We start from the raw sequence: 144,179 nt of genomic DNA, 5'->3' as shown, positions 1-144,179 counted from the left end.
TCAGTACGACAGGGAAAGATGTAGTTTGGGCAAAGTTATAGAGATCTTCACTTTCCTCATCCCCTTTTCTTCCTTTTCTAGTTCGTTCCTTCCTTTCTTCAAATATTTATTGCAGTGATGAAAAAGTGAACAAAGCTCAACTCAGAACCATGCACATAGATGCTCAATAAATATTTGCTGCATAAACTAAAAACTGAATGAAGAGGTAGATACAACATTCCCTAGGAGCAGAGAGTAGGTGATGACATTACTGCTGAGTGTCATTGTCCAAGCCTGAGGAGACTTTCCAGATTTTCCTATATCCCATATTACAGCAGGAATCTTATTCCTCAGTCCAAACTCATGTAGTGATTAGATCTAAGTGTATGGTGCAAGTGGTCCTGAGAGCATGACATGACAATGTTATCAGCCATTAATATCTTGGTCTGAATTTGTGTTTCCCGCCAAAGGTGACTTGACTGGGACCTTTTTCAGAAAAAGGGAATCTGCATGATTAGGAGGAAGATAGGGTAAAATTTGCACATGAGGCAATTCCTGGGCAGGCTGCCACCAACAGATACCTCCAGCACGTAGGCTCATAGAGAAAAGATGGAATGCTCAGAGAGGGTGCACTACACAGGGAGGGGAATGATGCAATTTCTGTACCTCTCTGAGGATCAGCCCACTTTTAGGTTTCTTTATCTCAAGAGTCCTCAAATCACCCACAGGGCTGTTGTTAAAACACCAGTTGCTGGACTCCATCCTCAGAGACTCTGATTCATTATCTATGGAAGAGCCCCTAAATGTGCTTTCGTAACAAGTCCCAGGTGATGTGGGTGCTCTTGGTCCAGGGACCACAATTTAAGACCCTTTGCTTTAGTCATTTCTGAGCAAACTGCCATCATTTCAGTTAATAGTTTACCTTTGTTAATGAGGCTAAAAATATTAGAAATGGCTGTAATATTATATTTTTTAAAAGTTATATGGTTTTAAATGATTCATATTTACTAAAAATGTATTAAAGACATGCTGTTCTTCCCAGCAGGAGATATATATATATATATATATATATATATATATATATATATATAGTATTTTTATTGACTTTAGAGAGGAAGGGAGAGGGATAGAGAGATAGAAACATCAATGATGAGAGAGAATCATTGATCGGCTGCCTCCTGCATGCCCCCCACTGGGGATCGAGCCTGCAACCCAGGCATGTGCCCTTGGCTGGAATCGAACCTGGGACCCTTCAGTCCACAGGCCGACTCTCCATCCACTGAGCCAAATCGGCTAGGGAAGGACATATATTTTTTTTTAAAAATTTTATTATGATCAAGTACAAATTAAAAACATAGATTGTTTTAATTAAGAAAAATATTAACATGTATTGGGAGAAAAAACCTGTGGCTATTTATTTTGGAGCTTTCATATCTTTCAGGTTTAGTAGGTAATAATTTTCCTACTCCATTGAACTTTCTTAGAAAAGAAAAACCAGTCCCCCTAATTGTAGATAAAAATGAAGGTTAAAAAATAATGTGGCCAGTGTGTGTTTGCGTGTGTGTGTGTGTGTGTGTGTGTGTGTGTTCACAAATAATCACAGAGGAAAAGGAGACCTGTTGTAACTTTTCAATAACACAAATGTTTTAGACATGTGTAACTCAAGGTATATAGTTAATATTTAAAATTTCTATCTTGGCTTAGGAAATCCAGCACAGAATAACCAGAAGTTTTCGATAATAGTGGACATCTTACCTTTTGTATCCTTTTTATGTTTTAACAACAGTTCCTTGAACCAACATTGACTCAGTGCTTTTAATCTAAGTGGAATCTATCTTATATTTATTTTCCTTTTGATAAGCAGCTCTGAGGAGAGGATGCTTTTTACATGAGTTTTATGGCAGTGACAAGAATCATAATTCATATTTTCTCTCTAGTTATTCAGGATTTGGTTTTATACAAACTGCTGTTTCTTCTGATAACTATAGATAAGTTAAGATGCTGGTATCTGCTCACAAATGTTATAAACTCACTTTGAAGTACTCACAAAGCAAGTATTACCATTTCTACATTACATATTACATTCAGGGGTTCTGGACTATGAAATTGGTTCCCTATTTGTTCCCTACTCAGACTTGGTTAATATTAAGAGAAGTAATTAAATCAAGGAAGAGGTGATCCAACAATTTTAGCCAACTTCATGACCAAAGCCTGTTGATTGCATGGTTAGTCAATATACAGAAATAGGTAGGAGACAGAGTAAGAAGCCAAATCTATTGAACAATATTGTGAGTAAATCCAACTGAATTGAACTATTATGGAGAAAAAAATAAATTTAGAGTACTATAAAGACATCCTAATTCTCTGTTTGGTGTATTTTTCATTATGCATACTTTTAAACATTATGGGCTACAGCTTCCTTAGAGTCAGACTTACTTTTAGAAAAGGAAATTTTGGAATTACTTACTAAAGAAAATTTCCCTGATAATATATATTTAAACACAGAGTATAATCACTGCTTCTATTGTGGAAAGGACATAGAGTTGAAGAACTTACTATAGATTTAAAAGATAAAATAACACCCATTGTATTGATAGAAATAAAAAATTTCTGGATTTTAACATTTGTATTATTTTATGTACTTTATATTTATTTTCAGAAATAAAAAAATTGAAAATCAAAAGTCATTTTGATGCTAAATTATTTGAAACAGAGGAGGAATATTGGAGGCATGTAGGGAAGAGGAAAGGAAAAGTGACTGGGTGTTGAGGGCGAAGTGAGATAGCAACATGGCTATGGAAGGGAACTTTTTGGATAGGTGATGAAGAAAGAACATTTCTACAATGGTTCCCCTAAAGTAGGCACTATAAAAACCTCCAGTCGATCAGGCCTGCAGAAGACAGTAAGATCGTGGAGGTCATCATTATGGTTGTTATAATTATTTGTCTGCCAGCCAGCTTTCCTCTCCCTCTGTCCTTTCTTCAGCTACTGAGTATGTAAGCCAGATGTGGTCACTTACACTGCTCCACCCCTGGGGCTTAAAAACAACCTAAGTGGAATGTGTGATTCAAGAGAGCCAATGAGCATCCCTCCCTGTGGTTCAAGGCGGTGCGAGGCTGGGACTGCTACCAGCCAATATCTCCTGCCAACAGCGACGTCTAACATCCAGAAAAAAAAAAGAATGAAGCCAGCACATGAGGAAAAGCAGTAGTGAGCAGATATGAGAGATGAATGAGAGAGAATCCTGGGGGTAAGGCAGGGGTGGGCAAACTTTTTGACTCGAGGGCCACAATGGGTTCTTAAACTGGACCGGAGGGCCGGAACAAAAGCATGGATGGAGTGTTTGTGTGAACTAATATAAATTCAAAGCAAACATCATTACATAAAAGGGTACGGTCTTTTTTTTTTTTTTTTTTTTTTTTTTTTAGTTTTATTCATTTCAAACGGGCCGGATCTGGCCCGCAGGCCGTAGTTTGCCCACAGCTGGGGTAAGGAGTCCTGGGTGTCTTGGTTCCTGCAGCTCTTTTGTCAGTCTTGAGCTGACCCCAGTAAACATCTGTCACTTTTTTTTTGCTTAAAGTAGTTTGAGTTGGGCCTCTGTTACATAAAAGGAAAGAGGTCCTAATCCAGATGTTGTTCTCCCTTCATCTTTCCTCACCCATCATGATGACTGGCAATTTGGTGTAGGAAAATATTTTAAAATATTACTTTATGTAGTATTTTACTAAAACTGATACGGTACTTTTCCCTACTGTATTGAGTCTATATTCCTTTGGCTTAATTTCAAAGCCCAAAAAGATATTACTGGTGAGCTTTCAGACTTCAAAGCACTAAGTGATCTAGGGCATAACCTAAGAATAACTAAACATCCAGTGCCCTCATCCATTTTGGAAGCTGTAATGTGTTTGTCTTTGGGAGGGACGGAATTCTTAATGTTGTCTAGTGGGAGGTGGTTACCATCCTTGATAACATCTGAGTTGAATCTGAACTTAAATTTTGGACTTATATGTCCTCAAACTTATAAGACTTCCCTTGGAGGGGATCAGGGCTTTCAGAGAAATTGGAAATTTTCCCCACTTGAAGTTGCTGCAGACCAGAAAGCAAATTAATCTGATAAATGCTAGAGTTCACTGTCTTTGCAAGTTTATTTCCCAGGTTGCTGAGGGGCCTTTTCTTTGGGAGAACTTTGTCATTCCCTGGACTCCTTTACAGCAATAACAGAGCACTAGAATGCAATTTCCAAATCCTCAGCTGGTCTTTAGAAGATTGGTTGTTGAGCACTTGTGGAAATGCCTTCTTTAATGCAGAGATACAATCCAGCATGTGTCAGGTTCACAGACTGTCATGATTTATCACCTAAGTATCTGGGAATTGGCAGGCTGTTTTCTGCTAAGCAGATTTTCCTTTATTTTTTTTTTGAACCAATGCATTTTATTTGGATGTATTAGAATTCATATGCTTTTCATTAATTTGCAATTAACTTATGTCAAGATGTTATTTTATAAGAGCAATTTAACATCCATCAAACCCTCTGAGTATTTTTTTTTGTATTCTCTGGGTTCCATTTTGACCTTAGAAGACATTAGGCATGGTATCAAAGGCAACTGACTCCAAGGTGAAGACGTGGGCTTGGCTCAAAGATGAGAGCAGAAGATTGCAGTAAATATGAAAAGGAAACCCAATAAAGTTTAACTGAAGAAGTAGTTAACTAGAAATTGAAGCCTGGGTTCCAATTTAGCTAGCAGTGAAACAGAAATTTCCTTGGTTTTCTTTGCTATGCAATGGGAATAATGGGGAGTTGTTCTAAATAATAGAGGATATAAAATTATAAAAAACATCTTGAAGGAAGGCACACAATTCAATAAAAATAATCACCATGATGATTGTAGTCCATCAAACCTTTCTTTCTCAATAGTGATGACAGACTTACTTGATATGGAGATGAATGCTTCCCCTGGCATGTACTCTCCAACGCATATTGACTAACATGGGTGGTGATTCCCAGACACTTCCCAGTTCCTTTACTTTGCATTTCCATTAATGCAAGTTCTGTTGTTCAATTAGATAAGCACAGGATTGTGAGTCAGAATTACACGTTTGAGACAGAGAATTGAAGGCAAGTCTTCTGCTCATTCAATGTTCTTCTCTCTCTTTGGATGAACGTGAGGGCAGGTGGGGGTGATATGAACAGATGGGGAATTTGCCTAGGAGATATTGCTCATCTACCTGCCTGAATCAGGAAAACAGGACCATTTTTCCTTCTTAGAGTTGTTTATTCAATATATACATTCATATATAAATATATGTAATCTAATCTAACAAATGCATTGATGATATATAACTTTTACTGGAAGTTGTTAGGTTAGTAATTATTTAACCTGCGTTATCCTCAGTACTTTGATGAAAAGAGATTGTTCTTTTTCTTATTAAACTAGGAAGATTCTCATGACATCGTTTTACCCAGAAGAATCTGCTGAGAGGAGGGGGAAGGTGCTTGCAGCTGCTGGGGAGGCTGTGCCCGATTACACCTCACTTCTTCTCACTTGGACTCCTGCAGGAACCTTCTGATTTTCCTGTCCCTTCTGTCTTTGTTCCCAATTAGCTTACAGGCTGCTGCCAACATTTTTTCTTCTGAAGTACAACTCTGATTATGTAATTCCACAGAGCATACATTTTAATAACTCCACATTGACTATTAAATTAAATGTAAATATATCAAACTGACATTCTGAATTTTCTAAAATATGATTAATTTTTTTTAGGCATTTAATAAGATCCTTTAGTTATTTAAAAATGCTCTGTTGAATTAGATTACATGGTCTTCCTCAGATATAGACTGCTTCCTTTCTCTGGGAAAGTCATTTTTTCTCTAATTATTTCTGTTGAATTCTTTTATATTAGGTAAGGCCATCTCAGAATCCCACTGTGTCCACGAAGCCTGCTATGTTCTCCCAACACCTATTTGTGTAAATGATGAAGACCTGTACTCTGGTGTTAGTGAGCGTGAGCCTTGCAGAGACAGGCCTTGTGCCTGTCAATTTTGTCTTTTTTTTAAAGATTTTTTTATTGATTTTCAGAGAGAGAGGAAGGGAGAGGGAGAGAGAGAGAGAAACATTGATATGAGAGTGAAACATCAATCAGCTGCCTCCTGCATGCTCCCTACTGGCGATCCAGCCTGCAACCAGGCATGTGCCCTGACCAGGCATTGACCGGGCAACCTTTTGGTGCTTGGAATGACTGACACCCAACCAATGGGGTCACACTGGCCAGAGCCCATCTTTGTCTTTCTTGATATTGATAACCCCAGTATTGACCATGTAACAGACCTCCAATGATTATTTCTTGAACTGAAAATTGAGACTGAATGCTTTCTTCAACTTTTCTCTACTCACCTCATTATTACTATTCTCTAGGATCGAGCTCGGCCCTCCACAAATTCTTCTCTTATAAGCTCAGTCAGTAGCTTCCCTCCTTTACATGATAACACATTTTTATTTTACTATTCCTCCCACTCAGTTTGACCTCAGACTCTTGAATCCTGCTTTTTGTTCCTCTTGCTTATTTTCTCATGCATTGGCTCCCCATGTTGAATTTTAAATTTCTTAAAAACACAAACTAGTTGAATGCATAGCACTCATCATACCACCGGGAGAATGCCCTGTTTTGACAGGTGCTCGATTGCCCATTATTGATTGACTAATCCCAACAGTAGGAGAAGTGGCCTAAGGAAGAGGTCAATTTTGTCGTCTTCTGTGGTTGGGCCTCCCAGAAAGTAGAGATGCTGTACAAGAAATGAGGGCTAATGACCTCAAGACCAGAATTTAGCCTTGATTAATTTATAATAAATAATTATGGTACAAATCCTATTTCATATTTTTGAAAAGGTTCAGAATGCACTTAGATTATGGAATTGAAATGAATACAAATTAGAATTCTTCAGACCAGTTTGTCAGAGATTGCTAAGTGAATGAGTGGAAGGCTCTCAACTTTAACAGGAGAGAAGGGTGGTATTAGTGAATTAATTCCTCCTTGGAGGATAATGCCTACAATTTGGCTAGCTGCCACCAGTTGAGTGGACCAGGCTGATAGTTTTAATGGGAGGTGCATGTGACCCCTGGGGACATAAAGTATTATATAACAAATTCCTGTACTCCCCACCGCCCCCCCCCCCCCCCCACACACACTTTAGGAGTTTCTTATTTAAATGTTTTAAACTGAGAACCAAACATGTGTATTTCTTTTTAAGTCCCCAGATGTTTCTGATGTGCAGTTATATTAAAAGCCATTGGTTTGGAGTTTGGGACAACTTGATTCCCAAGAATAGGTTTTCTTCAGGTAAGGATAACAGAGACCAAAATTAGAAAACAAGAAGCACTTGCCTTTGTTATTTCTATGTAACTAGTTATGAAAAAATTATATGTACCTTGATGAGTTTATTGTGCCTTGTTATAATATCTAAGTTTGTGTCGAAGAGAGAATGGAGGATGTACTTGGCAAGTAACTAACACAAGCTCTGTGTACTTGTTTACTTTCGTTTTATCTTGAAGGTTTTTGTGTTCTCTCAGTTCTGGGAGACTTTTTGGCTCCAGCACCCTTTCCAGCTATTTCTAACTTCTATTAAATGGAAGGTGTGATTTTTCTTCTAGAAGGTCCCCTGTTGTTCTGCGATCCTTAATTGTCCATAGTTCCTCTTTCCTTTGCACCCTTGACCTGTGGACTCCTGCTTGGTTACTGAGTTTTTGGACTCTTTCCCATTCTCTCTGTCTCTCTCTCTTTTTCTGTCTTTCTCTCTCTGTCCTCCTCCCCACCTCTGCCTCTGAATTGCCTTCTAAAAAGAAAAGTGATATTCTTGGACCTAACTTGTTACTAGTTTTCCCATTCAGAGCCCTGTTCTGTTTGTTTATTTTATGGTCTTCTTAAATGAGCTACACACTTTTAAATCTGAAAGCTTAAAAATCATCAAACAAAGCTGCTTTTAAACAGGATTATAATGATGTACAGTGGTTATTAGTATGATCTATGCTTTCAAATTTCTCAGGAAACCACAGCATTAATATAGAGAGAGGTAGGCCTTCTCTATGAAACAGTCTTCCCACAGAGTCCTTTGGTACTGATGTCCCCTTCTGTGGGGGTAATTGAGCAGACTTTTATTTTAGAAAAGCGTTTTGTCAAGATTGAAAATCTCTGAGCACTTGAATAGCTCATGTGCCCACCGCTGTGGAAGACACGATGCAATCCTTAACACAGCCTCATTCACATATTTTATAGGAGGAAACTGAGGGTGAGGGAATTCCATAATGTGCCCAAGGGCAGCATAACTGCTTGGTGAGCATTTCGTCTCTCACTCATGGCAGTTAAGTCAGCATCCACTTGGCACCGAGGCTAAAAAACACGGAAATTAAAAAGGAGCCAGATTTGGAGCGTCTGTCCATAGTGTCCCTTCATTCTGGATGAGGGGTGCTGCCGCGGCACAGTGATGATGCCATTAAAATGAGTCTCTATCACCCACTGATGTGTCATAGTGAACACACGCATTTCGTTTCCACAGGGAGGAACTGCCACTGGGAAATGGACAGGCTCTTACAAATCTAACAGGTTTCTGTAGCATCACTTTTTAAAAAATCCAATTCTGCCTTTGATTTTGTTGAATGGGAATAGCGAGAGAGTGGACATCCTGGTCTTGTGGTCCATGAGGTCCGAAAGGTTTTCGACCGCTGGATTAGAAAACTTGTTTTCTGACTTTAGAAAACATCTTGGGTGGATTGTATATATTTCCGGTCAATTTTGATGACTGTAACTCAGCCCAATTTTCAAGTTCAGGTCTAATCCAAAGCTCCACCTTTTTCTGGCTCCATCTTTCAGGCCCAAGCACTTCCTTGGAACTGGAGGAGGGAGGGGGGAAGGAAGCATCCCTCGTTTCACCTGGCCCTGGGTTCGATCTCTCCAGCTGGGTTGATGCTTCTCCACTGGCCTTCAGGGGCCTCTGTGGGGTAGCATCCAAGTGTGGACCTTCTCCAGGGGCACAAGGGCATGGTCTCCCCACTCACTCCCCAGTTCTCAGATGCTGGAATCCTGTACTGTCCAGCCCCGGAGTACAGAAAGTGACGTGAGAAAAGGGCTCACTGCATTCTTCAGTGGTCAGTGGTGGCCCCCGCAAGGCAGGCAACCATAAAATTCAACAGCACCACGGACTTGGGCTGTGAATGAGCTTTGCAGGTGGGTGCAGGCAGTTTGTTTCGAGTCCTTCATTTCCAGGACAAGTAACAGCAGGCACTGCATGAGGTTATTTATTTATTTATGTTTGCTCTTTCTCTCTTTTTCCTCATTTAAGAAATGCCCAATGCTGAGGCTGTTTTGTTGTGGTTTAACTAGCCAGTTTGATCGTAATGAGATGCAAGCTGAGGGGAGAGAAAACTTCCATCTGTGAAAATGAAAAACACAACCAACTCTGAAGTTTGCGGAGAAAAAGAAGCATTTTGATATAGAAATAGCAAAGAGGCTTAGTGACTGGGACCAGGAAAACCTGTCTAAAATAGGACCTCCACAACAGTGTTGAATGGAAATAGTGAGAGAGTGGACATCCTGGTCTTGTTCCTGAATTTCGAAGAAAAACACTCTGTCTTTCAACGTTTAGTGTGATGTTAGCAGTAGTTTCTTCATCAATGCCCTTTCTTGGTTTCAAGAAGTTCCCTTCTATTCCTAGCTTGCTGAGAGCTTTTATCATGAATGGAAGTTGAATTTAGTCAAGGGCCTATTCTGTATCTATTGAGCTAATTATGTGGTTTTTCCTTTTGTAGGCTCCAGAACTGATGGATGACATTGATAGCTTTTGAAATGTTAAAGTAACCTTGTTTTCATGAAGTAAAACTAAAATGGTTGGGGTCTTTTATTTTTAAAATACAAATTGGTTTAAATTTGCTAAAATTTTATTTAAGAATGCCATGTCGTCTATGGTCCTGAGAAATATTGATTTTTTTTAAACTGGATATCTTTCTCTGGTTTTGGTATTAATGTAATACCATAGAAGGAGTAGGGAAGTGCCTTTATTTTTCCAGAGCAGTTTGTGTATACATGACATACTAGACAACTGCTTTTATCAGTGATCCCTTTGTCTTTTTAAAAATTTTTCCTATATTGCCAAGACCGGTTTGGCTCAGTGGATAGAGCGTCGGCCTGCGGACTGAAGGGTCCCAGGTTCGATTCTGGTCAAGGGCATGTACCTTGGTTGCTGGCACATCCCCAGTGGGAGGTGTGCAGGAGGCAGCTGGTCGATGTTTCTCTCTCATTGATGTTTCTGACTCTCTATCTCTCTCCCTTTCTCTCTGTAAAAAATCAATAAAAATATATTTTAAAAAAATTTTTCCTATTGATTGGTTAATAGGAAAAAAAATTCTTAAATGAATCTTAGTTTTATATTTCTGAGGATCATGAAAATTCACATGATTTGAGTTATTTTATAAACTTATGCTTATAAATGGTAACATTTATGTGTTTTTTAGAACACTGAGGTGTTCTTCAAAATACTTTATGCAAATATTGTATATATATATTTTGGCAAGTGGATAAATTGTTATATACTATAGTCTTATCATGTATTTTGATATTTAAGAGCAGAGTACACAGATTAAATTGAGATTCTGGGTATTCCTTTTGAGGAGCTTTATAATACTACTAGAGGCCGGGTGCATGGATTTGTATACCAGTGGAGTCCCTCAGCCTGGCCTGCGCCCTCTCGCAATCTGGGACCCCTTGAGGGATGTCAGACTGCCGGTTTCGATCCCTGCAGGCCTGAGCACAGAGTTATTAGTGTAAATGGCTTTTAAATATATATATATAATAATAAGCAGAGGTATAAGAATCAGAACTGTTATGTGCCCCCAAATAAACTAATTCTGTGGCTGATATTGTCAGGTTATATAGCAAGACGATTACCTATTATGTCTAAATGGGTAACTGGTTATTTCTGGAGTGTTTGAAATGGAAAAAAAATTAGTGGCATTGATATGTGTAATACTTTAAAATGTATTGGTAATTTCCTCAACATCCTATGAGATAAACAGGAAGAAATTACTATTATGTAAATTTAGTATCTAGGGCATTAAGAATTTAGGTAATTTTCCAAGTCTGTACAAGTAGTCACAATCAGAATAGCTTTTGGGTTTTCAAGGCAAAGTTATTCCCAAATTCTGGTCTATTTCTGTGACTATCCCTGTTTGGATTAATTTAAAACTAAGGTTCTGCACCAGTCCTTAATTTGAACACAATTGATATAAGTGTCAGTTTACTATTCTTTTAAAAAATATAATGGCATTGGGCTAGCCTTGGGAATTAAAGTATGTTCAGTGAAGTGAAGAACCCCTATTGCGTATATTAATTTCTTAAACAGTCAAAACAGTGTTTTGAAGGGGAAGGTATTACTGAGAGAATTTGAGAGATGTGAAAGATGAGTTCCAGGGATCAGTAATTTGCCCGAGTTCTCACAAGTTACACAGCCATGATGGCAACTCTCACGATAAGAGTTGGATGAAATTTCTGAACCCATTTCATGCATCTAACATAGTGGTACTCCACCATGGCCCATACTGAATCACCTACGGCAGCAGTTCTCAACCTGTGGGTCATGACCCCTTTGGGGGTCGAATGACCTTTTCACAGGGGTCGCCTAAGACCATCGGAAAACACATATATAATTACATATTGTTTTTGTGATGAATCACTATGCTTTAATTATGTTCAATTTGTAACAATGAAAATACATCCTGCATATCAGATATTTACATTACAATTCATAACAGTAGCAAAATTACAGTTACGAAGTAGCAACGAAAATAATTTTATGGTTGGGGGTCACCACAACATGAGGAACTGTATTAAAGGGTCTTGGCATTAGGAAGGTTGAGAACCACTGACCTACGGAGCTTTAAAAAAATACCAATGCCTGGCATCCACCCTATGAATTAATTCAAGTATCTGGTGTCTGGGCCCAGGCATGGGTATTACAAAAACAAAAAACAGCCAACAAAAACTTCCTCAAGTGAGTCTCTTATCCAGCCTAAGTTATGAACCACTGGTAATGCTGTAGACCCGAGGATATGATTTCTTGGGTTGTTGAATCAGGGTGATCCAAAGCCAGCGGGTTCTCAAACATTCAGTTCATCTGGTATTTCATGACCTGAAAGCAAATATAGACAAGTTCCTTGTGTTTTATTTGAAATATTGTTGTCAGGTCCCATCATCTCTTCTGGCCATTCTTCTCTTCTATTTGCAAATGACTCATGCTGAACAGTACACTTATTTCATGTTGCAGCTTGGTCCTTCCCGTGGTTGTCCCAATGCCCATTTATCTCTGCGGTTATGGGCACAGCCTGGGAACGCAGAACAATGCAAGTCATTTAGAAATTTGAAACATGATTTCTGGTAAAGCTTCAGGAAGTATTTTAAGTTTAATTTTGATTTCTAACGTGCTCTGGACTCTTTCCTGAAATAGACTAAAAAACTGGCTATTGGCAGAGAGGAGAATAGGTGGAAGGGACTTGGGCTAACACTGAAAGTTGTGTGATTAGTCCTGATTTAATCACTGGAAATGACTTGAGTCACTAATGGTTTTTTAAATTCTGAATCTATTTTTACTTTATTTTTATTTTAACAATACCTGGATAAAAATTTGTTAAGAGAGTTCACTCAACTCATTCTTTTTAAAGGAATCAGGAGCCTAATTTTATCATGACCCTCAACACACACACCCTACATACATTTTAGATAAAGTGGGATAAAGGACAGTGACAAATTCTGTTGGCTATATTTTGACTTAGGAAAAAGAGTCCAAATATTATTGTCATCCCGGAGCCATCCTATGCTCAAACCTTAGATAGACAGATTATTTTCCATGGTCTCTGTTCTCTCATCCTCTTGAGGACATAACTTATTTGCAAAAGAAAATTTAGATTACATGATCCCACAAAACTTAGCATAGAGAAGCTAAGAGCAAATGTTTATAAGGATGGGTTAGCAGTGTTAAGGTAGTCAGACTGTTGTGTTGAAACTTCCTTTGTTGCCAATTATACCTGATTAGTTTTAGCTCTTTAATAGCTTATCGGTTATAGTAGTTGATGTCACAGGGGTTCAGAATATTGGCACATGACTTCAAACAAAAGATTGAAGTGAATTTTTCGGAGATCCAAATGTGTTCTGTAACTGCTCGTAAAGAGTTCCAACATTCATGATTCATTAACCAGATCTACATATACCACATAGAACGAGGTGGATACTTGGTTCTTGTCTAGTCACTAATTTGTTATCCACCTACACTGACAGAACACATTAATTATATGAACTGGTTAATGGACAGATCTCTACTTTGCTATTTGTTTTATAGGCAGTTCTAGCTTATAGATGCCAAATGTCTTGTCCTAACCTTGTGCACAATTCTTAGGATGACTTTTGGCCAGTCTAAACATTGCCTAGGAATTGTTTATCATGGCTGATACCCCTCCTGAAGCATGTATACTGTTAATTTCTGCTTAAGAATCTCCAACAAAGCAAATATTTACACAAAGAGGGTGATTCCCCTCAAGCTGCAGGGGTAGATCAAGCCAGTGGTACCGAAATAGACATGACTGTGTCCAGTCCCCAAGATTTTAATCACATTTAATGACTGTGCAAGTTACGCCAGGAAGAAGGAACATGTGATGTTTCTCTGGGGCTTTGCAATATAAGTTATGTTTTATTTACAAGGCTGCAATAGAGGGGTTATGTGATTGCTTTCTCCCCGACTCCACTTACTAGCTATTTGTATAAAGCTATATTTGGTGTTTTTAAAAACACTGAGAACAAGGCAAGGCAAAAGAAGAGGAAAGATGTTAGGATAAAGGGAAGTTTCCCACAGGAATTACCAAGAATTTATTTCATAGAGGAAGGCCTCAATTGCTTCTTGCTCATGGAAATGTTTTCACCTGCCTTGCTAAAGCCTTGATACTCATATCTGGGATGTATTAAACAATCCAGAAAGTTTACTCATTAACTTTGATTTATCTAATTAATGAAAGAGCAGAGAAATCAAAGTCATTTTCCTCCTCTCCCCCAAATTCAGGGTTTTCAATGCGAACAGCTTGCTCCCTACTTAGAGCAAACATATTAGTCAGATTGGATATATTGACTTATAAATCACATATTAGTGCCAAACATGTTCTGTTATAAAAAATTAAGACTCCCTCTTGACACATAATTTGGCTCTGAATGCAAACCAGATAAACAGCATCTTTTTTTTTTTTTTTTTTTTTTTTTTTTTTTTTTTTTTTAACGCCACATTTGGAAAGTAAACTGAAATATAGAGGCAATAACTGACCTCTTCATCTCTCACATATATCACTGGATTCGGGGCAAGAAGCTTTGCGTATATTGGGCTCCTCTCAGAAAGCAATGCCTTTCCTTAAGTTTGAGGTTGGGGTAAGTTCTAATGGCTGGAGTCTGCCTTAAAAAGACAGCTCCAGGTCCAGTGTGAGTAGCAACCTTGCTGCAGGGAATTGAACCTGAACCCTAACACCTCAGAGAACACCACGGTTTAGCCATTGGAACCAAAGCATAAGATCTGGGATAAATGCACTATGCATGATCTGCAAATCACATTCTTTGGGTAACTATGAATCAGCAATGCTTAGGAATGCTTTTTTAAACTAAAAGGTTTGAGATCTGAAGAGAGAACAGACTCAGAGCTGACTCATTCAACTAAAGGAAGTCTTCATAGTACTTACCCAATCATGTATTTCCTGATTTTCTACCAGAAAAACAAAACATCGGCTACTTTTCAGTTAATAATGAAATAAATCTAAAAGCAGATTTTTCTTCCTCTTGGAAATCAAGAGAGTCGCTTAAATTATGAGGACATTATATTAATGTCCTTAATTCTTTGTATGGATTTTAGTTTTTTCTATCTTTATAGATTGCTTTTGATATCTTTATAGAAGTATTATAAATAGAGGTATTTCAACTCTTGTTAATGTCAAAGCGACACTTACCTGTGTCCTGTGTTCACAGAGGTTCTTGGTCCTTGCTCACTACCTCATTTTCCCTGCAGGTTTAGGCTGAGCTTTGAGTGCTTAAAACTGGGCCCTCTTAGGAACAGCTAGACTATGTGAGCAAAGTTACCATGTGACACGGCCATGTTTTCCAGGGATGTAAAATAAGAAACATATTGTGTCAGTATGTTTGATGAAGCAATTGAATCTGGAAATCAATTAATAATGTAAATTGGTCATTCAGTTGTTTGATTTTGTTTGTTTTTAGCCTGACCATCTACTATGTGCCAAACACAATTCTATACTATCTCTTAGCACCCTTGACCTCACACACTATGATATATTCTGAGTTCTTCCTTCATTACCTATACGAACAACGTCATGGTCTAATGCAGCAGTTCTCAACCTGTGGGCCGCGAACAATGAAAATACATCCTGCGTATCAGATATTTACATTACAATTCATAACAGTAGCAAAATTACAGTTATGAAGTAGCAATGAAAATAATTTTATGGTTGGGGGGTCACCACAACATGAGGAACTGTATCAAAGGGTCGCGGCATTAGGAAGGTTGAGAACCACTGGTCTAATGGAAAACAGGAGGACTTTAAATAAATGTTCCAAATTCATATATGAGCAGGGGCCCTCACTTGTTGACATGTGGCTACTTGAATCTCAGATTCCTGATTTGCAACTATTTTAAACATGGGATATTCTAAAATATCCCATGTTTAAAATAGTTGGCAAGCTTAGTAAACTTTTTTCTGGCCTTCCAATTTTATATATGAGGAAAGTTTTTAAGGGAAATGGCAGCAGTAAAAAGAAAACAAAAAGAAATGGAGATAAGTTTAGAAAATACTGTGTATGAGCTAAATGAAAGACCCATTGTGATTTAGGCAGCTGATGAACCAAAGTGGGATGTGTTACCCAGGAAAGGACATTAAAGGTATGCTACTTAAAGAGCCAACTGTATCCCAGAACTGGGGTCCAGATGTCCTCATTGGCTTGTTTGGTTTGATTGACAGTAAATGGGCCATCCTGATTCTATTTGCCAGAACCATCTGTTATACTATAACAGTTATAGGATGGAGCCCATCCTGTGTATCAGAAAGAGTAGGCCTGTAGTGCAGGTAGTTGGTATAGAATCATTGTCCTGTGTTGAGTTTGGAGATTTATCCCTAGGGCCCGTGGCCGCTGAATCAAAGTTGAGAATTATGCGGCAAGGTATTCTTGGCTCTGGCCTTTTCTCTCTGCCAAGGCGACATGAGTGTCTATAAAACTGAACGGAACAGGGGGCCAGACAGGCAGCTTCTCAGGAGGGGGAGAGGTAAAAAAAATATCTCCTCTTGTCTTGTTCGAATATTTTCAAAATTTTCTCTCCAGCTGTCATAATGTTTCTTGATTTATTTTGAAAAATGAACATAGTTTCCTTAGCTGTCACAGAGTTCATACTAACCTGGCCAGGATGCCCGCCAAGGTGAATAACAGCAATGTGTCAAGTCAAGGCTATCATCAAAAGCTGAGTGACTATGGACATTCCTGGATCCATGGAGGTGGGAAGGGCACTAAGTCTCTGAGATCAGAATTGGTAAGTGCCTGCTTCATAAATGGGGTTCAATTATGCTCCCCGAACAGAACCAGCTTATGCTCTGCTGCTTTATGCAGCCTTTTGGGGTGGGTACGCGAGTGCAACCTACAACCAGAATGTCAGATATACTCAGGTGCATTTTACCCCAAGCACAAAACATTGACGTTGCTTCGATTGGCAGGCCAGAGAGGAGTGGAGACTACAGTCTTAATGAAGAGAAGGAATGCACAAAAGGTGTAATACACACACAGGAAATTGAAAGTTGATTATGTTCAGATGGTTCATGGAATGTTGATTAGTTCCAACAGTGATAGCAGCCAGCTCAATAGTGCATCCTTCAGTGTGTGAGTCATGCTAAGAACTAGTCCACAACTTGGAAGAATGCATAGTTTATCTGTAAGAACAGCAGGGAAGGCAGAGAACACGGGCAAAGATAGTTAGGTGGGTAGACCAGTGAATGGAGAATGAGGAAGTTCTTTTCTTTTTTCTCCTGATTTTAATGAAGCAGGAAACAAGGCCATCAACTGATGATGAGAAGGGCAGGGGCTGTGGGAGGTATGACTGGGAAGTGAATAGCAGAGAGAACAAGATTACTGGAGGTGAGGTGGAAAGGCTGAGCTAACAGAAAGATTTTCTACAGGAAGATAAAGATCACAAGTACCGTGGAAAGACCAGCGATGGAGAGAGAGAGTGAGCCACAGCTAACTCTTCAAGAAAAGGGGTGCAGTCAGTTGGATCTCTTTTGTGATCATAACAAAGAGAGATATTGGGTGCTGTCATTGCAGCCATGACTTTGGAATTGCTGAAGTGTTTATTGAGATGGGAAGGAAATGCTCTGGAAACAGCATTAAATTGAAAATAAGACAATTACTGAGCTTCCTGGTTTGGTAGCACAGAGATTTCATAGACAAAACAGCAACCCCATGAAAAGGCTATAGGATAAGTAGTGTCCTCAAGGGGATCCAAATTTCAGGTAGCAAGAATATCCCACAGAATGCTTTTGGGAGTGCCAGAGAACAGAGAAGAGTAAGGGAAATGAGTGTGGGCTGGGAAAATGGGTTTAACTTGGGAAGAAACAGAGCCATATGGAAATGACACTGGTTGATGAGGGATGACCTGGAGGTTTTAGGAGAATAAAAAGATTCTTATGAGCATAATTCTTCAGTGGGGGTTTGTGGACTATAAAGTTTCACTGTCAATATGATGAGGATGATGATCATCAGACCTGTTCAGCACTTGTCACTTTGGATACAGTCTACATCAGATTTGTTCTATTAGTGTGGTTTCTATCTCCGAACCACATTTATTAATATTGACCTGCTAGGCTTGAAATAATGTCAGAGGCTTTTTAGTTCACTCTTGTGTATTGTATATGTGTGTGTGGTCGGTTTTATGGAGGTATAATTTATATGCATTAAGAAGTGAGATTCACCCCTTTTAGTGTATCATTTTATGAATTTTGACAAATGATTATACCACCAAATCAAGATCTGTTTTCAAACAGTTCTAACAGCTCCCCAAATTGACTCATTCTTGTCACCAACACCTTATTCCTACCCTCACCACCTGGCAACCACTGATTTGTTTTGATCCCTATAACTTTGCCTTTTCCAGAATGACAACTAAATAGAATCATATAGTATGTAGCCTTTTAAGGCTAGCTTCTGTCATTTAAACATGATGCAGCTGCAATTCATTCTTGTGTTTTTCAATGGTTTGTACCTTCTCTTTGCTGAGTATTATTTCATTATATGGATATAACACAGTTTAATAGTGAATTTATCAAGTGAGCAATATTTGTGTTATTTCTACTTTTTGGTGATTATGAATAAAGCCTCTATAAACATTTATGCATTTTTTTTTTGTAGGAACATAAGTTTTCACTTTTCTTGGGTGAAAATCAAAGAGATTATTTATCCTGCTTGGAAATTTCTGGGCTGGAATTTGTGCATTCAATGTCCTTCATTATTTTTGTGAAGTTCTTATCCATCATCTTTCCCCATTGTTTCTCTTGCCTCCTCAGATTTCAACTGGTGTATGTTAGACCATTTGATATCATCTTGTAGCCCTTGGATACTCTCATCTGTTTTACTCATTTCCTTTTTGTGTTTCAATTTAGGACAGTTCTATTTAGCTATCTTCAAGTTTGTTGAGGTTTTTCTTCAGCTGCATTGTGTTTCTTAAAGTGACACTTGAGGGCATTCTTTATTTCGGTTGTTGTGTATTTGTTTCTAGCATTTCCATTTGACTCTTTCTTATACTTTGCATATCACCACTAAAATTCAATATCTGTTCATGCCTATTGACTATGTTTCCTGCTAGAGTTTTTAAGATGTTTGTTATAATGATTTTAAATTCACTATAGTATGGCCCAACAATGGGTCATCTCTGGTTCTATTGATTGCCTTTTCTCTTGTCAGTGGATTTTGTTCTTGCTTTTTTTGCATGTCTCAGAATTTTTCATTGAATAATGGGTATCATGTGTGCAACTGTAGAAAGTGAGGTAACTAGTATTGATGCTAGAAAATGTGTCCACCTGTCTTCTGTAGGCTGTTACTGTGGGGTGTTAGGTCAGTCTGTTAGACATAAGTTGGTTTTGGATTTTGTTGTTGTTATGGGTGCATTCACTGTATCCCTGGCTTCAAATTCTTCTCACATTACCTTGTGCTTAGGGTGAGGTCTCATTTGTCATTTTGTTTATTTAATGTTCCTGCTCCACCCTCGGCAGTAGATGTTCTCTATGTACCTGTACTTCAGAGAGGTTTCTCTCCATTTTTTCCACTCCCACACTGGTAGACTGCTGTTGATTTTTATTTGGTTCTTGCTACTTTAGTGGGGATAAGTGTTCTCTGTTTTATTAGAGAAAAATCATGGTGGCATGGAGAAGGATGGCTGAGGTGGTACAAATTGCCCTTGTGTCTACAATTTCCAGAGGTTCTATATATTCATTCTTGCCCACCCTTGGACTTTAGGAATTTATGAAAAAATTTAACTGGGTTTGTGTTACCTACTTCTATGGCAGCTCTGGCTTCCTCTTGTTCCCATTAATGAGCCCATGATTATATTCCCCCTGTCTCTTTGCTTAGTTTTTAGACTAGTTGGAATCCCCATAGCATGAGTTTTCTAGGGTCAAGACAATTAAGATTTATAGTTTCTCAAGCCTTTTCTAATTGATAGGGTAGGAATGACTCTCTTTCTACATTTCTACATCCCAGAAAGAAGTCAGAAATAGGTTTAAGCTTTAAAATAGAAGATTTTTAGCATTTCTATTCATACAAGAATGGATGTTGAAAATGTTTTGATCTTGGTTATTTAGATTTGTATTCTGATAAAAAAATAGATCTTGGCTTATGAAGCTCTGAGCCCAGCCTTTACAGTTTCAACAAGAAGACAATTGTACATTCTACAGAAGGTGGTTCTACATGGAAGAATGATATCCTTGGGCGGTTAGTAGTCCCCATTGCCACTGGGGTAATCTGCCCCTTATTTACTGCCAAATTATGAGTATAATGAGCCACAGGCCCATTTCTAAATATATCAACAGCCCTGCAAAGTGTTTCAGGGGCACATCTAGCAATTATGGTCATGAGAAAGGTCATGATAGTACAGACTTTCATCATAACTTAGCTCTCCCTCCCCAGTTTGCCTAGGGTATGTTGAAATACCATGACTGTTCAGTTAGAAGCATTGTTCACTTTTGAAGATGACTTACTGGAAATGAGTAAAATATCTGAGGGAGGCCATTCCACTAAAAGGCCCATTTCCTCATTCAAAAGCTTTTTTGTGTAAAAAAATGTATCTCAAAAACTCTTCTGTACAACACACCAAACTCATTCCTTCTAAGTCATCGATTAGAATCCACAACTTTGAAGAAAAGATCCCCTGTGGCCTTGGATGCCAGCCATTTCCACTGAATCCCCCTCTCATCTGCTCCTGGTAATGACAAGAGCAGTGTTAGGAGCTGCTATGTTGCTTCTTCCCAGCATGGTGGGCATTTCTGAAAGTGTGACCCTGGCAGCATTGAACAATCCATAAAGTCCTCTGACATTTTACTGTGGCTATAAAATAGGATGGAATCTTACAGAAAGCTACCCCCCAAGTTAGCCTTGCATAAAAGAAAATTGTTCTGAGTCCCATTACTTTGAATACTGTTCCCTAACTAACAAGAGAAAAAAAAAGCATTTTTTTCTTTTTTACAGCCTATCTAAATAAAATCAAATAAGAGGGATCTGAAATCAGAAAATATTTCAAAATTAAATATTCAAAGATCTTCTAAAGTCAGCACTCTTAACCTTTTTAAAGCAGTTCAAACTTTCCTTTGTGAACTTTTGCTCTAAAATCACTTGGATCTAAAAACCTCAGGAGATTATTTTTCAAAAATGATTAATATCAATAACCTGTTTCCACATTCAGCCCACATTGTGGCATATCAGTTTTCCCCTGAAGTTTAAGGGTCATATTTTCCACATACTATTCAGATAGAGAAAGAATTCCAAAATGAAGTGGCACTTTCTTCTCGTCTGCTTATAATTTGAAACTCATACATTTTCCTCCCTAATTAATGTGGAGTCATTTTTTTAACAGTACTTCCTCACTCATTGTTATTCATTTTCTGTGTATTTATACTAATGATGAGTGTGAAGTTCTTAAACTACTAAGTTTATGATCACCCACAACTCCGTGAAGGCCTGGAACCACATCACAAGTCTTTTGACACAAAAGTAGAATCTATTTATTTTGGGAGAAAAGCAACATTAGTGAAAACCAAACCATTTGGATATATTTTTGTTTGTACTAAAACTAAATTAATCAAACCAGAAAAAAATTGCCTAGCAACATCTGACATTAAAAAGATTCCAAAACAAAAACTAAACCACATGGAGGATGAGATAGAAGACAGCCCAAGGCTTGTCCAGATAAGAGTCACAAGCTGTAAATGAAGCTGCCTTTAACCATAAAGAGAGAAGGTAGAACAGAAATTAGAGTTAGATACAGAGGAAGAACTAAGTTAATGTAGGCTAACATAGTGAGTGCTTACAAGATTTCAGAACCTGCACTAGGAGCAGTAGATACAACTGATTTAATTCTTACAGAACCAGGAATCTCCATTTGCAAAGGCAGTGCAGTTAAAGACTGTCAACTCTTAAACTTGCTAGATTCTTATCACTTATAGGAACCTAGGCAAATTAATTATCTTCAAATTATAGCCAAAAAGTAGTGTTTTCAAAATATATGTCTTTGGAGGTTTGAGGTAGAGTTAGTTACTCAGAAAGTTAGTAACAAGAATGTCTAAATTTTCAAACTCTCTAATTTACTGAATTCTTTTTATTGAAACATACATATGTGGTGGTGGGCCATCTTTATGAGAGTTCCATAGAGGCGGCTCTGATGGCCAAAGCTGGTCATGGCTGTACCGTCAGTTAGTGGGGAGGGTAAGAACCACGAAGTGATGTTTGGTGCTGGGGTTGGAGAGACTTCCAAAATATAGACTTTAAATCTTGAAAATCACAGAATTAAAGTATTGTCTTTTTACTGATAAAACAACACAGAGAGCAATACCATGTTGTAGCAGAGGAAATAAGATAGGAGCTAAAAAATACATAAAACAACATTAAAGTTACAGCATTTAGTAGGGTGGGGGTGTTGGGGGACATACTTAAGGTGTTAGTATGAAGGTATGCTTCAGTGATAGATGGAGACCCAGCAATGGCCACTATGCATACATGACCTGGTTTCTGCTTTATAGGACATTGGTTTCTTTTCCATTATTTTTGAGGCCATGCGGAAAATATGTATCCAGTGAAAAAATGGGATTTTTGGGGGGAATTTCACACTGATGGGTAGTCTGCATACTCAATATTTGCCTTTTTATTCTTTAATGAATCCATTGTTATTTTGCTTCAAGAATGATTTTGTAAGCTTTAGGGCCTCCTAGATGGCAACATTCCTAAGATGCTAGTAGATATGAGAAGAATAAGCCAGGGAAGAAATTAATGGCCTGTTAAGGGCTTTCTGAGACTATGACCATGATGGGCTCTTAACCATCTTTTGGTTTGCATGGCTTCGATATTTACTTGACTTTCTTGGTTTGGTTACATGTTTGGTGTGTGGCTATGTATGTTTGCGTATGTGAAGTTTTTTTTCTTTCCTGTGTGCCATAATCTAAGCCACTCAGCACCCTGTACATTTTTACCTCACCAGTCTCAAGGGATTACAAGGCTCAGAGTAAATTAAGAAGGAACAAATAACCCTACAAAGTTACATCATTCCCAGCAGGTTTAGTTCTTCTATACCACTCCTAATGTCTCTCCTAAATGGTTACTTTGTTTTCTTTTCTTTTTTAAAAAAATGTATCTTTATTATTGAAAGCATTACAGATATCCCCCTTTTTTCCCCCCATTGACCTCCTCCACCTTCCCCAGGCCTTCATCACACTATTGTCTGTTTTCTTTAGAGTGAGCAAAACTAAGCTTCCCTTCCAATGCTTTATCTAATCTACATGGGCTGTCAAGAAGGTCATGTTATCCAGGCCAGAAAGAAAAATCAGAATGAGATAGGAGCAGTATTTTAGAAATGCTTAATGAGGTTAATTCTACTCTTCAAACTTGGCAGGGAAAAATTTTTGTCTCTCTTGGCAGATGGGGTGACCATCCTCTCTATTCATCTTCATGCTGAATTCATCAAGAATGAACAGGCTAATTAATTGGTTCCCCTGAGAATCACTTGGCCTAACTTTTAACAGTATTGTGAAAAAAAATCTGTTTTTTCTACTGAATCTTCTTAGCCTTGGTCTTTCTTCCTTCATCCCACTTTGCACTTTCTCTCTGCTGAAAAACACACCCAAAGACATATCCCTCATAAATAAAACATTCCATCCTGGGTCAATGGGCTCAGGGACACAGTTCTCCCTTCCCTATATCATTCAATCACCTCTAAGTATTCCTGGCAAGTTTTCTAGATGCTTTGTTAGAAACTAGCTTCAAGAAGTCTGTAATTCTCAAGTCCACCCTAAGAATATTTGGGAATCTTCAAGATTTTCCAGTCCAAGAGAAATATAGTAGTTATGATAGTCTTTGACATGGTTTCTAAAAAAATTACAATTTCTAAAATATGCATAAGATTCACATGGGCAAAAAATACATTCACTTTTATATGGATTAAAAGTAAAAACAGTGTTTTGTAATCAGAGATCCAGAAGAGTTTTGTGTATAAAAAGGTAAACTCTGCAACACTAGAAAATGTTTAGTCATGTTGTCTAAGAATCTTATTTTTTCTCCTGCCTTGTTTATTTTTATTTATTTATGTTAATTTGTGATAATAACATGCAACATAAGACCTACTCTCCTAGCAATATTGTAAGTATATAATTCAGTATTGACAACAATAAGCACAATGCTTTACAGTAGATCCCTAGGATTTATTCATCTGTCTAATGGACAATTGTACCCTTTGACTAACACTTCCCCATTTCCCCCTCCCTGTAGCCTCTGGCAACCACCATTCTACTCTGCTTCTGGATCTATTTAGATTCCTCATATGTAAGTGGTATCATGTAGTATTTGTCATAAGGCCTCCCAGATTCATCCAGGTTGTCACAAATGGCAGGATTTCCTTCTTCTTAAAGGCTGAATAAACATATACATTGTATGTAATAAATACCACTTTTCTTTCATTTGTTCATCAGTGGACATTTAGGTTGCTTCCATGTCTTGACTAGTATGAATAATGCTGTGGGCACAAAAGTGTAGATTTCTTTTAGATATATACCCAGAAGTGGGATTGCTAGATTTTATGGTGGTCCCATTTTTAAGTTTTTGAGGAACCTTCACACTATTTTCCACAATGTCTGTACCTATTTGCATTCATTCTAATAGTGTACAGGGTTCCCTTTTTTCCACACCCTGGTTGCTCAGAGGAAGTTATTGTTATAGCATAGTATAACTGATTTGAGTAGAAACTTGGATTTTGGGGGGTAAATACTTGATGTGTGAAAAGCATTTTTGAAGCATTACATTTAGATGGAATCTCTGTTGATTTCTAGTGAACCAGTTTTAGTAGACTTATTTCCAGCAGGACCAGCTGTGTGTCAGTGTTGAGCCAGATTGAACTAGAATGAAAACACTTAAACATGAAAATTGGTGAATCAAAGAAAATGTGTTTCATTGAGCCTTTAACCACTGTTCTCAAATTTTTCTGTAGAAAGGCGATTTCATTTAATCCTCCCACTGGTGACATTCCTATCTTTAAGCCTTTTTTTGTTGTTAGTAAAGTCAACCTTCTTAGAATTTCTCATAGTTATCTGAAGGGACTTTTTAGCTCTTGCTTGACTCACAAGATTCATCAGAGGGGGACAGGAGAAGGTCAGTAGCATCTATGGGCCCTTTCACTCTGACACTCACAGGGAGTTGGGGGTGATGAAGACGGTCTAAGCAGAGGTTTGTGATGATCTTCTTATTCCCTATCTATCTTGGACTAAACGGATTGCGTGTCTAGCCCTTGCTGTGGCCAATGGACAGGAAGAACGAGGGTTTGACCAGAATCTACATCCAGGCGTTTGTCAGTCCCAATCTAAACCATCGGTTTAAAATGAATGATACATACCAAATGCTTGGTATAGAGCCCCAGCTGTAATGAATGCTAAGTACATTTTGGCTACTTTTACTATTTTAGGGTGAGAACAATCAAGTCCCCCAACTAACCAAACTTTTCTGTGTTAGGTGCAGCAGCAAGTCTAGTGTGGACATATCTTCATCATTTCCTTGGCCATTGATCATCCTTTTAGGCATGACAGCTCTCTTTGTTCAGAACCTGCATTGCTAAACGCAGGTTCAAATCACCAGTATGTGCAGCTGAGTTTAAGAAATGTTAATCCCAAAACAAGACATCCAGCTTTTTTAAAAAGGCATTTTCCTGTGACCGTATATCATATTCACAAGAGACTGAGGGAATACAGGTTTGTTTTTCTACTTCAAATTAGTCATTTTAAAAATTAATTCATCAAATTATTAATTTGTACTGTAGTTGGATTATATTTTCTTTATGTTTCTTTCCCTTAGGAATCATAGGTTTATCATATTAATATTGACTGGAAATTCAATGGTAAAATTTTTATATATAGTCTTCATAGTCTTTTTACAAAATCTCTCTTGACCTGTGCTCAGATGCCTGTGAAATACCTTTCTAGCTGTCCGGAAGGACACATAAAGGCTTCCAATTTCCACTGAACTTGAAACCCCTTAAGAGAAGAGTTCATGCCTTTTTATCTCTATACGCAGTGCCCAGCACTATGCCTAAGGTATCATAGATGCTCAATATATGTTAATTGAAAGAAACAGAATATGATACATTCACCAGCAACTGGAATACCATACCTTGTAAAGGGTTGTTTTTATTCTTAGCTTATTGAATCAATCCTTCCATTTTCTTTTCTTCTCACCCTCTGTCCTCTCTCTTTCCCTCCCTCCCTTCCTTCATTTCTGGGGCTGGGCAGGCAGGGGAATATAGTAAAATATCAGAATAACTGTTTCTTTGGCTGTTTTAGATTTAACCAGTTGTGTTTACATTTGACCTCCAATATCCTTTTTAAAGATGTAGTTAAACGGGAGGTACAACATTTCAATGAGTTTTGTTTATGCCGTTTTTCCTTAAAGGATGAGAAAACGTTGACCACACACAGACTTTTTTCTCAGTGTTCTGAGAAAACATAGATGGCTATCACTGTTTTCAGAGAATGAAGCTAGCCTAATTCCAAAGAGTTCAAACTATTATCTCATCAGAAATCTTGCATTGCCCAATATTGCACAATAAACATCAAAGTTCAGAGCTACTTGGAGCATCTTGTTCTCAGCTCTTCTTGAGATATTAGTGGTATTTGCACGTCACCAGAAAATGTATCAGTTGCTCCTTGCATCTCTGAGAGAGTACAGTAATGCTGAGATTTTGAACCCCACCACATTCTCTGTCCATTGCCTAATTGTGTCTGTGTAGAAACCCTGCTTGGCTAAGATAAGCACTGTGCTATTGTTAGCTCTGGGGATTATAGCAGGCATACTTGTCTTGTGGCTACTCGTACAAAAGAAATGCATTCACATTTGACATCTATCACCATATTGAACATAGTAGCTTCTGTAGACACTGTCATGTTCCTTTCTATTTCCAGTGTGCTTACAATTTTTACAAAATCATGGATGGTACTATATTTCATCTAACCTTTTCTGCACCTATTGGAATGATTATATGATTTCTCTCCTCTAGCCTGTGAATGTGTTGAATCATTGATCTTATAGACTGCTAACCTTCTGTTTCAACCCAAATTGGTCATGATCTTTAGCTTCTTATAGTCATTGCTAGTATTTTATTTAGGTGTAATATGTTCAAGAGTGAGCTTGACTTCTAATTTTCCTTTCACTTAAAGACCTCTGGTTTTGGTCTCAAATTTTTACTAGTTGCAGCAAATGAGCTTAGGAGTGTTTTTTGTTTTTCTGTTTTCTTGATCAGTGTTTTTAGGATTGGCATAGATAAACATTACATTGGTTAGTAGTCCTTGCCTGTCATGTCATTTAATCTTGGTGTTTTCCATATGGGATGATTGAAAACCATTGAACAATGTTATATACTTTAGTGTTTCTGTATTTTGAATATTTCTCCTTGAATGGATTTTGTTATTTTTTTAAAAAATTATTCATTTTAGCTAAGTTTTCAATTTTAGTAATATAAGGTCATTCCAAATATTCTCTTAATAACCTTTAATCTCTGTCATTATGCCCCCTTTTTATTACTGTTTATGAATTTTCCTTTCTTTTCTTAATCAATCTTATCACTGGTTTTTATTAGTATTTTACCAATAAAAAATACAACTTTTGTCTTTGTTTTATATTTGATTTTTATTCATGTAAGTAAATATCCCACTCAAACTATAGCCTTATTGATATTTTTATCTATTAATTACTGAGAATATTTAAAAAATCTCCCACTGTGGTGCTGGACTTATTAATTATCATTCTGTAGTTATCTAAATTCTTGCTTTATGTATTTTGATCTATATTATTAGTTTTCCACAAGTTTAGAACTTTTATCTACTTGTTGATATAAGCTTTTTTTATTATACTAGTGGCCCAGTGCATGATATTTGTGCATGGGGCATGTTCCTCAGCCCAGCCTGCACTCTCTCCAATCTGGGACCCTTCAGGGGATGTCCAACTGCTGGTTTAGGGATCAGGCCTAAACCAGCAGTCGGACTCCCCTTCACAATCTGGGACTGCTGGCTCCTAACCGCTCACCTGCCTGCCTGCCTGATTGCCTCTAACCACTCTGCCTATTGGCCTGATTGCCCCCAACTCTCCTCCTCCCCCCCCACCCCTGGCCTGATATTACCCTTTTATTAGTATAGATTATGACTAGACTTATTTCTAGTAATATTTTATGTTTAATTCTGTTTTACCTTACATTAATTTAGTTAATCCACCACTTTTGGGGGGCTCATGTTTGCCTGATATATCTTATTCTATTCTCCCACATTATCTTTTTTTGAAGGGCACAATCTAACGATTTTAGTAAATTTATAGAATTGTACATCCACCACCACAACTTGTTTTAGAACTTTTCTAGCAATCCCAAAAGTTTCCCCTTGACCACTTGCAGTTAATTTCTGCTCCCATCTCCAGACCACAACTGATCTTCCTTTTATCTCCATAAATTTTCCTTTTGAACATTTTATATAAATGGAGTTATATATTGTATAACCTTTTACATTTGGTTTCTTTGACTCAGCATAATTTTTTACACTCATTCATTTTGTAACACGTTCGCTATTTTCATTGGTGAATATTATTCCATCCCAGGCTATGTTTAAGCTTTTTTTCTTTGCTTCAATGTTCTGCCATATTATTATGTATCTTGCTTGAGATTCACTGGGGTTCCTAATTCTAAAACTCTCAACAATTCTGTAAAATTGTCAGACATCACTTTCTTTAATACTAACTTCCACCCTATTCAATCTTTTTTGTATTACTGGAACTCTGATATGCATAGATACTAGGCCTTCTCATTTTATCCCTTCATGTTCTTTAACTCTTTAACATATTTTCTATCTCATTTATATTCTGAACACTTTCTTTAGATTTTTCTATTATTTTAAATGTGTTCACATCTTCCATTTCTAAGTTGTTGTCTAACCTATAATATTGAGTTTTTGTATCCAAATATGTATTTTTTTATACCTAGAAATTTGATGTATTTTTTTCAGAACTCCCTGGTTATTCTTTTCTTTAAAAAATATGTCTTTATTACTGATTTCAGAGAGAGGGAAAGGGAGAAAGAGAAAGAGTGAGAAATATCGATGTGAGAGAGTAATATGGATTGGCTGCCTCCTGCATACCCCCTACTAGGGATTGAGCCTGAAACCCTGGGCATGTGCCCTGACCAGGAATTCAACCAGAGACCTCACAGTCATGGGATAATGCCCAAACAACTGAGCCATACAGGCCAGGGCTATTCTTTCCTTGTTTATACAGGATTTCTGTAGACATATAAAATATTTACCTTGTATTTGGTGTCAGAGAATTCTAGTACCTGAAATTTGTGCATATCTAAATCTGTTATCTATTGTTTCTGATAACTCTCATTCATGCTGCCCCACTTCCTTGTATATATTGGGATTTTGGACTTTGAAATCATGATCCTTGATTGAATGAACTCTTTGAGTCCTGATTGTAAGTGTAGTGCTTCAGAGCAGGTTTGTTGTATTTCTTCTTGGGAGGTTTGTTTTATAATTCGTTCAAGTGGTAGAGCCAGGTAACTGTAGAGGGAGATTATATTGCCACTATCAAACATGACTTTTTGTTTTTCTTTATTTATTTCTTCTTCTGTCATTTTCATGTTATATAAATATAGTCTAGGAAAGCTCTAATGCCGCATACAAATTTTTCCCTTTTATGAACTTTGTTCACTTTTTCATTTCTTATTTAATGTTTTTAGTTACCAGAAAGAAAAAAAAATCAGATTTTAAGCCAACTGAGGAGGTTTGAGGCCAAGTGTGTAATGGTAAATGCCTTAAATAGCAGGTTTCAAACATCTTTAATACAGGCCAAAACTCCATGATGAGCTAATAAAGCAGACACTTGTCTCTCTACTTTATAGGGCATAGCTAATGACTCTGCAGTGTCCTCTCTTTATATCCTGCATGTTGTAATGGATGATGCCATCAGAAAGTCATCTCTTTGTGCAAGAAGAGGTATTAGCCTTTGGATGTTACTCAACCCACAAGCTAATTAAATCCTTATTCTCTGTTTCTTTTCTTTCCATAATTGTACAAATCACATAAATGCAGTATATACATATTTTCTGGCTTATTGTTAGGGACATCCTATGACCAGTGGTTTCTTCCACCCACTTGCCCATATATAGCAAAAGCAGTATTTTATATACAGACTAGAGGCCTGATGCACAAAGTTTGTGCATGGGTAGGGTCTCTAGGCGTGGCCGGTGATCAGGGCCAATCTGTGGGGTGACTGGTGGGGCAATTGGGGGGCCCCTACTGGCACCTGCCTTGGCTGGCCTGGGGCCTGTGAGCTGGGGGCAGGTCCTGCATTGAGCATCTGCACCCTGGTGGTCAGTGCACATCATAGTGACCCGTTGTTCCACCAGTCCTTCTGCCATTTGGTTGATTTGCATATTAGGCTTTTATTATATAGGATTTAAAAATATATTTTACAGTAAAAAGGAGCAGAGGACAGCATTAAATCTGAGTCAGATTCACATTTCTTATTAATTGCTTACACAAGACATGTATTTCAGTACTTTTTTAATACATTTCAGGTTTCTTCTGGAGGAAAACATTTCTATGTTTAAGGGACTATCACTATCTGTGGATCATAGAATACTAAAATCAATACATTGAGAGCCAATGCTGTCATATATTACTAGAGGCTCGGTACATGAAATTTGTACATGGGTAGGGTCCCTAGGCCTGGCCGGCAATCAGCGCTAATCTGTGGGGCAACCAGAGGGACGATTAGGGGGGCCCCACTGGCACCTGCCTTGGCTGGCCTGGGGCCTGCGGGCAGCTCCTGCGTTGAGTTTCTGCCCCCTGGTGGTCAGTGTGTGTCATAGCGACCGGTTGTTCCGCAGTTCAGTTGATTTGCATATTAGGCTTTTATTATGTAGGATATTTGGGATTTTAAAGACAACTAACGTAAATGATTTTCTTTCTCTGAAATCTAACTTTCAAGTAACAAATTATTTTCATGAATATGGGGATTTTTCTTTACCGTAATTTAAAAATATGTCTGGCCCATGTAGATGTTTAATAAACTTTTGTCCTGTGCATGAAATGAATGTCCCACTTTTGATCTGGGAATTCATGTTATGTGTCTTATCTGAATCTAAAATTTTGGAGGCATAATTTCAAATTCTGAGGTGTCAGGAAAAGCATTTTATAATTCAAATAGTGACTATTTATAATACATGTAGTGGTAGGTGGTGGGGAGGGGAACTCTGCCAGTTATGGCATCCCAAACTAGTGTTGAGGCTATGTGTAGAACTTGGAGGTAGTCCCAGTCCAAATTGTTTTCCTCCAGACCGAAAGAATAGGTGAAGTTTAGTGTGTTTAAATCTATTCATGTACTTGATATAAAAAAAAATATTGCAAATTCTTAAAGATGTCCATTTTGTTTCATTTTTGAGGGGAAGATCCTTGAATACCAGCATAAATGTTTCCTTGAACATGTCAAGTCTTACTCCACATGATAAGTAAGGTACCTGGTAAAAAGGGATTTAAATTTTTTGGTCCATCTAGCAATATATCTGCCATCTTTTGCGGGGTGGGACAAGATAGAGGTGTTGATCACTGGCAATTTTAATTCCTGGAAATGAAAATGTCTGAGGCCAAACCATCTTGGGTTGGACATAGTCACCAGGATTAACACTTTGTTTACACAAACATAGCCAGGTATCCACCAGCAACCCAAGTTCTTAGATAGAACTGTGAAGTAATCTGAGTATAGATACTGAGTCCTAGTATGTTATATTTACAGTTCAGTAATGCGAATGGAGGTGAAGGTAGTTCAACTATGACTTGAATAAGGGGAAGAAATGGTTTTCTGAAAAGAGAGACTTGTATTGGATAGTAACAGACAGAGGATTGTTTAAAATGGATTAAGCAATACTTTGGGGAATATACTGCACCACCTTCCGGCAAATTCCACCACTTAATCTTCTAGTTCTGCAACTGTATCTATCATGATAGTTAATCAGTCTATTAAATTATTTTTTTTCAAAGTAGCAGCTCCACTTAAAAAAAATGACACACACACGCCCATCTTGCCCCTCAGTCCTTTCCCATTTCTTGCTTTCAGTCGTCTCTCTTTAAAGGTATTTTATATGCTTAGTTTCAAATCTTGGTTTTGCTCTACTAATTCTGCTTTAGTATGCACTATGCAGGATTTTTCTTCTAGTGTTTGCACTTCTAAGATGCTGCATTGCTCTGCTCTTTGAGTTCGTATTCCCCAGAGCACATTCGCTACCTCAAGTAGTGATGTGTGAGAGGACGCCCTGATGAGCCTGGTGGGGTGGTGGTTGTTACTTTTCCCTAGCAGAGTTTTTTCAAAGGGCTCTTGGGATGGGGAGAAAGACGAAGTGGGAGAAGGAGAGTAGGAAATGCTCGAGGGTGGACAGATTTGTGTAGTCATTGTCATTTTGTTAACACTGCCTCTCAGGCTGACTAGAGCTGTACCCGAATCAGACTCCTCCACCCCCAGTGGGCACTGAACTGGCTCCTGCTCTCCTGAGTCCTGGTGGTGATGAGGGAGAGGGAAGGACACACAAAAATGCTTCTCTTCCCCATCCACTATGTCCTTGAATCTCAAGGGTGGCCCGAGTTCTCATGGAAGACACTAGGAAGATGGGAGATTGCTAGAGATGAGAGTGGCAGCTGCCGGATGACTCAGTGGTGTGGCTGGCCCTTCTGTGTATCAAGGAACAAGGAAGTGGATATTTGTGCAACACATATCACTACTTCCTGGTCTTTGCTGTCAGCACGTTGGTTCTTGAAAACACTCTCTCCCCTATTCTTATATTTCATTACCCTTACCCGCACTGCACGATTCATCCTGCCTGGGATAAATAAACAACTCCAGAAACCTTTCCTTGGACCCTCATCTTCACTGCCTCATGGTCCACGGGGGGCTCTATAATTGCTAGTGGGTCTTTTGTGTTTCATCATTTATGTTTCTGTCTGATGAGTAATCCTTTGTGTTTTTTAGGCAGCTGATGTGGCGGTCGTATTAACAGGCAGTTATGAAAACCAAGCATCTGTAAATCCTTTTGATAAATATTTGTAAAGTTTCAAAATCCTTATGTCTGAGCAGTATAAGTCTGTCTGCAGGACAGTCTCCTAGGAAAGCCTTTCTGGCCACGGGAACTTCCTCATAGGAGTGAGGGGTGGGGAACCCAGAAGAGTCTTCAGCAAAGATAAATTAGCCTTCACAGACGGCAGACAATTTCAGACACTGATACTAAACTTTACTGAGGTCACACAACATAAAGTCTTCACTTTGAGGACTAGAAGAGTTGGGGGATCAAAAGTCTGGTTTTAAAAAGTGCAAAAGAGAAGTCCCCGAAGTTTACCCTCTGTGTCTCTTAGAACAGAGGTAAAATTCTATATAAAGTATTTTTATGAGGAAGAAAAATTTAAACGAAGGCTATATAAATTAAAAATGATAAATTTGCCTTTGTCATTAAAATAAATATATTTTAAAATAACTCTCACCTGTGAGGTTTTTTTTTATGAAATTTTGAACATGGACAAAAATAACCCCCTTTTTACGCAAGCCCTCCCTAAAATTAAGTGATGTATTAGCTGAAAGAAAAGATAGTAGAATGTAGAATCCCAATTGGCCCAACTCAATGGGCTGGACTCAGCAGTATATCATTACAAAATCGCTTTATTTTTTTCTCCTACCATTTTTGAAAACTACTCTGTCATGTATTCCTTCCTCACACCTAGATGATATTATCTGGTCACTTTCTGTTTTCTTCCTTCCTTTCTTCCTTTCTTCCTTTCTTCCTTTCTTTCTTTCTTTCTTTCTTTCTTTCTTTCTTTCTTTCTTTCTTTCTTTCTTCCTTCCTTCCTTCCTTCCTTCCTTCCTTCCTTCCTTCCTTCTTTCCTTCTTTCCTTCCTTCCTTTCCTCCCTTTCTCCCTCCCTTCCTCCCTCCCTCCCTCCCTCCCTCCCTCCCTCCCTTCTTTCTTCCTTCCTTCCTTCCTTCCTTCCTTCCTTCCTTCCTTCCTTCCTTCCTTCCTTCCTTCCTTCCTTCCTTCCTTCCTTCCTTCCTGATTTCAGAGAGGAAGGGAGAGAGAGAGAGAGAGAGAGAAACATCAATGATGAGAGAGAATCATTGATCAGCTGCCTCCTGCACACCCCCTACTGGGGATTGAGCCTGCAACCCAGGCATATGCCCTTGACCAGAAACAAACCTGTGACCCTTCAGTCTGTAGGCCGACGCTCTGTCGACTGAGTCAAACCGGCTAGGGCTCAGTTTCATTTCTAAGGTCTTAAAAATATCGTCTGAATTGAACTGAACTTCTCATGCCCATTTCAACCTTTCTCTTGTGCCAAACCCAGAGTAGGGAAGGGATGCGGGGAGTCTTCTCTCTTTCTGGTTTCCTATCTTTTTCACTTCCATCCTTTGCCTCTGGATTCTTCAGGTTTGGATGGGACAATGGAGTCAGACGCGAAGGAAAGAAAAAAAAAGTTGTATATACTTAGCTGGTGCTGTTTGGAGCTGTATCTCAACTGTCAAGTGCTCTGGCGTGGCAAGCTCCTAAGGCTGGCTCTTCCTTTAATCGGGCACCCTGTCCCTCCCCCATCCCTGACCTCACAGCCTCTTGCTGTGGGAACCGTGCTCTCCAGCTAAGCATTTCATCTTGCTCTCTGCAGCTCTAGTGGTACCAACCACTCCACAGTTTTGCTACCCTGGGGTCACTCAGTTGTTGGCAAGTGACAGGTTGTCTTGGGTGAAGCTCTTTCAAGGTTACTCAACCCATTGTCTGCTATAGTCTTCCAACTCTGATCTGATAATTGAGGCCACTCCCAAGAAGTTTTCAGCTTTTCTACTTACAGTACCATATAGCATAGTGTAGAAAGGACCACACATTTCTGCAGCTCAGGAAGTGTAAGGATAGCAGCAGTGCATGCATGAAAAATTGTTAGTATCCCCTTATTTAGTTGAATCCCATAGAAGGCACAATTTTTATAAGTGGACCAGGCATAGATAAACTAATTGGAGATACTTACATTGTTTTAGTTCAGTATCAAGACCAAATAGTAATACTAAGTTTTCATTGGACAAATATGGATGGGATAGAGTGGGAGAAATCAAGATTTAAGAAGGCATTTAAGAAGGTTCATTTTGGAGACAAATGGATGTATTTTAAGACTCTTCTAAATCTGGGATAAAGTCTGCCTTCTATATACCTAAGACCTAAGTACTATACCTAAGACCACTAACCATTAGTCTGAATCCACACAGGAATTCCTGATTGGGTCAATTCAGTTACAAAGAGGGGTTGAGAATGTTTTTCTCTAAAAGTGCCTGTAGATGTCACTAAAGTAAATGACTCTTTTATCCTTGCTTTGATAGTAGGCCAAAAACCCACAAAAAAGTTAAGTAAAAAAATGATTTTGTCAAGTCCATCTTGCTGTTTGATTAACAACATCATCCAACATAGCAACAGTACCATAATTCACAGGAAGTTTACAAATTGTCCTTTAATTCTCTAGCAGCGGTATATATTAAACTATGAAAGTTTACTCAGTCTTCATTTTCTAGCAGGGAGGAGAAATCATCACTCTGTCCTCCCTTCCCTCACAGACGTGCTCCCTTCAGGGCAGGAGACACATTTTTGTTTGCCTTTACAGTTAGAGACACTGTCCTCTAAGCAAAGAATACTGGTGCTCAAGAAAGAAAAACTCACATAGGCATTGACTGTAAAAGGAAAAGGAAGGCAGAGAAAACATTGTAAAGCATGCTTGGAAAATGCATTTGCTTCCAAAAGCATTTAAATGTTTGTGCATTTTTCCCCCTCTGCTCTGGTTGTAAAGATAACTGTAAACTTTGATTATCTAGAAAAGATCCCCTTTCCCCTCTCCTTCCAGGGAAGGGAAACACAGTGCAAAATGATCAACTAGGAACTGGTTCACGGAGATGGGAGTGGGGTCGTATTTAATGATGTTACCCAGGAAGCACTTGGAACTCGTATTTTGATAAAGTTGAGGGTATCTTTTCTGTAGGCCATTCTTCTCATTAAAAGGCTACAGCATTTTATCACAGGAGGCCAAGGTTGAGACCCACTGGAAGAAGAATGCTCAGTGAAGTGGAATTTACAGAGACTCAGAGCCCTGTTAACAGAGTGTGAACAGACTTCCTTATGTTAGCAAGAATGTTGTGGGCCTCATTGGAAAAAGGAGTGGTACTTAAAGTGAAATCCAAACAATTGGAAAAGTTGACAAGGAGAATAAGACCCCTGAAAAATAGTAATGTGTCCTGAAAGATGGCTTAGGACAGGAAAGATAAGATACTGAGCATTACCAGTAGAATCTAGAAGGAAAAATATCTAGAGAGAACAGAGAGCAATCTTGTAGTTAATTTAGAACAGATATTATCATCTGTTCAGTGTGAGGAGGATTGAAAGTTGGTAATAAGACCCATTGTATATTTTTTATACTTTTGATGAATAAGCATATGTAACTGGTAAAATTCAAACTTACATATTTCAAAGAAATATATTTAGATTCTAACTCTAAGGAAAAATTTCAGCATTTTTTATTGATCCTATTTTTGTCTTTATAAAGACCTATACTGAAGAACTCTTGTTGGTATTATTATTAGATATTTGAAGATAATAGACCCTAAATGCATTATTTGTGAGACTACTACAAAAAGAAAATTATTTCATTCATTTTATATAGTAAAATTAAAATATTATATGCTAAAGAGGTTTCTTAAAAAGAGAACAGAATTACCATATGGCCCAGCAAGTCCAGTCTTAGCCCAAGAGAACATATGCTCACACCACAATTTTTATATGAATGTTTAAAGCAGCATTAATCACTAACCAGAAGGTAGAAAAGTAGAAACAACCCAAATGCCCAGCAACTGATAAATGAATAAATGAAATGCGATACACACACAGAGAACGAAATAGTATTTGGCAATGAAAGGGAATGTGTTATTGATATCTGCTATAACAAGGGTGAACCTTGAAAACATTATATTAAGGGAAATAAATCATTCAAAAAAGACCAAAGACTATATAACTCCTTTCGATGAAATGTCCAGAATAGGCAAGTGGGTAAGTCTATAGAGACATAAAGTAGATTAGTGGCTACCAGGGGTGTGGTTGAAAGCATAGGGAATAGGACACTAGGAGGTTGATGGGTATGGGGGTTACTTTTGGGGGGGAAAATGTCCTAGAATTAAATCATGGTGATGCACAACTTTGTGAATATACTAAACACAATCACTGAATTGTACACCTCAGCATAATAAATGTTATAGCATGTGAATTATGTCTGGGGGGATAGAGAGGCGGGGGGGGGGAGGGGAGAGAGAGAGAGAGAGGAGAGAGGAGAGAGAGAGAGAGAGAGAGAGAGAGAGAGAGAGAGAGAAATGTTCTGTTGGGCATCATGATGAAATCAATTTGAGCTTCCTTCATTAATGCTTCCAGAAAGAAAAAGTTTCTCCTTCCATAAATTCAGATGAAAAAGGGTAACTCACAGGATTCCACCTCTGTCCTTTTTCTTGCAGGGATAGAGACAAGCATCTAGGAGACATGCTGGGGTGGGAAGAGGGATGTAGTCTTTTATTAGTCACTCTGAAGAGGACCATTTCCCCTCTGCAGCCAGATCAGTGAATACAAATGAGTCACTGCCCAAAGTGAATGAGTCACATTTAATTTTGGGGTGGAGGGATCCTAAAATAGACAGTGGACTTATATTAAACAATAACACATCTGCAGGTTTTGTGTGTATATGCATAGAAATTATATGGGAAACCAACTAAAATATTTCTTATGTTTCTGTTTTTGTTTCTTTTGTGCTGAATACAATCACACCCCCCCAAAAAGTTTTAATAAATCACTCAAAAAACTACAAGCATAATTATTTTAAGGACAATAATATTTTAGCAGAAATGGCTTCTGCAGTAACCGTTTCCTTCTAAACAATATGAAGAAACTACATTCAGGTCAAGACAAGCCTGTCATTACATAGTTTACTCCAGTGGCTTTCAGCATAAAGTGTGTTTATAAAACCCAATGGAGTTTTATAACTAGAAAAGCCCCAAATAGGCTTCTAATGATAACATGCGACATCCACTCTGCAAACTGATATTTTGAAGTATTTTTCTCATAGTCTTGGGATAGTTCCTTTGTGTTTCACCATGTGCTACTGCTACTTTAGCTCAGGAAGAATCTGTATGTTTCAGCTAGTTGGCATCATTAGGCATTTCTAGGAAGCATTATACATAATGCTCACCTGCCTGCCTGCCTGATTGCCCCTAACCGCTTCTGCCTGCCAGCCTGATCACCCCTAACCACTCCCCTGTCAGCTTGGTTGACGCCTAACTGCTCCCCTGCCAGCCTGATTGCCCCTAACTGCCCTCCCATGCCGTCCTGGTCACCCTCAACTGCCCTCCCCTGCTGGCCTGGTTACCTCCAACTGCCTGGTCACCCCCAACTGCCCTGCCGGCCCAGTCACCCCTAACTTCCCTCCCCTGCCAGCCCAATTGCCCCTAACTGCACTCCCCTAAAACTCTGTTGACAGATTGAAAACAAGAAAGTCACAGCCACACAGAATACACAGGCAGGAATGGAATAATAAAGAGAGGCCTGAGCAATATAGCAGAACTCCAAAGGTGATCCCAGCCCCAGAGCATAAAAACATGAATGAGAAGGGAAGAGAAGGGAAGCAAATCATGAGATTAAGTGAAAGGCTGACCATTGAATGAAGAATAGGATTGCAATACCCCCCTCCTCCCTGCCATCCCATATCCCAAGATAGTGGAACTCAGCATTTCTAGGCAGCCTGATATATATAACTTGCAGGCAAAAACAAAGACAAAACAGTAACAGCAAAACAATCCTAAATGCTCTAAAGAAATCAAATGTACTGCCGGTGTAAAATCAGGTCTTCAAGAGAAATCCCTCCTCATTATATCATTCGGAAGCTTAGTCACAATCATAATCAAGTATGATAATAAAATATAGCTATTTTCAGACTTTCAGAAACATTTCTAAGAAGATTACTTTTGAATGTGTATTCTAATTTTATGAACTTTTATAAACTTTTCTACAGAATTACTTGAAGACAGGCTTCAGCAAAACAAAGGTAAAAACCAAGAAATTGAAAGACCTCAGGGGAAAATACTAAGGAATTAACCTGGGAGTTATTTTAAAACAAACCCTAGTACATCAATTACAGAGATCTAGAAAGCTGTTGGCCCTAGTTCCAGTCAGGCATGGTCCTGGCAGAGACAAGCAACCCTGGATCAGAGGAAATGCCCGGGGTCAGAGGGAAAGAGCAGAAAGAACTAGGTACAGAGGCTGCAAATCTGTATGAGATAAGTTACAGTTCATTCAGACTGTGTGATTTTTCTAAGAGTAAATGTAGGCCAAATTCTAGAATTGAGAATTGTTGACAGGTAGAAACAGTGCATTAATTAGAATTAGACTTGAAAGCATGTGACAGATAAAAAAATTAATAGTGGCTTAAAAAGTTTGGGTCTCTTCTCCAAACCAAGTCCAGTAATCAGAGTCCTACTATAGAATTCCATGAATTCATCAAAGCTGTAGTCTCCACCGCCCCCTGTCACACTCAAGGCAGGGTCGATGGGGAGGTTGCGGCGCCACCCCCTGTCACGCACAGAGCAGGACCAATCAGGGGGTTGGGGTGCTGCCCCCTGTCACTCACAGAGCAGGGCCCATCAGGGGGTTGGGGCGCTGCCCCCTGTCACTCACAGAGCAGGGCCCATCAGGGGGGTTGGAGCTTCGTACCCTGTCACACACAGAGCAGGGTCGATCAGGGGGTTGGGGAGCTCCCCCCTGTCACGCACAGAGCAGGGCCCATCAGGGGGTTGAGGAGCTCCCCCCTGTCACTCACAGAGCAGGGCTGATCAGGGGGTTGAGGAGCTCCCCCCTGTCACTCACAGAGTAGGGCCGATAGGGGAGTTGGGGCACCGCCCCCTGTCACACACAGAGCAGGGCCCATGGAGGGGGGTTGGGGCGCCACACCCTGTCACACACAGAGCTGCAGGGCCATCAGGGGGTTTGGGCGCTGCTCCCTGTCACTCTGATCCCGGTGCTGGGAGGCATATTACCCTTTTACTATATAGAATAGAGACCTGGTGCATAAGTAGGGGCTGGCTGGTTTGCCCTGAAGGGTGTCCTGGATCAGGGTGGGGGTCCCCACTGGGGTGCCTGGCCAGCCTGGCTGAGGGGCTAAGGGCCATTTTCAGGCTGGCGGGTGACTGAAGCTCCCAACCACTCCTTTTTTTCTTTTTTTATTCTGGGCCAGCTTTAGCTCTGAGGCCTCGCTGCTGAAAACATTGATACAATGTTGCGGTCAGGCTGGCTGAAGCCCGCTGACTGAAAGCCGGTTTCTGGGATTTTGTTTAGCTTCTATATTTGCAACATAGTTGCTTAGAGTTGCAGCTGAGAGGCCGGCAGTGGCAGGCAGGGAACGTTGGAGTCCGCCGTCACTGGAGCAAGCAAGCCTCCCTGTTCGCTTCAGTGCATGGCTGCCGGCCACCATCTTGGCTGTCAGTTAATTTGCATTAGGATATGCTGATTAGCCAATGGGAAGGGTAGCGGTCGTACACTAATTACCATGTTTCTCTTTTATTAGTGTAGATCATGGCTATGGAAGAATAAATTGCAGTTAAATTTTTACTAAAAAGTAAAAATTTCTAATTTTAGAAAATATCACCTCATACTAAAAATTCTGGAAACCATTCTTATCAGATTTTATTGTAAAGATTTATTTGTGTGTTATTCATTCTTGACTTTGTTTCATAAACTCTACCTTGTTTTCTTTTTGCCTGAATTCTTTCACTTTATTCTAATTCTTATTGCCATGTTGCAATGTTTCTATTTTATTTTTGTAAGACACTTTCTATTGTTTTTAGAACAGGTTGAGTATAAAGACAAAATCTGCTAATAGATTTCCTTCTCTCTGCAGTTAGTCACTGGCTACTGGAGTTGTAAAGCCCAGGACGCAAGCCGCTGTCACAAAGAACCAAGAGACGCTTCTCATGCAAAAGGCAAAGGGTTTATTTAGTTACCAACATGTTGGGGCTTACAGCTTACTCTGAACGCAGCAGAGCAGCGGCTGTCAGCCCCGATTAAGAGTTTAAGCACAGGTTATATACTCCTCTAGCAAACGGGGGGAGCAAACGGGGGAAGCAAACGGGGTCATTCTTCTGGGAATCTTGGCGCCGTTGTGAATTAATGCCTGTCTGGTTTCTTATCAAGTTGTTTTTCAGTTTACTCCCGGGCTGCGGCCATCTCCCGTAACCTCCCTGGCTGCAGCTGTCTCCCATAAAAGTTGATTGTTTCATCTCCCCCTTCTGACCTTCCTGATTGCCCTGGTGCCGTTAAATGTAACGCTCTGGTAACGCTCTGGTGTCGTTTGTTCCTTGACCTCTCTGACCTGATTATATTGGCGCCTCTCAGAGTCAAAGACTTCCATGACTAGGAATTGCAAGAGGCTTCTCATCCAGGTGGAGAAGAGGTTAGTTTCCGCTGGTACTGGCAGTGGACTTTGCTGTTTAATTGTCCCTTGAACCCATATTCAGTGTTGCCATCTTCTTTGAAATGGCTTCAAACTTGTCTTCAGCTGATTTCTGGTTTCCAGTTTCCTGGAAATACAGTTTTCTTTTCTTTTCTCCCCCTTCTCCTCCTCCTCCCCCTCCTCCTCTTTCTTCTTTTCTTTCCTTTTAGAGAGAAGAAGGAAGAGAGAGCGAGAGCGAGAGTGAGAGAGCGAGCGAGAGGAAATTGATTTGTTGTTCCACCCATCCATGCATCCCTTCGTTGACCCTTATATGTGCCCTGACTCAGGATCTAACCTGCAGCCGTGGTGTATCAGATCAATGCTCTCACCGAGATGTTTTCCCAGCATTTAAACCCTTCAAGAGTCTCTGTCCATGCTCACTGTCCCCAGACTTTGGCAGTGCATTCAATTCTTCACCACCTCACTGAACATGCTGTTGTGTATTTCGTTTCCCTCCTTCATTTCTTCATTTTGTTTTTCTCTCTATTTAATTATATTGTCATCTATGGTCAACTCCTTGAATCCTGAATGGTGCCGGGTGCTTTGTCTCCTTTTTCTTCCCCCGCTATGATGGGTGTGAGATACCCAGTGCTTTCCCCCCAGGACTTTTCAGTCCTCTTTTACAGTTATTTTTAGCCTGCTCTCGGGCTATTAAATCCAGACTTCCTCTCAGTTAATCCTGCGTTTCTATGGATTATCTCGTCATCATATCCAAACACAACTGCCAAATATACAATCTTCCTTTTGGCTTGGGTCAATCCCCCTGATCTTTTATGAGCCGCACAGAGACCTTTGAAGTACTATTTCCTCTCTCCACTCCTGGCTGCCTGAGATTGAAGGGGGGATGGGCAAGCATCAGGGCCAAATAGCTGTGGTATCATAAACAGGGAGAGGCCCTTGCCAAAGCCTAAGTGTTGACCTTGTTTGGCTCTCAGAGCAGTGAGGTAAGGCTATCAAATAAGTTCGGGATTGCGAAAGATTAGATACCGTCAAATTCACAAAAGTAAGATCATCTTTCTCAACAGAGTATGCAAGAAAGTTTTAGAAGGAGGAATGATTGTCACTCTGTACAAACTGGATTTTCTTTTGGCTTGAAGACTGACCTTTGCAGTGATCTGTGGGAAGCGGTGTTGATGGATCCAGGCTGAATATAACCCCAGCAGTGTAGCAGATCTCATCATCTCCAAACAGGACCACAGAGTGCACAGGAAAGGGATCCTATGGAAGGAGAGAAAATAATACTGGGTGTTACATGTCTGTAATTCACTTGATGTAGAGAATGTAGGCTTTGGTAGGTTAAGCCAGTGGCCGGCAAACCGCGGCTCACGAGCCACATGCGGCTCTTTGGCCCCTTGAGTGTGGCTCTTGCACAAAATATCATATGCGGGTGCACAGGGACAGTGCGATTGAAACTTCGTGGCCCATGCGCAGAAGATGGTTTTGGGCCTGGGCGAGTCTATTTTGAAGAAGTGGCCGTTAGAAGAAGTGGGGGGTGTCGATTGGTTGGGCGACAGGAGACGTGGCACAGGCGGGCGGAGGGATATGCAGCGCAGGGCAGGTACATTGTTTTGAGGTACATTCGCTGAGGTCGACCCCTTCCAACTCTCCCATCCACACTCGTCTATCTGAAACAAGTATACAAGACCAGTGTGGATGGGAGAGTTGGAAGGGGTCGACCTCAGCGAATGTACCTCAATCAGATTGAGGACGTTTTTAGCAAAGGCCAGCTTAGGAGTACCCTAATTAAGTTAATGACAATGTACCTACCTATATAGTTTAAGTTTAAAAAATTTGGCTCTCAAAAGGAATTTCAATCGTTGTACTGTTGATATTTGGCTCTGTTGACTAATGAGTTTGCCGACCGTTGGGTGAAGCAATAACCCAAGTGCGGATCGATGGTGCAAAAGTCCAAAGAAAGCCAGCTGGAGTTCTGATCAGGAGGCTCATAGCCCACCGGTGGCTCATATAAGTGCTTCTGTTTTTTTCTGTCTCAGTTGACAAATATGGGAAGCAGCATAATCATTTCAGAAATGAGCTGATATCGGTGAAGTTGGCAACTTACAAATTAGCATAATATTAATGTGTAATGAAATGAAAAGTTTCAGGAAAAGTGATTTGGTTTAAAATGTTTTAGAGATACTCTGCACATTTATATGAGTGTAAAAAGAAACCAGCAAGGCCTATACTATGATCTTTACCCTTAAAATAGTGCCCACTGCTTGATTCCTAAACAGTCCTGTGGCCAACCATTGTTTAGAAGAGTTCAGCTTGACTGGAGTTGACTATCAGGGTCCTAGGTCCTGCTTCTTAAAAGTTGTTTAGATTTGGCTTTAGTGAATTTTCCATGGAGGTAGGGGGCTGACCAGTTAAAAGAACAGAGCTGGCATTTTAGTGAAACTACAGTACAGATCGTTTTGTTTTTGCCTACTTGTTAATGAATGTTTGTTAACTAATTGTTAAGTGTGGGAGAATGTTATGTAAAACTGGTTTCATTGTATTAATCTGGTAGATCATTTTACTGAATGGTTAACTTTCAAACAACATCAGAAAACATAAGAACAAAGTATGCAATATTGGCTATTCTTACTGTTTAAAATCGGCTACTCTGAAGAATGAAAAACATGTTATTTTCTTTAAAGGTCTTTTTTTTTTTTTTTTTTTTTTTTTTTTTTTTTACTTGTTTCAATATTTGTACGGGAGAACATTATCTTAACATGTTAGCCATGTGTATTTCCAATTTTGTCAAGTCTCAGTTCTTGTTGATTTATCGTCCAAATATTTTACCCAGCTGTTTAAAGTTTATGTGTTTTTTGTTTTTTTTTTAAATTTATTTTAGATCTTTAAATCTAGCAATCAGTTTCTTTGTTTTTGAGCTTAGGCTTTTGTTTTTCTCCCAAAATTGGCAAATTTGCTTACTTAACTTTTTATTATTTTTTATGATGTAATTTATTATGATTATTTTTGCATGTAACTTTCATCATCTTGGAAGTGTTTCAGAACTATTTATCAAACATAGTTTCTCCTCCTCCTTACTCATTTGGAATGCCTTATTTATTACATGTTTAATTTTTTATATATTCAACAGTTCATGTTTTTCACATTATTAGAACTTCATAACATGCTTTAACATTTAGTAGTTTTAAACTCCCTTTAGCCATTCCACTTCTTTTTCAAAAATTTCTTTCCTTTTTTTCTTTTTAATTGGGTGAGGGCTGTGGAAAAGGATATAGGGACGATAAATGACGATGGAAGGAGTCAAAATTTTCTTAACTCTTTTCTTCATTCATTATTTTATTTTAAACCTAAATGTTTTTTTTGCCTAAATGCTAGTGGGAATTGTGAACATCTTTTGTCTATTCTAGAATTTAACGTATGGGGCTGCCTAATAAAGTTTCTCTATTAAGAGAATGGCTATTGATTTTAGATAGAGTGATATTTTTACATATAAATAAAACTAAAACTAGCCTAGTTTTTTAAAAGATTCAAATCTGGGAATGGAGCTGACTTTTACCAAAATGATTTTTAACAGCTGTGTTGAGATAATCAAACATTTTGTGTTTGCTTTGGGTCTTTTGATATGTCAAATGAAAAGATTCCCAATTATTAAACATCATTTACCCAAAAAGAGATGTTTTCAAAGTTAAAACTCAATGAACCCAAGAATGCATAACAATCAAATCTCTTGCATAAAGAACATAATGTTACATATTTCAAAAAGTGAACTTTACCTAAATGTGTTTTTATTACTTTTATTAAATTAATAAATTAGTTTATTACAATATAATTGCTCCTCAATCATATTGTAAATGTGAAAGAAAACAATTCTTTTTCTCTAATATTAAGGCTGAGCTTTTCCCACCTTTTATTTATTTATTATCTCAGGCTCAGAAATGGATATTTAGTTTGGAAAGATTTTTTTTCTCTTTTCAATTATATTTGGAAATTTTACTGTTTTGCAATGTTTTGCTAATGTTTTTCTTTCTTATTGCTTATTCCTCCTCATACAGGTTTCAGGAAATTATCTGCGGCTAAGGCTGTTTTTTTTTCTTTTGTTATATGTTGTTTTCCTTCATTTACTTTTTTTTTCTCCATCACCATTTATTCCCTCATACTCTTTTTAAAACAATTTTAAAGGAAAAGATCAAAAGATTTAGTCCATACAGCAGTGATGATTAAAAAATTGATATTGAACATTAATATTAAAATAATAATTATTTAACCAATATTTTTGTATAAATGTATTGCATGTAATCCAGTTATTTTGTGAGTGATCAGGAACTTAAAGGTTGTTATATTTTAAAATAGAAATTCTTTGGTTGAGGATGTTAATAGCATCTTTATGGGAAGCCCACATTAATTACATTTTTCTTGGGACTCAGGTTTTTTGTTTCTTGGTAAACATTCTGTACAAATTCAGTATAAGTGAATGAGGTGAAGAGAGTCAATATATGTTTTAGAAAGTTCCTCCACTAGACCACATATCTGGAATAACCCAAAGACTCATAGATATATCTTTGTAGAGTATAAACTGCAACTCTTTAGTATAATCATTTGTAACATTTAAAGATGGAGTATCTGGAAGATATACGATTAACTGACATTGAACATTATATCAATTAAATATAATCTATGAAATCAGAGAATCTGAACAGCTACTTAAAAAATGGAAAGTCAATCATATTATGAGAAAAAGAAATTCAACATTTTTAAAAACCAGATTAAAATCTAGAGTTTGAAAATAATAACAATAGCAACTTCAGGGCTGCTGTGTCATGCAGTGGGAAGAAGACAGATGAGGTTGTGAATTCCTTCTGTCACTTACCTGCAGAGTTGGACACAACCTCATTCAGCTTCAGTTTCTTATTTATGAAATAGAGATAATAATAACCATCTCATAGACTTGTTTTAATTATTTCCTGTGTGTATGTGTATTGTGTATTTATTTTCCCCACAAATCCTTTGCTATTCAAAGAAGTTCCAGACCAGGTCCTGCCAGTGTTGCTCAGTGGTTGAGTGTCAACCTATGAATCAGGAGGTCCCGGTTCGATTCCTGGTCAAGGTACATGCCTGGGTTGCAGGCTAGATCTCCAATGTGGGGCGTGCAGGATGCAGGCGATCAATGATTCTCTCTCATCATTGATATTTTTTTCTCTCTCTCTCCTTCCCCCTTCCTTTCTGAAATTAATAAAAATATATTTTTTAAAAAGAAGTTCTAGACCAGTAGCATGGACATTACTTGGAACCTTGTTAGAAATGGAGAATCTCTGCCAAGAATCTTAGGGAGCGAGCCTAAGCCGGCAGTCAGACTTCCTTAGTGTTGTTGTAGAGGCAGAAGAGACTCCCGCCACTATTGCTGCGCTCGCCAGCCGTGAGCCTGCATTGAACGTCTGCCCCCTGGTGGTCAGTGCACATCATAGCGACTAGTTGTTCAGTCATTTGGTCGTTCGATCACTTAGGCTTTTATATATATACTAGAGGCCCAGTGCACAAAAATTTGTGCACTCGGGGGGCGGGGGGTGGGGGGTCCCCCAGCCCGGCCTGTGCCCTCTCACAGTCTGGGACCCCTCGGGAGATAACAACCTGCTGGCTTAGGCCTGCTCCCGGGTGGCAGAGGGCACGCCCAATCCCTAAGTGCAGCCCCTGGTCAGGCTCAGAGCAGGGCCAATTGGGGAGTTGGGGCGCCGCCCCGTCATGCACAGAGCTGGGCGGATCGGGAGGTTGCAATGCCACCCTCAGTCATGCTCAGGGTAGGGTCGATTGGGGGGTGGGGCACTGCCCCCTGTCACACTCAAGGCAGGGTCGATGGGGAGGTTGCGGCGCCACCCCCTGTCACTCACAGAGCAGGGCCAATCAGGGGATTGGGGCGCTGCCCCCTGTCACTCACAGAGCAGGGCCCATCAGGGGGGTTGGGGCTCCGTACCCTGTCACACACAGAGCAGGGTCAATCAGGGGGTTGGGGCACCGCCCCCTGTCACACTCAGGGAAGGGCCAATCAGGGGGTTGGGGAGCTCCCTCCTGTCAAACACAGAGCCGCAGGGCAATCAGGGGATTGGGGAGCTCCCCCCTATCAGGCACAGAGCAGGGCTGATCAGGGGGTTGGGGTGCCTTCCCCTGTCACGAACAGAGCGGGGTGGATAGGGAGGTTGTGGCCCCGTCCCCTGTCACACACAGAGCCACAGGGCGATCAGGGGGTTTGGGCGCTGCCCCCTGTCACGCTGATCCCGGTGCCGGGAGCCTCGCTGCTCCGCTGATCCCGGTGCTGGGAAGCATATTACCCTTTTACTATATAGGATAGAGTCCTGGTGCACGGGTGGGGGCTGGCTGGTTTGCCCTGAAGGGTGTCCTGGATCAGGGTGGGGGTCCCCACTGGGGTGCCTGGCCAGTCTGGGTGAGGGGCTGAGGGCTGTTTTCCGGCTGGCGAGTGACTAAAGCTTCCAACCGCTCCTTGTTTTCTTTTCTTTTTTCTTTTTTTTATTCTCGGCCAGCTTTAGCTCTGAGGCCTCGCTGCTGAAAACATGGATACAATGTTTCGGTCCGCCTGGCTTTCAGTCCGGCTGGTTTCTGGAGTTTTGTTTAGCTTCTTATTTGCAACATAGTACATAGTTGCTTAGAGTTGCAGGTGAGAGGCTGGCAAGTGAGGCGGGGAACGTTGGAGTCCGAAGTCACTGAAGCAAGCAAGCCTCATGCTCGCTTCAGTGCCTGGCTGCCTGCCGCCATCTTGGCTGACAGTTAATTTGCATGTACTCACTGATTAGCCAATGAAAAGGGTAGCAGTCGTACGCTAATTACCATGTTTCTCTTTTATTAGTGTAGATATCCTCACTTTAATAATCTTTTATATATATATATATATTTTCACAGATGCCTTTATCAGGTACATTAACTTGCCTTTAGTTCTTAGTTTGAGGGGTGTTTTATAATCTATATATAGCTGAATTCTTTAGGAGTGTTTGTATCTATGTTCATAAGAAATATTGGCCTATAGTTTTCTTCTATGTATGTCTTTGTGTAGTTATGGTATAAGAGGAGTGCTGGCTTATAGGCATTATTCTTTTTTTTTTATCTGTAGACTCTGTAGTGATTCCTCTTTTTAATATTTCTGCTATTAGGAGTTAATTCCTTTTCTCATTTTTCTTTATCAGTCTCCCTAGAGATTTTTTTATTTTATTAATCTCCAAAGAAAATTCTTTTTTTTCATTATTTTCTCTTGTTATTCTGATTTCAATTTGATTTTGCTCTTTATTATTTCCTCCTTTTACTTATTTTGGGTTTTCAATAGCTCTTTTTAGATTATTAAAGTGAGGAGTTAGATAATTTAATTTGCAATTCCTTCTATGCTAATAAGCATTTAAAACTATACTTTTTCTTCTAAGCACTGCTTTAGCTTCACCACATATACTTTGATGTGTCATGTTTTAAGTTTCCTTTTATTCCAAGTATTTTCTTATTCCAATGGCAAAATTTATGTTTTTGGTCTTGTGTTTTCTTTGAAAATTATTGTTTAATTTTCAACTATTTGAAGGCATATTAAATATATTTTGGCTATTTGTTTCAATTATTTATTATCAGAGAAAAATCTCTGTATGATTTTATCCCATTTATATATTTCCAATGATTTTACATATACTAGGAAATATTTTATAACCAAATATACAGTATATCTTGGTAAATATTGCATGGGCAGCTGAAAAGTAGAAATACTCTGCTTTTGGTGGAATGCTCTATAAATATTAATTAGGTCTAGTTGGCAATTAATGCCAATTAATTTTTCTACATCTTTACTGATTTTCATTTTACTTATTAAATTCCTGAGAAAGGCATATTGAAATATTTTTTAAAGTTATAGAGTCTAAAAGTAATACAGGGAATATACCTGTTCTTTTTATTTAAAAATTTCAAAGTCAAAATGTTAAATATTAAAATTTAACTCTTGTTCAAAAGAAAAATATTGATTTTAATTTAATAATACAAAAATTCAATAAAACAGAAAGAGGGATACATGAATAATGTATAACTTGTTAATTTTTGGCCTATTTAAAATTTCCTTATATAGCACATGTGGTTTCCTTTATTTAAGTCTGATTGCTTGACAACTAAATTAAAACAGTTCAAGGATAATTCCACCCCAAATTTCAGGGTAAATAATTTACTTCTCTGTATCTCTTTTGTGAACTATTTTTCCAATTAGAGTTTAATAAATCTCTAATAACAAATATCTATACTAATAAAAGGGTAATATGCAAATTAAACATCACTCCACGACAAAGATGGTGGTGCCCATAGCCACAAAGATGGTGGCATCGGCCGGAGCCATGGAGCTGGCCAGAGTGGGATGCTTGGCTTCCTTCGGGCAGGACGCTTGGCTTCCTTTGGGCAGGACGCTTGGCTTCCTTTATTGCTCCAGCAAGCCCTGGCCGGCGGGCAAGTGCCGGCCTCTGGGTGACAGCAACGGAGCCAGCCGGAACGGGTAGGAGGCAGCTCTGGCCCAGAGTGAAGGCAGCAGGTGGCTCTGGCCCAGAGTGAAGGCAGGAGGTGGCTCCGACCTGGAGCAAAGGTGGAAGGCGGTGGCCAGAGCAAAGTCCCAGTTCCTGGGTGCCAGAGGGAAGCCGGTGCCGGCAGCCAGGGGAAGGAAGGCCTATTCTTGCACGAATCTTCGTGCGTCGGGCCTCTAGTTGTTACATATGTTAGCACATAGTGTTTCTACAACATGTGTTTTTACAGCAGACCTTATTTTTCACTGATATAGACCTGAAACTTCCTTGCTCATTTGGAGAATATGATGAAATTAGATACCGTTGAATGAAAGGCTGTCATTTATAAACCTAAAAAGTATTAAGTTCTAAATTATATTTTTAGTATTTATGTCCATTGTAAACATGCCATTTTCAAGAATAGAACATGAAAAGAGAGTTTAAATAGTTTTTTCCCCATATAATATGCTCCATGTAAAAGGCCAAATTTGCCATTAAAAAATCTAATGGAATATACAAAAATATTACTAAAACTAATAAATGAGTTTAGCTTCCTAAAAGCCACAGTGGCAACTTCAAAATTGCAATTTCAAAGCAGGAATAACAGAATATAGTGTATTTTGAGGCCAGTGATATGGACACTACTTGAACATATCATGTTCCTAGTACACACTAAAATTGAATTACATTTATCTACATATTAAAGCTCCACAACCTGACTTCAATTCTTATATGGATTGTTAGCTGATAAAGGTATCTGGTAGATGAGATGATGAATACATTTTGCATTGGTTTATATAAGTTAATCCAGTTAATGCTTATAAATCCCAGAACTAGTTGTTAATTCATATTCATATTTTGAAAAATAATGCAAAGGATGCATTATTTATTGTAGGCAGAATATTTTTGATAGTGAAAGGTATCATTTCTCTTTTTTTGGAAATGTAGAACAAGCAGTATTTTTCACTCAGCAGCATTTATTTGTACTTACTATTTTGGCCAATGTCAGAACGTGAAGTTAATAGCACACTTAAAACACACATCTTGGGGAACACAGCATGCTGTTATTATAACCAAGAGAAAAATGTCTTAATTGCTTAGTTGCATTGATATTTGTTTACTTCCATCATAGCTCAAATACATTTTCAAAGAGGCTAAACTCCAAACAGCTGTGGACATTCCCTACATCCATTTCTGAAAATAATCACTGTGCATCTATAGTTTACAACTATTGGCATAGAGTCTGATTGCCCCCAGTATTTATATATTGTAAATCTGCCAAGCTGCCTGAGAGTACACGAATCGTCAGTATTTGAAGGGATAAAGGACTGAAGATGAGAGTTAATGGTTAGAAACTGGTAGAGAGTTAAAAGCTTTCTTGTTGGAATGAGATGAAGGATTTTAGAACCTATCAACCAAAAAAAGAGACTGGCGCTTTGTCATTTAATTGCCCCTATTTTATTATATATTATTTGTGTACCCAAGAAAATATGAATCAAGTTTAAAGGCAAAGAACTGAGAGTGTGATAGCAGTTTATACATATTCAAAGAGTACATGGACACAGATAATAGTGTGGAGAAGGCCTTGGAGGGGTGGGTGCGGGGTAGCGGGGGTCAATGGAAAAAGCAAAACAAAGGGGACATCTGTAATACTTTCAACAATAAAGATTTTTTTTAAAAAAGTGATAAATATAAAAAAAAATATTCAAAGAGTATAAATATCATGAAAAGGCAGGCCTTAACATAGAACATGAAAACAGTGGTGAACTTGAAGCAAAACCATACATTTGACATGAATGAAAATGTAATTTAAGCATTTTAGGAGAAATATTTTTTCATGAATAATTATTTCCACTGATTATTTTGATTTAAAATGCAATAAATGGTAGAGAACCCGATGTTTTCCTTGCATACATCCTAAGTCCCCTCTTACTCTTTAAATCTTAAAGAGCTCTGGCCCATTTAGAGGCATAAGAGCTGAGTGGAGCAGTCACTTGAGCCTCACGAAGCTGAACCGTAGCAGATTAATTGGACACTAACCATAAAATATGCCACATGAATAGAAAAAGCTTTCTGTAGGTCCAGTTCTGGTGCTATTGTCAATAAGACACGATATTTACAGAGGGGAGAGTAGCATTTTAAAACGCTGCATTGCGAGATAAAGCCTACTTTGTTATGTATAACGTAAGTAAATTTATAAGGCATTATTTTTACACACTGTCAGAAATATCCGTCAGCATGTGTCTTTATTAAAAAGCTTTTCTGTGTCTTCACTTTTTTTGAGTTGCTAATAATTTGTTTATGGGCCTTCCTGGCCCCCCCCCTCCCCCCATATACTTGTAGTTCCCTATAGTAACCATTCATTGCTCCCTTGAGATTGTTTATCGAATCTATCCCAGAAAACTATGAAGCAAGTGAATGAGTCACCAGAATATAAATGCTACAAGGCCTTACATGTGTCTACCTTCAAGCTCTTTTCTTCTTACCACAATTATGTCACATCGGAAATCATAGCAAAAGTCATTGTTTCAATCATAGCAACAATGTTAGTTAAAAGTTTCATAAAATATTCTACCCAGAGCAGTTAAAGAGGAAGCCCTTATCATGCAATGCCAATTCAACCATATCTGGATTCTGTAATTGTATTTACTACTTTCATTTTCCCGAAATTGAAGTGAAAATTAGTTTGATGCAAAAAAAAAACCAACCCATCCTGTAGATAGAAGAATGTATATGTCCTCAAGTCACTAAATATGAAGCATTAGTTCTCTTTATTTTTCAACACTATGTTGTGTAATTTCTCTCTATCAAAGCATATGGTTTTCTATGCATTTGAGATATAATTAAAAGGCAAACTTGATAGTACATGGGGTCTAGAGGATTTAGAATTGTTAGCCAGCAATTTAAACAATGTAATATTTTGATGACAAATAACTATACAATCACCTGACAGTTTTGAATGACAATGTATTCTATAATTAAAAACATACAGACCAGTCTTATAACTGGAGGGTATAGACCTAGTTTTTTTTTAAAAAACAAAGGTGCACAAAATAATGTTGGCAAGTTAAATCTGGTCTGCTGAGTTGGTAATAAAATTCTATTGGAACATATTTTTTTTATGCCCATTTGTTTAGATAATGTCTGTGGTGGCTTTCATATTACAGTGGTTATGTGGGCTTTTAACAGAAAAGAATTTTCCAACTTCTGCTTTAAAACAACATCAGTGCATTAGTCCTTTAAGGTATAAAGAGAAAAGTAGACTTAAAACAACCTTAAAATGTGATGTTTTCATTCCATTTCTGCCTCACCCATTCTTGCATTGGTTCTAAAATGCAAATTTTGCAGATACATTAATAGTTGGATCTTACATTAAGCTCCCATAACTTGCCCCATATTCATTTTCTGTTCCTGACATCAACACTAATAGTAGTTTTGGTGAAAAGGCAAGAAATTCAGCAAGAAAGTAGTATTTTTTTTTTTTATTAAGAGAAAGTTTGTTTAGAAAGTCACAGAAGTAGAAGTGAGCTGTAGAAGAAATGGGCTCAGGAAACAAGTTATAGAGGCAAAATATGGAGTTTAGGAGAGAGAAGGGTAAAGGTAATGTTCCTGTGTGGACAGAGAGGAGAACAGGAAAGGCGAGGGCATACTATTCCTAAGAGGGAGAGCATGCTGGGTCTTCCTTCTTGAGAACATTTATCTGGTGGCCACTGGGGAGGATCCCCATAGGATATTCATCAGCTTTCCAGGGGCCTTTCAGGGTCATGGTCTCTACCAATTGGTCGGTGCCAGGGCAAGGGGTCATTAGTCATTGGGGCTGGTCCTGAGGCAACCAGGGTATCACTTGTTAGGTTTTGCTGCTTTCTGGACCTGGAGATGAAAATTAGCTGAGACCTAGATGTGATCCCTAGGGGTTAATGCTTAAGGGAGTGGTCATGTAAGGTCCCGCATGGGAGTTGCATGAGTCCACTATTCAGGAAAGTCTTCCTAAAATAATTTGTGAATATTTCCTTTTATTTAATCTGAAGTGATTTAAATGACATTTGAATTGTTTGTTTCTATTTTTTGACACAGATGGAATTAAATCATAAAACCAAGTGATCCTGAGACCTTTTTAATGGAGGAACTTTAACAAGTGTTGTAAAATCTCCCTTGGTAATGGTAAGTTCATGCTTTCTATTTCTTCTTGGGTCAAATTTTATAGCTGATATTTGTGGGGATGTATATTAAAATAATACAATGCAACTAAATAACTTTTACCTCAATAATTTTCATTGTCAGGAAACTTGCCAATATAATTTGTTGCAGTAAACAAAGGATAAAAATGTAGATGTCATAGAGTAGATACTTGTGAAAGTAACTTTTGGCTATCCCTCAATACCCATTTACCACATCATCAATGGTGATAAAAATCACAATTCCAGCCAGGTACATGGTTTCTTAGAATAAAGAATGCATTTCTGACTTGCGGTTTCTGGTGCCATATACAAGAAACTTGGAGGTTGTCACTCCATCTTGAAAGCAAGGAACAGGCTGAAAATTTAACAACTCTACTTGGATCCATGAAAGAGGAGAGGGCAAATGGCAAACCAATGCTCCTGAGCTTGGAGAGTCAGGCCATGAGTGCAGGGTGTCACTGCTTACCTAAGGATAGGGTCAAAGCTGCACCGGTCTGTGGGCACCAGTGCCTGCGGGAACCTGTGCCCTGGTAGGAGAGGCCCTAGCTCAGTGTGGGCAAGTCTGAGAAACTCCAGGTTGACCCCGTCATAGGGGCTGTCCCACAATATTGTGACATTTAGCTGCAGGAGCTGACTGGGTTCCCACAGTGAATATAGAAGAAAAATCCCCTGGTGCTTCTGGCACAGGGAGGAAAAAAGGATACCAATAATGTATTCCATTATGTATGCTTACGTATATGTCTTGTGTGTATATATACATATATTATACGCATATATATGTGATTATGCATGCCCATTAAATGACATACTCCTGAATACTCTGTTCTTTTTAAGATCTGAGCTTAGGAGAAACTAGCTAACAGGGGCCTAGTCTAAGGGAGGGAAATACCCAATTCTGGGCCACAGTAGCCATCTTTTTCATCTAAGGGGGAGGAAAAGAATTAGGATGTTCACTGAGACCTAATTATAGGACTATAGAGTGCTTTCCTTTGCCTAGTACTTCACCACCATGTTCCAAAAGGCATACCAAAGGCAAAACACACATAAGAGACAGAACCAGACATGGCAGGGATGTTGGAATTATTAGGCTGGGAATTTTAAATAACTATGATTAGTATGCTAAGGGCTCTCATGAGTAACGTAGGCAGCATGCAAGAACAGATGGACAACGTAAGCAGAGAGATGGAAAGTCTGAGAAAGAACAAGGAAGAAATACTAGAGATAAAGAACACTAACCATGGGCTAATTAGTGGACTGGATGCAGCTGAGGAAAGAATCTCTGGGCTAGAGACCTATCAATAGAAAAGCAAAGAGAACAAAGACAGAAAAACAGGGGCTGTGTGTCCAAGGACTGGGAGTCGTGGTGGGGGATGACAACTACGAGAGATGTAACATGCTAATGGGGAGACCACAGGAGGAGAAAGAAAGGAACAGAAGAAATATTTGAAACAATAATGACTGAGAATATCCCCAAACTAATGCCAAACACCAAACCACAGATCCAGGAAGCTTAGAGAACATCAAGCAGGATAAGTTCACAAAAATTATACCGAGGCAAATAATTTCAATGTACAGAAAATCAAAGAGAAAGAAAGATCCTGAAAGAATCCAGAGGAAAAGAGCATCTTACCTATGAAAGAACAAAGATAAGAATCGCATCCCACTTCTCAGAAAGTGTGCAAATAGAAGGGGAGTGGAGGGAATTTTTTGTGTTGAGAGAAAACAAAACAAAACATACCAACCTAGCTCTAACCCATCTGGCTCAGTGGATAAAACATCGGCCTGCAGACTGAGGGGTCCCAGGTTCGATTCCAGTCAAGGGCATGTGCCTTGGTTGCAGGCACACCCCCAGTAGGAGGTGTGTAGGAGGCAGCTCATCGATGTTTCTAACTCTCTATCCCTCTCCCTTCCTCTCTGTAAAAAATCAATAAAATATATCAAAAAACAACACACCAACCTAGAATTCTGTGAAATTATCCTTCAAAAGTAAAGGAGAAAGAATTCTTAGACAAATATTAAGGAAATTTATTGTCAGGAGAGCTGCCTTGCAAGAAATATTAGAAGAAGCTTTTTAGAAAAAAAATAATATGAGGCAGAAACTCATATTTATGAGTTTCAGTACTCTTCCTTTGTGGAAAGAAATATGTGAAAGTAAAATAAAAACTCTTATTTTTATTCTTAATTGATCTAACAGGTAACAGTTCATTCAAAATAATAATAATAGCAATAATGTATTCCATTATGTATGCTTATGTATATATCTTGTACATATATAGATATATGTGTGTGATTATGCATGCCTGTTAAATGAAATGAATGATAGCAATGCTACAAGGAACAGAAGAGAGAAGTTAGGATTACTTTGTACTTACAAGGACTCGCATTACTTGTGAAGTAGTATAGTGCTATTTGAAAGTGAATCTGGGTTAGCTGTAAATGCATATTGCAAACTTTAAGACAACCACTAAAAAAAGTAAAAAAAAAAAATGTTAGGCAAGGAGAGAAAATGGAATCCTATAAAATGCTCATTTAAAACCATGAGACAGAAAAAAAAAAAAAAAAAAAACCACCCAAAAACCGAAGGCTGGAAGATGATTTCCCAGCCTCCCATGCATTTAGGCATGGCCAGGTGACTAATTTCTGACCAATCTAATGCAAACAAAAGTGGTGCCTGTCATCTTTTGGCAAGGTTTGTCTAAGGGTGGGAACTTGCCTTTTATTTTTCCATTGTCTTCTTCCAGCTGGAATTGCAACAGGGTGATTGACCCTGAGGCAGCTCTGGCACCACAAGCTACTTGTGGTGGCAGAACAATAGGATAGAAGGAGCCTGGGTCCAACTGCTTGAGATTTGTCCTACCACACCTTGACTTACTGCATTTATACAGCAGAGAAAAGTAAACTGCTGTGTTTTAAGCCTCTGTGTGAATAGGCTTACCTGCTATTCACAGCTGAACTTGATCCTATATAATAAATACAATGAAAAAAAGGACTCTAGACCAGCCGTGGGCAAACTATGGCCCTCGGGCCGGATCCGGCCCGTTTGAAATGAATAAAACTAAAAAAAAATAAGACCATACCCTTTTATGTAATGATGTTTACTTTGAATTTATATTAGTTCACACAAACACTCCATCCATGCTTTTGTTCCGGCCCTCCGGTCCAGTTTAAGAACCCATTGTGGCCCTCGAGTCAAAAAGTTTGCCCACCCCTGACTTTAGTTCAGCAGCTGTGGAAAAAAAATACTCAAAGTAAAGAAAAAATAAAAATAATTTACTTGAATTAAGACCATTCACCAGAAACCAACAGCTAGTATCTTTGTATATGGTAAAATACTAAAATTTCTTTAAATTACTAGAGGCCCAGTGCACGACATTCATGCACTGGGAGAGGGGAGGGTCCCTCAGCCCAGCCTGCGCCCTCTTGCAGTCCTGGACTCCTTGGGGGATATCCGCCTGCCGTGGAAGCGGGAGAGGCTCCCGCCACTGCTCCTGTGCTTGCCAGCCATGAGCCCTGTGGGAGCGCACTGACCACCAGGGGGCAGCTCCTGCATTGAGTGTCTGCCCCCTGGTGGTCAGTGCGCATCATAGTGTCCAGGCGTTCTACCCTTTGGTCGATTTGCATATTAGGGTTTTATTATATAGGAAAATCAGGGCCTAGATAGTTTGATTACCATGGCATTATTGGTCCTTACAGATGTAATAATATAAGAAAACTAGAGGCCCGGTGCACAAAAATTTGTGCACTCGGGGCGGGGGGGGGGGAGGTCCCTCAGCCCGGCCTGTGCCCTCTCGAAGTCTGGGACCCCTCGGGAGATAACGACCTGCTGGCTTAGGCCTGCTCTTGGGTGGCAGAGGGCAGGCCCAATCCCTAAGTGCAGCCCCTGGTCGGGCTCAGAGCAGGGCTGATTGGGGAGTTGGGGCACCGCCCCGTCATGCACAGAGCAGGGTGGATTGGGAGGTTGTGATGCCACCCTCAGTCACGCTCAGGGTAGGGCTGATTGGGGGGTTGGGGAACCGCCCCCTGTCACACTTAAGGCAGGGTCGATGGGGAGGTTGTGGTGCCACAGAGCAGGGCCAATCAGGAGGTTGGGGCGCTGCCCCCTGTCACACACAGAGCAGGGCCAATCAGGGGGTTGGGGCACTGCCCCCCCCCTCGCCCCCCCCCCCCCATCACGCACAGAGCAGGGCCCATCAGGGGGTTGGGGAACTCCCCCCTGTCACGCACAGAGCAGGGCCCATCAGGGGGTTGGGGAGCTCCTCCCTGTCACGCACAGAGTAGGGCCAATAGGGGAGTTGGGGCACCGCCCCCTGTCACACACAGAGCAGGGCGGATCAGGGGGTTTGGGCGCCACCACTGTCACACTCAGGGCAGGGCTGATGGGGAGGTTATGGCTCTACCCTGTCACACACAGAGCAGGGCCCGTGGAGGGGGGGGGGGGGCGGGTTTGGGCGCCGCACCCTGTCACACACAGAGCAGGGCCGATCAAGAGGTTGGGGCTCCACCCCCTGTCACACACAGAGCCGCAGGGCGATCAGGGGGTTTGGGCGCTGCCCCCTGTCACGCTGATCTGGTCCAGGAGGCCTCACTGCTCCGCTGATCCTGGTGCTGGGAGGCATATTACCCTTTTACTATATAGGATAGAGGCCTGGGGGCCGGCTGGTTTTCCCTGAAGGGTGTCCTGGATCAGGGTGGGGGTCCCCACTGGGGTGCCTGGCCAGCCTGGATGAGGGGCTGAGGGCTGTTTGCATCTGGTCACACACCCTTCAGGGTGGGGGTCCCCACTGGGGTGCCTGGTCAGTCTGGGTGAGGGGCTGAGGGCTGCTTTCAGGCTGGCGGTTTTGACTGCTTTCAGGCTGGCGGGAAGCTCCCAACCACTCCTTTTTTTCTTTTTCTTTTTCTTCTGGGCCAGCTTTAGCTCTGGCTCTAGCTCTGAGGCTTCCACTGCTGGTTTGTTTGCCGTTCTATAATCGAAACAATGTATAACTTCAGCTCTGAGATCCCAGCAGGCTATATTTGTTAGAATGTTTCAAACTGCCAGCTCAGAGGCCTGCAAGTCAGGCGGGGAACGTTGGAGTTTGCAGTCCCTGGAGGAAGCAAGCCTCCCTGCTCGCTTCAGTGCATGGCTGCTGGCCGCCATCTTGGCTGACAGTTAATTTGCATAAGGATACGCTGATTAGCCAATCAGAAGGGTAGCGGTCGTACGCCAATTACCATGTTTCTCTTTTATTAGTGTAGATGTAATAAATTATCATGAAATAAGATATAAATTTCTCTATTTTGCTGATGACATTATATATTTGTAATGAAACCCCACTGGCTACAAGGTAAGTATAAACAAACCAATACTTCCCCTCCCTGCTTTGGTGCCAGCAATAACGAGGTGGAGAAAAAAGGAAAAATATTTCATTTACAATAGTAATAAAAACTGTAAAAAATACTTAGCAGTAAATTTAACCAGGAATATTTAGATCTAGTTTTATAGAGTTTTATTAAAGGTCAGTAAAAAGTTAATCTTAATTTGTAGAAGGCATACTATATTCTGGGATGGGAATACTTACTGATAAAAAATAAAAATATCAGAGTTATATTTGCATAGATATATGAATATAATACAATTCCTATTAGAATCTTATAATTTTCTGTAATTAATTGCATTAAATTATTTTTAAAATATGTGGAAAAATTAATACCCAAGAATAGCCAATAATATTAAGGAAAAGAGAACAACAATAATAATAATGAAAGGGGAGTTGCCATACCAAATATTAAAATACAAATTAGAACTTCCTATGATATCAAAGTGGTTTTGGCATAAACATAGAAATATAGATAAGTGAAACAGAATAGAGAATCAAGAATGATCCTCATTATATATAAAATGTATCCCAATTCACAGGGAAATATATAGCTTAGTTATGAAGTTGTGGTACACACTGACTACCCTCCTGAAATAAAGTAGGGCCTCTACATTTAATCAGAGGGCTTGAGCTCATTTCTGGGCACACCCCAGTCCACATTGTCAGGCTCCATCCCCCCTCCCCACGTACATCACACTCTTGGCTACCTCTCGGGCTTATGGAATACAAGTTCCTACAGACTTATCTGCCCCTTGAGGGATAAACTCAGGGAAGAGCACACTTGGGCAGGCATTCTGGAATCCAAGGACCTGCAGCACAGTCCAGATAGTATAGACTCAGAAGGGAAATGACCCTTTGGCCCTTCCGACAGCTTGCTCCATGAGGAGGCACGTGGCCAGGTGAGGGCCAGGTTAGTGTCTTCTAAAAAGTGTAGACTAAGGCAGGGTATCTCTTATGTGGGTCTTAGCTCAGTGGTGTCACTAAATTATTTTTCCTTCTGTAACAACCTCTCTAGGAGTAAAGATAACTTGGAGCAGAATTTCCAAAATGGAAACATATTATGATCAAGAAATAAATCATTATTGGTAATATTGGGGTCATTTGTTACAGCAACATAACCTAAACTTTTCTTACACACACACACACACACACACACACACACGTATACCCACATGTGCATATTTATGTTTATGAGCATATACATAAACGTGGACATTTATCAACCAGTTTGTTAATGTGGCTTATGCATCAGGAATGAGGTGTTGCAGAGGTTGGAAGAATAAAACGAAATGGGAAGGGTGAAATAAGCAGAAAAAAAGAGGAAAATAGTAAGACAACAGACTACATTTAAAAAATATGTATAAGATAAAATACCACTTATCTAACATGACATGTCTATGGGTATTTGTGCATAAGGAGATGCATGAAAAGATGGGCAATTCATGTTAATATGATCATTTTGGGCTGGGATACCAAGTGATAGCTTACGTAGAACTTTATGTCATTGGAGTTGTCTAAATGATCATGCTGTTTAAGTAGCAAGAGAAAAACAGTAAGCCATTTTCTTTATAGAAGAAAAAAAGATTCTTTTGGGAGAGCATGGGCCAGTTTCTCTCCTTGAATTAATCTGCCTGACTTCCTTCTGGTCCCAATGATTGTGACCTTCTTTCTTCTGGTAAACTGTGTTTTCCCAGAATCTGCTCACGATCCAGCTGTTTTGTGGACTGGAAATCATGACATTTTCTCAGTTTCCTTAAACAGTTTGGCTAATTTGTAATTCAGGTATTCATGTGTGCTGTCCCTAGGGACACATGAACTTGATGTTGTGGGTGTATTTTTGGCTTATAGGTTGATTCAGTTACCTCGCATAAAGGGTTCCTGATCATCGTCAGACTTGCCATTCAGACTGATTTCACAATCAAAAGATTTATCTGGGAAGAAAATTTAGGAACCATTTGTGGAGATCTGGAAAAGATGTTGTAAAACCCGTAAGAGGAAAAAGATATCTTTCAACATTCCTTGCGTAGGGCCTGGACCGACCTCCCAGATGCATCCTTTTAGCCAATATTTATTTCTGTTTGCCAGTTTTAAATGTTGGGTAACATTGAAAAGAAAACATGAATACTTTAAAGTAGATAATAAAAATAATCAAGATAATATAATAAAGTAAAACAATAAGATAAAGTGGTATAACATAAGCACTATAAAGTGGGGAAGATAAAAGTCAAGAATTAATCCAACTGTGATAAAAATTAGAAATGAGACAACAAAAACTGGAAACTAAGAGATTAAAAAACAAAAAGCAAATACTGTTAGAGGAGCAAACTCAATGAAGTCATAAAAGAGAATGCATAGATTCGCTTAGAGAATATAATAAAAATGGTTAGAATCATAAATGAGGACTGAATCCAGGGATGGACTGGGACCCTTTGGTCTGAGGCTGCTGCAAACAGACCCTGAGCATCCGGCTTGATTCTTCTTCTTAGGCTGAAAGATGTCTGGGTTTGAAGCTCCCAGATGGGTGATTTCAGGAGAGCAGAGCCCTAAGGTTTTGGCCATGAATCTCTTGTATTTTCCCTATCATAACCTCAGCCATCACTTCGAGTCAGGCAAAGCTGACCCCAGTTACTCCCCAAACATATGACTGATGCAATCTTTATTTAAACACATACTCAAATATTTGCATTTCTTTGTACTGGTTTCTTTGGGTAAAGGGAAAGAATAAAAAAAAAAAACTTAGCAAAAGCCCCTAAATTTTACATTAAGCCTTTCCTCCCATTTTCAGTTAGATGCACCTGATTTGTAAAGCTGGTAAAATTGGTACTTCTGTGCCAATACCAAGTCATATTACAAAATTATAATGTTTATTTCATTTCACATCTATGAAGTTCTTAAAAATCTGAGTTTCCTCTCGCTATCTACTGTACAATGCAAGTGGTACAGATTAATCTCTGAATAATTTTACCATAGTATCAAGTCGGCATTTTCATTTCAGTTCTCTAAACAAATAAAAACCAAACTTTCCTTAAATGGAATTGATATCACAGAGGTATGAACAATTAAGAAGTTTTTTCTTACTTGGACTAGCTTGAGATTATTTTATTTGATCGAACTGCAGTGATTCTGTTATAAGCAAAATGATTTGTATTCAACAAATGTCTTTGACTAAAGTTTTACCTTGACTTGATTTCCATTTAACTAAGTCTGTTGTAGTTAACCTCCATGTTGCATGTAAACAATACCACATACATCTATTCCCTATATATAGGCAACAGATGGTAAACATCAGACTGAAAGTGACACAGAAGAATGATTGTGGTTTAGAAAGATCATGAAATCTGGGCACATTTGATAAAGCCTGTTGCTCAGATAAAGCAGGCCAGCAGTGGGGCCATTTGGAGAAATACTATGCATTGACTATTGTCTCTGATTCATTCATTTCAAAATTAGTGATCATTTTCCTTGAAGTAAGATTTCAGCAATGGTATTACCTATCATACCTCTTGGGAAGTAGTTATTCATTCAAGAACAACAAACCCACCTAGGATAGTCTCTGATGGACTAGCTAAGGTTAATATTTTAGTTCAACATTTCAAACCTGGAATGGGCTTATCTCAAAATAGTCCAAACTGGTTTAAACTGGTTTTGAGGTCTCAGTTCTAAGGCAAGTCAAGGTATCACTGGGCTTATTGGAAGCTGAGAAAACAACAGGCATGGTGGTGCCACCACACACATTCTGTGACAATATTGCCAGGCAGAGCTCCAGAGATGCCCTAAAAGAACCACAGAATTCACTTGCATCGTCAGGGTCACTGGAGCTCTTCCTATGTCATGAGTTATTTTACTGAACCAGGTTAACACGGATTTCAGACACTTCTAGCTCAAACATGCTTAAAAGACCACATGTATTTCTGGTTCCCAAGCACTGTGGGAAATGGTACTGTTAGAGTTGTTTGTTTGTTTTTTAAATAAAATCTATTTTTATTGATTTCAGAGAGAAAGGGAGAGGGAGAGGTAGAAACATCAATGATGAGAGAGAGTCCTGCATGCCCCACACCAGGGATTGAACCCACAACCCGGGCATGTGCCCAGACCAGAAATTGAACCATGACCTCCTGGTTCATAGGTTGACACTCAACCACTGAGCCACACCAGCTGGGCATAGAGTTTATTTTTAATTCCCTTCCATCACAAGTACTTGACATCATGGTAGTCATGGTGGTGAACTGAACAAGAAGGTCTAGTTCACCCCTTTTGTAGGACACTAGAGGCCCATGCACTGGTGGGGTCCCTTAGCCTGGCCTGCAGAGATTGGGCCAAAATCGGCTCTCTGACATCCCCTGAGGGGTCCCGGATTTTGAGAGGGCGGTTCTCAGGTGATGCACCCTGGAATTGGGCTCCCTCCTCTCTGGTTCCGGGTGCGTCACCCGAGAACCACAGCTGCCAAGTCACTGCAGCTTGGCAGCTCCTGCGTTGAGTGTCTGCCCCCTGGTGGTCATTGCACATCATAGTTACTGGTCAGATGGTTGAATGATCAGATGGTTGCTTAGGCTTTTATAAATATAGATTATTGATTTCAGACAAAACAGCAAACTTCTGTCAGGAAGCATTTAGCTCTACAGCATACTCAAAACCATTGTTTTGAACCCTGGACTCCTGATCATGTCTTTGTTTTCAGAGGAAGTACTTGAAATAATTTGCATAATGACTTACAAATTTTTCTACACCCTGAAGCACAAACAGACCCCTCCACTGGAATTATAGGTGTTACTGGCCTCACCTGTAACTTCCCTGCTTTGCTCAATGAACTGGATTGTGTCTAGTGCTTAGAAAAACTCATATACTCTCTGGTTTACCCTACATTTTTGTTGCTGGCACCCCACAATGGGGAGAATCCATTGGCTCAGAAGACCAGATGTATATTCTTGTTTTGTCTCATGTGTACAGTTCAGTCCTGCAACAATTTCAAGAACAGGTATCTAGGCCTGTTTTGACTAATGTTACTAGTATTATTGTCCTGCTGACTGCTTTGCTCTGCCCAACAGGACCCTTTTATGTAGCTGTAGCTTTGAAGCCTGCCACAGGGAGAAAGAGGAAAACAGGTTTAGGCAAGGCTCCCTGGGCTCCCAGAGCTGTACAGATATAGTGCCTAAGAGAGAGCAAGAGGAGCGCTCAACAGAGGAGCTCATCTGAAAAGTCTGCTATAAGCCGCACTTGATTTTGTGGCAGCCTCCGTGTAGCTTTGCCCCGCCTGCATTAAAGGATAATGCTGAGTCTAACTCACTTCTTTAAAAGCCTGGCCATGATCCCCCCGGAACTAGGCGGCTCATAGAATAACATCCCGGTGGTTGCTCAATGTTTGCCAACTAAAATTCCCTGTTTGTATTTTCTTCCACCTCTTGGATTCCCATTTGCAGAGTCCTCGTCCCCTGGTCCTGCCTCTGTGAGCACCAGCTACCTCTTTTCCTGACTTTGGGTCCCAGAATTCTGATCATCTCTTGCATTTCATGTAGTCCTCCCCTCTTTTTTTAATTTTATTTTGTATTATCAGTACACCTCCATACCTGTGTACCATTCTCACAGGCAGTTCATTACAGGCATGTCTCACGTGACGGGCAGGTATTGTACAAGGCTAAGACCAAGAGAAGATTGGTGGAAATGATTCAGTCCAATGTACGTTAGTTCGACCCAGTCCTAACTTTAACAAACCAGGTTCAAAAGGATTCAAACTCGGTGAGAGTAGTTCAAACATGTGTTTTAACAACGATCACAGTTCATATTGGAGATCCAATTCTTCTTCATCTAGTTTAAGTTCGGGTCGGTAGCCGGTTCAAGATGCAATAGGGATCAATTGGAAGAGGAACGTTTTCTTCTTTGGGCACCTTAACGTCCTGTGAAAGAATTATTTAGTCCAAAATTTATCATATTTACGTCATCAACCTCTTTTGAATATAAGGTAGTAATGTAATTTTGAGAAACATCAGGTGAAATAATCTGATCACTCAAAGAGGAAGAGGTTACCCGAAATCTTAGAAAACTAAAGATTAGAAAAATAGATACCAGTTCCAGCATTATTCCTTCGAATATCTAAATTTAAAGGTAAAGTCATTCATGCCTGAGAACATGAAGACAGAAAGCAGCATAACTTGAAAATCCAATATTATTAAGGGAAATGTGGAAAAAAAAACAGAGGATGTTGAAACTATGCAAGCTATTTCCATTTGAGATAAAATTCTTAAACTTCCCAGCTTTGACCTACACTTAAAATATTGAACCAACACCAAAAAGTATATACTTATAGACGCCAAGTTGTTCCAAAGTCTAAGGAAAGGAGTCTTTTTCTATTAAAAAGATAAAGAAATATGGTGTAAAGTTATTTTTCTTCCAAGCAATGTTCATATCCAGGATTTTGTTTTGTGTTTTTTAAACCCACCTAAACATTTTTTTCAGGCGCCATGTTTTTTCAATCAATTTTTGGCAACATATCTTAAATTTAGAATTGAAACTGTTCCATTGAACGCTCCCAGAAAAGAGAAAATGAAAAATTAAGTGCTGATTTAAGGCTTATTGAAGTCTCTGCCTAAATCTGCTTTAGAGAATTAATAGCGCCAAAGTTATTTCATTTGTAACTTATTTAACATTTGGCTGAAATGAAAGAATAGAAATTACCTTATCATATCTTCGCCTCTGGGGCCAGCAATTTCCTTCAGTGAATGTCTCCTAAGACAGTAATTTTTTATAGAAAAGTGATGTTTATATTAGGAAGCAGATTTTCCCTTGGTCTCTGCTAGAGACGTTTCTTCACACTTAGTGGATAAAAGATGCTTAAACGTTGTGCTGTCCTTTGTGAAAAGCTTTTCAGTACTTCTTGTATACCAGGCAAAACAATCACATTATTGTGAAACTTTTTGCCTTTAAGACGTGACCTAAAAAAGGAAAATAAGTGGTATCACCACATGAATCTAAGCGATTTGTGGGCAAATGCCTGGGGAAGAGGGAGAAGGCAATAGATTATTGAATCAGAACATTAAGAGATGGAAAATATCTTTGAGGTTATGCAGTCCAAACTTGTTTTTGTTAGGGTCAACAAAATTAAAATCTAGACAGTTTTGGATGAGGCTCCAAATCCCACAGATTGTGTAAGGCAAGCATCAAGCCCAGCTTCCAGAGTCTTGTTCTGGAAATGAATAAAATAAATGTTCACAGTGTACTTTTAAGCAAAAAGGAATCTCTAAAGTTGTTTAGTTGCCCACAAGCACTGTCAGTCAAGCTGTATATTGTGAATATCACAATTCAGTTAGGGGGAAAAAAAAAAAAACAAACCCCACTCCTGTTTTCATTTGAAGTTGGGCCACAAATACTCAAACATGCAGTTGGCAAAAAGCTAAATTTCCATCAAAGCATTGTGTTTTTTAGTTGATTTTTCCCATATGATCCAATGGCTGAGCCAGCCAATTTTGAACTTCATTTTAGGGCAATATTGGGTAGCCCTAAGTGATAATAAGAATAATTACTTCACTTAATTTGTGAAGCTTACTACAATTCTTTAGATATAGTTTCATTTCTGAGATATGGCTAACACAGTAATTTTCAACCTTGAGTGAATATTGGTATCACTTAAGGAGCTTTGAAAGCATGAATAGTGCATAGCCTGTGTGGCTCATTGGTTGAGCATCGACCCATGAATCAGGAGGTCATGCTTTGATTTCTGGTCAGGGCACATGCCTGGATTGTGGGCTCGATCCCCAGTGTGGGGCATGCAGGAGGCAGTTGATCAATTATTTTCATCATTGATGTTTCTACCTCTCTCCCCTTCTCCCTCTCTGAAATCAATCCTCCCATATAATAAAAGGCTAATAGACCGAATGGCAGAACAACCGAGAAACTGAACAACCGGTTGCTATGACATGTGCTGACCACCAGGGAGCATGCGTGGAACATGGCGGGCATTGGCAACAGGCAGGAGAGCATGGAACATGGTGGGCATTGGCTGTGGAGGGATGGTGAAGCAAGTGAGCGGGGGTGCCAGACCAAGGCGGAGCACTGGTCGCTGTCATCAGGGTGAGCCTCTGGTGGTTACTGAAAATTCTTTGCTCCCGCGTGCCACAGTCCTGCTCAGCACTCGCACCCGCGGCCTGCACCTGGCACTGTCCCTGATTGCTCAGTGGCGTCAGCAGGTGCTAGCGGTGGCTGTTAGCCCTGATCACCCCTCAGAGCTTCTCCACCTCCCCCTGCTCCTGAGGGGGGATCAGGAGTCGCTGCTCACACCCACTGATGGCACCAGCCTTGTTTGCGCCCACTGCTGGCGCCAGCCCCAATCGCTTTAGCGTGTGGGAGCGGTGGTGGTGGGAGCGGGGCTGCCGGCAGACAGGGGACTGGGGACCAGGGGCCGTGGTGGGAGGGGCCAGATGGGGGCGCAGAGGATGGGCCAAGACCTGTCCCTGTGTCCACCATAGCCTCGCGGCTCACAGTTCCTTTCAAGGTGAACAAATTTGTGCACTGGGCCTCTAGTAAAAATATATCTTAAAAAAAGAATGAATATTTGGATCCCAACCGCAGAGATTTTTATTTAGTTGTTTGGGAGTACCACATCAGGGTTAGATCTTATTTTGAAAGCTCTCTGGGTGATTCTGGTGTACTAAGTTGAGAACCACTGGGTAAGGAAATATGGTTACGCTCATTGTAGTTGATTAGAGGCCCTTGAAAATCCCAGCTTTCCCTCCAGTCCTCTTAAAACTATTTCTGTTTTTGTGGCTCAAAGTTTATGTGGTGGGCTACTGTGTTTGGGGTATTGAAAGTGGGAGGTGGGGGCGGGGGTGCTGATTTCATTTCTCCTGTTGACCTTTAAGGAGCCTGTTCCTGAGGAATTCCTATTGGATTCTAGTATTTTCCCAACCTATTGTAGCTTAAGTGTGGGAATAGTCAGAGCAATGTCATATTGTGTCAGAATTCCCCATGCCATGCTGCCTGGCCATTAAGGGGCACACATTACTATTCTGCAGGATACTGAAGGTCAGCAAAGCAGTACAATGACACATCCTTTTTCTATTTCTTTTAGACCTTGGACACAGTTTGATATTGTTTTGTATATAGTTGTTCTTTTGTATGATTAAGGTATGAGTGACAAAGAGAAATAAAAATGAATAAGGAGCCCTGACCGGTTTGGCTCAGTGGATAGAGCGTCGGCCTGCGGACTGAGGGGTCCCAGGTTCGATTCCAATCAAGGGCATGTACCTTGGTTGCGGGTACATCCCCAGTTGGGGGTGTGCAGGAGGCAGCTGATCGGTGTTTCTCTCTCATCGATGTTTCTAACTCTCTATTCCTCTCCCTTCCTCTCTGTAAAAAATCAATAAAATATATTTTTTTAAAAATGAATAAGGTGACAATGTGAAAGTACCTCCCAGTTGCCAAAGTTATGAAAGGGGCTTGTTGAATTTTTCTCTATTCTGAAACCAGCTCTCGAGTATATATACATATATCTGTTCCATTTGCAAAATAACCTCTTCCAGACTACTCTAACTTTATAATAGCTAACCTCCATGTCAGCCATAGTAAATAAATATATCCCTGACACTAAATTTAGAACTCTCTGGGTAAAGTTACCTGTGTGGGATGGTGTACCTTTGTAAGTCAAAACCTACCCCTGCAACTTTCAAGATGGGGTTTGTACTGAAATCATGTTTTGTTTGGCTCATGGTATTTTTTTAAAGTTTATTTTTAAAATCTGTATTGTTGGAGTATTACAGATGTCCCCCTTGCTTCCCCTTATTGCCCCCCTTCACCTGGAACCTGCCCCACCCCAGGCCTCCACCACCCTATTGGTCCATGTCCATAGGTAATGCATATATGCATATAAGATCTTTGGTTCATCTCTTCCCGTTCCCCCAACCCCCTTCCTTCTGAGATTCGTCAGTCTGTTCCATGTTTCCATGCCTCTGATTGTATTTTATTCATCAATTTATTTTGTTTATTATATTTCTTGTTCATCATAATATTTTATATTAATGTCACTTCCCTCCTGTTTGGCTGTCCCCAGGCCTCTGGTGCTGTCTCAGTTTTGGTTTCCAACAGTGAGTACTATACATGTCATATGGGCTGGCTTTCAATTAGAGTATCTCAAACATATCTTCCAAATTTTGGGGAAACCTAACCTCTTTTTTTTATTGAGGTAATAAAAATTAAGTAGCCACCTATGTAATTATATTTATATTGATGATAAGATAATTAATTTCACAGGTTCTAACAGACCCAATGACCTCTCTTTCTAACACTATCTTGTAATCCCCTTTTTAATTGCCTGGAATGAAATTCATGGAATACATAAATATACTCACACCTTAATTTAAAATAATACATTTTCATAGATGTTTGCTACAATATTATTTTTGATACTGCCCTAATATAAAGAACATGAAGAAGTATCAGAAAAGAGCTTTATAATAAAATCATATACATGCCAATATGCAAATGCAGTCACCAGCTCACTAAATGTAAACAGTCTCACACATTTCCCAAAGGTACTAGTGGCCAGTCTTGTCTCTTTGAGAGGCATTGCCTCTGACCTGTGCTTCCTACTACAGTGCCCAGTCCCAACCTCCCAAACTTCTCCATCGTGTCATTCTTAAAACTGTTCCACTCCCCACCACTGAGTCCAGCTTTTCTCTTTGCACGGAAACAATATTACTGGTTGGTCCTGGTTCTTCTCCCAGTGTTGATTGACAGCCCTTTGAATTCTTACAGTGGAGTTTGGTGCAAAAGTATTCACTCCGGTGAGGGAAGGGTCGTGATAGAGTTTGAAGTCGTTTAGGAAAATAGGCAGTTTTCTAAAGAAAGACCCATAAAAAAAAAAGTTCAAGTTCTTAGCTTTCACTGGTCTAACTCCGTGTGAAAGAGCTGGGAATCCCAGTTCCTACAGGAAAGTTCCTGTTTCTTTTGCTAGGCTTCTGATTTGATAGCTCTGGCTGGAGCGGATCTGGGCAGCCAAGTTTAACATTTTCACAATCTGACCTCTTTGACAGAAAACAAGCGGATCTGTTACAGATTGAAAGAAAATACGTTTGAAATCCATGTGAATTACTGTTTTTTTCCAAACTATTTACTCATTATATATCTAAAGGTCACCCATACACATCAGTGTTTCAACTTTCTGGGAATTTATTCACTGCTAGTAACTTCAGTGAGGCTGCCCTGTTTTTCATTACTGGCTGGTATTTTTAAGTCTGGGAGTTCTGAACTTCTAGCTTAGAAGGAGCACAGAATAAATAGCTTGGTTGCAACATTCTGAATCATAGCAAAGAGGTTTCATACTCCCAAGAGAACCGTCAGAATCGGATGCGATGTTACCTCCTTCGGCAAGCAACATTATCCCAAACAAGAGACTCATATTTTTACCACATTGGGCTGAATCTGATGGGTGTAAGTTTCAGTTAAAACATTGCCAAGTTTCAGTTTGAGCAGGATGAAACGCTCTCTTTCAATAATTTGTTTTTATTCTCTCTTTAGAAGCACTGTTATTTGGATGGAAGAATAAACAGTTATCAATAGTTCTCTCCACATGATGGCCTCATGTGTGGTTTCCATTTGCTTGATTAGGCTTTGCCATATTTTAAAATGTATCTATTAAACAAGATTTTTTTTTTGCAATTAGAAGGAAACCTGCCACATATAATCACAATTATAATCAATATTGTTCTTCTCCCCTCCTACCCTCCCGCCCCCCACAAAGAATGTTCTATCACCAGTTGTTCTGAATAAGGGTCTTGAGGAGGAAATTGGCTGAGACTCTAGTGTTTCTTGGACTTTCATATGCACAGAAATCACCTGGATGTTGTTAAATTGCAGGTTCTGATTCAGTGAGTCTGAAATCCTGCATTAAGCAGATACAGTTGTTGGTGATGCTGAGGCTGCTTGAGGAACTTGGGGATCACTGCTCCAGGGCCTTCCTCAGCATCCCCTGGAAGCTTGTTAGAAATGCAGACCCTCAGGCCCCACTCCAGACCCACTAAATCAAAACCTGCATTTTAGCCCAACTGGTGTGACTAAGTGGTTGAGCGTCGATCTATGAACCAAGAAGTCATGGTTCGATTCCTGGTCAGGGCACATTCCTGGGTTGCAGGCTCGATCCCCAGTGTGGGGCGTGCAGGAGGCGGCCAATGATTCTCTCTCATCATTGATGTTTCTATCTCTCTCTCTCCCTCTCCCTTCCTCTCTAAAGTCAATAAATGCATATATATTTTTTAAAAACCTGCATTTTAACAGGATTCTCAGGTGATTTCTGCATTACAATTTGAGAAGCACTACCGAGACAGTCCCTAAGTTCCTCTAAATCAGTGACTCTCAACATTAGCCTCCTGTTATAATCAACCTGGAGCTTTTAAAACTCCTGATGCCCAGGATGAACCTCATCCTAGTTCCATCAGAACCTCTGGGGGTCGGGCCGAGATAGCATTCATTTCTAAAACCCCTTCATTCCAATGTGCAGTCAAATTTGAGAACCACACCATAGATGGAACTGGAGAATGAAAAGCAATCTTGTTTGTTTGCCAGTAGGTGAAGTTTTGAAGGCACTTGTTTTCTATGTTGCCACCCTATTAGACAATGTGTCATCAGCCATTGGGCCAACAGGAAACATTTTGGGCCAGAGCATTAAATTGCTTAACTCCACTGGATTTCAGGAACCTAATATACATTTGGCTCTGTTGCCTGGCCTCACTTGACTCTAGCTTTGTCATACACAAATAGGCGCTAACTATTCCTGTGTTCTGCTCTCTCTGGGTGAAGACCTTAAAAGTATAGCCTGTGGGCATTTAGGTTATTTCACCCTAAACTGGTATGCTCTGTTCTTATCAGATTTTTAACGGGAACAGAAAGATCTCCTGCATGGGTAATATGTACCAGGATGTGGATTAAGGTACTTTAGAGTGATAAACAGTACATCACTTAAAAGATATGGGTGGTATTTTACGTGATAGAGTAAGTAGAATAAAATGCAGTCCTTGACCACATTTGGGTCATTTTCCCTCAAAGCAGAGATTAGACTTGTGTGGGCATATGAGTTGGAACACTTGCTCTGTGAGCCTGTCCTAATATTCGCAAGCCTTTAAACCTTTTCCTGGGCCAGCCAAGTGTTTGTGGTTGATTGTTGATTTTGGAAAGAAATCATGCATTACTCACGTATGAAGAAGTGTTAGATTGTCATCATTCCTAGGGGTAACAAAGACTGCTTTTAATTCTGGATAATGTTTCTTAATTTTATGTCCAGGAAAGGGTGAACTGCATTTCCACAGACTTACCATAGGAATTTCTGTATGCAGTGGGGCTGTGATCTATGGTGTTCTGGCAGGAGCAGCTTAGCTTAAGGAGAGGATGGAATTTATTCTAAATCCCTCCTCAGAGATGAGGAATAGGTTTGAACTCTTTTTTTCTTCCTTTGTATCTTTGTCAACTTTTAAATTTACCTAACTCTCTGATTCAACAAATACCACCCATCAGGCCTAACTTTACTACCTGTTGTTTGAATTTGTATCCCTTTCATTTGCCCTAAGTTTCCTTACCCCAGTAAGGCCGGGTCTGTTATCTTCATTCTCCCCTATCATCCTGATTCCAGTCCCCGAGAGGGTCTCTCCCAGCACCTCGGCATCTCTTTCATAAGTGTGGTTCGCTGTGGGATGCCCCCACTCCATGCTGGCTTTCCTGAGGATGGCAGCAGCACTACACACAGCGTTCCAGACATGGGTGTGGTTGTGGTCAGGACACAGCCTTCTTATTGGTTCCTATCATCTTTCCCCAATGTGCCCAGGAGTGTGTTGGTTTGGGAGTAAAGAATTTTCTTTTCCTGGGGGGTTTATTCTGTTGTACATTTGGGATGTGTCAGAGACAAATCATTTCCTCCCAGCTCCCTCTCCTAGCTGTAGCTGGGGAGTCCAATGACATCACCCCGTAAGGGCTACAGGGGTTATTTTTTCCTAATTCTATTACCCAGATTAGTCAAGTTAACCAAATGATTACCAAATGGTCCTTTCCCTATGGCTGATGGGACCCAGTCACAACTTCCTCAGAAGCTGAATGAGGTAAGTATCCATGTAAGAGATGGATGAGCACATAATGCCCTATTATAAACTACAGATGCTGTGCACCCATCTCCAGGATTTTTTAATCTAGCACAACTGGAGCTCTCTACCCAACTGAGTGAGAACTTCCCATTTTCCTCACCCCCAAGCCCTGGAAATCACTATTGTGTTCTCTGTGTCTATGAGTGATGACTCCTTTAGGCATTTCATGTAAGGGGAATAATACAGTATCTGTTCTTCTGTGACTAGCTTATTTCACTTAGCATAGTGCCCTCAAGGGTCATTCATGTTGGCACAAATGGCAGGATTTCCTTCTCTTTTAAGACTGAACAATATTCCATTGCATGTATTACACATTTTAAACGTCCACTTATCTGTACATGGACACTTGGGTTGTTTTCGTGTCTTGGCTATTATAAATAGTACTGCCATGAACACAGGAGTGCAGAGCTGTCTTCCAGAGCCCGATTTCAATTCTTTTGGATATACACCCAGAGGTGAGATTGTTGAATTATAGAGTAGTTTTGTTTTTAAAATTTGTTATTGTTGAAAGTAATACAGATGAACCCTTTTCCCTCCATTAACCCTTTCTAGCCCACCCTGCCCCCACCCCAGGCCTCACCACTCTATTGTCTATGTCCATGGCTTATGCATATATGCATACAGGTTCTTTGGTTGATCTCTTCTCACCATCCCCACTTTTCCTCTGAGATTCGACAGTCTGTTCCAACTCAGCTTCTATGTCTCTGGATCTATTTTGTTGCTTTACACTTAATTTATAAGCCCATGACATTTCTCTGTATGTTTATAAATTGTTTGTGTCTTTCCTTCAGACTTAGATAAACTGGAGTTTGAATTCTTGCTTTGTTACTTTTTCAATGATGACTCCGAACAAATTATGTTCCATCTGTAAATTCTGTTTTTAAGTTTGTAAAATGGGACAAGCAGTACAGTGTTTGTCTTATATGTTTGTTGTGAGGATTATTCTATGTGAAAATGTACATAGAACATTTAACAAAGCCCTGGCACTTAGCATATAACATATTATATGTGCACATAAAGGCATAAGTATAGAGGTACACATAGAGGCATACCTGTATGAGTGAATCAACATATATATGACCCTACACACACTGTGATTAAAGCCTTTTGCATAGTCCCTGCACAAGTTGTCCTCTTTCTCTTGGAATCTTTGGATAGCTTTTTAAAAAATATGTTTTAAATGGTTTGCGAGAGAGAGAGAGAGAGAGAGAGAGAGAGAGAGAAAGAGACATATTGATGAGAGAGATCGACTGTCTTCTGCACTCCCCCTGTTGGGGATCGAGCCTGCAACCCAGGCATGTGCCCTGACCTGGAACTGAACCTGATGAATGGGACAACACTCAACCAACTGAGCCACATGGCTGGTCTGGGTAGCTTTTATAGCCTAACTGTCTTCAGAGATGATGTCAACTGCTAAGAAGGAGAATACATTAATTCTTTCATAAAATAACTATTGCCTGTGAATAGACTTGACAAAATTTGGTTTCAGCAAACCTGTTTTATAGATTGCTGTGTTTAAGTGCCCAGCGACCATAGAAACAGTGGAAATAGATTTATAGAATGAGAGCTGGAGGGGCTACCCTACCAAGCATCATCTAGTCCAACCTCATTTACGTAGGAGGAAACTGAAACCTAGAGAGCTAGAAAAATGACATTGAGGTTTCACACATTGAAATCACGTACAGAATTATTTGCCTTTTCATGTTGACAGTTCTGAAGAACGCAGTTCTTGTTAGGACTTGTATGATTAAAACCCAAAAACATTTTGAAGACAATGGGAACCATCCAATCAGGTGAAAATGGAGCAAGTTTCTAAAGATGAGATATCTCAGAACCTACCTCATAGCTTTCAATTGGAAGTAAGAAAACATAGCAGAAGCAGGAAAAGATCTAGCCACTTTTTTTCTGAAGGTCATGTGTGGTGGTAGATTAATTAGTATGAATTTTGTGAGGGTAGGAATGGTATCTAGTCCCATTTTGGAACCTGGCTAAGAGGAGGCACATCAAAGTTTATATAATGAAGCATCTAAATACTCTAGGTTCCAAATTAATGTGTGAAGCACTTAGCACATGCTGGATAAATGTTTGGTAAATTAAATGTAGAGGTTGTAGTCATGCCAGGCCTCTTGGCATCATGGTAATGATTTTTGCACCACCATGCTCATACATTCTCTGACATGGAAGAAAACAAGGGAAAGGATGAAGAGAGTAAGGAAAAAGTATTTTCCCACATCTGTCTTCATCCATAAAGTAGAATTTACATACAAATGCATAAAATAGAAATAACACAAGCTAAGGAATCACATTTGGAACGCCATTAAAGAAAAGTTCATTTGTAATGTGTTTGTGTTTAAGAGTTTTACACTTGGCAAAACCAAACTTCTTTTTGAAAGATAAAAGGTTTCTTTTTCAAATGGCTTCAAATACAGTGAGTCTGCAGAGCAGTTACCAATAGCATCATAATGTATTAATATAAGTGAATACAAAATATGTAAGCATGAACCTCCTGAATTCCCATGTGACACAAAATGAATGAAAAAGATATTTGGCCCTAGCTGGTTTGGCTCAGTGAATAAAGCGCAGGCTGTGGACTTAAGTGTCCTGGGTTCGATTCTGGTCAAGGGCACATGCCCGTGTTGTGGGCTCAATACCCAGTAGGGGGGGGGGGGGGGTGCGGGAGGCATCCAATCGATAATTCTTTCTCATCATTTATATTTCTATCTCTCTCTCCCTCTCCCTCTCTGAAATCAATAAAATACATTTTAAAAAATAGTTTTAAAAAATTAAAAAGAAAAGAAATTTGAGTAAATACTTTTGAATCTTTAAAATGGACTCAGTTTTGTAAGTAGCCTGCTATGTGAAGGATCAAAAATGTGTATAAATGTGATATCCTTGGTCAAGCACCCATTCATTGCTTCTTCACACTGTCATTGAGAACCTGCAGTGTTCCAAGGCAGCAAGCAATTGCTATTGAGGGATGGAACCAGATACCCCATGAAGGGCTTTGAAGTTTGGAAATCCAAATTAAGAAAGTGTTCTCTTGATCCTTTGTAATGGGGTGGGGATTATGCATGTAGCACAAAACTCTAATAACAGTAGTTTAAGCAAATAGGGGGCTTATTTTTGTCATGTAGGTCAAGGCTAGAGGTGGACAGTCCAAGATTGGTGGTGATGTTTTAAGTGTCACACCAAACACCCATGATTCCTATTTCATCATTCTTGCCTAACCTTAGCATGAGTCCCCTAAGATGTCCGTATTCTAACTCTGGGCTTACAGCAGGTTTTCTCAACCAGGACACACTTGTATCTGGGGCCTGACGGTTTGTTGTGGGGGCTGCGCTGTGCATTGTAGGATATTCGGCAGCATCCATGGACTCTACCCAATAGATGCCAATAGCAACCCCTCCCCCAGTTCCTACCAGTGTGACAACCATAAATGTCTCTAGACATTGCCCAACAATTCCTGGGAGCATCACTGCTCCAAGTGGAGAAAAACTGGGGTGAAACAGAAAACTTGGTGATCGTCCTTCCTAGTGGTTTTGCTGACAGTGAATTCTACTTATGCATGAAGACAGGAAGCAGACCGTGTGGGAGCTACAGGGGACCCTTCAGAGTGTTCACGTCTGCTTCACTACAGTACTGAGAATACACGTGAAAGCAGGCCCCTTCCTTTATTTGGGGGCGCTAACATCAGGAAAGAGACAAAAGCAGGAAAATAGCAGATATACCAGAAACGTACCCCTGAATCAGGGATGGATGACACAGTAGGAGAAAGGCCAGTGAGAGTTTTCTTTGAAATTGTCTTCTCTTTTTGATGAGTCACTTTTTTTTTTGAACAGATCATTTCATCTGAGTTGGGAAAGCAGTAAATAATTAAGCTAAAAGAAGCCTCCAGAAACCGCCATCCCGTAATTCTGAACAGTGAAGTGGAGCGCAGAGGCGTGGCCTCATCAGTGTAATGGGCCGGATGCAGGGCTGGGGGAGAATTGACTTCAATTATTCATCCTTGACATCTGGAAGGTCAGTTTGGCTTTTACAATTTGATTACATTTCAGATTAGCATACACTTTGTTGTCAAAGGTTTCTAAGGCCACCGTTAATTATTTAAGCACTCTTCAGATTACTTAAATCCATGGCTAATAAGTATATCAATTTAGGCTGGGGACAATGTCTACACATAGATCCCCTGTTCTTACAAAGTCTCTCTGCCCTAATGAAGTTTCCACGTCTTTCGTTTTTTATCTTTTAGTTATTTTTTCCTCCCCTGATCCTCCACCTCCTGATCTCTTAGTTCTTGTTGCTTTTTGTGTTTACTCTCACTGTTCCTCATTAGGGATTCTGTCCTATCCTAGCAGTTTAGCCATTGGTCTGCAGAGCCCTAGGTAGTCCATGGAAAGTCTTCCCTAGGGTCCATGAAACCCGTAAAATTATTTGCCACAATTTGAGTGGATGAACCTGCTTTTCTCTGCAGAACGGGTCCTGAGGGACCCCTTCCCCCATCCAACACAGATTCCCAAAGGGTCCTTGACCTGAAAACGATTAAGAGCCAGGGAGGAGCATTTGCCTCCAACTTTCAGCCTAGAAGGTAGAGGGCACGTGTACAGGGGCACGTGTTCAGGGGCACTTGCTATTTGGCAGGATCTTTGCCTGTTTTCTCATCTAACCCACACAACCTCTAGATGATATAGATGTTATTGTCATAGGTATTTGAGGATTCCAAGACCTGGAGAGACTACATAATCATTGAGGTGATCTAGCTTTCATAGTGGCTCAGAATTTAAATGATTATTTTCAAGACTGACTAAAAAACCCTCTTTTGGAACTTCAAAAAGATTTGGGAATTGACAATCAGGCTGAAGTGGAGGAGAGGGAGGAAATAGAGGGAGGGCTCACATTCTGTGCATTTCCCAAGGACACAATAAGCAGGACTCAAGTGGGCCAGCCCAACTAATAAATGGGCAAAGGACCTAAATAGACACTTTTCCAAAGAATATATTGAGATAACAACAAGTATGTGAAAAGGTACTGAGCACCACTAATATCAGGGAAATGCAAATCAAAACCACAATGAGATACAACCTCAGACCTGTTAGGGTGGCTATTATAAAAAAAGACAAGATATAGCAAATGCTGGCAAGGATTTGGAGAAAAGGGAACTCTTGTACACTGCTGATGGGAATGTAAACTGGTACTGCAATATGGAATTTTCTTAAAAAAATTAAAAATAGAACTACCATATGATCCAGCAATCCCAATATGGGGTATATCTGTAAAGGAAACAAAATCGTACTGAATTATATCTGTACTCCCATGTTCAGAGCAGCATTATTCACAATAGTCAAGGTATGGAAACCACCTAAGTGTCTATTGATGGATGAATGGATCGGTAAAATGTGGTATATACCTACAATGGAATATTATTCAGCCTTAAAAAAAGAAATCCTGTCATTTGCAACAGCATGGATTAACCAGGAGGACATTATGCTAACTGAAATCAGCCAGACAGGTAAAGACAAATAATGCACTTATATATAAAATTCTTTTTTAAAAAAAGTCAAACTCATAGCAACAGAGAGTAGAAAAGTGGTTACCACACCCTGGGGGCTAGGGGGTGGATAAGAGAGATTGGTAAAGGGTATAAACTTTCAGTTTTAAGATGAATGAGGTCTGAGGATCTAATGTATAACATGGTGACTATAGTCAATAATTAAATTTGCTAAGATAATAGAACTTAAATATCCACACATACACACCAAAAGAATAGTTGGGAGGGATGTAAATGCCCTTATTGTGACTAAATGTTACAAGGCACATTGTGGGGCAATTTCATCGCGTGGTCCTTTAAACAATGGCATACGAAAAGAAGTGTCAACACCAGGAGGCTGTTGCCAAGAGTGGCATTTGATATCGTGGAGGATGGATTACAGGCTACCACAGCAACAGCCACGTCAGACCTGTCCCCTGCTGGGATTACAGGAGCCCCTTGCCTCTCATCTCTCATCTCAGACAATGTAGCGCTAAGCCTGGTAGCTATGCCGGGTGAGAGTGAAGGCTGTGACATCTAGCTTCCAGTGCTTCTATGTGATCTTCCTTCTCTCTTCTCTTTGCTTTTTCTATATAAAAAGTGGCAATTAACATGTCTATTAAAGGGGAAAATTACATAAATCATTGCAAATGAAAATAAATCCAGTTAACGAACAAGAGAAGCCTATCTGGAAACCAAGGGGTATTGTGTGTACAATGAAAAGTTACACTCATTAAAAATAAAACTTTCTGCCTAAGTGCCCATCAGTAGATGAATGGATTAGAAAACTGTGGTACATCTACACGATGGAATACTATGCTGCTGTTAAAAAGAAGGAACTCCTACCATTTGCAACATCATGGATGGAACTGGAGAGCATTATGCTAAGTGAAACAAGCCAGTCAATGAAGCAAAAATACCACATGATCTCACTCATTCATGGATATTAAAGACCATTACAAACTTTTGAACAATAATAGATACAGAGGCAGAGCTGCCTCAAACTGATTGTCAAACTGCAGTGGGAAGGCCAGAGAGAGTTGGGGGGCAGGAGGGAGGGGAGTAAGAGATCAACCGAAGGACTTGTATGCATGCATATAAGCATAACTAATGGACATAAGACACTGGGGGGTAAGGGAGGGTAGGGGTTTGTCAAGGGCGGGGGGGAAAAAAGGACACTTATGTAATACCCTTTGTAATACTTTAAGCGAAAAAAAAAAAAAAAAAAAGAATACTAATCCCATGGAAAATGCTGAACCTAAAAAAAAATAAAATAAAATAAAATAAAACTTTCTGGTTTTGTCTTATATTCTTTGTTTTTTATTTTGTTTGATTTTTTTTAAGTGCATGTGATAGTGTTCTGTGTATTTGATGAAAAAATATTTTATAAAAGATGAATAAGAGGTGTAAAAGAAAGAACTTTTAAATCTAGAGTCTCTTGACAGATAAAATGAAATGTACTGAACCTTGAAATAGGGAGCTAAATAGAAATTATTATTATATGATTATTTTATTATGGCATATAGTGGTCATAAATAGTGACAGAAAGTGCATGAGCTTGACCTTGAATTGTGTGAGAAGGTTGTTTATAAGACTTAGAAAATCTCATATGCCAAGAGAATATGTGTTTTCTAGACTAGGAGTTGATATGAACTAACAACTCTGGATTCAAATTTAGTGTGATTTTTTTTTTGTAAAGAAAAGAAAAATTTTAAATAGAAATAACTGGCTCCTGGTACTTAATTTGAGACCCATTTTAATACCTCAAGTCTAAATGAATGAAAACCATATGGATTACATCTTCCTTCAAATATCCAAGTGAAAAAAATAAAAAAGAAAATGGAGAATATGTATTTGACAAAATGAAGGAGTGTATTTCAAGTTACTAACACCCGGATACATACTCTGGTTGATTTAACCATTTGAAATGGATTTCATGCTTCTATTTGTGGAACTTGTTTTCTGTCATTTATATACTATTTTAGAAACTCTTTGATCATCATTTTAGGATATTTAAAAAAGCTCAAATATCTCCTGCATTTAATTCTTTCCAATGCAATGCTAAAACTAAAAGGAATGAAAGTAGCTTATTTAAAATAGAGGGGGTTTGGGAGTGTTTTAACCAACACCTTATCACTGTTAATAAATCTATTACTTTTTTTTCTTCTTCAAAGTCTACTTGTCTCAGGCAAATATATTTATGGTCCTTTCTGGATAAGTTCACTCCCATTTCAGATACTTTTCTCAGGTTACATCTGTGCTTGGAACCATGTTTTGCCTTCATGCCAGGAGTTCTCAACCTGTGGGTCGCGACCCCTTTGGGGGTCGAACAACCCTTTCACAGGGGTCACCTAAGACCATCGGAAAACATATTGAATATATAATTACATATTGTTTTTGTGATTAATCACTATGCTTTAATTATGTTCAATTTGTCACAATGAAAATACATCCTGCATATCAGATATTTACATTACAATTCATAACAGTAGCAAAATTACAGTTATGAAGTAGCAACGAAAATAATTTTGTGGTTGGGGGTCACCACAACATGAGGAACTGTATTAAAGGGTCGCAGCATTAGAAAGGTTGAGAACCACTGCTTCATCTCTCTCTTTGATTTTGAGAGTGGCCTTGGTTGAGAGCGGCTGTTGGCCCAAAAGCACATTAGAGTTGGAGATCTAGATGTGAATGTGAGAACAGTGTGTCATCAGCATCTTTTGAAAGCTTGGTTATGGAGGAATATAAGTCCTTTTTTGAAAGTGGTTGGGGGAGCCTAATCATACAGCTTGTTATTATGGCCCAAAGCCACACAGAAATTTTTGACATAGTCAACTTAGGTCAGTATTCAAGAGTTTGGTCACATTGTCTCTTTAGAACCCACATATTCAAAAACAAATAGGAAAAAAAAGAGACTCATGTCCTTCATTTGCTATAAATATTAAGTCTTTAAAGAAGCAAATGTATTTCTGTGTTCAAGTGGTATGGATTTTTGCAAAGCTTTTAGAAATCATTAATCAGATATCCCAGTTCTTATATACACATAGTATCATAAGAAATAAACTCTGGGTCAAGACAATGTTTTTCTACTTCTTTCTTCTAAAATAAGAATTTAAATTATCTGAATTCCTTTACTACATAAAAAAGTATAAATAATGAAAAAGGGTCCTCCCACAGTAATTGGCTTAATTTTGATAAGATGCCATCCTCAGTCTTACTTTGCAGAATGTTAGATAACATTTTTATGATTAACATAAAAATATCTGTTAACTTTTTCCTTAAAGAAGTCCAGAAAAGGATTTTATTCAGTTGACAAGAATAAAGGTGGAAGTTAAAATACAAAAGGTAATGGCATTTATTAGCTTGTCAAGTTTATTACTGATTACTCTTTGTGTATTCATAGTTTATAAATATTCTGATCTTGAAACTGAGTAGTAAGTTTTCAAGTCCTATTTTCAAGTACTGATTCTACCAATTACCCAGTGAATAATCTAAGCCTAGTCACCTGGTGTGTCCTTGCAAACATTTTTTTTCAAAATTTTTGCTTTCATAGAACATACTTTTCTGAGGTAGAAAATATGTATAAAAATAAAAATATTTCCCTTGCCCTAACCAGTTTGGCTCAGTGGATAGAGCATCGGCCTGGGGACTCAAGGGTCCCAGGTTCAATTCCGGTGAAGGGCATATACCTTGGTTGCGGGCACATACTCAGTGGGGAGTGTGCCGGAGGCAGCTGATCAATGTTTCTCTCTCATCAATGTTTCTAACTCTGTATCCCTCTCCCTTCCTCTCTGTAAAAAATCAATAAAATATGTTTTAAAAAAATATTTCCCTCATGGTATTGTTGATAATCAAGTAAGGGATATTTGTAAAAGAGTTTAGTTAATTTTTAAAAGATAATATTAATGGTTGGGTTAAAAAACAAAATTGGTTGCACCAGTCTGCATTCCCACCATCAGTGCAAGAGGGTTCCTTTTTCTCAGCATCCTCCCCAGCACTTGTCATTTGTTGATTTGTTGATAGCCATTCTGACAGGTGTGATATGGTACCTCATTGTTGTTTTAATTTGCGTCTCTTGGATGATTAGTGACTTTGAGCATGTTTTCATATGTCTCTTGGACTTCTGAAGGTCCTCTTTTGAAAGGGGTCTATTTAAGTTTTTTGCCCATTTTTTGATTGGATTGTTTATCTTCCTTTTGTTAAGTTGTATGAGTTCCCTATAAATGTTGGAGATTAAACCCTTACCGGAGATAACATTGGCAAATATGTTCTCCCACGCGGTGGGCTTTCTTATTGTTTTGTTGATGGTTTCTTTTGCTGTGCAGAAGCTTTTTATTTGGATGTAGTCCCATTTGTTTATTTTCTCCTTAGTTTCCATTGCCCTAGGAGCTGTATCGATAAAGATATTGCTGTGACAAATGTCCGCCATTTTGCTGCCGATGGCTTCTTCTAAGATTTGTATGGTTTCCCGCCTTACGTTTAAGTCCATTTTGAGTTTATTTTTGTATGTAGTGTATGTTGGTGGTCTAGTTTCATTTTTTTGCATGTATCCATCCAATTTTCCCAACACCATTTATTGAAGGGATTGTCTTGACTCCATTGTATGCTCTTGCCTCCTTTGTCAAATATTAATTGAGCATAATGGCTTGGGGCGATTTCTGGAAAACAGTATGGAATTTCCTAAAAAAATTAAAATGGCCGAAGCCGGTTTGGCTCGGTGGATAGAGCGTTGGCCTGCGGACTGAGGGGTCCCAGGTTCGATTCCGGTCAAGGGCATGTACCTGGGTTGTGGGCACCAGGAGGCAGCTGATCGATGTTTCTCTCTCATCGATGTTTCTGACTCTCTATCTCTCTCCCTTCCTCTCTGTAAAAAATCAATAAAATATATTTAAAAAAAAATAAAATGGAACTTCCATTTGACCCAGTAATCCCACTTCTAGGACTATATCCCAAGAAAACAGAAACACCAATCAGAAAGGATATATGCAGCCCTATGTCATAGCAGCACAATTTACAATGGCTAAGATTTGGAAACAGCCTAAGTGCCCATCAGCAGATGAGTGGATTAGAAAACTGTGGTACATCTACACAATGGAATACTATGCTGCTGTAAAATAGAAGGAACTCTTACCATTTCTAACAGCATGGATGGAACTGGAGAGCATTATATTAAGCGAAATAAGCCAGTGAGAGAAAGATAAATATCACATGATCTCACTCATTTGTGGAATATAATGAACAACATAAACTGATGAACAAAAACAGAACCAGAGTCATTGAAGCATCGAATAGACTGTCCAACCTATGAAGGAAGGTCGGGGGTGAGGGGGTAAGAGATCAACCAAAGGACTTACATGCATGCATATGAGCATAACCAATGGACATAGACATCGGGCTGGTGAGGGAATGTGCTGGGGGTTGGGGGCAGCCAGGGAGAGGTCAATGGGAGAAAAAGGAGACTTATGTAATACGTTAAAGAATAAAAAACTAAAATTTAAAAAACAAAACAAAATTGAACTGAATAAAGTTTAAGGATTTTATTGGCTTTATTCAGTGATTCATGAATGGGGCAGCATCCAATCTATCAGACAGAAAGGAGCTCCGAAGAGCTGTGAACACTAGCTACCACAGGTATGTAAAATATATTCAACCAAGACTGGATTTTCCTTAGGTTACACTGTTAAATATTTATACTGTAGATCAGTTGTTCTTAACATATGTAATAGTCCATTTTTTAAAGAATCAAAATAATTTGGATTGCCTCCTTTCCCACTGCCTACAAAGATATATCAGTTTCGGACAGGTAAACTATTGGGTGGACATGTTTTTATTAAAACATTCAAGCACTTTTTCTGTTTTTCTCCTTTTGGCTATTCAGTAATTTAGGTTTTATAAACTAAGAGTCCATTTGTCTCTCTTAAAAATAAATACGTTAACAGATATTTAATGAGATATTGTGAATAGGCCCCATTAGTTTCTGTATGACACATACAATGTCTGATATGGTCTGATCCTACAAGTCTCTTCCCTTGTAATTAGAGAGATGAGACATACATGCCAGAAAAAAATCCATACTAATACAGGGTAATATGTGATAAATATCAAACAAGTGTAACTGACATCAGGGTGTGTAGAGTTTAGGGAATGCAGAGAACACTTTGAACATGATGCAAGCGACACTCGGTTCTTTATCTTTCATTCAATAAATATTTATTGAGAACGTTTTCTAATCTTAGCATTTAGCCAGATAATGTCCCTGTTTTCATGAAGCTTACTTCCTTTAAGGGAGGTAGACATAGTAAAAAGAAATAAGATAATTTCAGATAATAAGAGTTTCGTTAAGAATATGAAACAGGGCAAGGTGGACTGAGTGAGGGATCTGGATACTACTTAATCAGTGAGGCCTCTCTGAGGAGACATTTATACTGAGATGGATGTCAGGAGTCAGCCATGATGTGTAGAAAGAGAATAGCAAGCAGAGAGACCAGCCAGTCTAAGATAGGAATAAGTTTAAGGTGTTCAAAGTTCTGAAAGAAGACAGTGTGGCCGAAACCGGTTTGGCTCAGTGGATAGAGCGTCGGCCTGCGGACTGAAGGGTCCCAGGTTCGATTCCAGTCAAGGGCATGTACCTGGGTTGCGGGCACATCCCCAGTGGGAGATGTGCGGGAGGCAGCTGATCGATGTTTCTAACTCTCTATCTCTCTCCCTTCTTCTCTGTAAGAAATCAATAAAATATACTTAAAAAAAAGAAAAAGAAAAAGAAAACAGTGTGGCTAGAAGGATTGTAATAAGCAAGGAGAGAATGGTAGAAAATAAGGTTAGATATGTCTAGATCATGAAAGATGATGGAAGTCAAGGGGAAAGGTTTTCATTTTGTTTTAGATGACATGGAAAGACATTTCAAGATTTTATGCGAAGAATTAAAATAATATATGTGTCTACAAAAAAGACAATTTGGCTGGTAAGTGGAAAAAGAGGAGGAAAGTCGACAGTGTCAGTGCTGTTGTGAGCACAAGAAAGTCGTGGTAATATGGAAATCATTGGGACTTTGACAAGAGCCACTTTAGTGGACTGGTGGCATGTGAACTCCCAACAGGAGTTGGTTGAGGAGAGAACACAAAATGAGGAAGTGGAATCCATGAAACACCCCCGAAACAATATGCTTTAAAGCAATATGTTTTCAAAGTTAGAAGGTGCTTTAAAAATGATCTAGCCCAGTGGTCAGCAAAATGCGGCTCGCGAGCTACATGTGGCTCTTTGGCCCCTTGAGTGTGGCTCTTCCACAAAATACCGACTTCTGCGCATGGGCCACGAAGTTTCAATTGCACTGTACGTGTGCGCCCGCACGTGGTATTTTGTGGAAGAGCCACTCTCAAGGGGCCAAAGAGCCGCAGTTTGCCGACCACTGATCTAGCCCAACCCTTGCATTTGACAGATAGCTGAAACAAAATCTAGGGAATTCAACTAGTTGCAGAACCAGGGCCAGATGCCTAATTTACAGTTAGCCATTCTGTTTGTAAAATTGTATCTATTGGGATGACATTGGTTAATAAGATTATATAGGTTTCAAGTATACAATTCTACAATACATCACTTGTATATTATATTGTATGTATACCACCTCAGTCCAAATCTCATCACCATTTATTTCTTCTTTACCTTCTTCTACCTTCACCACCCCCCACCCCTTCTCTCTAGCAATCACCATACTGTTGTCTGTGTCCATGAGTCTTTTTTTTCTTTGCTTAATTCCTTCATCCCTCTCACCCTGCCCTGATAAAATAATAATAATAATTGCATTTATTGAGTGATTACTAGGTGCCAGGTACTATTCCAAGAGATTTACATAAATTCTTGACTTTAATCCTCACAATAAACCTATGAAGAAAGTTCTATTAAAATCTCCATCTAATAGCTAGGAAAACTAAGGCACAGGATATTGCAGTATCTTGTTTAAGGTCATACATGTAGTAAGTTCTGCTGAGCCAGAATTCAAAGCTCAGATACTGAGATGCAATAGATCATATTCTCAACCACTATGCTATTCTATTTATTACCCCATTTGGTTTCAATCCTTAAAACTCCTTTTAAATTATCTTCATAATTTACTGTGTTAAATTTCTTAGGTCTCCAATCCCTTTTAATCTCTCAATACATCTGACCATTAATTACTCTTTGTAGAAAATACTATTTATGTTTAAATTTCTGATTGAGTATTCTTAATTTTTATCCATGTTTACCCATGGTAAAAGTAGCTACTATATTGGCATGAAGTCATTGCTCATTGAAACAAGGTTTCTGTGAAATTGCCTCATCATTGACTGACCACCATAAGAACACTGTTTGTGGAGAAACGGATGTAAAAAATCATTACTCATGTGTGTGCTTGCCTGTCTCTGAACTTCACCTCTATCAGGTTACTCATTAAATTGCTTCTTGCCAACATTTAAATTGTAAAAGAGGTAAGATCTCTTGGGCAGAAACTTTAGAGCATCTACCACATGGTTCTAGGCAGTAGAGATTCAAAATTCTTCCTAAGGATAAAGGTTTTTTCATTCTTTCTTTCTTTTTTAACCTCTTAAATAAAATAGGGAAATTTCAGGAAACAATAGAGCTCTCTTATGTCTCTTGATTTTTTAAGATCTGAACTTCAAGATCCAACTGAATTTTCATTGAAATTTCCATGCTCCCCTCCACAGCTGTGGTCTCAAAATATCACTTCCATTTATTTTAGCCCAGGGAATAACTGCTCGGCAAAACCACAGAGTCAATCAGACTCAAAGTGCCCCAAATCCTTCCTGCCTTGGAATTTTCCATCTACAGATCAAAAGATTTTATGCCCGTCAGCAAATTTTTAAATGCATTTGCTCCTCGTATGCACAACTTCCATTTAAAGACTCTCCTTGGCTGACTTCTCTGATGAAGTTGTCTGCTTGCCAAGAAAACAACATTATTGCAAACGTTTCAAAGGGGCCTGCAGGTCCTCTTTGACATTGACCTGATGTTTCAGATAATGTCCAACTTCAGTTCTGGAGAAACCACTGTTCTTTGCACCAGGGGCAATGGAATTGGTTTCCAGTATGTGCAAACTGTGAGATAATAGAAACAAATATAAACTTCATCAATGAGCAGGTCATTTAAAAAGAGAAGTAAACATACAAGAGAAATCACTGTAATCTATCAAAATAATGTCATGTCATTAACATTGGTTTTAAGAGCAGTTTTAAGCTTACATATGTGGAGTGGGGTTGAAAAATCTTGGAAATGTTTTTCTTCTATCATTTTTTAAAAACTGAGTTTATTTGAATAATCTCAATTGCCTTCTTTTAATGACAGGAAATACAATACATGTAACAATAGATTTGGAAAAGAAAAACTGAAATTCGCAAGGGTGGTAATCTTTTGGAAAAAGTTACTATTCATGAATTATGGGAAAGTGATGGGAGCCAATATATCACTTTTCTTTGCTCCAAGTTTTCAACTCTCTGCTATAGCCAAACCAGGCCTTATAATAAAATCATGATGACTTTTCAAAGCAGGGAGGGCAGCAAACACATATTATTGAGCCCTTATAACCTCAACAGTAATAAAACACCTTAAGCCCATGCTGTCTTCATGTAAAACTTCCATCTATTTTTAAAAAATTTTATTGAATTTATTGGAGTGACATAGTTAATAAAATTCTATAGGTTTCAGTTATACCATTCTATAATACATCATCTGTATATCATGTGTTCACCATCCCAAGTCAAGTCTCCTTCCATCACCGCTTATCCATCTATATCCCTTCTACCTCCCCCAACCCCCCTTTTTTTCTCTGGTAATCACCATGCTGTTGTCTGTGTCTATGAGTTTTGTTTTTTCTTTGCTTAATCCCTTCCCTTTTTCACCCAGCTCCCCCAGCCCTCCTCCCCTCTGACAGCCATCAATCTCTTCTCTGTATCTCTGAGTCTGTTTCTATTTTGTTTATTTTGGTCATTAGATTCCACATATAAATGAAATTGTATAGTACTGTTTTTGAAGCAACTTTTTATTTCATTTCATCAAATCAGTATGTTGTATTAAAAAATGGGGTTGAATAAAATTTGACCTAAATATCCATTTTTTTATTTCTGTATTTTGACTTAATCAATACACCAAAGGTGAGATAAGCTTGCTAATTTATTTAGTGAGTGTTTGTTCTGTACCATATAGTATTTATACTTCTCTTTTTAAAAATATATTTTATTGATTTTTTTACAGAGAGGAAGGGAGAGGTATAGAGAGTTAGAAACATCAATGAGAGAGAAACATTGATCAGCTGCCTCCTGCACACTCCCTACTGGGGATATGCCTGCAACCGAGGTACATGCCCTTGACCAGAATCGAACTTGGGACCCTTCAGTCCACAGGCCGACACTCTATCCACTGAGCCAAACTGGTTAGGGCAGTATTTATACTTCTACAAAATGTAGAAATAATTTTCTGCTTTTCTCAAGAGTTCCCATTCTAAGAGTGCTAGATTAAACAGATCTAGATCAGTCTTTTGTCCATTTTCATGTTTTTTTTTCCTTTCCTTGGGAGAAGAGTTATAGTTTCTGAAATGATGGGAACTTTTGGGGAAAGTTTTTTATGAAGAAGGAGGGAATGAAGAAGTGAACAGTAGGGACAGCAGGGCTTGCTTGGTTGGCAGTGCAGAGATTCACTACACAGCGAGAGAGTGAGTCCCTCTCAACTTTATCTGTCATTCTTCCAGGAAGAGATACATAGCCTGGGATTTTTTTTATCTTGTTCTTACAGAGCAAAGAAAAAACTGTGTTCACAGGACCACTTTGACAACATGCAGTGTTCTCCTATGTTGTTTGTTTAATGGACTCAAGAGTCTATGAAAGTACAAGAAGCTCAAGTCTATAAATAAAAGCTTAAAATCATAAGGGTTAATCTTAGCAACAGGTGAGAAAGAGATGTACTTTGTCTAATGTCAGATGGGAGTGACCCCAAACTAATTGCTGATTACCCAAAAACATGTGTATATATTCTTAGCAATTAGTAGAGCGATCAATAGAAAACATATATATTTAAATAGCCATATGGTTTGTTTTACTAGAATTGAAACTGCATGTCTCTCCCACTCTGTCAGGCTTTTACAACTTCAGAAATTATATCTATATGCATACTTTTATTTCATTCACTTTGATTATTCTGAAAAGTGAGTAGAATTAGCATGATATCCAAATCATATTTAGTTCTATTGCCAGAAAAGTAATTGAAATAGAGCAGAGGTATTTTTATTGTTTTAGAAGTAGTAGGAAGTCTGGAAACTTTATGGGTTTCAAACTATTTTAATTCCTTTAAAAATAATAGGTAATATGTTAGAAATAGATGATTTCAAGAATATTAGCAAAGTTGGGTTCTATAGTGTTGACTTTCAATTTAATCAAACATCTAAGAAATCTCTGGGGTAATGTGTATCTTCTCCCCATGCCCAACAGAAGCAGCCATGACCACAACACCTATTTTAATGCAAGCTACTTCTTGAAGCCTTATAATGAAGAATTTACTTTTCTATTCATGAAATAGTCCTGTCTGCTCTAAAAGACTCCTTAGAAATGTGAGAAAGATAAGTTATTTTTTTTCTGAACCTAGTCATCAGCCTCATCTATATAAAATGCCAGACGTACTGTCCCTTTGTCAGGGCTCCATGTAGACCCATTAATATTAGCTTTGTCTGGATACAGAGGCAATGATGCTATATTGGTATAATTAATTAGGTGATCCTTCCTATCAATTATTTTCTTCCTATTCTTGATATTGTATCCTTTTTTCTCCTATAGAAAAAATCAAACGAATCATAGAAACTGAAATGAAGTTTCTCAGGCAAGAAAACGTAAGTAGCACAACTCTCAGATTCCATTAGTCTCTTTTATATAGCAAAATAATTGACACCTTCTCTAGCAAATTAATAATGTTCACTCAGGCAATTTTTTTTTCAGGATGAAGGTGAAGTCTTGTAAGTCAAAATAACAATGAAATTCATGACAATTGGACCAAGAACTCACTCTTGGACTCTTAGACAGTTTTCTTGAATTGTTCTGTCTTTAATTAGTCCAAGAACTCACAGTGCCTTTTTTCTAGCTTCTTCAACAACTGTAATTAATCACAGAATTTGGCATTAATCTTTCCACCAATGCCATGAATACTCTTTGAATGAATGATGATGATTTTTTTTGTGTTAAGTCTTTCTGCCCTGAGGCTATAAAAATTTCATAGTTGAGTTTCTCCACATTCTTCAAAGCTTTCTTTCAACTTTGGCTAAAAACAACATGACGGGACAAGATTCATTAAAAGGGTCTTTGAGTTAATCTGCATTCAAATATGTTGTGATTATAGCATTTAAACCTGTTAATCAGAGCTTTTGGCTTTTGGAGAAAGAGTTTTTGAAAGTTGTGTCTATGAGAAAGGTAGAAAAGACTAGGACTTGATTAGAGTATTTGGGACAAACAGGCACCCATTCACATAGACCAGTGGGCAGCAAACTCATTAGTCAACAGAGCCAAATATCAACAGTACAGCGATTGAAATTTCTTTTGAGAGCCAAATTTTTTAAACTTAAACTATATAGGTAGGTACATTGTTATTAACTTAATTAGGGTACTCCTAAGGCTTAGGAAGAGTCACACTCAAGGGGCCAAAGAGCTGCATGTGGCTCGCGAGCCGCAGTTTGCCGACCAGGGACATAGACTGTTGAGACTAGGGTCAGCCTCCCACAGAGCAGGCAAAAAGAGACAAGAAAATCAGAAAATAGGATTAGTTGTCTATTTTTATTATTCTGGGATTCCATTTCTAGGTAACCAAAGAATCAAAGTCATTTTCACCTCTTCCTGTATTGATATCTAGAACTTATTACCCAAGTGGTGTGGCAGGACTTACATGATGAAGAAGATTCAGCATTTTCTATCTGGCTTTTAAACTTATTCTTTGTATAAACTGACTCTCTATCCTCCCATTCCATCTGCTTGAAATGGAAACCAGCCAATGCCCCCCTCTCCTGATCTTAATCTCTTTGTACATGGCAGCAAACTTCACAATTATTGCTCTTTCCACTTTTTTGTGTGTGTGTTCTGTTCTCCAATTTCCCTTAACCACACCTGAATTTTTTTCTTCTTTTCTCTTCCTCCCTCCTTCCTCATCTCTTGTATCTACCTGCCCTACCCCATAGTTCTAAATGCCCTTTAGGGGGCTCCATCACACTCCTTGCCTGTTCTAGTCTTTTTTCAGTTGGCTTCCCCAGAGACTTCTCAACATAAAGATGATAGACGAGAAAGGGAAATATAGTTAAGCAACTTAGGGTTTTTTTAGCTTTTGGAGAAAGTTCAAAAGAAAGTTGCAAAGCCTATGGGAAAGGTTTAGAGAAAATAAGATAGCTTTACTGATTCAGAGCTAATGGGAACTGAAGATTGTTTTACACTACACATTGAATTAAAGTGCCTGAAAGGAAAAACAGCAGATTAGTTCCCAAAATAATGTTATGTAGGAAAATACATGGTCTAATTGACATAAATTCTGTGTCATTGTGATAAAAAATGTTTTGGTGGGTAGGGAAACAAGAGGTAGAACCAGATTCAAACTTAAAATGAACAATTCAGCCCTGGCTGATTGGCTCAGTTGGTTGGAGCGTAGTCCTGAACATCAAAATGTTTGAGTTTGATTCCTAGTCAGGGCACATGCTCCTCGTCAGGGCACATGCCTAGATTGTGGGTTCGATCCCCTGTCCAGGTCCCTGTGGGGAGCTACCAATCAATGTTTCTCTCTCACATTAATGTTTCTCCTTTCTCTTCCTTCCTCTCTCTAAAAAATCAATAAGAAACATATATTCGGGTGAGGATTAAAAAAAGAAGAATCAATCATACATGAAGATAACTGGATTAAAGGGCAAGCGGAATAAATCCACCACAGGAATACTTGTCCATTGCATTTTCACATTACTAACGGACAATTGTTTCAGTGCCTACGTCTACATTGTTTACCTGACCGTGTGGGTTATTCTCACTCGTTATATTTGTTGTTCATTCGTTATGTGCCAGGTGCTTGAAAATAAGTATGGTTCTAAAATTAATTGAATACCTCCCTGAACAGGCCCCATATCAGATGCTTCATATTTGTTAGTGTAATTAATCCTATCCTGAGAGGAGAGTTGGATTATCCCTGTTTTACAAAGGATAAAACTGAGGTTCAGAGTGGTTAAACAAGGTCACATGCAACTAAATATTAATGATTGGACTTCAATTCATGCCTATCTGACTCAATTGGTCAGCATTTCACCAATTACTTAAATTTGCAGTTCCAAGTCCATTATCAAAAACCATGGTGTCCTGCCAGGAGAATTGGGGTTTTTAGCATCAAGTCCGGGAAGGCTCAGAATATATCTGATATAAAAGGGAGTTGTAATTTTTAGGTAACATGTTGTAACAGGGTCAACAGATCATGCAATCTTTACTCACTTGTCTAAAACTGGCCGTTTTAACTGGAGTAGGGAACAATAAAGGTTACTTAACTATTTAAGGATAATCTCCTACCTTGATTTACTTAACAAACAGTTAATAAGGAGCCTACTATATACAGGGCAATGTGATAGACGATGGCAATACGAGAGAGAGAGAGAGAGAGAGAGAGAGAGAGAGAGAGAGAGAGAGAAATGAAGCTCAGACTTCAGGGTGGGGGCTGGTTGGAGGTGGCAAAGGGAGTATATGGGAGACATCTGTAATAGAGGCAAAAAGAAAAAGAACAGATTGTGCTCCAGCTCTGTCACTTACTCTTTAGTGATCAATGGGAATTTACTTAATCTCTTTTAAATCATCGTTTCCACACCAGTAAAAGGGATATAATAATTCAAGCTCTGCACATCTTGAGGATTAAATGAGTCAGCGTGTGTAAACGAACTTTGTAAACAGCAAGACATCACCCAAATTGGAGGTGCTTTATAAACAGGGATGCTGGCGTGTTATTGACGCAACAGACCCCATCTACTGAGTCAGCTGGGAGATGGCTATTTGACACCACAGAGATCCTCCCGCAAGGAGACATTTGGCCTGCTGCTAACTTGGGTGCCAGGCAAGTATGTGCCACCAGAAACTTCCCGGTCTACCCTGGCTCATTCCGGGCTTTTCTGTCTCTGGCCCTCTGTAACAAACTTGACTTTTAGAGAAAGGCACCATAGAGAGGAGCATACTTTTAAAAAATATATGTTTTTATTGATTTCAGAGAGGAAGGGCGAGGGAGAGAGAGATAGAAACACCAATGATCAATTGGCTGCCTCCTGTATGCCCCCCACTGGGGATCGAGTCCACAATCTGGACATGTGCCCTTGGCCAGAATCGAACTGGGGACCCCTCAGTCTGCAGGCCGACGCTCTATTCACTGAGCCAGAACAGCGAGAGTATGAGCATACATTTTGACCACCTTTATCTGTCCTCCCTCCCCCTTCAATGTCTGAAAATCACCAATCTGTTCTCTGTTTCTACGAGTTCGGATTTTTAGAGTTCACATATAAGGAGGATCATATAGTATTTGTCTTTCTTTGTTTGACTTATTTGACTTTGCATAATGTCCTCAAATTTCATTTATTCTATCACAAATGGTAGGATTTCCTTCTTTTTTCATGGCTGAATAACATTCCAGTGTGAGTGGGTGTGTGTGTATATATATATATATGAAATTTTTTTATCTATTCACCACTTATTGAACGCTTAGATTATTTCCAAATCTTGGTAATTGTAAATAATGCTGCAGTGAACAGAGGGGTACTTGAGATAGTGGTGTCATTTCCTTCAGATAGATACCCCAAAGTAGAATTGCTGGATCATATGGTAGTTCTATTTTTAATTTTTTGAGGAACTTCCATATTGTTTTCCATAGTGGCTATAGCAATTTACATTCCCACCAACAGTATAAAAGGTATATCCTATTTCCTACATTCTCTCCAGCATTTGTTACTGCTCATCTTTTTTTATAAAAGCCATTCTAACATGTGTGAGAGGTTATTGCATTGGGGTTTTGATTTGCATTTCCCTGAGGATTGATTACTGATGTCGAGCATCTTTCCGTATACCTGTTGTCCACCTGAATCTGCTCTTCGGGAAAATGTCTGTTGACGTCGGTACCTTTCAGTTAGTGTGCAATGCCTTTCCACTTCTGCTTTTGATGAATCATCAGTTGCTTCACAGACACAACTGGGAGAATACTGGGAAAGAAGAAAGAGATGTGGTGGTAGAAGTTCATGTGTTTGTTAGTCTGTGATACTGTTTAGTCTAATGGTAACTCGATTGCATTTTCTTCTGCTTGGGAGTAAGTGGCATTGGGGGGCTGGGGTGGGTAGCAGATGTGTGTGTTGACAAATAAATTGATTTCTCTGCTACCATCCTAATTTAAGTAAAATAATTAACTAACATTAATGGCATTGAGGTGAAGATGGAGATGAACTTGCATTGATCAATTTTTGACAACCAAAAATATTAATCTTTCATTGATCATTAATTTGATTTTACTTCCTACATCTATTCGTTTGTCTTAGGTCAAAGTCCCCAGAACACAGCCTCTGAGACAGAGATTTGAACGAGAGGGGTTTATTGGGGAACAGGACCACCAGGAGTGCAGGGAACCTGAGAAGCTGACTGCATGAAATGCAGCTGCAGCAATAGCCACAGCCAATCAGCTCTGGAGCTGATGGCCCTGCAGAGATACCTTGAATCCAGGCCATGGGCAGGTCTTCCACCCTGTATCAACCAGCTGAGGGATGTGGGTGCATCCTGTGAAGGGGTGTAACATTAGTAGCCCCCTCAACGAAGGGAAATTGCCAGAAAGGACTCTGCTCTGAGCCAAACTTCAAGTAGCTGGGGAAAGGCACGCCTCTGCCCTTGGTGGGGACCCTGGGAACAACACATCATAGCATCCACTACAACCACTAGGAATGTGCATGTTGGTCCATATGTGAGAGCTGCTATGAAGAAAAACACAATATTTTATTTACTCAGATATTCTGAGTAATAGTAACTAAAAGTTTGATTGTCAAATTTCAAATCATTCAAATACAATAAATATGCTTAAAGCCAAGCTTGTGTGAGTTCTAATTTTTTTCTGGCTGCCAGAGATGAAGGAAGAAACAATCCCAACCTCGTGGAGTCTTAGGAACAACATTGATTAGGCAGGAGAAGCATAGAGGTGCACATGGATAGGAGAACTGCTTATAGTAACACATAAACCTTTTATCCGTTCTATCACTGCACTGGCCTGTGTGCCATTTTCTGTCTCTTGATTGCTATTGTTTCTCTGGTTAATCCAAGAGTGGTTATTGGTGCCTCTGGGATGCAGGCATTTAGATGGTGGCACCCAGATGAGTTCTTGGGTAGGTAGGTGGGCTTGGGAAGAGAGCGGGCCACTGACAGATTCCCTGAGCTAAAGGATCCCTTCTGCTTCTCTCTCAACACCTGTGCTACATCCCACAGGATCTTTTTGAAAATTTATTTTTCAATTAAGGTTGACATACAATATTATATTAGTTCCAGGTGTACAGTATAGTGATTACGTATTTATATACCTTACAAAAGAATCATCCCATATGCTAGTACACATCTGACACCATGCATAGTTATTATCATGTTATTGATTACATTCCTTATGCTGGACTTTACATCCCCCTGACTAGTTTTATAAGTGGCACTTAATTCCTTTCACCTTGCTGTTGGTTCCCCTTATCCTGCAGGCAGTTGTTTGGGTGGGATATCAACGAAAGGACTCCTACCTAGCTGCCTCTCTATGTTTTCAGGAAACTCATGCATTCTTTTGCAGGATAAGAGGGAATGGAAAACACATCCCCACCTAGCTGGCTTTCTTTTCTCATACTCTAGTGCACGTAAGTCACCAAGCCTACTGCAAGGACAATTATGGGGCAAAGGGGAAATCTCACTCAATATATTGATTTCTGGACCTACAAGTGAATAATTATCAATTCATCCTTAGAACTTGATACATTACCCAAGACAGAGGAGGGATTGAGTAGATATTGATTGAGTGAGCAAAGGTGAGCTGCTCAACAAACCTTTACAAAAAAAATTTTTTAACTCTTTAAAAATATTTTCTCAAGTTAGAGCTAACATGCTTCCATTCCATCTTGTACTCTTTTCATTGGGGAACAACATCTGTTCCCCAACCTCTTTAAACGGCATATTATATACACCAAGACTGCAATTAAGTAACCCGCAGCCTTCTCCTCTTTTTGGCCAACCAACATTATTTCCGTGATTCCTTCCTCTTAAGCCTGGGTTTCCAACTCTTTAATCATCTCTGCTCTCTTCTGGATCCAAATGTCCCACTTACTTTTCAACTGTGGAGACCCAAATGGAAATCTATCATAACGATGCTGTAAAAGTTTGACCAATTTCAGGGGAAACCAACATCTGCTTGGTCTTTCCTCATTATCTTCTTGCTGCCTTTTCATTAAGGAGTTCTCAGGAAAAGCCATAAAATTTCTTTTTTAATTAATTCAACAGTTTCCGTTCTAGCGTAAGTCTTCCTGTTTGTATGCACACAATTTCTATGCAAAAATGGATGAGTAAACAGAGGGTTTTTAACTTCACAAACATACACCTTTACACAATATTTTAAAACATCTTGCACATACTTTTAGAATCTAAATGCACAATACTAGCCTTTTTTAACTCTTTAAAAAATAATTGTTTTTGTGTATTAACTTGACAGTGACATGTTTTTGCATAAATTATTTTTCAACTTAAAAACATTTTCGTTTTCTTTACTTGGATCTTTTTCTATGCTCTTGGTATAGATCCGATGACTAAGAATTAAAATAATAACTGGGCCCTAGCCGGTTTGGCTCAGTGAATAGTGAGTTGGCCTGTGGACTGAAAGGTCCTGGGTTCAATTCTGAACAAGGTTGCAAGCTCAATCCCCAGTAGGGGGTGCAGGAGGCAGCGGATCAATGATTCTCTCTCATCATTGATATTTCTCTCTCTCTCTCTCTCCCTCTCTCTCTCTCTCTCTCTCTCTCCCCCCTTTCCTCTCTGAAATCAATACAAATATTGACTTAAATAATAACAATATTAAAATATTAATATTAAAATAATAATAACTAGTATTACGTAGCACTCACTATGTGGCAGGCAGGTGTTATAGATGTATTAACATATTTAGTCTTCATAGCAACCCAATTATCAGGTGCTATTGTCATTCCCCATTTTTCGGATGAAGAAATTGAGAGACAGAGAGGCTAAAGACTTGCCCAAGATGGCACAGCAAATGAGGTTGAGAGCTGGGATTTAAACACCAGACGCCTAGCTCTTGAGCCTGTGTTTTTATCATGACCTACTGCCACATGTTTATAAATATAAAAAGATGGACTGACTCTTTTGTAGGTTTCTCTTTATTAGTGGTCATTAATATATACAAACAGAAGTTTTCTTTGTATTTAAAGATGGTTATTATACTGTAATTATTATGCTTGATTACTGATACTGATTTGACTGAACAAATGACTCATGGTAGTTTCTTACTGGTATACTTTCATTTCTCCCTTACATTAAGGAAGGTTCACTTGATAAATATTGGTGAATCTAATTTCCTTTAGGAAATATTGAGCCCATCTTGCCATCATGAATTGCAAATGCAACTTCCAGGTGCCCTAGAAATTTGCCCAAACAGCTGCAACTTGTGTCTTGGGCTACTCACAAACACAGAAGACTGCTTGCTCTTCTGTCCTGAGTATCACTCATCTCAGAGTCAGTTTTCCAGAACAGATGGTTCTATTGTTACCTCACAGGTCTTCCTGTGGGGCTTTTGGAAACGGTACTGCCCTTTCAGAGAACACTCGAGACCTTTCCAAGAGAAGTGTCTGAACTATTAAATTGGTGTGTTGAGACTCCAGCAAACTTGTTCCCGCTTCAACTGTTTGGATGGTTCTTTATATGTTTCATTTAAACTTTGGGGAAAATAATGTCCTTGCTGAAGAAAAAAAATTATATTCCAATTTATTTTATTTGGACCAATATATTGAACATAATATTCAAAACTGCTCTAAAACCCATTCCACAAGTAGGGGCTACGCCTATTTAAGAGAGAAGCTTATCTGAGAAAAGCCTGGGCCCATTTCCAAATGTACCTTTGTCCTTGCCCTCTGTGCATAGGACAAGAAACAATATTTACAATCAGATGCAGGCATTTTGAAGGAATTTTAGCAAATGCTCTTTCACCACATCCTAATGTTATAAAACATTCTCTATAATTATTTCTCTTAAAATATGAAATGCATGCAGTTTTACGGTAGAACCTGCAAATATTAGGACATACATAAGTAATGCATGCATTTCCTAGTGTGCTATAATTTTTAAAATGCCCACAGCAAAATATTAGCAATGTTTATCTCTCAGGAAGTAGGATGGGGACTGTTGGGGTTACAGATGCAGACTTTGACTTCTTGCTTTATTCATTTCCTCTATTGTCTGGATTTCTTTTTAAACCCTGTGTGTGGTATTTTATTACAAATAGTTATCTGAGCAGTGAGATTATAGGCCATTTTGTTTTCATACATTATTCTATCTCAAAAATAAATATTATTTAAAAATGCAAAGTGCTTCTTGAACTCTCATGAAAGTTTAATCAGTTGATATATTTAGGTGTTGGTTAGTTTGACTTGGAAAGGGAAAGGTGCCTACTTGACCACTTTAGGAGTTTAGCACTGAAAGGACCCAACCTAACTGCTTTACAATAAGGACCTGAATTTAAATGACATTAAATTATTTGTTCGAGTGGCTGCTAGTAAATGGCAAAACTAGAACTACAATCCAGGTCCCCTAATTCTAGCCCAGGGGTGGGCAAACTTTTTGACTCGAGGGCCACAATGGGTTCTTGAACTGGACCGGAGGGCCGGAACAAAAGCATGGATGGAGTGTTTGTGTGAACTAATATAAATTCAAAGTAAACATCATTACATAAAAGGGTACGGTCTTTTTTTTTTTTTTTTTTTTTTTAGTTTTATTCATTTCAAACGGGCCGAATCCGGCCCGCGGGCCATAGTTTGCCCACGGCTATTCTAGCCAGTACTTTACTTATGAAACCTTCCCTAAGTATTAATTATTTATATTTTCAAAATAGTATTGTAATTTGCAACTCTAAAAATTTGCAAGTATAGTCCTTTCATTTAATTGTTCCATAAAGCCAAGCTATAGAAGAGGTATAATGACATGTAAGGGATAAATATGACTCACAGGTCAAGTGAAACACAACCATGTTAAGTGCTGGAAGACACACTCAAGTTTGAAAATGAAATGGCTCTGACTTGGGGTAAAACTCATTATTGAGGGATGAAAGGTTCTAGTTGAAAATTATGATTTCACCTCATGACTTATTTGCTGCTCTTCTTCTGTTGGGATTGTAATGAGACCCATTTAGACCTCAGGAAAACTCTTTAATTCTAAATATCTTCTCATTTTATAAGAGATTGGTAGAGTGGTGCCACATGTATTCATGCCTATAAAAGCCTGATATCTGTATGTGTCACTCAAACATTTTGCAGTCATGAAAAGAAAAAGCAACTAGGTAATTCTAGACTAGAATGAAGCAAAAAGCATGAAAATTATCAGCCCTGATGTTGAAACCTTATTCAAAGGTAGATCTTATTAATAATATAGCTTAGTATGGAGAATGTGAAATCACTGCTTTCTCCTACTGGCATCAAAGTCTTATTATTTTCTTTACTATTTATAAAAAAGGCTTAGCTCAGCTCTTGGAATCTGTGAACAGAGATGTAGGAAGCTTGGCGTATCCTCTCTCTTGGCGTTGCTTATGGAAACATATGTGCTCTGTTCCTTGGACTGCTGACCTCTATCAAGTGGGGGAACTTGTCACGGAGGGATAGTTTCGTTCCTCATAGACATCCACACAGTGGATTTAGCCACATTCACACAGTCATGCAGCACTGAGAAGGCAGTATTTGCTGAATATATTAATCAATAGCTGTTACAACTTTTCCCTCTCCGCTCTAAACCCACAAGTAAGCTTTGGACAATCTTACGAAAATTCACTTCAATGTCTTTTCGTTCTACTCTCTTGAACTGGGAATACATAAAGAAAAATATCTCCTGGATGATTTTAGGCCAACCTTCTGAAGCAAAAAAAATAATATACAAGAGAAATCGCTACCTATTTGTAGCTGCCTGGAAGTTGAATTTTGTGATAAGATAATTTCTCATGATTTTACTATTACTTTCTTCTTGGAGAAAATTATCATAGTTAGTAGCCGTTCTTTGCCTTTTTTCAACATTTAATATGCTCTAGTAGGATGATAAATTGTGTTATTTTTATTTTTATGAGGAAACTGAGGCTTTGAAAAAATAGGTACCTGACCACGCAAGGAAGTCACTGGGTTGAGGATGGGGTTGGTATAATGGGTTTGAAGAACCTGGATAGATAAGCAGGTGTTGAATCAGTGGAATGTGAGACATTATTGGCACTGAGCAAGGAGACAAGCCCCAGAGAAAGAAGGCTGGCTTACCAGGAAGTGGAATTAGCACGAAAGGTCAACTTTCTCTCACAAATAAAGAGAAAGTCACAAATCATATCCCTGATGCAATAAAAACAAAGCCTAGACACTTTGGCAAAAACATAGCATGCCCAGGGTACAACTTGGCTAGAAAAGTCACAGAGTAAGATTTAAATATGGGAAAGAAGGTTTTAAAACCTGTTGGGATAGGAAGAATTTCCAGGCAAGTTAAGGATTAACTCTCTATCCTTTGTTAAATCTGGGTACCAGTAGGAGTAAAAAGAGAAATATTTTAGGAGTTTTCATTTAAGAACAAACGAAGGAAAATAAGAGAGAACTGTGTGAAAATGATAGTGTGAAATTAATTTTAGAGGTGAAATATCATTGCTATCATTTTAACTGAGAACCAACTATTCCAATATTGCTACCAGAGGCTCAATTTATTCCAGCTCTGTGTTGGGACTGGGATAATGAAGACAGAGGAGCTAAATTTAAAAATCTCTAGGAGGACTTGGGGAAACTATTAAATTCATTGGTTCAAGCAGTTCACTAAAACATTTTCCAGCTACTTATTGAAGCTGTGGAAAAATTTGGGAATTCACATTTCTCCCTCTCAGATGTGGAAAGTTTAAATTACAAGAAGATGGAAAGGAAGGAAATGGCCAAAGGAAGGGAAACCATGATTGAGTTATGGCTAATCTGAATGTATTGGTGTTTTTCAGTTGAAGAAAATTCAGATGATCAGGCCAAAGGATGGAAATGATATAAAACTGCAATTTGTTTGTGTTCCAAAAGAGGAGGAAAAGAGAGCTTTCTTTTAAAGATGTATAAAAATAAAGAGAAATGGTCACTGTCTAGACCAGTGATGGCGAACCTTTTGAGCTCGGTGTGTCAGCATTTTGAAAAACCCTAACTTAACTCTGGTGCCGTGTCACATATAGAAATTTTTGGATATTTGCAACCATAGTAAAACAAAGACATATTTTTGATATTTATTTTATATATTTAAATGCCATTTAACAAAGAAAAATCAACCAAAAAAATGAGTTTTCGTGTCACCTCTGACAGACGTGTCATAGGTTCGCCATCACTGGTCTAGACTGTACTTCATTTATCTATTCATTATTACAATAGATACCTAGTGAGTAGGCTCTCTACATAACGCATGTGCCTATGAGAGGACATGAAAGAGCCACTTGACCATTCTGAACATGTGAATATCAAATGAAGTGGACACTATCTCTTAGACACTAGAATTGCTACCATTCATTTCTTCCCATGTTCTAGGAACTCTGCAAGGCAAATACATTAAATTAGTCTAACAGCTCTGTTAATTAGATATACTAGCAGACACAGTAGCTGAGAAAATTAAGATTGAGAGAGAGTAACTCATCTAGTAGATGGAGGAACCAAGCTTTGAACCTAAGTATAAGTCTATCTGATGCAGAGCTCATACTCTTTCTGATGCCACACTCTCTGCCACCGCTATCTTACCCTAAAGGGTGTCTGCAGTTTGATGAATAAAAGAAAGTTTTCTGAGAACATGGAAACCAAAGGCAATACTCTTGAGAGATGAGGGCAAAATAAGAGAATTGAAGATAAACTGGGAGAGTACATATGTGAGCACCTAGCACAGAGCTTGGCATATCAAAGATGTTCAGCGTATGCTGATATTGATGGACGACAAGGAGGAGAATAAGGCAGGCTTAGGATGGATAGATACAAGATTGGCCATGTAGAAAGGTTTTTCTTTTTCTTTGAATGAAATTATAGGGGTCTGTGTAGAGTCATAATTTCAAAGAAATGGAAGGAAGCATATACAGCTGAGGTGTGCCAGAGGTAGGGTTCCCACAGAAATGGAAAAGGAACATTCCATTAAGATATGGGAATTGGAGGTATGGTCTCCAAAACTCCCCAAATAAAGCACATCCTTATTCCTTTAGTCATCATGCAAGAAGGGCAAGGCGTTTCAAAGATTTGGGATTTCAAAGGTTAGGACATATATATTCTTTATAATTATTTGTTTTGTCATTTATCTGACATATGTATATATTTCTTTAAAAATATATCTTAGAATTGCCTGTTTTGTCATTTATTTTTGTTAAACTTATAAAAGTGGCCCTGGGTCAAGGAGCTTATCAGAAAGAAAGTGATTATCTGCTTCCTCATCTTTTCTCAAGAAAACTAGATCATAGGAGGCTATTCATCAACAGTACAATCTGAGTTTTCACTGTCATCTTGTAATAACTTTTCCCTTTTTTCTCATGACATTACTGAAAAGACTTCAGGGCACTCATCATTGCATTGAACATATTTTTTTAAAAGAAAAAGATAGACATTTGAAATTAGGATAAACCTTAAATATGTTGAGGTAGTAGATTTTGATCACACAGATTCTCCAAGGGAAAACTTCTAAATAGCATAGCCATAGCAAGAGGTAGTCAAGCATGAAAACATAGGTAATATGAAATAGTAGGCCAAATAAAAGTTGTTTTTTAGCATCACATTTCTTAAGGTATCTTAACATGCCTGAACTATGCCTGTCTATCTTATCGAAGTTACGACTATAGAACTAGCTAAATTTCTTCAGACATTTCTAGGGTGAAACTTTCTTTGGTCCCATTTTTTTACAGATTGGTAGAAAATTATTGGTAGAAAAACATGTATATTTTTCATATATATATATATATGTGTGTGTGTGTGTGTGTGTGTGTGTGTGTGTGTGTATTTCATGATTTCTTATTGTAAACAGTCAAGCATTATTTTCACCTTTCTAGAAGTAAAAAATAAATAGCCATCAAACTAACTGTGCTAACTACAGAATAGTAGTATCAAGAGGAAACAAAGTCACTATCCAAAGAGGGCAATTTTGTATATTTCCTGCAGGGCTGTTTGCATATCTTTGGAACTTTTTTTCAGGCTGCCAAGATCAGGACATGTGCTGTTCTTATTTTTCCCTGAGACTATTGTCCTTTAGAGAAAAATGTTCTAGAAAATCCACAGCCATGGCTCTACCTTCTTCTAAGTCTGTACTTCCCCAGCAAGAGGAAAGGAATGATTCTTGTCACCCTATGAAGTAAAAATCCCCTTCCTAGAAAATGAACAGCTAACTCTTTACACTGCAGATGATAAATAAAATGACTTCAAATTTTCCAAACTCAATCTGCATGGTTTTGCATAGTCATCATTTGTAGATAAACTCCTCAGTGACTTGGCAGTAGCCTCTCCCTCCTAATTTGGGTCTGGGTCCCATTGGTCCATATGTCTGTTCCTGTGCCAGTACCAGGCAGTCTTGAGAACCGTGGCTTGGTAATATAGCTTGATAACTGGTATTGTGATCCCTCCAACTTTGTTCTTCTTTCTCAGGATAGCTACTATTTCCCTTATTTTAATATATGACATTTCAGTTATACTTTCTCCCCCTGTTCTGCAGTGCTGAGTTACAGATCAATAAACACAAATAGGAAATTAAACATTTCACCTAAGATCTTAAAGATAAAACAAAAACTCAGAAAGTAAGTAAAGCTATAGCTTTATTAGTGTCTCTTCTTTTATGTTCTTTCTACCTCCATAAGAGGTAAACTGAATCATAGTTATATACATAGGGCAAGAAAACGCACCATCTGTTTGTATGGCCAAAATTAACTTTTGTTACCATTTTATAGAAAATGAAGTGAGATTTGACTAAAAACAAATGCTAAGGTAAGGAGTGAGGGAAGAACCCCAGGCCAGAATAGCAATGCTATTTTGAATTAAGACTTCCTAAATAAATGCTTTTCATTTACACCCTGACATTTCCACTCCTCCCACCCCAGCCCACCCCAGTTATTTGTCCTCAGAATTAATTGCCAGGGATTCCAACCTGTAGTGTGAAGGTTTTAAAGAAGCCAGAAAGACAATGAACTCTGGAAATATAGAGGCAAATTTAAACAACAAATTTCTTGTTGAAGATTGGTTATATTAGATTTTGCTGGATCTGGAAAATGAGTATCATAGCCTTCCCCTTCGTATCCTGAATTAGCCCTGTCATGGCCACCGGAATTCCTACTTGCGAGTTTGAAACAAGATTGGATTTCAGTCTGTACAGTGAACGCATGGTAGATATACCAGTGGCTTCTAAGCCTTTTGATGTTCATTAAGAGGAAGGAGTGGGGAGCTGTTTCCTGGAAGAGTATGGGGCACTAGGGAGCATTAAAGAAGAAACAATAGCAAAGGAAATGTCCGTCTTTTGCACTCATTATATTTCTGTGAACAATGAATCTCGTGAGTTGTGGGGCTTTGAATGGACATGATTCAAGTTCCAGTCCTGTTCTCACCACTGTCTTGGCGACCACACATAATACTTCTAAAATTTAGATTTACTCTTGGAAAAACAACAACCAACATCGTACCCACTTCCCCTTGTCACCTAATGGGGATACTGGATTGTTTTTATCACAATGTGAAAAGCATTTTGAAACATTTGCAGTTAGAAGATGTATTAAAAGGCATGAGTGTATCAAGTCTTAGTTTTTGCCCCCTCCAATTCCCCACATGTATTTATGCTTCTTACGAATTGAGAATAGTAGGAAAGTATATACAAGAAAATAACAAACCTCTATATTCATATCATCAGAAATAATCTCTATATAAATCTCAATATATATATTTTTAAAATTGTTGACATTATTACAGATGTCCCCCATTTCTACCCCCTCTTTGCCCACCTCCATCAACCTAGCCCTGCCCCCTCCTGCCCTCACCACATCTTTACAGTAATATATATATATATATATATATATATATATATATATATATTGATTTTCATAGAGGAAGGAAGAGAGAGAGAGAGAGACAGAAACATCAATGATGAGAGAGAATCATTGATCGGCTGCCTCCTGCAAGCTCCCCACTGAGGATCAAGCCCACAACCCAGGCATGTGCCCTTGACTGGAATCGAACCTGGGACCTTTCAGTTTGCAGGCTGACACTCTATCCACTGAGCCAAACTGGCCAGGGTGCATATATAAGTAGGAATTAAGAGTTTTGTAATTTATTAAGTAAGAATTAAGGGTTTTGTAATTTATAACAAATGGGATTGATTTGTGTTTGGGTTTTTTTGTATTAAGTGTAGCTATTCAAATATAAGTCTATCATGGATTTTATTTCCCACAAAACTTTCTATTTTTGCCAAACAACTACCCTAGTTTTCATTTTCCCTGACCTTAGGGCACAGTAATACCTCACAACTTTTTAAATAAATTTGATATGACTCAAACATTTCACATGATTACCCAGCACATATCCAAACCCTTGGATTGTTCTATCAATACAGAAAGAAAAGTCAGTAGTCTGGACAATGCCTTGCTCAGAAATTCAACTGACAAGGTCCCAGTCAGGTTCCAATCTTCTCATAAGCTCTTTACCTTTGGACTTTTAATGATCAATATGATGAAACAGCAAATAATAACATGGCAATTATCTACCACTTATAATTTTTGAAGAACTGTGTTAGAAACAGAAGGTAAACGCCATGGTTCCTATAACCATAAAGGATTGACTCCTCACCCCTGTTATGTTTTCAAAGATGCCCCTTAGGAGAATTATGTCATACCCAGTCTCCATCGTGATGCAGTACGTTACACCATTCAAGAATGAGAGTTATTTAAATTTCAGGTGTTTCCAGACCTGGCTCCTTTCTGTATTTAGAGTTGTATGGGGTGTAATTTCACCTCCTCTTTTACTAATAATTAGCAATCCCTTAAGAAGGACAGAAATAAAGGCAGGAGAAAGCTTTTGTTAATTGAGTAAGGCACTCAATAATACTCTATATTAGAAAGTGCTTAGCACTTCAATACTATCAGCTTATTTAATCTCTACATCTAGTTTTTGACATTAGTATTTTTGGTTCATAAGCTTTTTGTTTTCAAAATCCCATTCTCCTCTTTTTCCTGAGCACAGGGTCTCCATGTTCAAGATTACATTTCTCAGTTTCCCATGCTCTTTGCCTCACATCTCATTGATGAGAACTTAGTCACATGACCCATGGGAAGATCAAAACCTCTGCCTGTGCGACTGAAAGAATATTACTCATCTTGGTCATCCACTTTGCACCCTTGGTGCAGGCTGTCTGGATTTGCTGAGAAGCAGCCTTGCCCTTGTAAATGTGGAAAAGGCATAGGAGATGGCTTAAAGGAGCACAACCACCCACCAAGTTTAGAAAGCCCATCTAAAACTGTATCATGAGGAGAGATACACATCTCTCATCTAAGTCATTGTCCTTTTTAAAGCATTGTATTTCGAGGTCTCTTCTTTCTGCAGCTTAGTCCTTACCTCAACTAACAAATTATTGACCTCATTGTAAAAATCAAGAAAAGTGAGGTGCGTGGGAGTAAGTCAGTGAGCTATTGGGATTTTTCCAGTTTCCCCTCCTTACTCAGCAGAACACATTTCCATTGAAACTCAGTGAGCCCCTCTAGAATGGGAGCAGAATAAAACTCCAAGCTGAGTAGGCTCAGGACCAGAGAATGCTCAACTCCTATCAGATTCAAGTCAAAACTCTCTTTAACCTCCCAATTTCTGGGTCTCAAATAGCAATTCTCTCCAAGAGGCTTGCTTTCCAAGAACAGCCTGTCCTCATTGTAATAAATTTTTTAAAAAGCTTTCAGAGTTGTAGGTTATGTGGCATCACCCCAACTTACCTCAACACCTCTGACAAACGGCAGCTGGAGAAAGGACTCTTCCCACATGAGTACCTCATGAGTCCCTGTCCCTTAAGGAGTATATTTTTCCTTACAAAAAAGAACCTATCATCTTGTGCTACAAAGGCCAAACAAATGTAATTAACACCAAATTTGTGCTCTGCTGACCAAATAGCATGGCCTTAAAAAGATAATCTTTGTGAAATAAATGACTAGGCCTCCATAAGTCAATCAGGCAAAAAACCTTGAGAGTAAATCAAGACAAATGGGAAACCATCTGGAAGAAATCAAACAGGCGAAGCAGGTGCGTTGGCTTGTGTTTGGGAAGATGAAACACAGCGTGAGGCATTGCACATTTACACAAAAGCAAGAGCTATAACCTTTGTCAGGCTTTGAACTGAGCTAAATGCATGACTTATTTAAGAAGAGCTGGTAGCTGGGAACTACTTGAACTAAGAGTGTCAAGACCAATTCTGAAGATGTTTTCTTATACTCAGACTGTTTTTATGTGCTGTGAGGAGTGCCAAACAGCAGAGGCAGATGCTTCTTCATCTAAGTGTGATTTGAAGTGATATGAGAGATGGAGTGATGGACTATTTCCCCAGACCAGAAGGAAGAAGAAATTTTTGCCAAAAAAAAAAATTGTAAATACAATGTCTCTTGTGTTGGTTAACTGTAAAACAGAACTTCAACAGGCTGTTCCTTGGTAGGATGAAAACAACACTGGACCAAATAGCTCTGAATGACTACAACACACATCTGTGGACACTTAAAAGAGACAAAAGCTCAAAAATTGAACCCCTTCACCACCTGGAATACATATCATAGGCAACATAATCTTGTGTTCAGCAACACAGAAAAGGCCGCCTCGCTGTTGTAGAGGTGGATTTAGACATCACAGACAATTCCAACTTGGCAGGGTTCATTAGGCCAAAAATAATTGCCTCGTTGAATTTGGGCCTCTGAGAATGCTTAAGAAGTTGTAGTCCAAGAATGCGCGTGCGCGCACACACACACACACACACACACACACAGTAGTGCCAGGAGTCTGATTTCTAGTAACTTCTGGTTAAGATCCCTAGAATCAGCCTCTCCTGATTTCTCACACAAAAATATAAAAACTAATGAAAAACACCAAAAACTTGAATTTGCAGAACCTTGGAGCTTCTTGGAATATCCAACTACAAGATGGGTAGAATTGGATTGGAAAATGCAATTGAGACCCACCCATGCCAAATCTTTGCAATAGAGCAAGCTGCCTGCCGAGCTGGAAGAAGGCAGAGAAATCCCCAAACCATTTGTCCTTTGGCTCAAAAACACCAGAACTATACCAGCAAGAAAACGGAGCAGCTGTCCCTCTCCTGCCCAGGTTCCTGCCTTACTGAGTGGTCAAAGATCCTTCTGCGCCCACTAAACCCTCCTCACATACGCTTACTACCACTAACACAGCTCTTTCTACGGAGAGACTGGTACTCCCAGAAAACAGAGGAGCATGGAGGGTTGCCAGATTTAGCAAATACAAACACAGGATGCCCTGTTAAATTTAGATTTTATGTAAATTACAAAAATTGTTTTATTGTAACTATGTCCCAAGTAGGGGGACAACAAATTATTTTTTAGTGTAAATATATCCCAAATATATATGGAACATATTTAACACTAAAAAAATGTGTTGTTTTTCTGAAATTCTAACTTAACTGGGAATCCTGTACTTAATCTGGTAACTCAAGGAAGGGGAGAAAAAGAGAAGAGCATCACCACATTGCATCCTGGAGATGCAGACCCTACAAATAAGAGTGTGGTAGGTTGCACAAAGACACAAGACGCCCTTGCAATGACACTGACTGGATGCTAAAATTTTACATTTATTAAATTTGTTCAGAACATATAAGTTTTGGAAGTATAATATCTCAAATCATCTTGGCACAAACAAGATCACTACAAGGGAGATTGACTCTTGAAAATGAAGAATTGGGCTCGAATGTATATTTATTCAAACTCTGCCTTCTAGCTTATTGATAGCCAGATTCCAACAGAATGTCATGAAGGAAATCTATACATCCATCAGTAGACAAACATTGAGTTTAGAGCTTGTTTCATTAAGAATAAAGAAAGGGGGGGGAGATAAGGGAAAATAGATTTCAAATTATGGAAAAGTAACTACTATCCCAAGAACATAAGAACATTATTTTTTTTTACTGCTTGAAATAATCTATAGTATCAAAGGATATGAACTCCATGAAATACGAGCTGGAAGTTATACAATGAGAACCAAGGCCTGCCAGATAATAAAATTTTAGAAATTTAGAATTAAATATAGTAGGAGTATTAGAATTTTTAGAAGAGTTAATGAAGGAATTAATAATGTATAATGTCGAATCACAGTTTAAATGTGAGATGCTCTCTCAGAACTCATAAGAAAAGTCAAGCCTGGTGGGTGTGGCTCAGTGATTGAGCATCGATCTATGAACCAAGAGGTCACAGTCTGATTCCTGGTCAGGGCACATGTCTGGGTGTTAGGCTCCATCCCAACACATCTTTCATCTTCACTGCCCTTTCCTGATGACTCTAGCTCTCAGTGACCTTCACAACAACTAGATAAATTTGGTCATATTTTCTAGTACATACTTTATAAAACTGTTATTTATTACTGTGCATGTATTTTCCCTAAGTAAACTTTAATTTCCTGTGGATGGTGTAGAAAGAAGAGAGAGCGATCTGGAAAGAATACTCAACAATGTGCAAGATGCTCATGATATGGTGTTGAAACAAATAAAAAATAGGACACTAAATTGAATATACAATATTGACTCAATTATGGAAAACTGCATAAAGCACAGACAGGAAAAATAACCCTAGGAGTTGGCAGTGGTTATCTCTTAGTGGTCATATTATGAGGACTTTTTATGACTTCTTCATATTTGTCTCCATTTCCCATGAGCTCTATTATATAATAAGTGAAAGTATTCTCTATAAAGAAAAAGAACTGTGATACAAAATGGCATGTAAAAAAGAATTAAACTTTTCAGAAAACATGTATTATAAAAATATAAGAGAATGGTGAATCAAAAATGTTAGTAGTATACACCAAAGAAGATATGTGAATGGCAAGTAGGACGATAAAAAACCCACCTTGCTGAATGTCATTATTTATCAAGGAAATGCAAATTAAAGGCACAATGAAATATCACTGTAAACATCAGAATGTGACTAAATTAAAAAGTCTGACAATACCAAGTAATGACCAATATGTGTATCTGCATTCAATATGGATAGTAATGCCTATAAGAGTAAAAATTGAAAGTAACCTGCCTATCTAATACTATAGGAATTCTTGAGAAATTATTGTATTACTTCAAAACAGATTAATTTATAGGCAAGTTACGCTTTTGGAAAAAATACAGTTTTATTGATTTCAGAGAGGAAGGGAGAGAGAAAGAGAGAGATAGAAACATCAATAATGAGGGAGAATCATTGTTGGCTGCCTCCTGCATACCCCACAATGAGGATAAAGTCTGCGACCCAGGGATGTGCCCTGATTGGGAATTGAACAGTGACATTCTTGTTCATAGATCAACACTAAACCACTGAACCACACTGGTCAGACAAGTTATGCTTTGAGAGAATTTTAAATGACAGGTTAAAACTTATAATAGTGAGAAAATATGTCAAATATCAACAACAGTTACTCTGTGGTGTCTGTAGGAGATAGCTCACTTTTTTCTTCATGCTTTTCCAAATGTTAGCATATATTACATTAGAAGAAAAAACAAATAAGCACATTTTATGTAGTAACTTGGTTCTGGAATACAAACACAATTCCTTCAGCAAGTGGGTTTGTTCTTTATGAACCAGTAACCCTTGCTGCTAATGTATGAATGATGTGTGTTTCTGGGCAATAACTTTTCTTAATATATTGTGTATTTTGGTTTAATTATTGGTCAATTTGATATTCTATATAGGTGTGGTACTTAAAATGTGGCATATAGTATCTCTGGAAGCCCCTGGATTCAAAATTGCTTTCGCAATAATACTAAGACATTATTTGCCTTTTTCATTTTGTTGTCATTTGCGATGGTGGATAAAACTTCTGGTGTCTTCCTATGAAACAGGTAGTGCCTCCACATATTCACTGTAACAAAAAAAAGAAGTAAAAATATAAACTTCAGAATGTCCTTAAGGAAGGAGTAAAAATTACTTTATTAAATCTCAGTCCTTGAGGACATGTGTCTTTAATATTCTCTGTGACACAAAAGGAAGCCTAAAGCATACCAAGTATGATGATTGTCTTAAAGACAAGAACTTGTGCTATTGACTGAGTTCTGAGCTGAACTGTCACTTTTTCATGAAACACCATTTTCACTTGAAAGAATGACTGACAGAAGCTATGGTTATTCAGATCTGGGTATTTGACATTTGCTTGGAAAGGATCATGTTGAGCTTCTTACTCCAAGGAAAACAATGGGCAGTATTTGTTGTCTTTGATAAAATCTGAGGTTTCTAGTGAAAATTAAACTTTTGGAAAACTGGTATCTATTAGCATGAGTTTAACAGCTTCCCAATACTTAAAGACTTTTCTGGTAAAATTAATTTAGAATTATTAAATGTCATCTTTTTATGTTACATGATGAAATGTGTTGACATTTGGAAGAGGTACATAACTCATTGGATTGATATTTTCTAAACAATCAGTGCACGACATTTCAAAGTTGTATGTGGGTAAAAGATCTATTCAATGTGCAAGATGGACCAATGGCCTTTAATGTAAAGAAGTAGAAAGTTCACAGGTAGTTTTCAGATTCCATATTGCAGCTAACTTTTAAAAAGCTATTATTAAATTTTTTCTCCTGTTTTAACCACATTTGAACATGAGGTGCATTTTCTTTAATATTTCAACCAGAATAACATATTGCAACAGGTTGAATATAGTAGCAGAATAATAATCCAATTAAGTTATTCTCAATAAATCCCTGAATTGGGTTTATGAAGCCTCGAATATAGAAACCCCTCAGTTATTACTTAGATTAATGGAGATTACCATCAATATGCTGGTACCTAAATTCAAGAAAAAAGGGAAACTGCCTTTTCTTAAAAATTATCTTAGTAGACATTTCCTTTATTATCTTACATATTGGAGAGAAAGATATTAATTGTAGCTCCTTGTATTTTAGAAATCATCCTAGCATTACTGAGCTCAATACCAAAAATACATTACTTAAATTTATCAGTTAGAGTTGTGTTTAGCAGCAGATAATATACAAGTAAATGTACAATGGAGATTTATTTTTTTTCTTACATAAAAAGAAGTTGAGGTAAGTCCTCTAGGGCTAGTGAAGTGGTCCCACAATGTGGTCAGTGTCCTGGTCTTGCTACACCTTTTTTGCCTTGCAACCCTAGCATAGGATTTTAATATTCATGTTTGCAAGATGGCCGCTCTACAGTCCACCCTCCAGGCAGGAAGAAGGAGGCAAGGGGACTGAAGGCATCAGCTGCTGTTAATCAGCTTTGCATCTCATTGGCCAGAATTGTGTGACCTGGCCACTCATAGCTGAATGAGATGCTAGGCAATGGCATTTTAACTCTTTCTGTCCTATGTTAGTGGTGGGAAGAGGAGAAATGGGTTTGAAATACACATTGGATCAACCAGTTCAAGTGTCTGCCATTATTAGTAATAATGGCTCTCTTTAGTGAAAAAAAATTGAAATAGATATGTAATATTTCTTCCTGGGTGAAGTGAATAACAATAGCATTGACAAGATGGCCAAGGTGTTATTACAAATATAGCTATACAAATATACTCTGTATATTCTTTTTTAAAAATATATATATATTTATTGACTTCATAGAGGAAAGGAGAGGGAGAGAGAAATGAAAACATTAATGATCAGAGTCATAGATTGACTGTCTCCTGCATGCCCCCTATTAGGGATTGAGTCCCTAGCCCTAACCAGGAATCGAACCATGACCTCCTGGTTCATAGGTAGATGCTCAATCACTGAGCCATGCAAGTCGGGCATACTCTGTATATTCTTAAAAACAAAAAAAATAAGAGAGTCATCCTTTAATTTTCCCCATAGAAAAAAACCAATCATTTAGGACCGATAACCTAATTACAGAATAGCAAACTTAACAGCTATTAAGCTTCTTCATTTATGTGGCTCACAGCATGTAATAGTAAAGAAGATAAAAGAAGGGAAGACTCGATGTTGACTGGAGATAACATCACAGGTTTATAATCAGTAAGGAAGGCTTCATTCCTTTCACATTCACTGTTTATTGAGCACAACTATGTAGCTGGCTCTTTATGACTGGGGTAAAAAAATGAGTAAGGCACAGTACTCATCTCAAGAAAATCAACATCCCCAGTGAAATTTGCTCTGAGTTTTTTCCCATTCATTTACTGGAGGTTTGATGAGACAGTTCATATAAAACTATATAAAAAATGGTTTTGACATCAAGACCTCTGCCTTTATTTTATATACCTCTCAAGCTATGAAATACATTTTGCTCTACAGTTAGGTGCTACATACATAATAAATGACTCACTCTTATTGGATAAGAACCTGGGGATAATATTCTTGAAGCCAAATTCTTAGAAATTATTTTTAAGTAGGAGAGAGAGAGAGGAAAGCCATATAGCTTTGCTTAGAATAGGTTAATTAATTGATGCTGTACCAGGAAGGGTAATTTGAGGAGCAAATATTAGACTGGAAGTTTAACTTAATGACTAAATGGTATCTTCTTCCTGAAGAAGATAGGAATACATAGATAGAATTTACTATTTCAGAACAAAATTGGGTACTTTCTTGAGCTTTCCAAAATTTCAGTGGTAGAAAATAATTGTATATATAATGCTTTTTCATATAATATATTTTTAAATCTGGTTCAAAATTTTGTTACTTTAGATCAAAATTTATTTAAAGCTGCTGTTAAACTTCTTGATGAGTTCTTCTGGTTTCGAGTCTGCTGGTAGTCCCAAATAAGACCAAATGCCTACTCAGATCTTTTTAACAGTTTACCAAGATTAAATATGCCCAAACCATAACATTTTTGTGGGTTTGAAATGCTAAATTCTGCTTTTAACCCTACATCCAGATCTTTAATTTGGGGAGAAAGGAAAAATATTTCCAGGTTTATGTGCCATTAGGGTAAGTCAGACAATAGTTTTGCTTTAGCCATGCCTCCATTTAAGCATCCAGCTCTTTCAACCCAAAGAGGCCCTCTAATTCACCGATTCTGCTTTTCTGTAACTTCAGACCCAAGGTTTTAACATTCAGTCCTTTAAACAAGTTATAATATTAGAATATGATTGCACATATAAACCTATTTATTATGAAAATGTTGTGGTTGTTTTGGGGAAAATGGGAGATCAGTTAAATATTTTATTAGAGAAACTTTATGAATGTCATCAATTCTTTGCTTAGTTTTAAGTCTAGGCTAATATGATTTCTAGTTTGGGATTCTATTACTCTAATGACACTATTACTTTTACACCTAAAGCTTTATTTCCTTCATTCTTTACTTGTTAATTCCATTAAAGTCTATTCCTCTATGATAAAATTTAAACTTTAATTATTAAAAATCATCTTGTTTATGTGTAAAAGCCAAAGTATTTTAATATAGATATCAAATGATAGTATAATGAATAGTTTTTTTTAATGTAAGGCAAAAGAGAAGGGGAGAAAAATATAGGCCTGGAGTATTCTGCCATCAGCCAATTGTTACTCTCCCTTTAACTCCCTTTGTGTTTTTCATACAAAATTGTTAGGAGAGTGAAGCAAAATGACCTACAAGGTTTTGCTTATTTCCAAAAATTCCATAAATCTCATATCTATTAGAGAACAGGGCATAATCTGTTTACTATTTATGTATCTTTAAATCTCATGCCACATATCACATACACTATTAGATTATTACTTACTTCCTCTTTAGACATATCATCTAGGCAGACTTAGTATATGAACTAGAACAGATTGTTTAATGAAAAGTGCTTCTATTGAACCAATAACTAGATCTGTTCTTCCAAATCTCATCTACTATTTTTTTTGGTAAAATATATGAGCTATGAAATCTAAATTCAAATACTTAATACTTATTAAAATAGTTCAGCTGGTCATGAGATTAAAAGGAAGTTACACACTATAGATTAAAAAGCAAATGTATAAATTCTGCAAAAATTAAACCAATGACACTACCCTTCTTCATGAGCTTCGTATCGAAACACATTTCTATCCAGGACCCTGCTGCTGGAGGCAACATCTGTTCTATATTTATTTTACTATTACCAATCCTTTTAGGTTTCCTGAAACCCTCTTCTAAAGATAAACTCGATTTCATAGGTCTCTAATTTTCAGCACTATAAAATAAGCCTTCCTTTGTTGAGTTCATAGTCTATAGTGCTTGGATTATGGAAGTATGTTTTAAATGAAAAACTTCATAGGATATATATATTTTTTTTTTTTTTAATATATTTTATTGATTTTTTACAGAGAGGAAGAGAGAGGGATAGAGAGTTAGAAACATCGATGAGAAAGAAACATCGATCAGCTGCCTCCTGCACATCCCCCACTGGGGGTGTGCCCGCAACCAACGTACATGCCCTTGACCGGAATCGAACCTGGGACCCCTCAGTCCGCAGGCCGACGCTCCAGGATATATTTTTATATTATTATTTATTTCAAAGATGATAACAGTGGGAACTATATAAGCATTTCCTCCTTCATTGCTGTTCACAAAGGAATCCTGTTGGTTTTATCCCTTCCATAAGGCTTTATTATTTTTCTACTGGCTTTCCTGAGTTTCAGAGTAACAATAGTTCTCACCAAAAACCCTCTCAGATGAATAGACTTTGTGACTGCCCTCTGGGACATTTAAAAAATATTTAATAACTCATGCAACACACACACACACTCACTCATCCACAAATACAACACACAGCTGTCTTTCCATTGCCTTCACAATCCTTTCCATTTGTTTAATATTACTCTATTCCTTCCATTCATATTTTCAAGAAACATTTACTGAGCAACTTTTATAGACGGGGCACTATGCTGAGTATTGTAGACATAAAGGTAAATATCACATGCTCTTTGTCCTGAAGCAGAGTGCAAGCTAGTGGCTAAGGCGGACATACATATAACTCAGTATTACAATGCATTGTGATTAGGTGCCCTAAGGGAGGTAAGTGCAAAGTGCAGAGATAAATCAGAGGTGGAAGCTAGCTAGGAAAGACATTTAAAAATGGAGAAAAAGAGTGAAGGCTGGGGGCTCGGGCTGCCACATTTGAAAGCATTATAGAGCTGGGACCTGGCATTCTCTTTATCCTCAAGGGAAGTCATGTTATTCTCCCACACTGTGTACCCCATGCAAAAGGTGGTTATGAAAGCTTCCCTCTCGTCACAACACAATTCAGTCATTCTCAAAAATTCCTCAGACAAAAGCTTCTCTTCCTTTGAGGATCCTGCTGTCTGGTCACCACCTTCCACCATGCTCCTTGCTCTTGTTTACCAAAACCCATGTCACTCCTCCTCAATTTTCAGGTACGTTAGCCCTCTGATTACTTTCTTGCTACCTGTTTCCTAGCCAATTTCAAGTCAATGCAGACAACGCCATCCAACAAACTTTCTTTACATTTTCCCAATCTCTTCAATTCCAGGGGCCAGCACTACCCACCAGACCCCTCCCAGACATTATCAGGACTCTCCTAGTTTCCTGTTTTGAATTCGTAAACTCTTGGCTATTCCTTCCTTATCCTCACATTTCTCTCAACCCCTTAGTTTCAGCTCACCAGTTATTGGACCACATTAAGACTACCAAAACTTTTACTGTTCATTTCCCCTCTATCCTTCCAGCTTTTCTTGTCATCTCTTCTTGGCGTGTCTGCCTAAACCCCATTCATCCACTTGAGCCCAGGTGTGCCTATTGCAGCACCTGCTGAGGACAACACAAAGCTTAGCTCACTCCAGAACTTTCTTCTATTCTTACACCTGAAGAACTTGGTACAATACAGAGAAGGAACAATGGATGTGATGACATACTCATGGTCTCCAACTTGATGCAAACCCTTAATGTGCTCTGTAATCATTCTCTTTTGCAGCCTCACAGAAACCACCTCAAACTTCTACCTGTCTCCTCGGTGCCCTGACTTGCTATTTTACTTATCAGTTTCAACAGATGACTGAAATTCTATTCACAACAAAATGGCGACCATCAATCTCTAGCACCTCTTTGACGTCTTGACCTGCTTTAGCCAACATCTGCATGTATCATAAACTGTCCCTTCAAGTTTAGTGGAAAAGAGACACCCATCTCTGATAAAAGCTATTCTCACCACCTTCATCTGGTTCTCATTTCCTCCTATATCCGCAGTCACCTGATTCATCAATCACCTCTCTTCTATAGTCAACGTCTCCTTTTCAGTATACAGGTGTACCTTGTTGCATTACACTTTGCTTTATTGACCTTCACAGATGTTGCATTTTTTACAAATTGAAGGCAAGACCCTCCACTAGAAAATAAGTATATGACTTGCTTTATTGCGATGGTCTGGACCGAACCCACCATATCGCTGAGGTATGCCTGCCTGTATTAACAGAATTCAAATGTCTCTCAACTGAAAAATCCAAGGCCATTTTCTGATTCTGTTTTTTACTCCAGCTACTTCTACCCTTCTCTCCCTTTCATACCTACGTGTCCACAAATATATTAGCATGCAAGTTCAGCCTCCACTTCCTCACCTTCACTTAGGCCAGTGGTTCTCAACCTTGGCGGCACGTTAGAATCACCTGGGAATCTTTTTAAAATCCTGATTTCTGGGCCTCATCCCCTGGAAATTCTGTTTCTTTGTTACTAATGTTGTGGCCCCACCCCATAACAAAGAAACAGAATTTCCGGAGGATGAAGCCCAGAAATCAGGATTTTAAAAAGATTCCCAGGTGATTCTAATGTGCAGCCAAGGTTGAGAACCACTGACTTAGGCTTTATCAATTTTTATTATAAAATGTTTTATATGTATAAAATAATAAGGTATAAATTATAATTAAAATGTATCCACAGCTCATCTTAGAAAGAGAATATTACCAATGCCTTTAAAGTAAACTTGTGCTTCCCTTCCCACCCCATCCCCTTTCTCCCCATAAAAGTAATCATGAGTTTTTGCTTGATTTGCATATGTTTCTCTATAATTTATGCATACTTCAACAATATATGGTTTAGTTTTACATGTTTTAAATTTATGAAAATTCCAGCATAATGTCAGCATTCTTCCATGATTTGTTTTGTTGCTTTTGTTGCATACTAGCTTTGTGCAATTTATTGATAAACATAGCAGCTGTGGTTCATAATGTATCATATAACGGGAATTTACTATGAATAAACACTTTTTCTAGTTGTTGCTGTTGTTATATTGAACTTCATGAAATTACAGCTTTTATAGGTTTAATATATTTGGTTATCTGGGTTTTATATGGTCTATCCTATACAAAAACTCTGCTGCAAACTTTCTCAAACATGACTCCATCTCTGTGTGAGAACGTCTCTAAGCCAGGGCAGAATTAATAGTTCCAATAGTCTAAGCATCTCCATATTTACTACATAATGTCAAATTATTTTTTTAAATTACTGTTCCCTTTAGTATCACCACCATTAGGGTATAATTCTTCACATCCATAAGAGGAAAATAATTGCAAATATAATAGATGTAAACTTATATTTCACTGTCAACACTTCTTTATTATCTTTACATGTTTGGAGCCCTTACAGGTTCACAGCATAATTGAGAGGAAGGCTCAGAGATTTCCCTTATCCCCCTGTCTGCACACATGCATAGCCTCCCCATCATCAACGTCCCCCACCAGAGTGGCACATGGTTATAATTGATGGACCTTCCTAAACTGACACAGCGTAGTCACCCAAAGCCTGTAATTCACGTTATGGTTCCCTCTTGGTGTTGTAATTTTTTGCAGGTTTGAACAAATGTATAACAGCACGTGTCCATCATTCTCGTATCAGCAGAGCATTTTCACTGCCTGAAGATCCTCTGTGCTCCATCTATTCATGCCTCTCTTCCCCCAATCCCTGACAACCACCAATCTTTTTACTGTCTCTATGTTTTTACTCTTTCCAGAATATAATATAGGTGGAATCTTACCTTATGTATCCTTTCTGGATTGGCCCCTCTCACTAAGTAATATGTAGGTAAGATTCCCCATGTTTTTTTCATGGCTTGATAGATCATTTATTTTTAACACTGAATAATAATTATTCCATTATCTGGATGTACCACAGATCCTACTGAAAGACATCTTGTTTGCTTACAAGTTTTGGCAGTTATGAATAAAGCTGATAAAACATCTGCAGGCAGATTTTTGTGTGGAAATAAGTTTTCAACTCATTTGTGTAAATAACAAGGCCTGTGATTTCTGGAGGATATAATTAGGAGTATTTTTGTAACACACCATCAAAATGTCTTCCAAAGTGGCTGTACTATTTTGCATTCCCACCAGCAATAAATGAGTTCTTGTTGCTCCACATTCTCACCAACATTTGGTATTTTCAGTGTTCCAGATTTTGGCTATTCTAATAGGTGTGCCGTGGTGTCTCATTTTAATTTGCGTCTCTTTAGGGGCATCCGATGGGGAGCACCTACGCTTCTTTGCCTGCTCTGTATGTTCTTTGGTGAGGAAACTTGGCTCTTTGGCCCATGATAAATGGGGTTGCTTATTTTCTTGCTGTTGAGTGAGTAACTCTCAGTCTTTTACTGATCCTATGTCTCTGGACTGAACTTCACAAGTACTTCTATTCTTTCTTGTTTTGTCTCCCCCTTTAGGTGCAATAGGATGATTAGAGCTGCTGGAGTTGAATATCTCCCTTGTTCCACATGGAAGGTACAGCTGGATATTGCCTTGACCCCAGGTTTTTAGGCCCTGATTACCCTCCAGCAGGGCAGGCTCTGGTTAACTACTTTCTCCTGAGCGCAGGCAAGTTAAGAAGAACACAGGTGCTCTGGAGTGTGTCCACATGGTTCCTTTACTCCTCCCCCTGACATAAACAGGACGGCTTTTTCTCTGGTGCTTCCTGTGGGATCCTGGGAGCTCCTGGAAGTAAATCTCACAATATCGTGAGGCCCCACCATGACTGCCTTCCCCTGGAGCTTTTAACTCTCAGGGGTGTCCACACCGAGCCTCCAGCAGCAGCACAGTTACCGCTGAGGTTTCCCTCGCTCAGGTAGGTGATGACACCCTGTATTCACTCACCTGTCTGTCTCCCCCAGGGCTGCGGGGCGCGGTTTCCCCTCTGTGATCTGCTCTCTGCCGAGTTCAAGAGCAAGGGTTGAGTTTTCAGTTTGTTCAGCTCTCCCTCCTTAGTTGGGATGAAGTGGCGTCTTCCAGGCCCCTTATATGTAGAACGCGCTTTTATTACGTTTTGAATTTTTGTTTTCCTAATTAGTAAAGGTTGAGTATCTTTCATATTTTAATTGGCCATTTGGGTTTCTTCTTCTGGTTATATTTGTGCGCATTTTTCTATTTAAAAGCTGTTTAGGCCCTAACCGGTTTGCCTCGGTGGTTAGAGCGTTGACCTGCTGACTGAAGGGTCCCAGGTCTGATTCCCGTCAAGGGCATGTACCTTGGTTGTGGGCACATCCCCAGTAGGGAGTGTGCAGGAGGCAGCTAATCGATGTTTCTCCATCATCGATGTTTCTAACTCTCTATCCCTCTCCCTTCCTCTCTGTAAAAAAATGAATTATATATATATATATATATATATATATATATATATATGCTGTTTTGTGAGAATTATCTACAAGTTCTGGTTCTTAATTGGCTTTCATGATACGTATTGCAAAGGTATCTTTCCAGTTGTGGTGTATTTTTCCTCCTTGATATTTGTGGTGTCTTTTAATGAAAACCATCGTGTTCTTAAGGTTAGTAGAGTCAAATGCACCAGTTTCATTTTTGCTGTTGTTGTTGTGGTTGTTAAATAAATTCCTATTCCACAAGCATAAAGAGCAGTTCCTGTTTTGCATTTAAAATGGAAAGTTTTGACTTTTACACTTAATTTTTAAATCCATATAGAACTGAGCTTTGTGTACGATGTGAAGTAGGACCCCATTTTCATTTTTAAAAAATTATGGATACCAATTTCCAGAGCACCGCCTATAGAATAGTTTACCATTTGCTCGCACATTTCATTGCTGACTCCATCAGATGTCAGGATTCCTTAAAATCTTGACTCAGGTCTCTTTCTTTACTGCCACTGGTCTATTTGTCTATTTATGCACCAAAGAAGCCAGGATATCTGCTAGGACAAGTCTCTACCACCATTTTTATTCTTTTGATTCTAACTCTTTCAGTCTTTTAAGTTGAAAGAAAACCTAGTTGAGATTTTAGAATAAATTTTATTGACTCTGTATATCAATTTAGAGATAAATGACATTTAAAATATTGACTCTTGTTATTCATGAATATGTGTATCTCAACTTAGTTCTTTTAAAGTATATTTTTAAAAGTCTGAATTTCTTTATAAAATAATTTAACATCTTTTGTTAAATTGATTCCTAATTATCTATGTTTGGTTCTACAAATACATTTTCTGTTTAATTTTTTTATATTGATCTTTATGGTTACTGAACAACTTTAAGCAGTCTTTTGGGTTCTCTATGAAGACTGATGTCTTCTGTAAATAATGAGATTTTCCCCATTCTTCTTTTATTCTTATATATTTATTTCATTTTCTTATTTTCATGTGCTTTCTGGGATCCTCAGTTTAAGGTTAAATATGTGGTAATAGTGGACATTTTTATTTTGTTTCTCTCTTTAAAAAGAATATACTGTTTTGCCAATGACTACGATGCCTCCTATGAGATTTTTATATATACTCTATTGTTGGAAATATTTCCTTTAATTACCTGTTTGCTAAGAGTTTCTAATATGGATAAATATTGTGTTTGTTTTAATTCCAATTTGCTAAAAGTTGCTAATATGGATGAATATTGTTTATTTTATCTGCACAAAATGAGATGATTTTATGGCTTTTTCCATTTTTATGTTAATTTATGTAAACAGTTTTTAATATGCTAACTAGCCTTTTATTTCTTGGATAAAACCAACTTACTAATTTGTGTATATTTGTATATATATATTTTTTATATATTTTATTGATCTTTCACAGAGAGGAAGGGAGAGGGATAGAGAGTCAGAAACATCGATGAGAGAGAAACATCGATCAGCTGCCTCCTGCACACCTCCTACTGGGGATGTGCCCGCAACCAAGGTACATGCCCCTGACCGGAATCGAACCTGGGACCCTTCAGTCCGCAGGCCGACGCTCTATCCACTGAGCCAAACCGGTTACGGCTATTTGTATATTTTTAATATATTTCTGTATTTAGTTTGCCAGTATGTTATATAGAATTTTTGAATCTATGGTTTATAATTGAGGCAGACCCTATAATTTTCCTTTTGAAGCTTTCACTATTGGTTTTTGGAATCAAAATTATAAGAATGACCTCATAAAACAAGTAAAAGGAGGAAGCATCATTATTTTGTATGTTGTGAAAGAATTTATGTGATATTGGCATTATTTGCTCCTTAAATATCTGGTAGGATTTGTCAAACTGTGGACTTGGGTTTTTTTTCATGAGCAGGAAAGTTTAATTTCTTTAGTGGTTACAGGATCACATACATTTTTTTTAGTTTTTTTTGTAAGTCAGTTTTTGTAAGAGATAATTCTCTAGAAATGTGCCCATTTTCTCTAAGTTGTCGTTGTAATCTGAAGTTCTCTACAACATTCTGCTCTCCTCCTAGTGTTTGTTTCTTCTGAAACTATGCTTCCTTTTACTTTTGCTGATATTGTTTGTATCTTTCCCCCTTTTTATTGATTATTTTGGTCAGAGGCATTTGGATTTTATTGTTGTTTTTTTTCAAAGAACAAATTTGATTTTTCTGATTCTCCATATTATAGCTTTCTGTTCTGCTTTATTAATTTCTGTTTTTATCTTTGTTACCACCTACGTATGGGTTTGTTTTGTCAATATATTTTTAAAATTTAGTTAGGTACTTAATGTATTAATTTCCAGCTACTCTAATATGGGTATATAAGGCTATACATTTTTCTCTATGAAATATTTTATCTGTATCCTAGAAGTTCTGATATATAGATACTACGCTTGACCTTAGCCAAAAGGCCGAGAAGCGATGAGTTCTGATATATAGAAATTTTCATCATTAAGTCCTAAAATGTTTTAATATTCTTTTTAATTGTGTTATTTAGAAGTGTTTTCATATTTCTAAGCATGAGTTTTTTCATTATTAACTTTATACTTAGTTTTGTGGTTAGAGAACATGACCTATATCATATCACATCTTTCATATTGGTTAAAACTAGTTTTATAGCTATTATATGGTTTCTATATAGTTAGATAGCCAATAAGTATCATGTGTGCTTGAAAGTAATGTTGTCTTTAATAGTTTTGTGTTTTATTCTACATAATGCAATTAATTCAAGTGTGGTCTTTGTATTCTCAGTCTTTATATCTTACTGATTTTTTTTTGTCTGTTTGATCTATCAATTGCCAAGCAATGCGTCTCAAAACACTCACTATGACTTGTGAATCTTTTCTGCTAATTTTTCTATATACATTTTGACTTGGGAAATTTAGTGCATGGCGTTTTTATCATTACGTAGTGACCCTCTAGCTGAAATTATGCTTTTTACCTTAAGGTCTATTTTGTCTGTTAGTACTATACCCACATTAACTTATGTTCACCCTTTCATTTAAACATGTTTGTGTATTTATATTTTAAACTCCCGGTACATTTTGATTCTTTTTTACCATCGTATTTCGTACTTTGTGTTCTTGCCTAGTGCAGTTTAGTTTTAATCTGTATCATTCTGCACTTCATACAAGTCCTTTAGCATGATTTAACTCTGATCATGCTCTGACTTATTGTTTTATTTCTACTTCCCCTCCCCCAAACTGTCTGTGCCAAACATACACTTTGAAGTGGCCCCCGATGATTGGGATTGTTTTGCTTCCTAAGCCTGAGGACTCATGTCATCTGCAATTTTGGAATTTCTTGCTCGTTTTGCTTTTCAAAATCATCTCTCTCCTGTTCTTATGTTATTTGTTTTTGGAATTCTGATTTGACTTATGTTCCATTTTATCACTCTGTCGTTATGTCCCTCAACTGCTGTCATATTCCCTCGGTTTCTCTGCGCTCTCCTTGGCTAATTGCTTCACATCTGTACTCCAGTTCAGTCTCTCTGCAGCCACGTCTAATAGGCTACTTTGCACAACTATTGAATTTTTATTTTAAATCCTGTATTTTTCATTTCTATATGTCCAATTTATTTTTCATATTTATTTCAAATGCCCAGTCATCTTTATAGTCATTTCTTTCTTATTTATACATTTGATTTTCTTTTTACTTTAAACAGATTACATACTAATTTTATATTGTGACCATGACAGTTGCAATATCTGAACTCTTTTTAGGTCTGATTCTGTTTATTGTTTGGGCTGACATTTACTCCTATTTCTTGTTTTCTTTAAAAAAAAATTTAAACCCTGAGATGCTTAAGGGCTGTATATATGGAGATTCTCTGAGGCTTGATTTGATTCATCTAGAGAAAATTATTATTTGCTTTAACAGGCACTTAGGGAAGATCAAGCCTGGAGTTGCTTGAATTTCTTTCAGACCACGAAGGCAGTGAAATGCTACTCTGCCTGGCTTATGAATTATCAGGAGACATTTTTTTTTTATTCAAGGCATATTTTATTTTTGTTTGTTCTTTATATTTTCTAATTCCCACTTTTACTGGAGACACAATTCTTTATAGGTCCTAGAATTAGAATCCAACTCTTTCACCACTGCAGACCTGAAGCTCCAGGTTTTCAGAATTCACAGGTGTTTTCATTGATTACAGGTTTGAATTTGCTCTTCCTGGAACTTTAGCCTCTGATGACTCTGATAGTTTCTCTTACTCTCTGCAACTCAAGCTTGCATCAAAATATGTTTTTAATTTTGTATCTACTCCTTTTAGGAGCTGTGCAGCAGGACAGTTTTTCAGGATATTTACTCTGCCAATGCTGTTGGAAAAGGAAGTCTGTCTACTCTTCACCTTCCTGTAACCAAAGTTTGCCCTTAGCATTTCACAGAATTTATCCTTGCTCAGGTCACCAGTGACATCACCATTTCTAAATAAAGTAAATGCTCATCTGGTCTTCTCTCATTCTGCAGCCTTTGAAACCACTGTCCGCTTTCTCCATGAGTCCTTCTTCTCCCTCATATTACATAGGTGTGCACACAGACACACACAAACTTGGCATCTGCCATGATCAAGTCTTAGGATATTATTTTCACACTCGTTTTTAACCTATTGAGGTCTAAAAAATCTCACCAAGCCAAAAAACCTTAACCTGCACCTTTTCTGTCCAATGTGTTATGGGACATACATCTCAACACCTCTGTTACCTATTGCAAGAACTACAGTGGGGCCTTGACTTACGAGTGTCCCCACTAACGAGTTTGTTGAGATACCAGCTGTCTCCAACGATTTTTTGCATTGAGTTGACAGAGTAATTTGAGTTAATGAGCTCCTTAATGAGCTCGGTCTCCGAAGGAATTAAACTCGTAAGTCAAGGCCCCAATGTACTTGCCTCTCAAGACTGCTCCATCATTAATCTATTGCAAAATGCATCCGCCCACCTTGGAAGATGCCTGCTGATTAAAACACTATCGCTTGCTGATTCTATTGCACCTCTGCTTGGTAGTTGATTCATTTGCTTCAAATTACTGGTGAATAAATGGCAACCTTCCAATTCTATAAAAGCCACACAATTCAACTTCAATAAAGCTGCTGTTGGAATGACTAGAGTGAAAGGTTCTAGAGTCATACGTCACTTTACAACCAGAATATCAGGTCAAGGATGCAGGTTTACCAGTGACTCGTCAGGATTAGCTAATAAAGAGCACAGCTTGGTGCCACTCTGAATTCTCCTAATGTTCAAATACCTACTTCTCCATGTTTTGTAGTAAAATGTTCCTTTAGTGAACATTTAAAAATAATGTTGTCTGAGTGATATTTAATTGGAAGTATTACTTTCCTTCTGCAAACTCGGGGAATGTCAGTGAACATAAATCAGGTCAGATACTAAGAGCTGGACTTGCCTTAGCAGTTGACAAGACAATAGGACGAATGTTCTCAGTCATCATCTCTTCTCACAGAACTGGTCTTCTTTTGTGGCATTCTTGTCACCCATCACCAGATGACCCTGGTGACTCCCAGACATGTGTTATTAGCTCTGATACCCAATCTGAATTTCTTCCTGATGATCTAAAATGCCATATGACTTCAAGTGAGCTCTCCACCCTATAACTTAGCTGTCAGTTCTCATTGCACCAGCACCGGGAAAAATCTCTCAGCCCACTCCTTTCAAAATGTTACATAATACTAAACGAAGCCTCAAAATGGCCAAAAATAACCAGTCCTGCTTAATCATTACTCCTAATTTTGTGCACGACTTCAGTAGTTTCTGAAGTAGAGGATGTTCCATTTTTCACCTCAGAGTAAAGAAGTTGAAAAAGTGTCTTAATTTCCAAATTCCTCTTTACCTTTACCTAGCTGAAAAGTCAGATAGCGACAAAGGCTTCCTTCTTATACAACATTGATGTACATATAAAATCACCTCATTACAATGGCTTAGTTTGAAAAATACATTTAGTGATAAAGACAAAAGCCAATATTAAATATATAAGTAATGTAGATGATAAGCAAGAAGAAAAATGCCCCCAAACCTTTGGCTTCCCAGAACCCAGAGACCAACATCTCTCTCACTTCCTGCTTGTGGTGAAGAAATGCAGGGGGACTTCAGTCCTATATTGCCATGGTCAAAAAACAAATAGGTGTTGTCATTATTTTTAAATCAATAAAGAACTTTCCACCACCCCTTTGGCAACTTTCTGCATCCACCACTTCCCCCTTATAACTCCAGTCAATGGTTTTCACATCTTCTGAGAAAAAAGAGGTGGAGGGTGTTTCCGAGAACCTCTGCCGCTGAGGTTGCCCACATTTAGGTAAAAGCTCAGAAAATAACTGAACCACTGAAAATCTATTCCTGAGAGACAGAAGTAGAAAGAATGTATACATATAAAAAAGGAGAAGTTGAGGTGCCACGGATGTGGGTGAAAACCAACTCAATAAACTTCCTCTCATGAGAAAATAAAACAAAATTGAAGTGTCCACTACTACCTTGGCAGAAGCCAAGACCAGTCTTTTTATAACCACCTCAGAAGAATATCATGAGGATTTCCAAGGGTTTAGATATTTTCGATTTCAGCACCTGGAAACGGGAAGGGAGTGGGAGCACCCCTGTCAGCACCCTTTGGAAAGGAAGCTGATATGCTCTTCAGGACTGCTTGTCATTTTCCTTATCTGAAGGCAGGCAGAAGTTGCTGACCTTTCCATGTAGCTTTATTTGAATTCCACGTGAGAACAAAAGAAAAAAATGACCACATTTTTTTAAGTTCTGCCTTTTGAAAAATGACCCAAGGAGTATGTAGTAGTATATGTGCTTCAAAAACTATACACATGTGAGTAGCATAGTCTCACCATTTACTCTACCAGCTGAGATGGAAGTTAAGATGGATGTTAACTTTGGCATCCAGATTACTGGGTATTATTTCTATGTTTTTTGAGTTTTATTGTGTAGATGTCAAGTAATAGATGAGAGAGAGACACAATGAGAGGAAAAGGAGATAAATTAAATTTTAAAATAGTCCATTGTGGTGTGATTTTATTTGGACTGAAAAAAGTAGAACTTTATTGAATGGAGAACTGGAATAGTTGGAATAGCTCCTCAGTGTAGAGAGATAAGAGAGGAACCAACTTGGACTAGACTAAGGAAGAGTTTGAGTCTGAGCAAAAGGGAGGCAGCTGCCTTTGTGGTCAAACAATAGGAGTGAAGGGAAAAGAGAATTAGAAAAATTTTTTGCATCATAATCAAATATTCCTTGGGTACTTCTCAAGGTGCTTCCATAGATAAACTGCTTTTCCATTGTTGAACTGGGTGCCCCTTTAACGGCTGTATGATACTGAAATGGGCTATTTTGAAGAGGTAAAAAGTTTTAGTTATACATGGCTCACATAATTTTTATCCACCCTACCACAATGGGAATTATATTCTCCTTAAGAATAATTTAAAATACTTGGAAGTTACAACAAGATTTTAGGCCTTGCCAGTAGAGAGCTAAATAATTCAATTCTTTGGACATAATTTATTGCCTCAGTTGTTGTTCTAATAATATTGTTATTGGGTAATTATAATGCATAAGGAGTTGTACTAAGTGTTAATGCATGAGATAGTGTAATCCTTCTAAGAACTGTGAGGTTGGTGTTATTATTTTTACCGCCATTTAAAGGCTGGAGACACTGACACACAGATCTCATGATTTGCCCAGTCATACAGGGAAGAAGTGGCGAAGTCAGGATTTGAATGGAAGCTGCCTAACCCTAAGCCTGGGATTTTAAGCTCTGCCTCAAAGAAATCTGCTTGACTTACATGTATTAATCTGGAAATGAAGTTATGCATAATTTTGTGTGTGGAGTTTTAAAACATGTATTTAGATTTTAAAAGCACAATCATGGGTAATATATTCCCAAATTGTGTCTCTGAATTGACTGACAAGTTTTCCACTGGGAAAGTTATATTGCTGTCCTTTGGGAGAAAGATGATACTTTGATCCTGTCACTGGGGCTTTGTCTTAAAGAGATGTGTCCAGAAAGGGATGTGAGATTGAAAAATGTTTCCTTTTCCTTAAGGCTATTCTTCCACACAGCCTTCTCATTAAATGGGAAGATTTTATGCTGTAGGATTCACTTATTTGCTTCTCTTCCCACATCTAAGTGATCCTGGAGACAACTAAAACACGAGAATAGGATCTCTATCATTCATCATTTTTTAAAATCACGTGTCATGATGTGTGGCATCAGTTATCCTCAAGATACAATGAAATGGACCAAAGAGGCGCAGGAAATTATATTTGTAGCTTCTCATCCCAGTTTCAAAACTTGGAATATGTTGATCTACAGGTGGACTTAGAAAAACAATATCACATTCTTCCAAGTGGCTAAGAAAAAGTGAATATGTGTGAAAGAAAAAGGGTGTTGCTTTTCTTTAGGTCTTGACATTTTAATGAATGTCTAGAACTTGACATTTTAATGAATGTCTATCTTTCCATTCATGCATACACCCATACATATACACATACATATACCTTATAGTTGCTACTGTGATCCTCCTTAATGATGCATATCACACACACACACACACACACACACACACACACAGATATATATAAGACTGTTTTATGTATTTTACATTTAAGTCACTAATTTTTAATACTCTGAAGCCTACAGCAACACAATAGAAGACTTCCAATTGCAAACTTCTAGCAGGCTAAGAATGTAGAGTCCTGGTAAATCTCAATGGAGGCCACTACATGGATAAAATCTGTCCTTGGAGCAACTGCCTATCAACAACATCCCCATACACATTACTTACAGGGGTTATCTGACAACATGTAAGAAATAGCATTTCAAACCGATTAACCTTAGGAAAGCAAGAATGGCAAATGCTGCCATAAGGGATAAGCTATGAGATGCACAACATGCAATGTGTATTCCTTTATAGAAAGCATACTGAGAAGAAATAAATAATTGCATCTAAAATTAGATATCTAAGATTATAACACACAATATAAATAAGGCATGAAAGTCAGCTGACCCTAATCTAACCCCTGAAATTCTTATGTCTAGCTTTCCTCTCTTCTAAGTACTTTTTGACATGATTATTTGCCATTTATGTTCAAAGACAAAAATGTTTTTTAAAGGACTTGGGAAGTGTTTTTAACATCCTCACTGCAGAAAATAGATGTTACATTCATGTATATGAGTACACACACATCTTCCAGCTTTGACTCTGTCTCCTGCCTCTACTATATATCACTTAACAGCCAGAGTAATTTCTTGAAAAATATAAATTGTATCTTGCCTATCCCATGCCCTCCTTGGCCTCCAGCTTACTCAGGGTAAAGACTAGTCTTTCACTATGGTCTTTAAGGTCTGGTATGACTGGGCTCCAGTTACATCTTCAGCTCATGTTGTTCCACGCAAACCTTGCCTCATGATCTCCGGCCATTGTCGTTTCCTTGCCAAACTTGTTTCTGCCTCTGGGCCTTTTGTTAGCCTAAAATGTTCTTTTTCTTGAAATGACTGGCTTCCCCTCATTTTTCCATGTTACTTTCTCAGAAAGGCCACCCATATCCATTCAAATTAAAGTGAGTCTGTCACTATTATTCTCTCTTGGAACCCTGTCCTCTTTCTGTATAACTCTTGTTTAAGTATATATTTTTGCATCTACTTGTTTAAAGTCAGTCTCGTCTGCTAGAATATCAGTTAAAAGAAGGCAGGAACAGTATCTGCTTTATTTCCCATTGTATGCTCAGAACCTAGCACTTCATTTGGTACCAGTGCTTGTGTGTGTGCAATGATCCTATTTAAGTTCCTTTCAAATAAAAATTTTCTGGCTTCTAATTCTCCTCTGTTTCCACCTCAGATTACCTCCAGATATCTCACAAGAAACTCTGAAGTCATAGTGAAATTGGCAATGAAGCAAGGCAATATGAGGCACCCAGCTTATCTGTTGGTCTACCTACTAGTATAAGACAGAAAAACAGCAGTTAACTAAGGAAACTAGTAGTTAACCACTTAACTAACCAGTAAACCAGCCATGTAATTTTTCCAAAAGAATTTCAACCCTAAATGTTGGTCAGTCTCATCATTGTAATTATCTGGGATATTATTGTGGACAGGGTCAGCCCAGACCTTAAAACTCAGATTTTATTATACCATAATGTCCACTTGGAGCACAACTGTCAACCACATTGGCTCCCCAACTCAGTCTGGTGACAGGCAAGTAACAAACAAAGCCAGTTAAATTGGTGGGTTTTTGTTGTGCAGATCAAGGGACAAGTTGGCCAAATTCTTCATTTTTCACTATTTTGGTGTTATTATTGACTCAGCCTTTAGTTTTAGATAATCTGCAAAGTGGTCATATTTCAAAATGGTCACATTGGTGATGGCTGCTACTCATCTGTCACTTACTACATCTCTGAAGAATCTTAGAGAAGGTTTCTATCGTTTCATTGAAAAATGTGAGTTAGATCATTTTACATATTTCAGTTGCCATATTGATTCTCAAACAGAATGCTGCAAACGTCTTCTGAGTGAGCTTTTGGAAAATGAAAAATAACTCCTGATGTACTGCAGATTCATTCCTCAGAATGACTTCTCTTTCCTTCACGTTTCTTCTCACACTTCCTCACCATAGAGCTTCTGCTATTGCTAACTCTCCTGCAGTTACTAGTTCAATAGTCTTAGATTATTTTCTTGTAGTTAACCTACTTTTCAGACCAGTATGCAAGCCTTAAAAAAATAAACTAGTATTTTCTTATAAAAATGTGTAGAATAAATTGATTCAGATAATATACAAACCTTAGAGAAATGTACATAGAATCTTTAGGCAAGATTTGGACCGCTGCTTGTTAAGCTACATTTGTTGATAGAAAACTTTTACATGTCGTTATTTAGATGGTTGAGAAAATTCCCCAATTATTGTATAATTAGTGTACATTTCAATTTGTAAATAAAGGCACATAGGATTAGCCTTGTAGCTGGGCTAATGAAGCAAAAAACAAGGTGCTGACTCCAACATACTGTATTTTGAAAAACTAACAGAAGAAAAACCAATAGTCACTGTGTTGGATCCATAAGCAGCACATTGCAGATATAGTACCAAGAAAAATTGTCACAAAACTTGTCTAGTACCAGATAAATTATACTTAGGAAAAAATTGTTAGTTGAGGAACATATCTCAAAATTTTGGCTTGGCACAGTACTTTTCAAATGTTAGTAATTGCTTTTTTCTTTTTAACTCAAGGGCATAGATAGATGCATTTTTTTCTTTGAATTTATATAGAAGTGGAAAGAAAATAGGAGTTTATTAGTGTTGGATGCTTTTGTGCTTATGTAATAAAAAATCTGGCTGAAATGCTTTGGCAAGTATGCAATGCATCATATAGTGTAATAACTTATGGTGTTTGGAAGAAAAATAAAAGCTGCTAAGAGATTGTGGTTTTGAACTTGGCAAAAGAGTTGTAGAATGAATTTGGCCCATGCATTTTCACAAGAGCTTTCACAATGGATAACAGACTTTCTAAGTACTATATATAATGAGATGATAAGCAGCTTACTATGTTAATTCTACTGTAACCATTTAAGGGTTCATATATGAAGAGAGATTGTTTTATAGAGAAGGATCCCTAAAATATCCATAAATGAACCTCTTGAATGTATTCAAGAAAGTCATACTTTATCTAAGTTATATTCAAGAGGAATTGCAATATAGCAATATTTTAATTACTTTACTATTGACAAATATTTAGTGAATACCTCCTATGAGCTGCAGAAGGTATAACTATTAGTAAGAAAACACAAACCCTGCTTTTGTAGAATTTATGTTCTTGTGGTCTCCAAGGTAAGCATTTATCCATAACAATTCTACAGGCAACATAAGTTTTTTTAAAAATACATTTTATTGATTTTTTACAGAGAAGAAGGGAGAGAGAGATAGAGAGTTAGAAACATCGATGAGAGAGAAACATCGACCAGCTGCCTCCTGCACATCTCCCACTGGGGATGTGCCCGCAACCCAGGTACATACCCTTGACCAGAATCGAACCTGGGACCTTTCAGTCCGCAGGCCGACGCTCTATCCACTGAGCCAAACCAGTTTCGGCAGGCAACATAAGTTTTATAAGAGAAGTAAAACTTTATGTTCCAGGTAGTAGATTAAGAAAAAGTTTTGTTGGTGTCCATCTCTAATCTCTAGGAAAGAGCTAACTACTCCCATTCTCCCGACCAATACCAAAACATGAATTAATAAATAAAACCACCTTCTCCATAGATGGGAGAATAATATGATAATGAGTATGGGACAGAGACAATGAAATCTTGAAATACACTTATCTAAGATACTACAATAATTAGAGAAGCATTCATTCATTCCACGAGAGAGCAGAAGGGTTTAAATCTCCAGTTTGTGGCATTCCCTTCCATCTCATATGGCTGATGTGGTCATTATGGGAGTGTCCAGTGTTCTGGAGCAGCACCCATGGCAGGGCCTTTTGGAAATGGGGGCACTTCTTACTCTTGATTATGTATTAAAGGAATATAAAGGCAGTGGATGATGTACAAATGGCCCAGCTCTTTGTGCTAGAGCAGGAGAGAGCTCAAGGTTTGTTACTAATCCCTAACTGGAAATCAGAAGCCTATCTTTTTTTTCTTTCTTTCTTTCTTTTTTTACTGTAACCCATGAAAATAACCTTCAAAAATCAAACAGAGATGGTATCATATGCCACTGGCAACTCATAAAGGATTTTAGGATTTGGCATCTCAGCTGTTTCTTCTTTATAAGCTTTGTGTAAGAGCTTTTGAAGTTAACCTTGAAAATCACAAAAGATTTCAAATGGCAGAAATAAGAGGAACATTCTAGAAAGAGGAAATTGGGCATATACAGGTGGGCAGAAGAAAGAGGCAGGTTGAGGTTAGGGGTTGTAGAGCTGAAAAAAAAAAATAAAAGTATTTCAAGAGAGACAATGCTGGAAAAGAGGTTATGGTCATATTGAAAGCCAGGATGAAAAAGTTGTAATAAATTTAATGTGTCCCCACCATTTCTTCTTGAACACATGACCAAGACGCTTTTCATGTGCCCTAGAGGAAGATGTCTTTTTTTTCCTTCTGTCCCTTTGAATATCCTGTGTGGACTTCATTCATTCTCCTACTCCTGGGTGGAATCATAGGTAGATCTGATAATTTACGCAGGTTATAAATAATAGTCTCCTTGTCCAAGTATTAAATGCCAGGTATTGACATATTAAAACTCAAAGCTGTCATCCAATTTGTAATTTCTCTTCCACGTTGGACTGAGACTCTTTTAAAAATATTTTATTACACTTATTTTCATTCAGGGTAACTTTCATTACATTTCATGGTTACTGAGTTATAATGTACATACAACAAATTTCTATATTTAAATGTACATTTCAATGAGTTTTAACAAATTTATTTTTTTCTGTAATCACCATTATCAAGTTGTATGTCATTTTTCCTACAACAAAGAGCTCTCTCTTATCCCTTTGCGGCCTTCCCTCTCCCAGTCCCTGTCAATCATTGATATGATTTCTGCCCTTATAGTTTTTACTTGAATGTTATATAAATGGAATCTTAGAGGACTTCTTTTTATTAGTTTGCTTGTTTGCTTGGGCTTTTTCTCCAGCACAATGCTTTGGATATTGGCCCAACCTGTTGAGTACTTAGTATATCAGTGAGTCCTCTTTAATGCTGAGTAGTGTATCATTGTATAGTGTACCTTGTACTTGTTTATCCATTTGCTGGTTGACAAACAGTTTTTTTTACTATTATGAAACAAAGCTGCAGAAATAATGTTTTCAGTTCTCTTGGTTTAATACTTAAGTGAAATTGCTGGTTCACATGATAAGTACTTAACTTTATATAAGAAGCTGCCAAAATATTTTCCAAAGTGGCTTTATCATTTTATATCCCCATCAATAATGTTAGAGAATTTTCAGTTTTAGCAGAGGCAAGGGCTTTGTAGATTTAAAAGGGATAGAAGAAATCATAATTCAAAAAGCAAAAGATAAAAATTTAACTTTCAAATTTCTAGACAACTGAAATAGTCAAACTATCAAACACAGATATAGTATGTAGTAATTCCAACAGGTATATTATACTTCTGTTATATAGTTCTTCATTCAAGCTGAAAAAAGAATACTAAGATGTTCGACAAATTAATGTGCAAAGAATTGGAATGGCCTTCACAAAAGAGAAAATATAAGAAGGCAATTGCATAAAAGTATTTATCTCCACTAGCAATGGGAGAAATACAAATATATATAATAACAATATGTTTACCCATGCAATTAATAAATTAAAGTTATTTTAGTAAGTCAGTGTTAAGGATATGTGGTCACTAGAGTACTCCAGTGACTACTATAGGAACTATGAGTTTTAAAACTCTATTGTCTTGTGTCCATGGGTTATGTATATATGCATACAAATTCTTTGGTTGATCTCTTTCCACCCACCCTCCCCAGCCTTCCCTCTCAGATTCTGCAGTCTGTTATATGCTTCTGTGTCTCTGGATCTATCTTTTGATCTAATACTTCACTTGGATTATCACTTTATCTTAAAAAAGTAAATCTTGGGCGCTAAAATGATAGTTGTAATGCCATTTTAAATGACAAAAATTGAAGCAACTTACATGTTAATATCAAGAAAAATAGTTAACTAAATTGTGGTACATCAACATGAGAGAACATTTTGCTTCCAGTTAAAAATATTTGAGTCTTTTAGAAAACAGTTATCTACAGCCTGCTATTTTTCATATCCCCACTTATTAGATGTGTGTCCTAGCACAAGTAAGGAGGATAAAAATTCTAACTACTGCATATGGTTCTTGTGAAGATATTTAATTAATATATGAATAATATAAATCAGTACTTGACTTACAGTAAGCATTTTACAAATATTAGCTATTGTTGTTATATTAGTATAAAACTACATATTTGGGAAAATCTTAATATAAATGCATTTGATAAAAGGCTAAAAATAAATATCCAACAATTTAAGCAGGATATCTTTCGTTGGTAGAACAATGGGTAGGTAATCTTTGACTTTATATTTCTAACATTTTTTAATAATAATGTGTTACTTTAAAAGATGAGAAATTATTGAAACACTAAGAAAGAAGGTCATGATATCTGCTCTCATGAAGTTAAGAATTCAGACCAAAGTTAAGAATAGGAAAAACTGTCTTGTAGGGCAGAATGTGGTAAGTACCAGCGCAGAGAACGTAGGAAACTGATCCACCAGAGGACAGAAGGGATACTTGACAGGGGAGGAAGCATTTGATTAAGGCCTGCCTGAATTAGATTAAAGCACATGGAAGGATATATACTTTTCAGACTGAGAAAACAATGAAGGGAAAGGCAAGACCATGAAAGGAACAAATGCCAAATCACTGGATCTGTTGGGTCATATGATACTTAAAGGAATCCGTAGAGGAAGGTCTTAAATGGAAAGTTATTGTCCAACACCTTTCTAGAGAAATATAGGTGAGGTTTAACACTTATTGCAATATTGTCTTCTCTAAAGATATTAAACCATAAAACAGACACTATTACTTAACCCTTTGATTCTCAGTAAACTTGCTCACAAGGTACTTGAGGGTCTGCCTGCACCCAACTTCCCCAAACCTCTCTCTGTATTTATCCACACCTGGGGGTCTACCGTCCATCTGTCCATCTCCTGAACATAGACTCCTTCCTACTTTTCCAAGAAACTCTTTGCCCTCCCCCGCCTCCTTATCTTTTTGACTAAATGCTAAGTTCCATTCAGCTCAGTTCCTGGTTCCACCTCTGCAAGCACAGTCATAACCCTCTGTGCTTGCTTTCTTCCAAGACACATAAATTCAGCTTTTGTATATTCCCTTAAGTTCGATCAGTATTCTTGCCTTAAACCTTGTTTTGGGGGGCCTGGTATTTATTCATAGCAGGTAACAGCATGTTTGGGTTTAGGGTCCAATTGTGATGTTTCTTGATATCTTCCATGTACCATCTTTTACAAGGAGTCAGTGATCAGCTCATTTTCCAGTGCTTATTTTTTTAACCAAGTCAATGAATTACTGAGCAACACTCTGGATCCATGAGAAGAGCTCAATTAATCCATCCCATTCTATTTCTGCTCAGGTCATTCAGAAAATAGACTTAATTTTCTCATTTAACCCATGTGATTTTCAGATGTTATTAGTGTTTCTGCAATTCCTATAAAGAATTTTAGATTTAGCAATGGATTCCAAGTATCGTAGCCAAACCATTTTTTAAATTTGGCCTAAGATTTATTTCTCCTTATGTGATTTTTTGATGTAAATAAAATAATGAGATCTATATTTAGAACATTACTGGATTTAAATGCATTGGGCAGTAATTACAATTTAAAGCAGATCATTTGGAGACAGTTAAATTTAGCTTCAGATTTACAACCAATATAGAAGGATGAATAAAACCAAGAAGTGGACCAGTTTTCAGTAGGAAGATGCTCAATTAAATGTATGTCATGATGAATGTCCCAAGGAGCCAAATTGAGACTTCTGCCTCATCACTTTTCTTTAGTGCTACCTTGACTACCAGCATGCACATTAAATATCATTTCAACTCAGTTTTTATGTTAAAAATAGCACTGGCAAAGATTTTTTAAATGTCAGTGCTCAGAGATTGGCAAGGGTGCAGTAAATGAGCACTTTCCTAATTTGGCTAGTGAGAGTGTTGATTGGTTCCATATTTCTACAGTATAATTTAATACATATTGTCAGAGGCCTTAAAAATGCACACTGTTTAATATAGCCATCCTACTTCTAGGAATTTTTCCTAAGGAAATAATCCTGGATGTGCACATAAATCCAGCTATTGAGGCGCTGATCACTGCATGATTAGCATAGCGAAAAATTGGAAAACACCAACATGTCCTACAGTTTTAGAAGGATTGGTAAAAATAATTTATGACATGCAGAGCCACTGGCAAAGATGGCGGCACCCACAGCCAATAAGGAGGGACTATGCTAATTGACTGCCCCACCCTCTAAGATGGCGGTGCCCGCAGCCAATAAGGAGGGAATATTCTAATGACTTCCCTGCTCTCAAAGATGGCAGTGCCCACAGCCACAAGATGGTGGTGTCCAGTCCCCTCAGCCCCGCCAGGGTGGCAGGTGCATGGCAGGTGGCTCCACACACCTGCCTCCAGAGTCCCCCAGTCCCCTCGGCCCCCCAACCCCCCTAGGGCTAGCCCGAGGTGCAGGCAAGCTTCAGATGGCCAGTCACTATGAGGCGCACTGACCACCTCTTGGTTCCTTTCCCTGGCCGGCAGGCTCTGATCACCCAATGGCAAATGGGGAACTGGGGTAGGGGGCAGGGCCAGGGAGTGGGAGGAATGGCTGACCTCTTGGTCCCTCCCACCAGCCTGCAGGCTCTGATCGCCTGATGGCGAACAGGGAACCGGGGGTGGGTGGCAGCAGGGGGCGGGGCTGGCTGCGGTCCCTAGGCTAGGCCTGATCACAGGCCAGGCCTAGGGACCGTACCCGCGCACGAATTCGTGTACTGGGCCTCTAGTATAATAATAAAATACTACATTCACCTATAGCTTTAAGTGGCAGTTGCCCAAAATGATTGCTTACAGTAACAAAGATAAAGCCTTAATCTGAAAACAGGTAGGGCGTGCTTTGCCAACTGTATGCTTGAAACAGCCTCTTTTATAGAGCATTCCTATCTTGCCTTGCTATTTTCTTTGATTGGGAAGTAATTCATTTAACCTGGGAGAAATAGTCAAAGGAAGCATAAGGATAGTTTAAAGTTGCACATATGCTAAAGAAACTAGGTCTAGACCAGTGGTCAGCAAACTGCGGCTCTTTGGCCCCTTCAGTGTGGCTCTTCCTAAGCCTTAGGAGTACCCTAATTAAGTTAATAACAATGTACCTACCTATATAGTTTAAGTTTTAAAAATTTGGCTCTCAAAAGAAATTTAAATCGTTGTACTATTGATATTTGGCTCTGTTGACAAATGAGTTTGCCGACCACTGGTCTAGACTAACATGATGGCCCTGTGCATCTTGGGGCAAATTTTATTTTGGTTCAAAGTTATGATAATCTGTTAAAATCAAGTGGGAGTGGCTCAGCAATCCTTAACATGACTTCCAATAACACAAATCTAAATTTATATGCAAACATGCTATATGATCCTATGTACAGGACCTACAGGCAGCACTGATTGCCAGGCAGGGAAAATAAAACATCTGCCTTCTATTGATTCTGCAGGGAGCAACTTACTGAATCATCACATTTCTTCCCAGTGAAATAAGAACTTTGGTCTTTGGTCCATTTTCTGATAAGAGGTTAATAAATGATCCAAGGGAAAACATACATTTGAAATCACGCTATATAGCTATTCTCAGTTTCTTTTTATTTAAATCAACTTGATTTAATCTCCAAACACTGGCTGTTTGCTGTGGCAGCAGAGAGAAATGTGATTAGAACCACACAGCTGGTTAATTCACTAAAGATGCAGGAGGTGTATGGAAAAAGGAGCTATTCCTTTGCAAATGATGAAAAGTTAACCATTCAGACTTTGGCAAAAGAAGGAAGAGACTTTGAACTCTACTGGGCTAAATTTTTATGAGCAGTTGCACCACAACATTGAAATTAAGTATGGGTGGGATTTGGATTAAGTACACCTTTGGGGGATATAGAAGAAGGAGGGTTGAATGTTTTGGAGGAAGACCAGTGGGAAAAATCACTTTCTGTAAAATTTTGCTTTAGTTTGGCTTTGCCGGAGGGATTTTTAGGATTTATCTGATCTCTGAAGTTCTATCAAACCTTACCTTTTAATGAAAAGCAGGATGGATTTAGAGTCATCGGGGGCTCACTTGGCTGAAACTTCACTTAAAATTGAGGGTTTGTAAGAACATTTATACTAAACATTTTAGTCTACTCAGTTTTCTTTCAGATGCATCTATTGTTACAAAATGAAGTTTTTGAACTGCTCTGAAGATACTGAACCTGTGGTTTAAAGCAGTTTATAAAGCAGCAGGTCTGGGTGCTTTCTGTAGAGGACCTCACAGAGTCCTGGTAGGACAGATAACAAAGACTACTGTTCTCTTGGACTACATGTAAATCAAATAAAAATGCATCTGACTAACATCTTGAATGTTAGGAGAGACAAAGCATTTGTATTATTTTGAAGTGCTAATAGGGGTCAGTTCAGTTATTACATTTATAAATGAAAAAGCGTTAGAGAGCATGATACAAATATGGTGTTCTTCAAATAATGGAAATTTTATAGAAATCGTAGAATCATTAAATACATTGATGACTCAGATCTACTTTTACAAAGGTTTCTGGGGAAAAGATTCAAAAAAACAATTGTCAGTTATCAAAAAACAGTAATAATTTATTAAAATAACTGGAAAACATGAACAAAATAAAGAGTAGTAAATAGAAGAGATTAATTAAACATCAAATACAGGTCCTTGATTGCAGATTCTGCCCTGGATGTGGCAAGCACCAGTCAGTTGGTGATTATGTGTGTAGTTATTAAAACAGTCAAACCTATGAGTGATTTTTAACTTTTTTCCCCCCAACTAAAAGCCTTCTATCTGTGACTTTACTCAACAAAGAGGCTTTGGACAAATGTACTCTGCCACTGAACAACTGGTGACAGTCATAATTAGTCTTGATTGTATAGCTGTAATGAAAGGTGCAGATGGTATTCTCTTAAATTCATTTATAAGTAGAATATGTCCATGAGCAGCTCATTTTCTAAATCTCAGGAGAGGAAGAGCCACGTCCTGGACACCCTGAAGTTGTGGGCCAGTTACATATTTTTACAGCAGTTACAGATTTATATATTCTTTTCAAGTTTGTCTTAAAAATTGAGTATCTTAAACACATATGCCAAATTGGATTTTCCTTTAGAGAATCTAAATATAACAAGATGGTCTGCCCATTGAAAAAGGTGTTTAGGCCTTGGAAGATGGTACAATAAAATATATTTTTCTTTTTTTTCTTGAGACATAATTGACATAGAACATATTAGTTTCAGGAGTACAACATAATGATTTAATATATGTATAGAATGCAAAATGACCACCATACCAAGTCTAGTTACTCTCCAACATAGTTACAATTTTTTTTTCTGATGAGAACTTTTAAAAATATTTTTAAAGACACAGAAAATCTTAAACTCAAGATATAACATTTACTTTAAAAGTTGATAAAGCTCAAATGTATGATTTTAAACTGCAAATTGTAAAGGTATTTTGGAAACTTTCAGTAAAACAAATGCAAAACTATAGGTTTTTTCATTGCTTTTTAGAAAGAGGGAAAGGGAGAGAGAAAGCAACATCAGTGTCAGAGAGAAACATTCATCAGGTTGTCTCCTGTACACATCCTGACCGGGGAATGAACCTGCAACCTATGTATGTGCCCCGACTGGAAATCAAACCCACAACCTTTTGGTGTATGGGATAATGCTCCAACCAACTGAGCTACCTGGCCATGGGCAAATCTATTGAGTCTTTTTTGAACTATCCTAATTTATCATTGGCAGATTTATTTATTCAGGAACTAAGGGAAAATGTAGATAAAATTATTAGAATATAAACAAAAGCAATAAAGTCTATTAGTAAAATCAACATAAGTGATTCTAACATCTAGAATAATATTTTAACAAAAATTTTTCTCTAGGTAAACTGCAATACATCTCTAAATTCTGATAGGCAGTAAATGGCTAAGAACACAACTGGGTTGTGGCGAGCCCTGCCAAGCCCTTAAGACAGTCATGCTGTCCGTGACTTGTGCCTTTAGAAATGCTCTAAGAACCATGGCATCAGTGTCAAGCCGTGGACCAAATATTAGTAGAGTGTAGCTTGTTTTCTATTCATGTAAAAAGTAACTTGTAGTCTAAATTCTGGTAATAACTTCCTGACCCCACTGGATTCTTCAGTGCATTTCCTGGGAGGCATGAATAGGACTTTAGAGACGAATGCTCTTAGGTGTTTTAGTGCTTTAAAATTCTAAGATCTAAGATCAGGTCACTATAACTCTTCAGTCCATGACTGATTCATTGGGCTCTGATCCAAATAATGTTAATTATTCATCTGACTAATATTCTTTCTGTGAATCAGTGGTTCTCAACCTTCCTAACGCCGCAACCCTTTAATACAGTTCCTCATGTTGTGGTGACCCCCAATTTCATTGTTACAAATTGAACATAATTAAAGCATAGTGATTAATCACAAGAACAATATGTAATTATATGTGTTTTCTGATGGTCTTAGGCGACCCCTGTGAAAGGGTCGTTCGACCCCCAAAGGGGTTGCGACCCACAGGTTGAGAACCGCTGCTGTGAATAATGATCAACTCTGCCTTAATATGACTACGCTACTCATATTAATGCTTTGGTCCCTGGGGAAGAAAAATAAAGATGTTGGACTGACTGTTTTGTATGTAATTTGCCTAAATACTCTCCCTAGGTTGAAAGTATTTGGGGGTATATATGTTAATTTATAATTAATAGGAAGACGTCATTAATAAACTATACTATCCATAGAATATTAAGATACTGATTAGCTACATTGGGAGAGCGTGCTTTGGGATAAACCTTAGGATTTATCATTGAACCTGCAACCTAAGGGCTGTGTTATTAGAATAGTAAAACAACTGCCCTTCCCTGCAGGCCTGGTCCCCCCCAACTGCTCTCCCCTGCAGGCCCAGTTGCCTCCAACTGCCCTGTCGGCCTGGTTGCCCCTAACTGCCCTCTCCTGCTGGCCTGATCACCTACAACTGCCCTCCACTACCGGCCATTTTGTGGCCACATGGGGGTGGCCATTTGTGGGAGGGTGTGATGGGTAATTTGTATATTACCTATTTGTTATATAGGATATTTTTTTACTTTGGGAAGAAATCTGAAATTTTATAAATATTAATGAACAGTGACTATCACCTTAGGAAGCATCTTTTGAACTCTTAGGCACCAAAATAAAAACCTAAAGATCAATTCTGGAAATGGCAACCAAATGAAAGGGATTGCTAGGTCCTTGCAAGAGCAAGCCCACAAGAGGGAGAGAAGGAGAATAATCTTCTGTGGGAAAACATGTGCACATCCACACGTTCATAGACAGTGACACAAACACTAACCCTTGATAATCCACTCATGTTCCTCCACATGTGTATGTCTGGATGCCT

The sequence above is a fragment of the Myotis yumanensis genome, unplaced genomic scaffold (assembly GCF_028538775.1).
Source record: "Myotis yumanensis isolate MYYU_CA2020_CCGP unplaced genomic scaffold, mMyoYum1.0.hap1 SCAF_9, whole genome shotgun sequence".
NCBI lineage: Eukaryota > Metazoa > Chordata > Mammalia > Chiroptera > Vespertilionidae > Myotis > Myotis yumanensis.
The sequence above is the reverse complement of the archived record's forward strand: the minus strand, read 5'-3'. Positions refer to the sequence as shown.